The following is a 144,179-nucleotide window of genomic DNA, read 5'->3' as shown; positions in this document are numbered from 1 at the left end:
ACTGCCGGATGATGGAGGAGGAGCTAATGCAGTCAGTAGGGGTGAGTCTTACTAACTCAGTATAGTTTAGTCTTAACTGTTAGCCATATATTCTAGGTAGGTTTTGTCCACAGCAGATTACAGTGGTGAAGGCATTCGTTTCTTCAGCCGCCTCAACTCCCCACGTAACCAAAAACATTACGTACATCCGCTAACTACATTTCTTTGCATTTATTCATATCTATTGTGCACTCCGACGAACTTGGGCAAATCCAGCAGGACAATGCGTCACCCCACACGTCCATAATTTCTATTGTGTAGCTCCAGGAACACTCTTCTGAGTTAAACACTTCTGCTGCCCACTAAGGATCACTATGCCACGGCGACTGTCTGACACCGCGATGTTTAACAATATTCTCCTGTTATTTGAAAGATGTCAACAAGGCAGTCTGCATTTTCCTCACACTTAAACCGATTTATTCAGAGTTATTGACACTGAGGCGTTGTGTGAAATCTGCCACGAAATCCCGTCAGTGAATACGAGAATGAGACATACTCAGTTTTCTTTTCGTTTTTCAATTGTTTCGTGATGTTGGCAGTCTATGTCCAGAATTAAAAAGCTAGAGTCACTGACCTCTTAAAGAGGCTAATAATTGTATATTAAAACAGCTGGCATATTTGAAAAAAACCTGCACAAATAGCACTTCACCATCAGTGAAGCAGTTGAACAACAACATTCCCATCTAGAGTAGAAATTTACCTTACATTTCCATTTGCCTCAATACATCAACAACTGCCGTGACGTCACAAAACGTTGTCCTCGTCTCGCAGGATACGGCGGCCCTTCCACTCGCCGCCGCACCCCCAGCCCGCAGCGCTTCAGAGGCGCCGCACCGGAAGGGGAAGCGACGTCAGCGTCGTCGTGGCTGGCCCGCCGCCGCCCCCCGCAGTTCATCCTCCAGCAGCGGCGAGGCTCCGCGCACCAGGTGGAGGCCGCGGCGGCCCTACCGCAGGCGGAAACTACGCGCGGGTCTTCGAGGCCGGTTCGCCGCCCCCGCCGCCCCCAGCAGCTCCTCGTCCGCCTCCGGCAGCAGTTGGGAGCTGCGGCGCGGGAGGCGGAGGCCCAGCCGCCGGTGTCGCGCCTGCGTCCGCACCAGCTTGGGTGCGCGGCGGCCGGGAGTCAACAGGCAGATTCTGCGCGACGACTACAGACTCTGTGCGCGTACACAACCCTGAATAAATGGATCCCTCGGGTCCGTCTGGGCACTTTGTTGTTGTTCTTGTAGTTTCAGTCAGTGGCAGACGTCACACCGAGGACCGACATTACGAATTTGTTAATCGAATCGTTTCGTGGGAATCCACTGTCTTAGCGTCAGATCCCTCTAGAGTATTCTGCGCGGAAATGTTAGCAGCAGCAAGCAACAGGTGTTTTACAGAGTCTCCCTCTGCAGCAGGGCTCTTCGTGTTTTATAGTGCAGTTCGTACTCGTCAAACACATCCACGCGATGATTGACGGCCATTTCCCAAAGGAGAATTCCGTACCGAAATCTTATTGGGAGCAGCAAGGTTGCCATGGAGACACCCCAGTGGCAGTTTACGTCAGGCGTCGCAACGCTGTCAGGCAGCGCGCCCAACTTTTCCTCTGTTGCCTCCCGCTCTGATTATTCGAGCAACCACTCATAAGCGCAGTGTGTGACACGAGATGTTCTCCAGCAGCACATATACATATACAGACGAATTGTCTGTAAAGCGCTGGAACGGACGTGCTGGCCACTCTGAAATACTTCATCTGATTTTGAGCAAACTATTTCTCAAACATATCGATTCTTTCGCATCTCATAAACTGACATCGTTAGTCGACGATGAATTGGAATTCTATTCGCTGTTCATCAAAGTCACTGTTATGCATCAAAGTTAGCATACAATACACGAAATCTTAAGAGTTTAGAATGGTAAAAACGCATTCCATTTCAGGCATTGCTCCATATCAGATTTAGATAAAACATCGGAATAATGTTAATGTTGAAGACAAAAAGATATTTCCATTCTCGACATATTGGTTTGTATCTCTATGGGAGTGTCACATGGTACACTCATTCTACATGTGACGTGGATACGTGGTCATAACATATGCCGTATTTCATGAGCTTTTCAAGATACTTAAATTTCATTTTTTACGAATGTTGATGTGGAACAGACGCACACTGTGTGTCATGCAATTAATACCATAAACTTTTTTATCTAACGAGGTATGGAAGCAACTGCATTTTTTTCGATGCAGCCCTAAATTTTTTTGGAACTGCAGTTAATATCTTGTCAACGAAGAATACAGTGAAAGAACACAACTTTATGTAAACCACAACCTATGTAGGCTACTGAGATCTAATCAAAACCTGTCATATGTTATGTCAGTGACCCTTTCAGTTTGCACCAAGGCCTTTTCTTTAGTGCAACCTTTTAATGCTTTACATCTGTGTGTTACGAACAACCACCTCTGGCCGTAATAACGGCCTTTATACGCCTAGGCATTGAGTCAAACAGAGTTTCGATGGTGGATACAGGTACAGTTGCCCATGCACCTTCAACATGATACCACAGTTCATCAAGAGCAGGGACTGGCGTATTGTGACGAGCCAATTGCTCGGCCACCATTGACCAGACATACCAGACATTTTCAATTGGTGAGAGATCTGGAGAATGTGCTGGCCAGTGCAGCAGTCGAACTTTTTCTGTATCCAGAAAGGCCAGTACAGGATCTGCAACATGCGGTCGTGCATTATTCTGCTGAAATGTAGGGTTTCGCATGGATCGAATGAAGGGTAGAGCCACGGGTCGTAACACATCTGAAATGTAACGACCACTGTTCAAAGTGCCGTCAGTGAGAACAAAAGGTGCCCGAGATGTGTAACCAATGGCACCCCATACCATCACGCCGGGTGATACGCCAGTATGGCGATGACGAATACACGCGTCCAATGTGTGTTCACCGAGATGTCGCCAAACACGGATGCGACAATCATGATGCTGTAAACAGAACCTCGATTCATCCGAAAAAATGTAGTTTTGCCATTCGTACACCCAGGTTCGCCATTGAGTACACCATCGTAGGCACTCCTGTCTGTGAAGCAGCGTCAAGGGTAACCGCAGCCAAGGTCTCGGAGCTTATAGTGCATGCTGTTGAAAACGTCGTCGAACTGTTCGTGCAGTTGGTTGATGTCTTGCAAACGTCCCCATCTGATGGCTCAGTGATCGAGACGTGGCTGCACGATCCGTTACAGCCATGCACATAAGATGCCTGTCGTCTCAACTGCTAGTGATACGAGGCCGTTGGGATCCAGCACGGCGTTCCGTATCACCCTCCTGAACTCACCGGTTCCATATTTTTCTAACAGTGTTTGGATCTGGACCAACGCGAGCAGCAATGTCACGATACGATAAACCGCAAACGCGATATGCAACAACAGGACCTTTATCAAAGTTGGAAATGTGATGGTACGCATTTCTCCTCCTTACACATGGCATCACAACAATGTTGCACCAGGCAACGCTGGTCAACTGCTGTTTGTGTACGAGAAATCGTTTGGAAACTTTCCTCATGTCAGCACGTTGTAGGTGTCGCAACCGGCGCCAACCTTGTGTGAATGCTCTGAAAAACTATTCATTTGCACATTACAGCATCTTCTTCCTGTCGGTTAAATTTTGCGTCTGTATCACGTCATCTTCGTGATGTAGCAATTTTAATGGCCAGTAGTGTAGTTTTCTAGCATCGTTATGGAAATGGTCTTCATAGACAGGCGTCTTAAACTACGCTTCAGTTACTTTTACTAAAAGATGATAGATCCATGGTGCCATGATCCTGTGATGCAAAGTACCAGGTCAAATTCCCTGTCCTCATCTTCAAATTACTAAAGTCCTGGAAACGTACTGAACACAAGATGATCGTTCACACTGACTTATTAGTGGTTGTGTACGGCCAAAGCTGCCATAGTAATTAGCTCTGACGTTCTCACTTTAACTCTAGATTCGCCACTCAGCCGGCAAAATATCGAGTCTACTTAATATTAACCTAGATCCCCAACACTGATAATAATTAATGGTTCAAATGGCTCTGAACACTATGGGACCTAACTTCTGAGGACATTAGTCCCCTAGAACTTAGAACTACTTAAACCTAACTAACCTAAGGACATCACACACATCCATGCTCGAGGCAGGATTCGAACCTGCGACCGTAGCGGTTGGGCGGTTCCAGACTGCAGCTGCTAGAACCGCTCGGCCACCGAGGCCGTGTGATATACCTTTTGCATTTCTTACTTTTATGTTTTCATCCTCTTTAGAAGCAAAGAGAAAAGATGAGGTGGTAGTAGCCCAGCGTAGAGCCTGTGCCTACCGTCAGGTATTTTTGACTTTCAGATGTTAAAAGACAGAGCAGTTTATGTTCTTGTACGAGTAGTTGGAAGGAAGGTTTCGCTCAGTGAGTGAACGAGTGAGAACCGCCATTTTTAGCGAGTAATTGCAGACCGCCATTGTGTGTATTTTCTATGTGCATCGAACAGAAATATAGTAGTGTTTTATTAACAGAATATTTGTGGGAGTTATTATTATTTCAAGTAGTAATGCAATAAGAAGAACGGAAGCCCATCTGTGTACTTCGGAAAATTTACGAAGATCCGAATATCACTACACGGCCACGGTCAAGGAGACGGCGATCGGACATAATATTAATAATTGGTACGCATAAAATACTATGAAGACGATTTATTTATATAAATATAAACTAAAATGATTCCTTTCCCGTTACAGGCAATGCCTAGCTTATTGTGCTTGTCCTTCATGCCAAAGAATTAATCTCTTTAATTCATCCATTTTAAAAAAGCCACACATTCCAACATTTTATTATCATTCATTCCCTATCCTATTATATTATCATTTTATTATATTATAGCCGGCGCTAATAATTAAAAATAATGTTACATGAAATTAGTTGGTCCTGAAATCAAGAAGTCATTCACGTAATGTCACTTTACAGGCAACAGGAGTTATCAGTGTGGGAAGCTGATCGTCGAAATGGCGTACACATAACGACATTATTCGAACATTAGACGACTAACATGAGATGCAAAACACTGAACATCTGCCTCATCATGTTCCCTGCACCCATAAAGGTCCTAGTTGCTGCCTTCTAGATATAAACTGTGGCGCCTAGGTATATCGAGGATAATGCAGAAGTGCTTCGCGCTGGCTTTCTGGAGGCATCCGTGAGGGCTGTGTCAACACAAGACTGTATGCAGTCGTCTCCAGGCGATCGGCTTGGCCTCTAGCTGTCTATTACGAACCAGATCATGAACCATCCTGGCCATCCCGTGGACTGTGGTGAGGGAAGAACGTGGGTGAAGGAACTCCAAGAACGGAAACTGAATCAGTTTGTGTTCTCTAGCCTTGATGGCCATGGTAGTTGGGAGTGGACGTGGCCAGGTTCCAGCACATATCTGAGGCATACAGTCCCATAAGATGATTGGGGGGGGGGGGGGCGTCAGTCATGTGTTTGGCTAGTACCGTCTACATAGGTTGGATGATGCTCCTCACAAATTCGAGGGCTGTTCACTACTGCGATAGTATCCTCCAGCCTATTATCCAGATCTTCCAAGGAGATAATGCACGAGTACACCGCACCCGCCACGTGAGCATTCAGTGAATGGAATGAACTGCAGTATCTGCTCACAAGAATCCTACTGAGTATGCTAAGGGCAAGCCATAGCGTTCACTGTGTAATCCCAGAAACCCTTCTCATACAATGAATGTTGTATGAGTGCATTTACTTTGGTTATTCAGGAGACTTCTTTTTTTATTCCTACTCACCTTGTATTTAAGCACACACATGTTCATAGACACACAAGCTATACCATTTTCGAGCAGTTTATAAAGAGAAGGGTAGCAAGAAGTTTTACTTCTGTTGTGTTCACCAAAGTATACTTGACATCCAACATAAACGTTACAGGAAGAGAATCCACCGCTACAAATGTAGTCACTCTTATTCAGCTTTCTTACTAAGCACACAGCACTTGTTACAAGGCAAGTTAGTTATGATCAGAAATTTAAGGCGACCAGATTAAGATACACCTAACAATAATTTATTAATAATACTAGCCTGTTTTTGTAGCTTTGTTGGTGTATGCATTTGACACCCACAGAGAGGTCAAGAAAAATGTAACACTCTTTGATAGCCAATTTCAACGGAACAAAATGACATACTCTTACAATTCTTGCTTGTGGGGAGTTTATTGTATGTGTTCAAAGTTATTCCCTATTAACAGCCAAAGAACGTCGCTGCCGCTGAACTGTTGACTGAACTACGGCTGTCAGTGTTGATGATGTGATAGCCACACAGGACCTCTCTATGATTTCTTGTAGCTCATGTAGTGTAGCTGGCTTCTGTGGATCAACTTCATTCTTCAGTATCCACAATATATAGAAGTCAAGAAGTGTAAGATCTGGAGACTTCTGTGGCTGCTCAACAGCTCCTCTTCAGCCTATCAATTGTCCATGTTGATATTCATCGAGGTAGGCTCTGACGTGTCTGTGGTAGTGAGGTGGAGCGCCAGCTTGTTGTAGGTAAAACCTTTCATTCCAAACACCTCTCAGATGGTGGACAAAACAGGTGTTTGCAGCATATGAAGATACACCTCACCAGTTAGGATATCTTCAAAGAAGAACTAGATCAATCAAACCACATGATGACGAACCATACCACACATTAAAACCCAGTGGACTAACATGTTCGTCCACTTGAACTTGAGAATTTTCAGGAGCCTGGTACACACGGCTGTGGAAGTTTACAGTGCCATGCAGTTTGAATTGCGCCTCATCAGAAAAGAAAACCATCCCTGCAAACTGTTCATACTCACGAGCATGCCTTCAAATCACTCTCAGTACTCCATCATTCGATACAAGGTCGTCTTCGTTCACAGTGTGCAGCCATCTTGGAGTCTACACTTTCCACTTTACAGCCTTCAGAATTCGTTGTACGCTTGATTAGCTTACCCTACTTTCTCATGCTCCCTGCTTCACAGATTTTTGAGATTCCCTAGTAAAATGTTGCAACACAGCATTGCTGAAAGCTGGATTTGTTCACGTTTTCGATCGGCCAGACCTTCCCTAATACACATCATGAACAGTACCGTCGGCTTCAGATTTATCCCAAATATGATGAACTGTTGTATGTGTTGGTGACAGTTTTGTATACATTGCGCTACTGCTGTTGTACCTCCATCATGTTTCCATACTTCCAGTATTAATTCATTATGGCCTTGCATTACTCAAATGACACTCTTCGCATTCATTGCTGCACTGTCATCTGCTGGAAAACGCGCGCCGATATCTCTTGAGAAAACAATGGAATAAACTAGCATGCAAAATTGCTACGATGTGTCATTTTGTTCCAAAGATATTAACTATGAAAGAGTGTCTAATTTTTTCTGGACCCTATGGATATTGCAGACATCTCCTCTTCTTCCTTCCTCTCTATTTTCACCTCTTGCTCCTTCCTATCTCTCTCCTCACTTCATCGTTCCAGCTCTGTATTTCCATTCTGTCCTCCCAAGCTGTTGCTCCATATCCTTCACCACACTTCTTCATCCATATCCTCTCAGTCCCTATCACCAACCACTTCTTCTTCCCCTTATCTTTGGCCACATTCTCCTCTAATCCCTCTGTCCATATCTTCCTGCCTCTAATCCACCTACCGACAACCCTTCTACCCCTCCACCTACTTCCTGCATTCGCCTCCTCTCAAAGTATATTTCTCCACCCCCTCTCTTTGTCTACCCCCAGCTCTCCCAGCTATCTATCCATCTCCTCCACCCCTTTTCCCTGTCCATCACCTTCTCTCCCATTTCTCTGCCCAGTTCATGCTGCCCCCTCTCTCTGCTCAGCTGTGTCCATCAACAGATGTAGTTCCTGCAAGGCATGCCAATGCTTCATGTACAAGATGGCTCCTCCCTCCTCTCTCTATCTCCTCCTCTTAACATTTTCTGTCCAGCTCCTCCATCCCTCTGTCTATTTCCTCCACTCACTCTCTCTGACCATGTCATCTTCCTCCTCACCCTCTGACCATATGCTCCATCCCTGTCTCTGACCACATCTTCCTACCACCTTCCTATGACTACATCCTTCTACTCCCTCCCTCTGACCACATCTTCCTACTCCTCCCTCTAACCACATCTTTCTACTCCTCTTTCATCTCCACCACCCTCTCTTCCTATTCCACTTGCCCATTACTCCTCTACATACGCCTTTCACATTGCCTCATACTAAGTCCATTCTTCCCCCTCTTCCCCCTCGCTATACCCATCTCCTCTGTCCATCTCACCCTGTCCCAAGTCATGCTCATCAGCATGGGTAGCCTCTGCAATACAACTGAATAAAGCAGGCAGATACTACTTACACGATGTGCCCATGATGCAGGGCTGAAAACCATTTCACGTCCCTAACATGTCGACTGCCCTCCAAAGCAGATTGAGTTGCTGGCTGATACTGTTCCAACACAACATGCCATCATGCAGGGCAATGTATATTTCACGGCTCTGAAAAACACTTTTTTGCCAGTATCTCTGCTCCTTTTGGGACTAGGAGGTTATGAACCCTACAGTGCTAATACTTTTGAGCCCTCTTGTTTCCATGCCAAATCTGGTTGGAATCGATCTAGTATTTACAAAGATACAGTGTTGTTTTCTTAGTTTAAAATTTAGAAAAGAAACTAGTAATATAGCCCAGATTTCTATAAGTTGCACCAAGTATCTAAGGCAGGATGAATTGTTTGGCATAGAAGAAATTTAATTTCAAGGACACGGCGCACAGTTATGAGTAATGTTAAGAGACCGACTGTACGAAACTCAATATCATCACTGTCATACAACTTAAACGAGTGAAGCAGCGTGGGCTTGAAAATTTCTCAGGAGGCACAAGTGTTGTGTGTTCCATATATTACTGTTATTGTTCCAAATATTACTGGTATTTGGAATAACATCTTGTGGCAATAATGGGAACTGATCGATATCATGGTGCCTGGTGCGCCCTGAATCAATCTGTTAGTGAAATCCATACAAAATTCTCTACAGTGGTTCCTGAGGTTAGCCTTCACAATCAGAGAGAAAAAAGCGAGGGGAGACCTTAATCTATAAAAATAAAGGGGAAGAAGATATATGTAGGTGTATACAATCTGGTAACAATAGTGTCGTGGCTCAGAGCCATAGCGCAAGTCTTACAACTTTGTGTCTGTACTGGACAACACCGACATAATCGATGACGTGCAGACAACACAAAATGTGCTAACCACAGAATGGAAAACAACTATAGGTTACACAACCGGAGCGAGTGTACAAGCGTCGCCACTGCAGGCAGTGTTGAAGATCAGACCGGCACCCCCAGCTACATAGGTACAGTTTGCATTGTGATTGCTGCTATTCAGTAGAGAATGATAATGGCATCATTTTCAAATATGGACTTCTCGTTCAATTAGGTCCTCAGTTTGCCTCACGAGGGCTGAATCCAAATCACCACACTTCAGGTAATTTCCATGACATTTTTACATATTATGATCACAAACATTCTTCAAAAATCATTCTGTCTATAAGTAAAAACGTATTAAAGTTCCTACAGTAGTTCCTGAGATTAACCCAAACATACTAACACAATTGACTAAGGGCATTCAGTTTATACATGTCAAGGAGAAGATAAACATTCTAACAGCTAAAGATAAAAAGACAAAACACACATTTAAAAGACATTAAAAACTATGGCAACATTCATTAAAAAGGAATACTGCACTTTCACCACTGAGCTGAAGGACCTGTGTGGCATAAAAAGGTTTTGGGAAGATTATCTGTTGGATTTCTGCAGGGAGAAGTGTGGATGTAAACATATAAGCCCTTAGGTGGTATCTCGAAAGTTATAGTTTGCAGGGTGGATAAAAATTGGACCGCAGTTCATTTTCGGAGAGAAGAGTCAGTTGAAGAAGCAGTGGTACAGGAGATGAGTACCAGGGTTGGTGATCAGATAGGAAATATTACGGTTACTGGAATCAACTATGCAGATAGTGTAGTACACGCAGAGGTGGAAGGTTGACGAGGTGGTGGAGGAGGAACATGGAGGAGGGGAAATGGATGCAGACAGTAAGGTGGACTGCATGCCATTCAAGGATTTGGAGGGGCTGAAAAAATGAGAGTGGGTGGACATCCATGTGAAATCTGCGTAGGAGACGATGGATTGGATCAAGGTTTTTTAGGTGTGGAGGATATCGGAGGAGTGTAATTCCTAAGATCAGCCAGCTAGTAATAGTCTAAAAAATGGTTCAAATGGCTCTGAGCACTATGGGACTTAACAGCTGAGGTCATCAGTCCCCTAAACTTAGAACTACGTAAACCTAACTATCCTAAGGACATCACACACATCCATGCCCAAGGCAGGATTCGAACCTGCGACCGTAACAGCCTCGTGGTTCCAGACTGAAGCGCCTAGAACCGCTCCGCCACTGCGGCCGGTAGTAATATACTCTATTATGGACTCTCAGTGGAATGGTTAGTATATGGTGTTTCCATGTTATTTGGCAATCCAGTTTTAGTCCAAGGTATTTTAATGGTTACTTAATTGGATGGAAGGGTTGTAAATGGTAAGGTAGAAGCAGTGGAGGCAGAAGTTGTGTGTGGTGCAACCTGCGATTATTTACTGGGTTTTGGAAGCATGGATGGCTCGATGGTTTGGGTTTGAAGTACAACTGTCACGAATTTTATGATATCTTCAGCAGCAGGAGGTGGTCTGAGGGAATTGTTGGGCTGAATGGTGTTATATATGGGACTGACTGAAACAATTCGTTCACATTTGGTAGGCTATTTGTCTTTGCAATTTGCAAAGTAGGTGGGGTGTGAGACATGCAGTTGTTGCAGGTGTTGCATTTGTTGCTGGTAGTAAGGAAAGCAAGAGTATGGCACCGTTCAAGAATATGAGAGGCTTTGCTACGTGGACATGTCGGTGGATTTTTACAGTCTGCAGTAAGGTGATCACTGTAATGGAGACGCTTTTGGTAGTTGTGCTACTGATGATGGGAATTCGGAAGTTCGACCTTGTGGTGGGGAGAATCTATGGTGCAGACGGAGTCAGTAAAAGCACGCTCGAGGTAAGTGAGAAAAGGTCATTATTGATGCATTTGGCTTTTTGGACTTCTAAGTCAGGTGGTGTTCAGTTCAGATGCCACCTCTTCATTCATGATCTTGAGGTTGATCTCGGTGATCACTGTGCTCACAACGGTGATCACCAAGGTCGATCTCGAGATAATTTGTCACCGATTACTAAATATCCGTCATTTCCGCCAGCAGCACCAGCACAGCATCTAGCTACACTTGGTCCACAACATAATGTTCTTACAACACCTCCATCTGATGATGAGCCTGCAGAGCCTCAAAAGCATGTTCATGGTTGAATAAATTGTAAAAAAGCAACTGGTTGCATATTTATTACCAGAGAAATCGCCAATTTAAATCACTAAGTTCAATGGCTCTCAGGTCCAGTTTATGTTAACCCTGACAAGAACCATTAGAAATTGCCTGCAGAGGTTGGATGGCCTATGAACAATGTAAAATATTTATAATTTTTGTGAGCAATCGCTTAAAAATTACGATGCTAGCCTGAGTAATAGATTACTTTCTTTTTACTGTGATGATGACTGGAATTTAACGAACCGTCAAACGCTAGAAATTATCGTAATATTTCGAGCTCAAAAGCCTTTCACGCTGCCTCCCTTTCCTGTTCCAATCACAAATGGAGCGAGGGGAGAGAGATTATGAGCTTTTTCACATTAAGTATTTTCTGTCAAGTAACTTCAGCTATGATAAAAGGAACACGTCGGGTATCTATGCAGTGCTCATAGCTAAGCCTCGTCAGACAAGTGCTGTTCTGCCCTGCTGATTTTTACATTAAAATAACGACTTAAGGACTGCTGGAGGTATTAAATCGTTATCTCATGTGCGTTGTGGATTCTGAATTCTCGTCTTGTGTGCAAACCTTTAATTCAAAAGGAAAAATTTTAATTTAAATATGTTTCGGTGAAGAATGACCTGCTGGTTTAAAAATCATGTTTCAACTCTTTCAACCTATCAATGATGACTCTAGGAACATAGTATAACTCTTGCATATCGCTCCCATAGGTACCCTGAAGACAAGATTAGATAAATTGCAGCACACGCAGATGCATTTAAAAACTCATTCTCCTGCGCTCCATATGTGAATGGAACGGTAAAAAGCCCTAATAAGTGGTACAATGGGATTTATCTGCCATGCAACTCGCAATAGTTCGCAGAGTATAGATGTAGATGTAGACACATTCACATTGACTTGCTAGGAAGCCATTTCACAATGCCGGCAAACATAATGTGCTAAAACAGAGAGCCAAAGATATGATGAAGATCAATACAAAACCAATTACAGAGGAAAAAAACTCACGAATTAACAATTAGCAAGTACTCATTAAGAGTAAACTGATATTAAAACGTAGAAGGGCACTTATATCACACCTTTATGCATACTAAGTATTTAAAACAATGCATTGCCTGCCAGCATTTATGTCGCCACTCAGTGTCTCTGTCATAGGGGTATTTATGTAAGTGGTACTACGTGTTTCTCTCAACAACACATTAAATATCGTATCCTCAAGAAAAGTATATGCAGGTTTCTTACAACAAAAATTCATGTTGTAAGGTTAGGAGATGGATTTTTTGAATAGTACTGCAAATACTTACCAAGTTTGTACACAAAGTACATTCTACAGAAAAAATGTGAGCAATTTCTCGAAAACTAAACTGCGTGCTACCATTTGCTGGAACTAAATAACAAGTGAGACTGTTAAATTTCTAGCATGTTTTAAGGGATGAATTATTCAGAGTTCTGAGGTATCGTCGATTGAAGATTTTGAATCTTGTGCTGCTTTGGTAATTCCTTGCTTCATACACTTTTACAGTGGGACAATGTCTACAACTAAAAATATGTGAATAATCCTTGATCTCGCACAGACCGATCGTAAGTTTTTACCCAAAAACAACAGTTTGGATGGTGCAAATTGTAGACGTGCAACACTTTTATGCTTCGGGCCCAGAGTTCTCGATACACAGAGTATATAGATCACTGATACAGAAAAACAGTTAACCTCATCTACCTGTTGAAAACACGGGACTGTAGGGTACTTCTGTAGAGGTTAGTTTACCGCATCCATTTCAGTGTTGCTCTTTCAGACATTTCAACATACCTGTATCTGACCTCATCCCAGATATTCTTCATTTAATATACGCTGTTCCACACGTTTTGGACCAAAGCTATACAGAGGGTAGAGGAGACTATACCGAGTATTCTGAGATGATGGACCGACTACCGTCTATTAGAAATGAATGTTTTAGCCAGTACGAGGCTGTAATGTGCAATGGGTATGAGGTGAAGCACGTACCTGCACAGACAGCATGGTGGAGGACGGGGAACGGTGGTAGTGACGATCCCACCTGAGGTGGTCTGTCCCTTTGCTAGTCGTGATACTATCTTCCATTGGTTATGTACTCTCTTCGTAAATACCGTACAGCCTCAGTAATCGAAAGCCTCTCTGTCTTGAATTAGTTACAGAGACATGCTGGTATATACAAGATATTATAAGCATTGTACTCTTCTTTCAGAGCTGCCGAAATTTAATTACAATTTCTCGAAGATTCTTTCTGATAATTTGAATTACCGTGTTAGCGACTGGACTGCTTTATCTGCTTAGATGAGCTTTCTAATAAACTGTTTTCTATGGGTAACAATAGCCTTTCGCTGCGAGTAAAAACAGTAACATGTCAACTTGATAAAATTCGATGGGCCACAGATATACTTTAGCAGTTCAGCTGCGTAATGTTAGAAGTTCGCTTGAAGACATCGATTACTTGAATGACCATCAAGATCAAATTTGAAGTCAAGCAATTCAACGAAACTATTACACTCATTGTTCAGAGTGTGTCACCTTAAAGAAAGTTAACGTTTCCAACAGTGTAACACTTCCCAAACTCCGATTGAGGCACTTTTCACAACCTGGAAACGCTCTTGCTATTTTTTCCATCGTGCATCAATTTACAAAATTGGTTTGTTTATTAATAATTCCATAATTGGTTTCCATAATCACCACCAGATTAAAGTAGATGTATCCTTCCTACACCATAGCAGTTAGATGCTCTACAAAATTATCTTGTAAAAAGACCAACTTCAATAAGTTCATTATGGTTGGCGGTGAAATTACTACACTAATCAGTAGACATGGGTGACACCTTGTAGTTAACATTCAGTTAATTTTACAATACAAACGTCATACAAGTTGAAGAACTGATAGATGTTTATAAAGGATGTTCAGAAATGTCTGTTACAAATCCTAGGACTTGTAGAGGGGAGTGAATAGGAACCCACGTCCGAAAATGTACCATAACTGTTCTACGACGGTTTCGGTTCAAATGTTTAACTTATCAAATTCTGTTTGAGAAATTGAATTAGGAGTGGCGCAATACAATTATTAGTTAACAATTCGAAAGAAAACAAAACGAAACATCAATTTATCATTTACTCACATTGTTTATATTAACATTTAAACATTACGTGTTTACATTATTACTGTACCGGAGATGCACAGACACCGACGTTATGTGACATCAGGCGACACTCTGACGTACTACACATCATCTTGTCTACCGTATCGCATATTAAGACAATGAACTCTGAGGTTTTTCTCTTTACCTCAGCAGACGTGGACGAGTTACAAATGTGAACTGAAACTGCTGTAGGACGGAAACGGAACGTTTGCGGACATGGGTTCCTATTCAAAATATTATCTACTCACTCCGTTGTACAAGTCCTAAAAGTTGGTAACAGGAATTTCCAAACACCCAGTATATTCATTTAAAACATTAATTTTTAACAAAGTGCAGAGATGATTTTCCGTTGAGAAACTGCATCTCTTGTCTGTTAATAGCATCTTGCATGCCGAGAATGAGCGTTCCACGACAACAGATGACACCAGAGCATATTTAAATGACGATATTAGGCACAAAGGGATTGCACACTCATGTTCTGTTGATTTACGTGATAAGATGTCAGCCACTGAGCAGAGGGTGGTTAGTCCTGGATTTTTTTGTAGCACTGTTTTTAGTTTTTCACTAACTTTCATACCAATAGAAACTGTGACCAAGTTGGTTTTTTCTGCCACCTCTTCCATCAATCGCAGGTGCGTGTACACTGAACACTCTAGAGTCTAGAGCTTTAATAACAGAGACCAAAAATGCATAATGAAATTTTATATACGTAATGTCGTTGGAAATTGTTGGGTCCTTTAGAAGACCTGTAGCTGAAGTAATGTTCACTGTCTTCTCCCACAATTTAAGAAGAATGTTCTTAATGTCTTCCAAATACTCGTGGTAATATTCCATGGCCTCTAACCACATTCCCCATCAAGTAAGTATGGGTTGTGGTAGAAGTGGTACGTTGGGAAGTTCCTCTCGAAATAACTAGATTCTTGTAGGTGCTTAAAAAACCTTTTTGATGGTTGAAACTAGCTTATTTACGTGTGGAAATTTGAGACGTATCGTTTCAGCTACACGATTCATGGCATGGGCAAGACATATGACCTGGAGCAAGGCTGGGTAAAATGCCTTCAACAGTTTAATAGCAGCAAACATGTATGTGGCTGTGTCATTGTAGATTACAAGTACTTTGTTTTCGTCTACACTGTTGGGGAAAAGTAATTTGAGCTCTTTATTAACAGAGTGAACAATTTTTCCCTGGTTAGACTATTTTAGCTCTTTGTTGCAGATCAGATGAGGTACAGAGCGAGTGTCAAGATCTAACTTTCCAATAATCAAATTAGCCACATATCGCTCTAGTCTGTCAGTTGTCTCATCGACAGAGATCCACATGTATGAATCGCCTATATCCTCCCTTATCCTGCCCAATGTAATTTCATATAAAGTAACTAAATAGTTGTTTCTCAGTGTGGATTCTGATGGAATGCTACGGTGACAGCAGTTCTCTAGAAAACTTTTCAGCTGACTATTTTCAACTGCATTGAATGGTATGTTTGCTGCACAATGGCTCGACACAGATCAAGTTGAATTGTTTTTTTGTTGCATTTAGTTTAGTTGCAAACGTTTGTTTCAAGTTTGATTTATTTTTTAAACTTTCCTGGTGTTTAATCCCTGTAACAAGCTGACTTATATGCGATCTCTGTTCAGAACATACCTATAAACGAAGAGACATCAGAAATACTTTGTGGAAGATCTATTTAGCATAATTAACCTGTGTTAAGGGTTTGGAAACAATGCTGTTGCATTCTCTTGTGTCTGGTCCAAGTTAAATCGGAAAATCAGTGGTATCACTGTTGTCTGATAGGGAGTAGCAGATAAAAGGTCAACATTTTACTTATGTCTTTGTTGCACACATTGCAATGAATAAATCTTCTGTCTGTAGAGAAATCAAGGAATTCTTGTAACCACTGACGAATCAGAGATGATTTGGAGCTGGCTACTTTCGGCATGCTTGACTTTCCACAAATGCACTGTCGCTGTGAAGTATTTCACCACACCCAAGAAGCACGCTGACGGCTGAATGGAGACAGTGCACGTGGCTTGCTAGCCGCGCGGTCTAGGGCGCCTTGACACGGTCTGTGCCGGTCCCTACTTCGAAGGTTCGAGTCCTCCCTGGGGCATGGGTGTGTGTGTTGTCCATAGCGAGGCTTAGGGACCGATGACCTCAGCAGTTTACCACAAATTTCCAAAAATTTCCAGGCTGTTCCAACAGGCAGAAGGAAGGTGCCGGAGGCACATCACAAGGCTCCTGAGTTCCCTGCCGGATCCTTTCATGGTTCACGGCGAGCGACAACCCTCTGCAGGGCAGGCCTGCCAGAAATAGCCTGGCTTATGCTGTCGTCGTCTGACTCACGATTGGGTGCGTTCACGCATGGAAATAAACCAGTTGTCATTCAGTTACCTTTTTCTAAGTATCCGCGAATACGAGAAGAGTTGTTTTGGTCATACAAATTTTATTTGACTGGATTTTTGTGTGTGAAATCTTATGGGACTTAACTGCTAAGGTCATCAGTCCCCAAGCTTACACACTACTTAACCTAAATTATCCTAAGGACAAACACACACACACACATGGCCGAGGGAGGACTCGAACCTCTGCCGGGACCAGCCGCACAGTCCATGACTGCAGCGCCCGAGACCGCTCGGCTAATCCAGTGCGGCAATTGGATTTTTAAATATTAGATACACTCAAGTTTCTAACATGAAATTAGGTATTTTTAGGATTTTTAAAAATGAGGTACAATCAGGTTCTAACAAGAAATTAGGTATTTTAGGTATTATAAAATTACAATTCTTGATAAAATATTTGCGTAATATGTAGTTGGGAAGACCACGAGGGAATGTTAGTCACAAAAAATGTTATTTAATTGGATTTTTAAAATTTAGTTGGAATCAAGAACTAATCTGAAATTGGGTATTTTCAGGTGCTATAAAACTAGCGTTTTCGATTACAAATTGGCGTAATTCGTGTATGTACAATTTTTAATGCCTTTATTTAATGAGGAACAAAATAGGTTTTTACCTATAATCCGAGGTCTATCATCAGTCACTAATTCATACTTTCACAGAACATAGTCCGCACCTCGTGGTCGTGCGGTAGCGTTCTCGCTTCCCACGCCCGGGTTCCTGGGTTCGATTCCCGGCGGGGTCAGGGATTTTCTCTGCCTTGTGACAGCTGGGTGTTGTGCGATGTCCTTAGGTTAGTTAGGTTTAAATAGTTCTAAGTTCTAGGGGACTGATGACCTAAGATGTTAAGTCCCATAGTGCTCAGAGCCATTTGAACCATTTTTTCACAAAACATAAGTTAGTTCAGAATTATCAGCCACTGAAGATTCAATCAGATTAAATTATTTCACATCAGACTGTACATTCACTAAAACATCGCCCATTCGGTTTTAGATTTTTTTTACATGAACCTATTTGCTACAACTGCTCTTTTTAGATGTCACACCTTTTTTTTTTTTTTTTTTTTTCTCCCCGACGAACCGTTCTACACCCTAGCATAAAACATATTACAGGTTCCAATAGCACCAGACAAAGATCACAGACTGGCTTCGTACTTCATACCTGACTGAGTTGCTGAACCAAGGTACTGCAAACATTAGGGCCCCCTACGCACCCGCCTGTGGATTAGCAGTGGAATCCCAAAGTTTCTGGCATTTCCGGAAAGGCCGGCGACTGACTGGGACAAAAATGCAAATCCCTATTTTCGTTGGTTCACTGGCAGAATGACTGCCTCAGTATTCACAGGAGCTCTCTGGTTGCGCAAAACATAGACTCAATAATGAAGGTAATCTCGACAGTAGGACTGGCGTGAATGGAGCCTGTTAATATTCTATATTTGAACAGTTTTGTTTTCTTTTAAAAGGAAACCAGATTTTCTCAAGTAAGAGCAAGTATTTACAAGGCTCATGGCGGGCTCGAGGTGCCCTGCGACTACACTGATTACTGTAGCCTTAAACTGGCCCTGGTTATAGCTTGAGTGCTACTAAACGATCTAGCATCGGGGTGCAGTTCATTGTGTAATTCGTTTGCGGTCTTTGCTTCTTGCTGTGTGAATTTGTTACGCTTGTGTTTTAAAAAAGTACTTCAGTACTTTTGCTAGTACAACGGTCCAGCTCGTTCTGTTTTTGAACTAGGTCATCTCTGCTACTTTTTTTTTGCAGCACCATGCCTTATCTTTTGTATCTGCATTAACACATTTATAATTATATACTGTTTTACACATCGTGTACATTACAACTTTAACTGTGTTTCTTGCAATCGCAGTGGTCCGAGCGTAATATTATACTCCATTCGTCACAGGATGATGTAGATGCTGAGCATGTGTAGTTCTCATCATGTCTTCTTTTTGATTCTTTGCTTCTTTCTCTTACCTTTTTGATACTGTAGCACAAAGAGCACAAATTGCCACAACAGACTTTGTTGACATTCCAACGCTTTCCATCGCTCTTTTTACCTTTTTTTCCTGACGCACCACACTCACGATCCACACTCATCAGCATCTTTTCATCTTCTGTGCAAATAAATTATAATAGGAGGTTTGTCCCCCAAGCAGCCTCTATCAGTGATCCACTGCACAAGTTGTTTCATAACAGCACCAAGTGGAAATAGTATGCTACCATAGATTTAATAAGTCAAAATAATGTTTGTGTGGTACCAAGTGTCTCATGACATATGATTTGAACAAAACATTCCAGTTGCTGCAGATGCTTCAGACTATGACATAGGCGCCATTCAGCCATAAAGACAATATGGTTTTGAACGACGAACTGCGTTCACTTCAAAGGGTTTCACAGTGCTACAAAGAAATTACAGGCAGCGGATGATTGTAACAGCGGTTGTGGTGACCGGTGCCGGCCGCGGTGGCCGTGCGGTTCTAGGCACTGCAGTCTGTAGCCGAGCGACCGCTACGGTCGCAGGTTCGAATCCTGCCTCGGGCCTGGATGTGTGTGATGTCCTTAGGCTAGTTAGGTTTAAGTAGTTCTAAGTTCTATGGGACTGCTGACCTCAGATGTTGAGTCCCATAGTGCTCAGAGCCATTTGAACCATTTGAACTCCGGCGCAACAGCGATGAGTTTATATGAACGCGAACTGTTGATCATCTACGCAGCAGTCAAATACATCCGCGTCCAACTAGAAGCAAGAACGTTCGCTATATTGACCCACCATAAACCACTAAAATTCGCTTATCACCAAAACAACGATAACTCTTCTCCCAGACAATTGTATCAGCTGGAGTACATTGCCCAATTTACTACAGATTTACAAGACTTTTCCAGCCTCAACAGTCTAGTAGCAGACTGCTTGTTTCGCATTAGCACAGTCACTGAGACAGTTGATTTCGCTCACTTATGCGACGCACAGCAAACAGATGACGAAATGCGCAGCATGCTGCACAATACCCAGACTGGACTATAACTGAACTTGTTAATGAACCGGGCCGGCCGGAGTGGCCGTGCGGTTCTGAGTGCAACAGTCTGGAACCGAGGGGCCGCTACGGTCGCAGGTTCGAATCCTGCCTCGGGCATGGATGTGTGTGACGTTCTTAGGTTAGTTAGGTTTAATTAGTTCTAAGTTCTAGGCGACTGATGACCTCAGAAGTTAAGTCGCATAGTGCTCAGAGCCATCTGAACCATTTTGTTAATGAACCAAGCGCCAATTTTCAGCTATACTGCGACATGTCAATAGGCAAAAGCGGCCCATACCAAACAATCTTGCACGCTCTTCACGACGTCTGACATCCTGGCGTTCAGAGCGAAACTTGTCGCCTGGCACTACGTTTTGCCAAGACTTCAAAAGAATTATCGACAGTGGGCGCGTACGTGCATATCTTGCCAAAGTAATAAAGTCAGTCGAAATGTTCACGCACCTATTGGCGATTTTCCAGACACTACAGAAGCGTTCGCCCTCATCCATGTTGATGACGTGGAACTTTGCCCCCATTAGATGGACTATGCTGCTTGTTGACAACTGTGGAGCGATTCAGACGCTGGACCAGGGCCAATTCCCATAGAAGATCCTTCCACCAAGACTCTGGTTGATAGCATTCTTGTCTCAGTGGGTCGCGCGATTTGGGTGCCCACTTCACATCATAACAGACAAGGGACGCCAATTTAAGTCCGAGCTCTTTGCACAGATTAGCAAAATTCTGTAGCGCCTATCACCATCCAACCACAAGCCATCACTCTGCAGACAAAGGTACAAGACAAACATCATAGACGTAACGAACCCCGGCATTCATAACCGGTTCCAGGTGCCATGTGCTCTCCTGAGAAAAGCCATGAAGGGTAATATTACTGTAATCAATAATTGGAAGTATAAATGTTTGTACAAGATTTTTTTAGTTCAGGTGGGAAGAGTTTTTATATTTTTGTAGGTGTTACAAGTAACATGCTTTAAATACAATTTTTCTGTTGTCATTTAATGTATGGTCATGCCTGAGTATCATTTTTCACAGCTTGGCTTATTCTGTTCCGCTTCTACCCGAAAGTAATACAATTTTTAGGCATGTGGTGCAGTTTGTATGCCCAATGTGGAGGGTCTCTGAGATTCATGAGATGTTTTAGTTCTTCAGTTAGTCAATGTGCAAATTTCTTTCTTATATTATCGGTTCTTAGGGGAGCATATTTGTTATACAGCTGAGTACATTTGTTAGTAGTCAATAAACTTTTTTGTTCTTGTCCAAGATGTGGATAAGAGACGTCACCCAAACTACGTCTTGCACCTAGGGTGACCATATTTTCTTCGGACAAAAGTGGGACTTTCATACATTTTCTTGGCCAAAAAGTGGGACAATTTTTATTTCTCGTTAAATATCACATTTAACGCTAAAATTTCTTCTTCCTCTGCAAAATATAACCTTCACTGATATTTGTGTGTGTGTGTGTGTGTGTGTGTGTGTGTGTGTATGTAAGTGTGTGTGTGTGTGTGTGTGTGTTTGTGTGTGTGAGTGTGTGTGTGTGTGTGTGTGTGTGTGTGTACAAAACCAAACAAAGAATGGAAAGACCGGAAGGAAGTACATTTCAAGTTTTCAGAAATTTACTTATTAAGAAATGTAACATTTGTAACACAGAATGTAGAAAGACATACAGTAACAATCACTACAAAAAAGTTCTTAGTGAACACAAGGAGTTTATGGTTTGTGGATTCCACACTGTAATCATATTTCTTCGAAGATGAAATTTCATTCAGCAACTTAGATTTGCCTAGTAGGTATGAACAGAAGTCAGTACAACAGTGTTTACAGAAGTTTAAACAAGTCAGTAAAATACACTTAACGCTCCTCACCGTAAATCTATTCCTCTCGTCTGTCCACTGTGATGATAGTAAGCTGAAAACTCTTTCAACATTTGCATTGTGGGCAGGGAGTGAAAAGAAGTAATGTGCTATAGTAAGCGATTCTCTGAACTGTTCATTACACTGGCAAGATCTGAAAAACCTACATCGTTTTTCATCTTCCATCAACTGATTCCATTGTTCACTGTCTGTTTCCACTTGTTGTTTTACTAATGACTATATGAACCATTTCATCAAATAAGAGGCTGTCATTTACTAGAATGACCTTTTCATTTAGCCACATTAAAGTATTTTCAACTACTGACCATTCTGGTGGTTCTGTGAGCATCATCCACGAGAATACAGAAAACTCAGTTATTCCTTGTAACCATGAGGATAAATAGTCTACTGAAGCATCATAAAACGTTGATACTGCTGTGTCAAATTTCTTAACAGACTGGTCATCACAAACATTCAGCAGTTTTTTTTTTACACTTAGTGGTACAAAACGTTCATGTTTCCTTGAATTTAGACTTTTCAAAGCTTTATTTAAGACTGATACACTTCACATATGAAATTATTCTGTTTCTCAGTGCTCAGAATGGATTGCTGGAAAACACTCATTTGAAATTATTCTGTTTCTCAGTGCTCAGAATGGATTGCTGGAAAACACTCATTTGCGAATGTACAAAAAGTAAATGACATTCATTTATAGGATCACTGAAAAAAATCTTTAAGATTGCAGGGCACTTTGAGTTACACTGTGACAAAAAATAAGATTTCAAAGGTCCATACATTTTCAAGATCCTTTCTATGACTGACAACAACGAAAGCCACCTTGTTTTGGAAAAGGAAAGTAAATTTTTGTAAGTGACACCAACAAATTTACAGAATTCAGTGAGTTCTGCAACACAAATAGAAAAAGTATGAAAATGGTTGTACAACTTCATGACAATGCAATCAATGTCAACAGGTAAAACATCACAAGCACTTTGAAGTGTGTTATGAACAACATGTGCTGGACAAACTATACCATCAATGTTAGAGTTTTTTTAAATTTTTCTTTCAGATGTGTGAAAACATTATTACCCTCTTTCTTCATTAACCCCCCCCCCCCCCCCCCCAAACTACAGTTAGTATTGTCTGCACCAAATGCAACGCACTTTGAGATGATACTGAATGACTGTATAACATGAGAATTAGTTGAACACTGCTGTCATTAGAACGATAGCTTTGGTGGTGTTTAACAACATGGAATGACAGGGTTCCTTCTGCTGCAGCTACGTTTTTCTGTTTCTGTGTATCTGAAGTTACAAAATATCTCGTCATTCTTTGCGAGGGACCTGCCGATCGAAGATTCTTCCTGCGTTTCTCTGATTCCATATGATGCTTGAGATCTGCAGCACCACCATGAGACACGGATACAGCATAGTTACATAGGCTACCTTTTGTTGAACAGTCATTGTCTGTAGCAGTGAAGTAAGGAAATTTCCTCTGAAGCTCTTCCGAAACTTAGATTTTCGTTTCGGCATCACCACGACGTGCTAGCACCTCACGAGACTGATACTGAGTTAGTGGTGTGCAGGAAATCGCATATCTGTTAGAAATCACAGTGATTGAGAAGTCACAGATATCATAATAACAACTTTACAAAATCTAACTGCGATTTCAGTCACAGTTAGCAATCGCAAGTAGCATTTCACATTCAACGCCGTGAGCCATCTGTTGGTTGAATTCCGTATTGGTTTCTGCGATTTCAGTGACAAGTCGCGGCCATAAGTCGCAAGTAGCAACTAAAAAGTGCAGTTAACCGTGCCATCTGTTGGCCAAAGGTCGTACTACGCTCATCTCTGCGACACGCTATGTAGTCTAACTGCGATTTCCGTGACAAGTCGCAACTAAGAGTCGCAAGTAGCAACTAAAAAGCGCAGTTAGCAGTGCCATCTGTTGAGCAAAGCTCATACTATGCTATTCGCTACCGAGTCAAACTGCGATTTCCGTGACAAATCGCAACTAAGAATCGCAAGTAGCAACTAAAAAGCGCAGTTAACATTCTTTTCCTAGTGCCATCTGTTGAACGACGTACGTACTTTGTCATGAGAGCCTTGTGCCTCACGAGATGAGTGTGCTGTGTGTGCATAAGAATGACTTATTTCATTATTGATACAAGTCCATTTTTGTTCATTTTGAGATACGGAGCCGTAAAGTTAAATGAGCGCTGAAAAATCTGCAGTTGAGATACCAGAAATATTCAAGCATATGGCTTCTTGCTAGAAATGACCCTTTATTAATGTTTGTTTGGATCATTAATTTCAGAAGCATTATAGACAGAAAAGTGGAGGTAATGGACTTGTGCCATTATTGAAATAAGCCCTTCACATTATATGACGACATGCACACTCAGCATCAGTTATGGCTGGTCAAACAGCTGTGACTCTGAATGTATTATATTAATAAGAAGCAACATTGCCTTTTTCTCCTGAAAATATCAAGTAACGTAACAAATGTGATTCTGCTTCCAATATGACCGTTTTGGTTAATACTCCACATGCCTACAGGACTTTGCAATGTTAACACAGCAGAATTCAGACATCTGTATAAGTGTAGTGAAATGAAAACAGCATTATTGAGTCATATGAATGCCTCACTTTTATTCCAACACAGTTCAAGACTCGGGATAAAAGTTTTACACCTGGTGTTCTACATGGCAACTTCACACACACTAACTTTTTGCCGACACTACTACCACCTACATAAGTAAGCTTTTCCTGTGTTACTTTCAAGTACTGCACTTAAGCTATTACTGATTTAACTGGAAGATCTGTACTTCCCACTTTCATAACAACAGCCTCAAAATGAATGTTACAGGTCAGTGTCACACCAAGATTGTGGAGAAAGGGGGGGGGGGGGCGTGTCACTCTCCAACTAGTGTTTACCAGTAAATAAGTGGCGGAAAATTACGGGTATAGGACGGCTTAAACATATGGAAAATAAGATTTTCATTATTCACTCACTGTATTTAACATTTATTATTCCTTTAAAATTGCATAACAACTTCAATAAAACACAGTTTAATCACTCATCTGCACACTTATTTCACAATGATGTCACTTTTAAACTGCAAATCCTCTAAGAGCTGTTTTGAATCTTCACGAGTCTCTCTCAACAGACTTGATGTGGATAAATACGTACAGCAACCAGTAATCAAGAGTCAGAACTGTGTCTGCAAAATCACAAGGATTATTAAACAATTTTTGCTGTCACTAATTACAAGAAATATAATTGACAGAGTAGAATGCTAATACTTGCTGTAATGAAAGCCGCTCAATGGGGTATATTTAACATTTGCAAGAACGATCTCACTGAAGTAATTAAGTCCATCGAAACACTTAGAAACTAACCTCTCATCTGACGAAAACGGTCTAAAGACGCAGTGGCAATTTCTCCAGATCTGGTGACAATGATATTTTGAGTTATCAATTTACTGAGTGACTGAAATGTAGTTCGGGTACCTGTGAACATAACAATATGTTAGAATTCATTTTCTTAACACGAACTATTACGCTACTGTATGGCTACTTACATATTAATTACACTATTAATATTTTCACAGTTGTTTCTTTAATACATAATTAAAGCCAACGGAAGAACAAACGTAAAACTTACTTACCAATAACAGGTTTGTTGAGATGCAATTTTCTGTGTGGGCAGATGTAACTTTTTCATACGGTGGTAAGTCGCAGAAATCGCAGGAGTCAAAGAAATCGCAGAAGTAGCATAAGTCACAGAAATCGCAGAGGTAGCAGAAGTCACAGAAATTGTGGAAGTAGCAGAAATCGCAGAAAAAGCAGTGGCGGAGGGATACATGACCTAGTTCCTTAACTGCGACAAATCACAGTTAAGAATAACAGATACTGAAAATTAGCATTCACAGAAATCACTGATATCGGAAAATCGCAGTTAAGCCCATCACTATACTGAGTGCTGACAACAATGGCAAGCAAAACCAAAGAAAATAAGAGTGTGCAACAATAATAGTGCTCAAGTTCAACATATCAGGGGGTTCCAACATACGGAATGTCAGTTTAAATTGGTAGTTTATAAAATCGACACTCAGAAAATATTTTAACCACTTTTTAAATTTCTGAAAATAATCCTTGAAAATCGGAACAAATTGCTTGTTTTTAAAAAAAAGTCGTGAAAAATTTTTGAGCCTCAAAAAACGGGACAATCCCGACTAATCGGGACGTATGGTCACCATATTTGCACCTCAGTTTAAGTTCAGATAAAGTAATGTGTTTGAAGTCTTGGTATGCAGGCAGTTGTGGTTTCTTCCTGGAACAATGTAACGAGTATGTCACGAAACTATGCTTTGGAAGGCAATATGAACCTGGAAAACTCAATGAAATTGATAGACAGGATCAAGGACATTGACATACCGGACATATCTGGCTCATGTCATGTTGTGTCACATAAATGTACACTTGCATTCCGAGAAATGAAACAGTCAACGTCACTACGTAAGTACTAAAACAACAAGGCAATACACACACACACACACACACAGACAGACAGATGAAACAGCAACCACACTCAGGATCATAACAGCACAACATTATTTTATATTCAACAATGAGTTTTATTCCCAGGCTGAAGGACTACCAGTGGGATCACCGATCAGAGACCTCTTAGTCAACATATTCATGAACAACGTAGAGAAGAGCTTCAGACGCACAATAAACCAAAAAATATGAAGTAATAAAACGGTGTCATTATGTTAATGACGTAATTTGCCTGAACGACCACTCATGTACACACATAAAACAGCTACACAATGAAATAAACAATTTACACCCAAAAATTTACTTCAGAATAGAAGCAGAAAAGACATTAAATTTTGTGGATCTCACCAAACAAAGAATAAAACCACTCCTGACTTCACAACATTCAGGAAACCATGAGCACAACCACTCACACAAACATTGACACACAAAGAAGCAAGATTCATATTCAGGCATCACAGATTAAACAGAACACCTATAAGCAAACTGAGCTAAATACAATAAGACAATTTGCAATGGAAAATGAATATGATAGCCAAATGACAGAGAAATTAATCCAACAAATATACAAACAGAAAAGAAATGAACAGGCCACATGCACACAAGACTTGTACAACAACGAGAACACAATATACAGAGAATGACCACATGCAAGACACAACAGAACAGTAACCTACATACGAAACAAACTGGTACATACTCGCATGCAATAATAAAATTGTTCACACAGTAAACAACGTTTTAAAGAAACAGGGATTTTATACATGTTACAGGACAGACAACACAACACAGAAATATACACCCAAAGATAAATTTCAACAGATCAGGCATGTATGCACTTACATGTCACACTTGGCAGCCAATATGCATAAGGCAGAACATGTAGGAACATTAAAACAAGAATTCACAACACCCTAGAGCATTAAAAAAGTAATAGGTCCCATAGCACATTTTCTGACCTAATAGCCCACAACCATCACCCAACTTAAATAGAAACAGATCCAAAAATGCTAAAAACCCAGCCACAGCCTACACCAACATTAAAGGAACTAAAAAAAGACGAAACAAGCAGCTAAATCTACTCCCCCCCCCCCCCACCACCACCACACCACCACCGCCACCACCACCACGCACACACATACACACACAGAAAGAGAGAGCGCGAAAGTAAACGAAATTCAAATTTGGCACGAAACTCACTTGAGAACAAGTGAACACCAACGTGGACTGGACACACAACAGTAACATGTACACTGTATTCCATCATTTTTTGAGAGTGCATCCGGGATATTATTAACTCTTGCACCTATGTTTTGGCTGACAAGCTTTCAGTTACTCTCATGGAGACTCCCTTGCAATGTTCGTAAAGCACTTTGCACTGTGGAGTAAAGGGGCATGCGCCAGAGATATCTGAAACAATATTGCTAGCGATACGCCACAGGCATGTCTGAGAGGTTGTCAGCGAAATATCGATACAACAGTTACAACATCGAGTGAACAGATGTTCATTTCCTAGTACTGTGAGAATGAAATTGCATACGGTAGGGAGGAGAAGAAAATCAGCTATAAAGCTGGAAGAAGAACAAAAGTTAATTGCCACGGAAGATATCTTGTAAACAATAAAGATGAAATGCGTTTTGCAAGAAAAATTTGTTTCATTCAGTGTGATATACAGATCTAAAGCAGTAATTATGAACATAATATTACAGACAACTGAGCGCAAGAGGACAACAAATAGCGATGTTATAATATGTAAGTCATTACAATGGCACATAACAGTTTTCTGGATCTGTTTACATTAAATCAAACCTTTTCAGTTTCTAACATGTTCTTTTAGTGTGCTCAGCGATGAAAAGCGGAACTGCCTTTTATTTTACATTATACCCTGAAGCGCCAACGAAACTGATACAGGCATGCTAATTCAAATACTGAGACATGTAAATAGGCGGAAACGGCGCTGCGGTCGGCAACGCCTACATAAGACAACAAGTGTCTGGCACAGTTATTAGTTCGGTTACTGCTGCTACAATAGCAGGTTATCAACATTTAAGTAAGTTCGAATGTGGTGGTATAGTCGGCGCACGAGCGATGAGACCCAGCATCTCTGAGGTAGCGATGAATTGGGGATTCTCCCGTACGGCAATTTCACGAGTGTACCGTGAAAATCAGAAATCCGGCAAAACATCAAATCTCCTACATCGCTGCGGCCGGAAAAAGATCCTGCAAGAATCAACGATGACTGAAGAGAATCATTCAATATGACGTAAGTGCAACCTGTTCACAAATTTCTGTAATTTTCAATGCTAGGCAATCAACAAGTGCCAGTGTGTGAACCATTGAACAAAACATCATCAATATGGGCTTTTGGAGCTGAAGGCCCACTTGGGTACCCTTGATGACTGCATGACACAAAGGTTTATGCCTTGCCTGTGCCTGTCAACACCTACCCTGAACTGTTGATGACTGGAAACATGTTGGCTGGTCAGACAGATACTGTGTCAAATTGTATCGAGCATATGATCATGTATAACCATTAGAAGACAACCTCATAAAACCATGGACCCTGCATATCAGGAAGGAACAGCTCAAGATGGTGGAGGCTCTGTAATAGTGTGGGGCATGTACAGTTGATGTGATAAAGGCACCTGATACTCTAGATACGACGCTGACAGGTGACACATATGTAAGCATCCTGTCTGATCACCTGCATCAATTATGTCCCTTATGCATTCCGACGGACTTGGGCAGTTCCAGCAGGACAATGCGACACCCCACACGTCCTGAATTGCTACATAGTGGCTCCAGGAACGCTTTACTGAGTTTAAACTCTTCCGCTGGCTACCAGACTCCTCAGACATGAACATTATTGAGCCTATTTTGGATGCCTTGCGATGTGCTGTCCAGAAGGTATCTGCAGCTCCCCCCTCCCCTGTGCTCTTATGGATTTATGGACAGCTGTGCTGGATTCGTGTTGCGAATTCCCTCCAGCACTACTTCACTCATTAGTCAAGTTCATGCCACGTTGTGTTGCGGCACTTTTGCGTGCTAGCGGGGTCCTGTACGATATTAGGGACGTGTACCAGTTTCTTTGGCTCTTAAGTGTACTATAGGAACCAACCAAATGAGGAAGTGCAGCTGTTCAGACACTGGCCTCATACTCTGGATAATGGAGTTGGTCTGTACACCCATCCTGCTTTCGATTTTCTGTGGTTTTCACTAAGGCAAATGCCTGGATGATTCCTTGATCGAGTCCATGGTCAACCAGGTGGTTGACCTAACCTAGAAGATCAGTTGTCCTATCTTCATAAAGCATCTTATATACTCCATGTGTTGTATATTTTGAGCTATCTATTTGTACTGTTCCTATATCATTGTGAGATGAGCCTTGTTTAAGTAATCATAATGATAATAATAATATCTAACAAACAATACGAGTCTGAAGTATTTTTTTATTTATTTATTTATTTATTTTTTTTTTTTTGCAGAATCATGCTAGTTGTAAAAAGATATTTCCTACTCAGAAACTACAAAGAATATCATTCACATACAATTTATTGTTCCCCATGAATAAGTATATAAATCAAGTAAAAATATATATTCATGACCTGACAGTAAAACACCATGACATACTGTCAAACCATAAAATCTGCAACAGCATGTGGCCTAGTTGAAGTCATAAAATTTTTGTGTGAGGAATCGAGATCTACTGCTGCTTGCACATAGGTGACGAAACATCCTTTGGTAGGAAAAGAAACAATGAGGTTTTCTGCTGAAGGCACAGCTCAAAACCATATTTAGTTGACAGACTGAGGCCAAAGTACGTGATGAGACTGAAAATTCGAAAAAAAACTGATTATTTGTAGTTGTAGTAGTTGTAGTTTTATTCATCCGTAGATCTCTTTTTACAAGGATATAGGACATGTCAAAGTATTTACAAGCTTAGATCAATTTACAATAAGCTAATTCGTATACACATATATTTACAGACTTCTAGTTAGAGACGATCATTAGATTTTACTCCTGGTATACAATAATTTATTTACAAATAACTCATTAAATAATGTAATGCCACACTATTCACTCATATTTCACTATCAGTCACTGCACACACTATACACACATTGTTTCATAACACTTCACTCACTACATACACACACACACACACACACACACACACACACACACACACACACACACACACACACAGGTGATCCTTGGGCAATTTTCTGTACTGCAAGTTCCCATTTGCTATCCTGAAAAACTGAGTCAGCATCCCTTCATAATGAGTGAGATGTTGAGCTCAGAAAGAGGAAGAGGTGTTAGTATTGTGCTATGCATAGCTTGAGGGGAGAGTGTCTCTAGAAAGGAAAAAAGAAGAAAAATAATAAAGTGAAGGTGTTATGTGGAATATTGGATGTTTTATAATCATCATTATTATTATTATTTGTTTGTATAACATTTTTTTATCAAACCCCTACTCTGCTTTATCTAAGTAATCCTTCAATGTATAAAATGTATTGCATAACAGGTACTTTTTAGCTGCCTTCTTAAATAAGTGTATTTTTGAAATTTCTTTAATCTCTTTTGGTAATTTATTGTACAGTTTTATTCCTTGGTAGAAAATGCTGTTTTGAGTTTTATGTTTATTTTTTCTTGGTAAATGTAAGTTGAGTCTATCTCTTGTTGCATGGTCATGGACAGAGCTGTTTGTGCAGTAATTGCCAATGTTACTTTTGATGTGTACAACTGACTGGTAAATGTGTTCACATGGAGCAGTTAAAATTCCCAGTGTTTTGAACAGATCTTTACAATGAGCTCGACTACTATTTCTGGTTATTATTCTTATGGCTCTTTTCTGGAGTTTGAAAATTGTGTTCATATTTTGTTGATTTGTTCCCCAAAAAAGAATGCCATAGCTAAGAATTGAGTGTACATATGAATAATATGTAACTAAAAGACACTGCATGTTACACACAGATGATAGAATTCTAAGGGCATAACATGCTGATGACATTCTGTTTGCAAGTACCTTTGTGTGTTCGCACCACTTCAGCTGAGAGTCAATATTCATTCCTAGAAATTTTGCATTTGTTACACAGCCTATAGAGGTGCCATCTACATTTAATTTAACATTGTCATTTTTCCTCTTCAAACTGAAGTTCATGGCATTAGTTTTCTTTATGTTTAATGTCAATTTGTTGCTTATTGACCAATCGTAAACTTCCTTGAGAGTTTCATTTGCTTTCTCGGTAAGGAGTTCTCTTGTTCTCTCAGTGACTATAATATTGCTGTCATCAGCGAAGAGAATTTTCTCACCATGAGTAACACTACTGGGAAAGTCATTGATGTATATCAGGAATAGTATTGGTCCTAATATGCTACCTTGTGGAACCCCTATATTAATATGTTTTGGTTCTGATAAGTATTTTACTAAATGTTTAGATCTATTTGAAGTATGTGTTATCTCTACTCTTTGTACCCTATCTGTTAGGTATGATCGAAACCAGTCATTAGCTACCCCTCTTATTCCTAATGCTTCTAATTTATGTAATAGAATCTTGTGGTCGACTGTATCAAAAGCCTTAGAAAGATCCAAAAATATGCCTGTGACACACTCATCTTTATCAAGAGCATTAAGTACAACTTTTGTGAATTCTACTATGGCTGACTCCGTATTTTTGCCACTTCGAAAACCAAACTGTGATTTGCTTAAAAGATTGTATTTATTCAGATAATTCATTAATCTGTCTTTCATAATTGCTTCTATTATTTTTGAGAATACTGACAGCAGGGAAATGGGCCGGTAATTTTCTATGTCTTCTGCATTACCTTTCTTAAGCAAAGGTACAACTCTTGCCTGTTTTAGCTGCTCTGGAAATGTCTCTGATGTGAAGGATTCATTTATTATATTTGTTAATGGGCCTTGTATAATCCCTATGCATTGTTTCAGTACACACATTGGTACATCATCTAAGCCTTCTGACTTTTTATTTTTTAGCTTTTGAACAGTTTTATTGACTTCATTCTCTGTGGTTGGAAGTAACATCATTGTATCTAGTGCAACAATTTTTGCAGGTGTTATATTTGTTTTGGGGAATTTTTGCTGTAACTTCTCTGCAATACTTGAAAAATTCTCGCGTACATAGTTTGCTAAGTGCTGTGGATCATTTATTACCTTATCCCCCTCCCTTAGCAGTATGTTATTCTGCGTTTGTTTGCCTCTCCCCGTTTCCTTTTTTATAACATCCCAGACTGCTTTGCTTTTATTCTCTGCATTATATATTATTTTGTCATTAAATGACTTTTTTGCAGCAATCAGCACCTTCCTATAAATCTTTTTGTATCTATGATAGAAATTTAAGAATTCTGGATCATTGTGAATCTTTTTCATGGAACTGAGGTGTTTAAGTGTTTGGGAGGACTTCTTAATACCTGCTGTTATCCATCTGTTTTTGTGAGATGTTGATACAGTCATGCATACTTTTGGAAATGCTGTTTCAAAGTTCAATTTAAACAATGTGGAGAATTTGGAGAATTTCATATTCACATTGGTTTCCTTATACACTTCATCCCAGCTTTGTTTTTCTAGTTCTTTTGAAAAATCTTTTATTTTGATTTCTGATAGATGTCGTTTATAGGCTTGTAGTTTAGGGAATGATTCGATGCCTGATTTTACTGTTGTTATTTGACAGAGATGGTATGATAGTCCGAGATCTTTTACAGCTACATCACATTTTTCCCTGTCTATATTTGTGGCCACATGGTCAATTACTGATGCAGTCATTGTAGTAACCCTTGTTGCACTATTGACCAATAGGGACATGCCAAAACTTTGAAGGATATTTATGAAGGTGCTGCTGGATTCATTTATGATATTAGTGTTGATGTTTATGTCCCCACACAGAATTATGTTGACCTTTGTACTTGAGACTTTATCTAGAACTTCTGTTAATTTATTGGAAAAAAGTGTCCACACTACCACTGGGAGATCTATACACACACAAAATAATTAATTTCTTGGTGATATCGAGCCCTGATAATTCAATAGCTGATATTTCAATGTGTTTGTCTTCACTTACTGTACTGAGGTCATGTCTAGATTTGAACTGTGTTCCTTTTCTGATATAAATGCATGATCCTCCACCCCTTGAAGTAGTTCTGCAGTAAGAGTTTGCCCTTTCATACAATGATAATACTACATATTGGATTTCTGTGTCTCTACACCAGTGCTCAGTAATACAAACTACTGTGCAGTTCAAAGATTGGAGCTCAACTTCTAATGCTTGTATTTTATTTTTTATTGATTGCATGTTTTGATGGAGGATTGTTAAGTCTGTGAAATGCCCCATGTTACTCTTTCCGATGGTTTGTTTTTCTTTGTGACATCTGGTATGTGTGATTTTTGAAGTGTTATAATCTGTCTTGTGAGTGATTGTTTCAGTATTTTTTGAACTGCTAGAGATACTCTTTAGGCAGGGGAACCTGTTGTCTGGATTTATCCTAAAAAAGACCTACTTTTCCTACCTATGACAACAGGTATTTGACCATGTGTGGCCCGAGATCCACCCCCTATACTTTCATGAATCAGCTGTACCAATCTTCCCTTCCCTGTCCTGTTTAGGTGTAGGCCATGCCTAGTGAAACCCCATCTGTTGATAGTCCCGACGGGCACCATGTTTTAGCTGGCTTGATCGTCAAATAAGCAAACAGCAACAGTAAGAAATGCATAGGATACGAAGATATCGACAAATAGAGAAATGCAGCAGTTGATTTTTTATTTTTTTATTTATTGATTACATATTTCATTAATCTGTATTGTGATAAATCACAAGGATAAGGAACGAGCCATTATTGCTTAATAGATATAATACACGTATATAAAATGACAAAAATGCACCATAAAATGATAGGTAAGCTTCACAGTTAAAATCAAATCAAAGGCATAGCTCAAATAACATAAAACAACTACTGAAAAAGAAAATATAGTACATTGTCCAACAGTTGAGATGAGTTGTAACAAAACACATTAAAACAAAGTTTTAAGAATATAAATACCAATCATTACTTTATCTGCAGGTACTCATCAAGAGTGTAGAAGGAATTTCCCATTATGTGTTCTCTTAATTTACGTTTAAAAGTAGATAAAATATTAATGTGAACATTAATATCTGAAGGAAGAAAGTTGATAATTTTTGTGGCAGAATAATGAACACCTTTTTGCAAAACACTTAAATGTTTTAGATGCCTGTGTAAATCATTTTTTGATCCATCATCATGATCATGACATTCACTATTAGATTTACAAGGAGACTGGTTATTAGAAACAAAAATCATCAAAGAAAATATGTAATGAGAGGTAACTGTTAATATTTGTAACTTGTGGAACAGATTACTGCCAGAACATCTTGGATGAACACCACTTATGATTCTCATAGCTCTCTTCTATGCAGTAAATATTGTTTTGCCTAAAGGCTGGTTACCCAAACATATTATGCTATATGACATGATAGAATGAAAATAACCGAAGTAGGCAGCTTTCATAGCGTCCATGTCGCCAGTGGGCGTGATTACACTCAGAGCAGTGTGCCCTCTATGTAGGTCTAGAATACGCACAGGCCAGTTGCCACAGCACAGCATATATCTTGGCTGACTTACTTACGAGGAAGTAAAATGAGTATGTTACAACTTGCATTCGACTGAAACTGACAGTTTAAATATGGCGCGAACATAAATATTAGGCTACGCTACACATCAATGTGTTACTACAACTTTTATTTAGCATTCACATTCGTTGGCTTCACAACCAAATTATTGCCTTCCCCCAAAACTGCATCGCGGGCTAAGCAAAGGTCAGCTTGTCATTACAACCAAATCGAATTATTTCAGCTGCATACTTAATTTTGACTATAGACGTCATACACAATGGTATTTCGCCTCTGAAACTTTTCTTTGTTTCTTCAGTTCGTGCAATTAATACGTAGAGATAAAAAGTTCAAGAACTTCTATTAAGTTTAGATATCAAACGATAAGTATTCACGGGAACTATGCGCCATTAACACAGAAGAGAAATTTGTCTCGCCTGATGTAATATTTCTGTATCTCTCGTAAGCATCGTGGTTCTTGAAATATCTTTGGCATATGATGTATCTTGCAATGAAGACGTTTGGTTAATGAACAGGCGGGAGACCAGCAAGGTGCAGACGATATTTGAAAATTGTGGAAATGACATTTGGGGTGACGTGTGCGATGTCATAAAATTTAGTCGTTATGTAAATCATCATTTCCAATTGTTATGTGTAAATAGTGCTGCTCATGGCACTGTCGCGTGTCATAAAATTCGATATGCTGTATTTACAGCATGTCGCGAAAAATTTGCAAGAGATATTTTCTAGGCATGGATTGCGTAAAGATTTTATGACCAAGAGATGTCATTTTCAAATCTATAATCAACAGAAATGTGTGTGTTGTTGGTCTTTGTGTGTTCCGCAAATCCGAACGAGAATGTCAGATGTGGTGAAGAATATATCGAAGCCGAAGTTCAGTGACTTTTCAGAAAAAACTTTTCATGGTCCATTGATTTTTCTGTCTGGCAGTCTAAGCACGATTGTTGCGCTCTGTGCTGAGCGGCATGATAACTTGCAAGGTAAATCAATTGTGTTTTAACTTACTATACTGTCTTGACAAGTCTCTCCTGTATGCTATTTTAATACTTAAACCTTTATACAATGGGATAGTTATATTCTGGGTAACAACATTTGAAGAACGTTGTAGCTGCGAGCGAAGCAATTAAACTTCTTGTTAAGCGTCATAAGATTCCAGGATTCCGTAAGATTATGTCGCTGTACACTGGTCTTTAATACTGTTTACGTCAAATAAACAAAGCAAATTTAAAACGATCCCTCAACTACGCGAGCACAAAAGAAAATATAATAATAATTTCTATGTCAGCTATGCATCCTTCTTTGACAATGAGAAGTTTGTAGCTTATAGTCAAAAGTTTGAAGTCTTTGTATGAAGTCAGTTGTGGTTTCTTTCTGAAACATTGCAGCGAGTACGTCACGAAAAATTTGCTTTTGAAGGCAATATGAACCTGGGGAAACTCAAAGGAATTGGACAAGATCAAGAACGTGACATACCGGACATAACAAGACTTATATCGTGTTGTGTCGCTTCCATTCTGATAATTGGAAGCATCAACGTCACTATGTAAGGACTAAAACAACAAGGCAACACCACACACACACACACAGATGAAACAGCAACCACACTAGAGATCATAGCAGGATAAAATTATTTTGTATTCAAACAATGAGTTTTATTCCCAGTCATAAGGAATAAATGTTCACACACAGACATTAATCAGGATACTGATATTTTCGTATATATTAATCAAAATATCTTGTTAGTGACCTGCGTGAAATACTTACCAGAGTGACTATGTGATTTTTGGTTCTCCGTATTTCAGTAACAAGGTATGAAACTATGTTCGTTATAAATGTGCCAACAACTATACAATACATGTTAAATATTATGGTATCAATCGGTGGCAGTAGTATGCTTCAGTAAGGGATAATTTATTGGTAATGAGAAAACATCAGTTGTATAGAATGACCACGTGAACTGGATTTCGAAGGCAGTTGACAAAGAGGTTGACACAGTGCGTACTTCACTAAAAAGTGATAAAGTAATGTTACACACATTGAAGGTAATTATGTTTGTAGTAGTGTATCCATAGAAAGACATCCTCAACATTCAGAAGCAGAAGTAGGCCTACAGTAGCCAATTGTAAAACAGAGAACATACTTTGACACCTTTATTCTGTGACTTTTTTGTGCCGTATTTGCATTATAAACATTTTTATTCTATCACTTATGATTTGGCCACTCTTTCATTCATATGTAGGCCTAGCTATATACAACTACACAGACAAAATATTTTTTAACTACTTGCTTTAACCTAGATAGTAAGTATGTTTGCACAAAGAACCTCCATATAATTAATTTTACGTATTAAAATATTTTCTGGAAGCAATCTGAATGTTGAGATTTTATCAGTAGGAAGTTACATTAAACCTTTATTGTCTTTTTAGATGACAATGATTGTAGTGCAGTTTGAATCATAGTAGATTTTAACAGAATAGAATATCCTGCTGCAGGCATTATATTGCTGTCATAAATCTGACCTACAGAAGAAAACACTGGCTCCTTTGTTGTTTTCAAAATTTTTATAATGACATGCAAGTTTGTATAAACAACTGATAAAGTTGTATTTTTTCTACTACAGTAAAATAAGGATCTGAGTCATTGTTTCAGTCCACAGGTGAGCCTGCCGTCCTCCAACTCCAGATCCTTAATTTTGCCATTTTGTCCCAACTGTGCTAGTACTGTGTAAAGAGATTCCTTAGTTCCTCATGAATAATGGTAGAAGTGCTGCCTCACTGTTATCAGGTGATGCTGCTGTGTACAGGATCAGTCCACATCATATGAAACGGAGAGTTGGTCATCAGTGTCGGAGATTGATGTGGGCCTGGAAAATGCCCAGTGGGCAGGACATTTATACGAGGATTGGAACTTAAATAGTGGCAACTATTTATTCACAACCGATACAGAAGAGTTACATGTTTGAACCTGTTACTGCCCTTCAAAGTAGTCACCAGCATTGTGTAGAACCTGTTGCTGGGTTATAGTTTGCTATTCTGCTCCTTCCTTTATTTACTTTCATGTGATTGGACTGCTCTGAAGGAAAAAATGAGTAGACTAACATAAAAAAGAACAACAACAAAGAATCGATGCTAAAGGTGCTGGAATCGCTAGATTCCAATATTAGTTGATTCCTGGACAACTGGAGATTCTGGGAATCGTGCCATTGGAATCCGCACATGACACATCCCTAATTAAAATCAGCATGGATAATTTTTTTTACTATAATTCCTGTTATTCTGAGTAAATATTAGTGCTATTGCTATTATTGCAAATAGTAGGCCTGGATGGAATTTTGAACGAGTGGCTGGTGATTTCAGATAATTCATGCAATTCTGTTGGTCGGTTAGTTAACTGGAATTGGACTACACTGGTCTGACAGCCCTTCAAGTCTATCTGGTTGAATGAGGAGGCAACAGTTCATAGTTCGTGGAGATTTTAGTGTAGATTTCTAAAAAGATACAGACAGGAAAGATGAACAAGAATTATAATTTGGGTTTCCGTCAATAGCTGCAGATTCCCAAGAATAATTTATCCACCAATTTGGTTTCACCATGATTTGAGACTTGTTGTTCCTGGGAAGCATCTTTCACTGCAATTCTCTGCACTGTGACCTGAGCTGGCCCAGAGTATAATTAAGACATTGCAGACATTTCTTAGCTCCTAAAATGACTAAATCTGTTGGTGGCCTACAAACCTTGCCCATTTTTGTGTTTCAGACTAATTTCAGTAGTGAGTTTTCCAACTTGGGTGCAGCAAGATAGTGAGGCACTGATCAATAATACTTTTATAGAAAATGCTCAGACTGAAACAATTAATATGTACCCAGGTGATAATGGACTATCTGATCGTGATGCACATTTAATGGCAGCTTACATTCCTGAGGCAGGTTCATACAAAGCAGTCAGACTTAACTGACATCGAAGCAACTAAGATTTGTTACTGGTAGGTTTGAACATCATGGAGGTGCTTTGGGAAATCAAATGGGAAACCTTGGAGGGAAAGTGACATTTTTTTCGAGAAACACTACTGAGAAAATTTAGAGAAGCCGACTTCCAAATAGTTCTACTGCCACCAATATATATTGTGCGTAAGGACCATGAAGATAAGATACAAGAAATAAGGGCTCATGGGAATTTAAGGAGATGGGACTTGGATAAACTGACTAAACCAGAATTTCTACAGAGTTTCAGGGAGAGCATAAGGGAACAATTGACAGGAATGGGTGAAAGAAATACAGTAGAAGAAGAATGGGTAGCTTTGACGGATGAAATAGTGAAGGCAGCAGAGGATCAAATAGGTAAAAAGACGAGGGCTAGTAGAAACCTTTGGGTAACAGAAGAAATATTGAATTTAATTGATGAAAGGAGAAAATATAAAAAAGCAGTAAATGAAGCAGGCAAAAAGGAATACAAACGTCTCGAAAATGACATCGACAGGAAGTGCAAAATGGCTAAGCAGGGAAGGCTAGAGAGCAGATGTAAGGATATAGAGGCTTATCTCACTAGGGTAAGATAGGTACTGCTTACAGGAAAATTAAAGAGACCTTTGGAGAAAGGAGAACCACTTGCATGAATATCAAGAGCTCAGATGGAAACCCAGTTCTAAGCAAAGAAGGGAAAGCAGAAAGGTGGAAGATGTATATAGAGGATCTATACAAGGGTGATGTACTTGAGGACAATATTATGGAAATGGAAGAGGATGTAGGTGAAGATGAAATGGGAGATATGATACTGCGTGAAGAGTTTGACAGAGCACTGAAAGACCTGAGTCAAAACAAGGTCCCCGGAATAGACAATATTCCTTTGGAACTACTGTCGGCCTTAGGAGAGCCAGTCATGACAAAACTCTACCATCTGGTGAGCAAGATGTATGAGACAGGCGAAATACCCTCAGACTTCAAGAAGAATATAATAATTCCAATCCCAAAGAAAGTAGGTGTTGACAGATGTGAAAATTACTGAACTATCAGTTTAATAAGTCACAGCTGCAAAATACTAATGCAAATTCTTTACAGATGAATGGAAAAACTGGTAGAAGCCAACCTCGGGAAAGACCAGTTTGGATTCCGTAGAAATGTTGGAACACGTGAGACAATACTGACCCTACAACTTATCTTAGAAGAAAGAATAAGGAAAGGCAAACCTACATTTCTAGCATTTGTAGGCTTGGAGAAAGCGTTTGACAATGTTGACTGTAATACCCTAGAGCTTTCAAATTCTAAAGGTGGCAGGGGTCAAATACAAGGAGCAAAAGGCTATTTACAATTTGTACAGAAAGCAGATTGCAGTTATAAGAGTCGAGCGGTATGAAAGGGAAGCAGTGTTTGGGAAGGGAGTGAGACAGGGTTGTAGCCTCTCCCCGATGTTATTAAATCTGTATACTGAGCAAGCAATAAAGGAAACAAAAGAAAAGTTTGAAGCAGGTATTAAAATCCATGGAGAAGAAATAAAAGCTTTGAGGTTCGCCGATGACGTAATTCTGTCAGAGACAGTAAAGGACCTGGAAGAGCAGTTGAACGGAATGGACAGTGTCTTGAAAGGAGGGTATAAGATGAACATCAACAAAAGCAAAACAAGGATAATTGAATGTAGTCGAATTAAATCGGGTGATGCTAAGGGAATTAGATTAGGAAATGAGACACTTAAGTAGTAAAGGAGTTTTGCTATTTGGGAAGTAAAATAACTGATGACGGTCGAAGTAGAGAGGATATTAAATGTAGATTGGCAATGGCAAGGAAAGCGTATCTGAAGAAGAAAATTTTTTAACATTGAGTATAGATTTAAATGTCAGGAAGTCATTTCTGAAAGTATTTGTATGGAGTGTAGCCATGTATGGAAGTGAAACGTGGACGATAAATAGTTTGGACAAGAATAGAATAGAAGCTTTTGAAATGTGGTGCTACAGAAGAATGCTGAAGATTAGATGGGTAGATCACATAACTAATGAGGAAGTATTGAATAGAATTGGGGGGAAGAGGAGGTTGTGGAACAATTTGACTAGAAGAAGGGATCGGTTCGTAGGACATGTTCTGAGACATCGAGGGATCACCAATTTAGTATTGGAGGGTAGCGTGGAGGGTAAAAATTGTAGAGGGAGACCAAGAAATGAATACACTAAGTAGATTCAGGATGTAGGCTGCAGTTAGGTACTGGGAAATGAAGAAGCTTGTACAGTATAGAGTAACATGGAGAACTGCATTAAACCAGTCTCAGGACTGAAGGCTACAACAACAACAACAACAACAACAACAACATCAGCGTAGAGGCAACAGTCTTTTTTCCATCACTCTAATTGCGAGTGGAACAGAAAAGAAATGACGAGTAGTGGTACAGGGTGCCCTCCACCATGCACTATATGGTGGATTGCGGAGTATCTATGTAGATGTAAGCTATATTAATGAGAACAGGATACAGTGCTTTAAGAGTAAGTTCAAAGCATTGGCATGGATCTAAATGGATTAAATTTCGTGTAGGAGGAACAAGAAAATTTCTGTAAAGGATAGAATAATTGAAGATCTGATGTTACTGTAATATTTTAAGGAAAGTCATTAAATGTCCAGAAATATGCATATGCTAATAGGATTAAAATTGTATTGGATAATGTCAAATGGGAGCCAGGACAACCGGTCAGAGTACAGGGTGCTGTAACAATTAAATTAAATGACAAGATTCTGGCTGATAATTCACAAGTTGTGAGTACTTTTAACAATCATTTTCTATATGTAGCAGCAAAAATAGGATTAAATGGTTCGGTCGAAGGGGAAAAAAAAAGAAAAACACAATAGAATATATTAAATATGTCATTCCACAAAACTTTAAGCAACTACAAGTAGCACCAGCAGCCTTCACTGAAATTGACAGAATTATAAAAATTCTAAAAAACAAAAGCTCATATGCTGCTGAAGGAATTTCAGATAAAACTCTTAAAAGCATTGTAACTTAATAAATAATGTCCTTAGTAATACATGTAAACCATCTCTGGCACAGGAAATTTCTCCAGAAAAATTAAAAAATCCCATCGTTAACCACTTTACAGAAAATGTGACAAGAAAGGCTAAATAATTATCATCCAGTTCCTTATGACATCTGTTTCAAAAGTATTCAAAAAAGTAATGTACCCAAGAGTAGTCCCACAAGTAAGTGGAAACAATATACTTAGAACACCATAGTCTGGGTTTCAGAAGGCTTGCTCAACTGTGAATGCTATTTCTACATTCACCCAACAAATATTACAAGCCTTAAATAACAAAAATCACCAGCTGAAATTTTTTGAGTTTTCCGAGATGTTTGATTGTGCAGACTATGTTACACTCTTAGAAAAACTTGAGTTTTATGAGATGATAGATGGTTTGAACAATAATTCAGGCGAATGCAGTAAGTTGTGCTAAATAATTTAGACAATGTTGGAAACATAGAAAATATTAGTGGGGACAATTCACTAAAGGAGTCCCAAAGGGTGTTCAGTTTTGGTTCCACTCCTACTCCTCATGTTATATATCTAATGACCTTTCCTGTAACATTCAACAAGCAGAGCTGGTACTATTTGTTGATTATACTAGTGTTGTAATGAGAGAGAAAGCAATAGAAGAAGTAGTTAATGATGTTATTCAAAGAATTATTAAGTGGTTCCCTGAAAATGAACCATCCTTAAGTTTGAAAGAAGAAAAAAAAAAAAATCAGGCCTGTACAACAGACAAACATTCGACTAAATAACATTAAATACGGTAGAATGCTCCAAATTTTTGGGTGCACCTATTGATGAAAAATTGAGTTGGGAGGAGGACACGTCTGGTCCTCTGATCTTCTCAAACGGTTAATATGAGGTACTGTTGGTTTTCATATAATTGCTAGTGTTGGAGATAAAGGAATCAACCTCCTGATTTATTCTGCACATGTCTTATGGAATAATTTTCTGGGGTAGCTCATCACTGTGAAAGAAACTATTGATTGCACAAAAGTGAGCAATAAGAGTAATATGTGGTGTTCACCCAGAGCCATTATGTAAGTACCTCAAGGGGTAGGCATTTTCAGTGCACCATTACAATACACATATTCATTAATGTAATTCATCATAAATAATCCACCACAATTTGGGAAGAGTAGTGAAGTCCACACCTGCAACACTAGAGGGAAAAAGTTACCATTATTAACCATTATTAAAAGCTGCCAGTTGCTCAGAAAGGTGTTCAATATGCAGCCACAAAAAGCTTTGATCATTTGACTAATAACATAAAATGTCTGACAGGTAGCAAAGCAAGTTTCAGATATAAGCTAAAATCATTTGTCCTGGACAGCTTCTTGTAATCCACTGACGAGTTTCACTTTGAAAACTGATAGCCTGAGTGTAATGGAAAAATAGTGTTTTCAGTACTGTTAACACTAAATGTGCGTACATATTCTGTAAACTGACTCATTTGACATAATTGTGATAAAAGAACTTTTCAAATCATAGTACAGTCGTTAACATACAACATGAACTACTATGGACCCAACACACTTTGTTGGGGCACATCGGAACTTACTTCTACGTTTGCTGATGACCCCTCAGCCAAGGTAACAAACTGCATCCTCCCTGCCATAATCCATTAACAGATTTTACGTGATATCCCACATGGTCATGGTTTTTGTAGTAAGCATTGGTGTGTTACTGGGTCAAGCAACACTCTACTTGACTGCCTTGATCCGTGGCATTCAGGATGCCATGTGAGAGAAAAGTGCAAATTGGGTTTCATGAGATTAATATTTTTAGAATCCTTGCTAGTTAGCTTGGGGAAGATCATTACATTTGAGCTCATAATATGTTCTAAGATTTTACAACAGAGATATATCATACATATTTAATGATAGTTTTGTGATTCACTTCTGATACCCTTCTTGAGGGTGGATTTGACATGAATACTTTCCTCAGATTAATGACTACAATTTTTTTATTTGAGGGACTGACAGTAGTATATTATGGTGAGAAGAGGAGGCTGACTTGGCCACATAATCTGTATAGAAGGTAATAGGGGTTTCATACAGCCCTGGAGCTTTGTTCAGTTTTAGAAATTTCAGCTATTTCTCAACACCGATGACATATCCATTTCACTCGCCTTTGCAGTCATGCTAGAGTCCGGGTCTTTACTTCTGTACTTTCCTTTGTAAAGGAACATTTACTCTAAATTGCAGTTCCAGTGTCATCAGTGTCTGGACATTAACTTCAGTGCCACTGACAGAATTTACATATGAAGAAAATATACTTGGATATTGTGAGAGATCTTTTGATAAGACTCTGCTATGGTAGTCATTGAGGGCCTTACATGTGCCCTCATTACAGCTAAATGGGCTTCATTTAGCCTCTCCTTGTCTATAACTGTATGCTTTGTTTTACACTTTTTATGTAGTAATCACTGCTTCTTTAGAAGTTTCTTTGCAGTTATTGTGTTCTGTGAAGGATCCCTCACATAATGAACTGTTCTACTTGGTTCTATCTGTTCCATTCTCAGCTATACTTTTACATTAGAGAAACAGTTCTTCTGTATGCTTTCTCTGTGCTCCTCCTTGAGATATGGCCTGACTGCTTCTTTCTGGAGCATACTCAACATGGAAATCTTCCTAATTTTTATAACTGCCCTTAGTACTTTTAATAATTGTTGTTGCTACAGCTGCCTCTTGGGCACTGATACCAATTTCAATATGTCCATCCTCAGAGAGGTCAGAGCTATTAGTTACAACTAAATCTAATATATTACCATTATAATTGTGCTTCCAAATTATCTGTCCTTGGTAGTTTTCACAGAAGGCATTTAGTAATGTTAGTGTGTGTGTGTGTGTGTGTGTGTGTGTGTGTGTGTGTGTGTGTGTGTTTGTGTTTGGGGGGGTGGGGGGGAGGTTGTATGTAGGGGTACTTGTTGTTATTATTTTGTTTTGTTTTATTTTCTCTTATACAAACTGATTATTTGTTTCAGAGAAGTATGCATTCAGAGCTGTTAAGTATGGTAACTTGCAGGAAGTTAAAAGGTATCACATCATGAAATATTTGTAGAATACGTATTAATTCTTTATAATTTACAAATCTTTTATCACAGTTGAGTATGTGTGTGCAGGCTGATATCTGAAGGCCTGGATGTGAATCGCCGACATACACTTGGATGGACATTGTTGCATACTGCTGCCATCAATGGTTGGGTAGACGTGGCACGGCTTCTCTTGCAGTCTGGTGCAGATCCCAATGCCGGAGATGAATTTTTTAGTGCCTATCGCACTGCTCTTGAGAAAGGGCTGCACACAGTGGATGGTAATCAGTCTTTTTCCTTCTGTAAACAGCATAATTTTATTTAACTAAACAATAGAAGATACAGGATGGAATGTAACAATATTGTGAAAAGGAAATTTGCTACTCACCATATAGTGGAGATGCTGAGTCACAGATAGGCACAACAAAAGGACTGTCACAAACAAATAAAGCTTTCAGCCATTAAGGTTTGTGTGTGTGTCTATTGTTGACAAGGCCTTAATGGCCGAAAGCTTTATTTATTTCAGACAGTCTTTTTGTTGTGCCTATCTGCGACTCAGCATCTCTGTTGTATGGTGAGTAGAAACTTTCCCATTTCATAATATTTTTAATTTTATTTAAATGATTTAGCAGGCATTTAGTAACTAGTGAACCTCGTGTAACCTGTATTTGAGCATTTTTCACGTTGTTTTGTAGTATATATTTGTAATTATAACTAATTGCTATTATTACATTGTGGGAGTATGTGTGTTGTGATATCCAGTATGGAATGTAATATGTATATGAAGGTAGATCACTGCAGGCCAAATAGGCAGATAGCACAAAAACTGTTGTTATGAGGCATGTTAGTGTGTAGCACTGAGATAGGTGCCACAGCAGTTAAAATGCCAGACTTGCATTTGAGGAGTGGGCTGCAGATTCTCTTCTGCTCTCCAGATTTAGATTTTCTCTAGTTTCCAAAACTAGGAGCCCTGGGGTGTGCATATTACTTGTCATATACAGAAAGAACTTGAGGACAACTAGGTCGGCGCAGTAGCTCTCGTACTAGTGTCTGAAGAAAACATACTTCATGAAGAGATTAAAGTTATGGTATACAGATGCTTCATCTGACCATACATTTCACCACCTGTGGAATGCATTTGTTGTTACCAATGTGCTAGGACTGGTGTACATACGAAACTGTCTACAGACACAGTATTGGATAGTGATGTGCCAATTAACAGTGCCAACAATCGCTCCAGTGCTTAAATTGCCCAGATCTACATTCTCTGCATCCAACTTTTTGTAAAGAAAAGAAAATCCAGGAATTCAAAACACTTGATCACTTACCATACTCTGAAGCCCATTCAAAATAAAAATTACTTCATCTATTACCAATGTCATAGATTTTCACAACCACTACAATAGGTATGCCCCATGCCTTGACCCAAGAACTGATTCTCAAACCCATGTTTGTCCAAGGAAAAGGCAGTTGCCTTCCTCAGACACTAATTACAGGATACCACTGGACATTCTTCTGCTGGTGTAGCTGTAGGCTCATTAGAGGCCTAGTCATTTTCTGTCTTAGAAACATGACCCGAAAACCCCTAACGAGACTTCAAACTTTACAAATAGAAGAGGAGCAAATAGAGATAAAAAGATGTCTATATTAAAAAGTAATTATATGGTACCAATCGATGTGGTTCCCCCTCCCCTCCTCCTCTTTCCTCGCAGTGGCAGACACATCCATTAATATGCCGTGCCATGTTATAGTGACATAACTTCAAGTATATGAGAAATCCGCAGAAGCAACACACATTGAACTATTGTCACTGGAATATAATCAGTTGACTTTGATAATGACAACACACCAATAATAATGAAGATTCTAGAGGTCAGCAGATGTGCCAAAGGTTGCCTCGACTTAGAGAGGAGTGTTACAGCAATTCAGTGTAGTTCTTTGGCTTTTCTTACATGACTTCACAACCAATCCTTTCTGAAGCAGAATCTCAGGTTAATTTTTAACTAAACACCTCTGAACATTTCTTTCCATCAGTGAATAGTTCAACTTCTCCCCCCCCCCCCCCCCCCCCATCCCCCAACTATTGTTATTAAGAATTCCCTGAATGTTTCAGTAATTCCCTGACCCCTGCAGGCCCGGGGGATAGAAAGGGCCCGAGGTATTCCTGCCTGTCAAAAGAGGCAACTAAAAGGAGTCTCACATGTTTCAGCCTTAATGTGATGGTCCCCTGTAGGGTTTATACCTCCATTTTTCAAAATTTTCCTGAAGACCGAGCCAATTGAGGAAGTGTGCCATACATGGTGCATCATGTCCATCGTGCATTGAGATCTTTAGCCCACTTTCTCATCGTGGCATTGCAGTCCCACTCATCCTCCATCTCTTAAGCGAAGACAACTTTCCGGGTGCATTTTCCTCCTCCCACTATGCAGTGTCGCTTTCTGCGCCGATGTTGACTGTGGAATTCTTTGCAGCTGATATCCAGCACGGTAGCCAGTCCATTGTGGTGGGGCTGCCATGTACTCTGTTGGTTGTAGCCCCCTGACTACACAGGGATTGATCTGCTGATGACTGCACTGTTAACTCCCCATGTATGCCAAGGGGTAGATGGCCGTCACCCTGAGCCATCAGGACTCCCGGCAATGGCCATCCTGCCAGGTCTCCTTTGCTGTGGCTGGGTTGCGCCTGTGGGGAGGCCCCCTGGTCGGAATGGGTCTCTTGCTGGTGGTCTGCCACCAGCAGTCTCTAAGTGGGCAAAGTCTAACTTTAATGCTAAGAAATATGACCCCAAGTCATTCCCCTCCCTGACCACACCATGGGAGGAATGCCAGGCTAAGAATGGCAGCAAACCTTATTCACCCCTGTACCTCGTATGTACGAGAACAGATGGGGACTACTTAGTTTCGATGAAGCTATAGTTTTTTGCATATCATTTAGAGGACCAGTTCGGGTAAGTGGAGGGCTTGTCCAAAATGCGGTCAGAGTTAGTCTTGATAAAAACCGCATCATCTGCCCAATCACAAGCATTACTCGCTTTTGACAAGCTGGGGGATGTTTCCATTAACACCGCGCCTCGTAAGAGCTTAAATATGGTCCAGGGTATTACATTCCACAGGGATCTTCTTTTGCAGTGTGACGATGAGCTGCGCGCCAACTTAGAGCAATGAGGAGTTCATTTCATGCTACATGTAAATCAGGGTCTGAGGGATAACTAGGTTGCCATTGGTGCTTTCATCTAGGCCGTCGAGGATGACACATTACCCAAGAACGTCAATGTGATGGTCTACCTCTGTGATTTCAAGCCGTGTATCCCTCCCCCATTGCAGTGCTTTAAGTGCTGGAAGTTCAGCCATATGTCTTTCTGCTGTACTTCCAGCATCACATGTCGAGATTGTGGATGTCCATCCCATCCCAATACTTCATGTGACCCACTAGGGACTGTGTCAACTGCAGAGACCATCATTCCCCTTGCTCACCAGACTGCAACAAGGTTTTATAGTGAGAAAGAAAAATCATGGAATACAAGACCCTGGACCGACTGACCTACACTGAAGCCAAGAGGAAATTTGAGTGCCGACATCCTGTGAGAAGCCGGAAGACTAAACCTGCTAGATAAGATGACACCCGCCAGTGGCTGAAGCACCCAAAAGCAGCTGGTCATAGGGCTCCACGATCATCCTCAGTCCTGGAGACTGAATCAGCGAAGCCCTCCCAGCCACAGAAACCCGAGGTTCAGTGAGAGAAATCCAGATAGAAGACCCCCAACACCAAAGGAATTGTGGTGGCACCCACACTACTGCTGCTTACAAGCTCTGCGTCTGATGATGTGAAAATTCTGATGCCCGCTGACGACCTAGATCTTGCCAGACTCTCAGACAGAATGGATACAGCCTGTTCAGGGAATAAGTCAGTGGCAGCAGGTGACCCTGAGGTGTAGACTGCCTCATTGAGGGTTTCATGTCTTCCCAGTCTCACGATCATGTCATCCTCCAGTGGAATTGCGGCGGTTCTTTCCACCGCCTGGATGAGCTATGGCGACTGTTAAGCTTTACACTTGCTGTCTGCATTGCCCTCCAGGAAACCTGGTTCATGGCAATGCAAACCTTTGCCCTTTGTGGCTACAGAGGATATTAAAAGAACTGTAACGAATATAATAGTGTGTCAGGTGGAGTTTGCATTTATGTCCTGAACTCTGTATGTAGTGAACCTGTGCCCCTTCAAACTCCTCATGAAGCTGAGGCTGTCAGGATACAGACGACACAGGAAATAACTGTCTCCCTCCAGACAGTGTGGTACCCCTGAATGCATTGACTGCTTGATTGATCAACTCCCTAAACCTTTCCTAATTTTGGGAGATGTTAACGCCCATAACCCCTTGTGGGATATCACCACGGTTACTGGCCATGCCAGAGATGTCGAAAATTTACTGTCCCAACTGTCTCTTAAATACTGGGGCCACCACACATTTCAGTGTGGCTCATGGTAGCTACTTGGCCACTGATTTATCAATTTGCAGCCCAGGACTCCTCCCATCTATCCACTGGAGAGCACATGACAACCTGTATGGTAGCGACAACTTCCGCATCTTCCTGTCACTTCCCCGACGTCATGCCCACGGACACCTACCCAGGTGTGCTTTAAACAAGGCAGACTGGGTAGCCTTCACCTCTTCTGTCACCATTGAATCTAACCCTCGTGGTGCCATCGATGTAGTGATTGAGCAGGCCACTACAACAATAATTTCTGTGGCAGAAAACACGATCCCTTGTTCTCTATGGTGCTCCTGGTGGAAGACAGTCCCTTACTGGTCACCAGAAGTCGCTGAGGCAATTAAAGAGTGTCAGCGAGCTTTACAGTAACATAAGTGGCGCCCTTCCCTGGAGCACCTAATACCCTTTAAACGGCTCCGTGCCGGTGCTCACCTGCTCATAAAATGATGGAAACAGGAGTGTTGGGAGAGGTACGTGTCAACCATTGGGTGCCATACATCACTTTCCCAAGTCTGAATGAAGATTAGAGGTCTTTTTGGTTACCAGACCCCAACAGGTGTTCCTGGTGTTAAAATAAATGACATGCTTTCTACTGACACAAACACAATTGCCAAGCACTTTGCTGAACACTATGCTTGAGCCTCTGCATCGGAGAACTACCCCCCAGCCTTTCACACCCTCAAATGGTGGATTGAAAGTAAAGTCCTCTTGTTCACTACATGCCACAGTGAACCCTATAATGCACCATTTACAGAGTGGGAGCTCCTCAACACCCTTGCACATTGCGCGACACAGCTCCTGCACTGGATCAGATTCTCAGTCGGATGATTAAACATCTCTCGTCTGACTACAAATGATATATCCTCGTCATCTTCAACTGGATCTGGTGTGATGGCGTCTTTCCATCACAATGGCGGGAGAACACCATCATTCCGGTGCTAAAACATGGTAAAAATCCACTTGTGGATAGCTATCGGCCCATCAGCCTTACCATTGTTCTCTGTAAGCTGCTGGAACATATGGTGTATCGATGGTTGGGTTGGGTCCTGGATTCAAGGGGCCTACTGGCTCCATGTCAGGGCAGCTTCCATCAGGGTCACTGTACCACTGATAATTTTGTGTCCCTCGAGTCTGCCATCCGAACAGCCTTTTCCAGACGCCAACACCTGGTTGCAGTCTTTATTGACTTACCTAAAGCATATGACAAAACCTGGCGACATCATATCATTGCCACATTGTAGGAGTGGGGTCTCTGGGGCCCCCTCGCGATTTTTATTCAAAACTTCCTGTCACTTCGTACTTTCCGTGTCCAAGTCGGTGCCTCCCATAGTTCCCCCTGTATTCAGGAGAATGGCATTCCACAGGGCTCCGTATTGAGTGTATCTCTATTTTTAGTGGCCATTAATGGTCTAGCAGCAGCCGTAGGGTTGTTGGTCTCCCCTTCTCTGAATGCAGATGATTTCTGCATTTCGTATTGCTCCTCCAGTACAGGTGTTGCTAAGTGGCGCCTACAGGGAGCCATTCATAAGGTGCAGTCATGGGCTCTAGTCCACAGCTTCCAGTTTTCAGTTACAAAGTCGTGTGTCATGCAGTTCTGTCAGTGTCATACCATTCATCCAGAACCTGAATTTTATCTTAATGATGATCCACTCACTGTAGTGGAGACGTATCGATTCTTAGGACTGATTTTCGATGCCCGATTGACTTGGCTACCTCACCTTTCACAACTTAACCTGGAGTGCTGGCAGCACCTCAATGCTTTTGGGCTTTTGTACATTGTAATATTTGTTGGCCTCTTGTCGTTCTTCTGGTTCTTCCGTTTTTCCTTTTTTCCTGTGATTGTGTCATACATCATCTTTGTTTTCCTCTTTCCCTTGGGTACTTGTTCTACTGGGAACAAGGGTATGATGACCTCACAGATTGGTCCCCCCACCCCTTCCCATTTTTTTAAACCAACCTACCAATCAGTAATTCCTTGACTTTTCTAGCGATTTCAACTTCCATGAGAATTCCCCATTTCACCATTTTTTAGAAATGTCACCACTGCTGATGAACATTGCCTCACAACTCAGTAATATTGCATGTTTAGGCCTAATAGAAACCACACAAATATAGAAAGAGCATCAGGCAGTATGTGCACAATAGCCCACACTCCACGTTGTGGTGTCTGGAGTTTTTGAAGCCATTACAATAGATATTATATGAAATCGCACTTGAGTGCAGTATGTGCACAGTAAATCAAATAAATCACAATATCTCAAATTGCACTTGAGTGGGGCATCTGCATATTATGTGAAAGGATTAGGAACATCAGCTGCAAGAAGGTAGGGTGAGTAGTCTCAGATATTTATTTTTAGAAACAACAGTGCCTTTGGACCATGATATTCAAATACAATGTACAAATTAGTTTTACTCATGAAAAAGGAAATTATAATTAGCCCTTTATCAATTACAAGATTCTCCAGTTCATTACCAAGGTGTTTAAATCTTGGTTGCTATAAGACAAATGGAACTGGCAGACTTACTTAGATCATAAGTGTAGTTCATTTTTCCTTTCAGTTATCAAGCTGCTATTGTGCAGAAGACTTTCTGCAGATGTCTGCCAGCATCTAGGTAGTATCATAGCGTCAGTGTGTGAGATGTGTCTGGCGGTGGCCAGAGCTAGATGTGTCTAGCATTGGCAGCACAACAGAACGTGGTCAGGAGCCCAGTTTCATCTCTCAACCCTTGCCACCTGGATAACAAGTGTCTTCTTTCTTGTCTCGAACACAAGTGTCCCTTCAATGTGATATCTTTGTGTTCTCCAGAGGTATGTCCCTGGGTGTGGCTCGCTTAAATTGTTCTTCTGGCCAATGAAACTATTTTTCACCATCTATGTGAAATATTATTGTAATGCCCACAGTTTCCGTGGCTATACAACCACACACAACAACATTTTCAACTGTATAAGGTCCTTGTAAAAGTGAAAAATTTTTAATTCCTTCACTGCATACACAGCATGTCACCAGTTAAGAATAGATATCCTGTTTGCTGTCTATTTGTCACAGTGTCCTCCTCCTCCTCCTCCTCCTCCTCCTCCTCCTCCTCCTCCTCCTCCTCTCCCTCCCACTCCAAGGTCCCCCTGCACTTCAGCATCATTCCCACATTTCTCTTGGCAGGAGAGCACATGCATGCACTAAAAAGGCTTTTATAACAGTATCCCTTGTCTTGTACAGTGCTAGCATCTTTATCTCCAGTTACACACAGTGTCTGAACCCCTACCCCTTCTATTCTTTGCAACAGCACAGGAAAACATTCTGTCATACGCTTCGCCACAAGGACTTGGGCTTTACACTATTTGTAAAATCCTTTGCTCCCCTTTTTTATGCAGCAGTCTTTGACTTACGGACCTCATTCATCTGCCACTCTCATACGGTAAACACATAACAGTTGTATCATTAACTTATATGATACCATTAACTACAAATGCTGTGTGTTCATACACGAAATTAACCTCCCTTTCATAAATATGCCCCCATGCCACAAAATACTCCCTCATGTTTCGTACATTGAAGATGCCATCATTTCTCCTACCCTCTCCTAACATGTGGGTGTTTGGCACAACAACATTTTCTACTGTATAAGGCCCAATCTGCAAGTGATGATTGTGAAAGTGTTTTTCTGCTAACTGCTTGTTCCACTCTTCTGTCAGCCTTCTGTAGTGTTCCGAACGTTGTGGGTGGACTGGGGGCGAGGTTTCTGCCTCTTTCGTCTACACCTGCCTCTACCTCCCACATGGACAGTTGTTGCCAGGTCCATATTTTCAGGTCCATTGTGGAATGCATTACAACCCATAGTGAACAAATGTCACTGAATACTGATCGTGAAGCAGTAGCTGTTGGAGTCCACTGAACTATCATGTTAAGTGTGTCGCATGCATCTTCCACTTAGTAGAAATACACAGTTCCAAAATATTAAACAGTTGATGCAACAATTACTCATGCATTTCATTATCTCAGGCTATTTTAAAGCCTACATCTTTTGTGGGCCAGTGCAAATACACACATCAGAGACAGATTATTGAAAATTCCCAAATGAACTATACATTCTGCTATTGAAAAATGGGGTGCTAACACACTTTAGTGTTGCAGACGGTACTTTCTGTGCCTTTTATCATGCATTATGTAGCTCAAACCTAGCACAAATGATGTAATAGCATGCTTATTATGATGTGTGTGATAGCACCCATCATCATCTTGTCCCAACTTTCTAACTTGACAGGTAGCTGCCACATAGTGCTTTGAAATGAGCCAAATGCCAAACATATGCTTCTGCTGCTAAAATCGTGCTGAACCAAACCGAGCTGTGCAAGATGCTATGAATACCAGTCTAAAAGCAGTTAAAAACTGCTACACCTTAAAATGTAGTGAAGTCGAGCATGTCCACTTGCTCTGATACCACTTGTAATATTTTTGCTAGCAAGTTTTTAGTACTTTTATATAGATGAACTTTTCATTACTAAGCGATTTTTTCAGTCAGTTTAGGACCATCTTAAGGCCACATTTTTCTTTTTTTTCTGGGTCCAATAGTGGTTGGAAATGCCAAAATTCTGTTACAAAATCGAATTTCTCTGATCTTTATTGTTTAAAGTAAAATTTAAATTTGTTTGACAACTACAGGATAAATATTCTGTGTAGGAACATTTTACTTAAAGAAGTATTCGACACTTAAGACTTGTAAGAATACGTACGCTCAAAATTCTGACCCTGCCAATAAGTATCTTATTAAGACTTTACATTTCTCATTTTAATGACATAGTTTTTTTCCATATGATAATGTAGCCTTCATAAATGTGTCTGTAAGTTGCATGTGAGTGCAAAATTTTTGTAATGTAAGCCATGCAAAAATTAAAGTATTATCATTTTGTCGTGATATATTTTTTCTGTCTTTAAAAGGGTATATGATTACTGAGAAAGTGTGTTAGTTAATACAATATTTCAGAAATAAAATTTATTTTCTAAGAATTTTGAATGGCTGTGTTACAAAATGTGGGAAAATTTATGCATCTAATAATCTCCCAATAAACAAAGAACCCAGTATTAAAGCCATTTGAAAAAACTTATACATTTAATAAACAAAAAACTTGGTTTCTAAGTGTGTATAAGTTTTTGTATAGTTTCTGTCTTTTGTATCATTATTAGAAATTCTGTTAGTCAATATTTTAAAATTTTGCAAATAGTATGTAGAAAATTTGTCAAATAAGTCTAGGCACCATGAAAAATACAAATCATTCATTATCAGCTGGTCTGTCAGTCTTCGCTACTCAGTCACTATCAAGCAATTTGTGTTCAGACAGCCAAAGTCAGACTCTCCCCAGTTGTAGTTGTGTGCTCTAAGTTGTCACCATGTCACCAGCAGTCATGTATTCATAATCAGAGTGTCACTGGCAGTTCCCATTCATAACATGGTTAAACATTATTGATATGTATTTTTGAAGATTAATTAACCATGTGAACTGCAATCTGAGTAGATTGTGATAGAAATTTATATTGACTGTAATTTAAATGTTGGAAATATTGGAACAGTAACTTACAACCTCCCTCTTCTAGAACCTGTAAGTCCCAGTTTATTCCCAGGTGGTCAAAAAAACTAGCTTAGGTAATTAAATAGAGAAGATGGCCCCTTGAACACTTAGGAGACTCCCACTCACTATCAGCTTATGATTCAAATTAAAAATAGTGAAAGCATAGTATCTTAAAAAATAGAAAAAGTTACATGTCTTCAATGACTGCATGTACCACAAACCACTCAAGTGTACACATATTAAGGCACATAAATAGATAAATACTCCTCGCCAGCTAAGATCAATTAAGTGACAATGATAGTCAATGAAGTCCTCTTGAGTGATCCCCATTAAGTCACTGAACTCCTAAAGATGCATTATGCAGAAATTTGCCAGATTTCATATGTCACGGAACTGTAGTAGGATGTAATAACTCTTCCTTCTGCACCTTGAACTTAGAAACATACAACACGCTTTTATATTAATTCAGGATTTAACAACACAATAGCAAAACGCAGAGGGATGTCACTAGGGGCAGAATGATACAATACAAGATGCTCCCACACATCTGTAACAATAGGAAATCATGAATACTATCAGTATTGAACAAGATATCGCCAGAACGAATTTTTCCTACCTAATGGAAGGAAAGTAAAATTATACCAATTTTAAATCCTAGCAGAAACACTCACAGTATCAACAGTTACAATTATTAACTGATCAAGTTAATGGCAGCACTGTGCAAATTATTGGACTGGGTGGTTAATAAAACCATTCCAACAACTCTAATATAGACATTTACCATCACTTCTTTGTGGCTAGTTCCAATGAGCCTGATCCATTGTTGATCACCTTCTGTAATGGGGATTTGCAGTCAAAGAGCTTTTTGTGCATCATTTACACAATACTGCATTATCTATGGGCTTACAAAAGGCTTGTGACTCTACATGGAGGCAGCACATCCTGACCACTGCCCAAATTGGTCTTCCATTGGCATTGGATCAGTCCTTAACAATCTATGTGAACAAGAAAATAGAATAGCCCAGTAGTCTGTTTCAAGTATTGCCCTTTTCACCATTGCAATTAACAAAATTGTGAATGGTACTGATCCTAATGTTTTATTGGTGCTGCATGTCAATGATCTTTGCATCTATTACAGCTCCACATCACTCTGTTCCTTTCAATGTCATAACCAAATGGCTTAATGTAGAACACTGCAACGGGTCAAAAATCTGAGGCACTGTATGTCATTGGTGAAGTCCCTGTTTTTGGATTTTTGTTAATCCAGATATTTTCACCAAGAGTCAGAATATGCTCTAACATCTGAATTTGTTTCCTGGTGTTACTGCTAGATAGAAAGCTAACTGCAGTGCCACAAACCAAGCAGCTAAAGACTACTTGTACACAGAAACTTAACTCATTATGCTCCCTATAAATACCTCCTAGGGAGCACATAGAACTGTTCTCATGAAATTCCATAAACCACTCACCTTAACCAAACTACATAATGGGAGCGTCACACAATTTATTTGCACAGTTTATCTATTTTTGATTAGATTCTGCATATCATGTAAGAGCTTTGTGTGAGCCCGATGGACAACCCTCCTATTGCATGGATTGCATGGATTGCATGGATTGATATCAGGTGAATAAGCAGGCCATACAACTGGACCCCCTTATCCAATCCATCGACCAGGGAAGACATGATTGAGATGTGTCTAGGTGTTAATGGTGAAGTGGGCTGGAGCACCATCATGTAGCAGCCACATAACCCTTGGAATCATGAATGGCACTTCTTCCAGCACGGGAAGCAAAGTCATCTGCTAAAAACACCAATAGTTTCGGCGTTTTAGGTGACATGGAAGGAAGACTGGTCCTAAAATATGGTTGCCAATTATCCCGGCTCACACATTCTGGCTGCACCGTGCTGATGATTCACTGTCCCCAGCCATGGTGGCTCTGCATGATACACCACAGGTGATCGTTATAAAAGTTGAAGATATCACTCCACATAAAGATGACCTCATCTGTGAACAGGATGGATGACAAATTCTGGAGCACTCAAAAAAAAAATTCCCAGGATCATGATTGGCTGATGGAGAAATGAGTGACAGCAGTGCTCCGATGTGGAAAATGTCACTAGTAAGCCCTGCGCACACTGTAAATGATAAGGGTGGTAACAGTTTTCATGGAGAATGTTACACATGGTCGTCTGGCCTACCCTGTACTGGTGGGTCAACTGCCTGGTACTGATAGGGTGGTCACCGTCAACAGTTTTAATCACATTTTCCTCCAAGTGTGGTGTCTGAACATTTTGGGTACATCTTTCATTATTTGCTGCTTCCCAAAATGATCCTGTCTCAGAAAAACAGTGAAACAGTGGTACAAACATTGAATGAATGCTGTAGTAGTTGTTGGTGGGGATAGTTCTCCTTATATAACCTTGCTGCCTGCCACATGCTGCCGTTTGCTTTTCTATAAGTAAACACCATGCCAGCGATCTCTGAATTCCAATATGGAACCATTGTCACATCCACTACAAGGTGAGTCAGTAAGAGAAGTGAATCAGACATATTACCAATTGCTATGGCAGGAGAGGGCACTAGGATGACATATGAGGAACAGTACCACTCTCTAGGAGGAAACCATGGATATGTAACTGTGGCTGCATGGTATAGTGGATACTGCACTGCAGTCTCTGTAACAATGTCTGATTGAACAAATGGTCTGTAAGCATGGAAACCATGCATTTCTGGACATAAGTTCATTAGACCTTCTTTGTTCCATATCATCTCATCGGTCAATCCCTAGAGTTTGTACACAGTGGAAAAAAAAATCACTCTGTATTTGCATACGTTCATTTGAATCTGCACTTTATTCTGAAATCCTCCACCAAATGTTGTGTGTTATTTTGAGCAGAATTTATCTTGAATTGTAAATAGTGCATCAAATTGAAGTCTGAGTTGATTGATACTATCATTCCAATATGTGTAAGGGAGATGTTGAGTTGCATATAGGCACAACAAAAAGACTGCTATATTTGTAATGTTTTGGCCAGAAGGTCTTCTTCCAAAATAGACAACATATACACATGCATTCACATAAATGCAACTCTCACACTCATGACCACTGTCACTAACTGCCAGGGTCAGTCTGGCCTTGGCCACATCATGTTTCATAGCCATGTGTGCTACACAGTTGCTTGTAGTTACATTGAACAGTCCGCCATGAAACACCAACAAATCCAGCAATGCCACGCACTGTAAGCCCATAGGCATGGCCAAACACGGTTGCCCCTTGTTACCACTCTGTCACATCCTTGCTTTTACACGTGTTTCACACAGTGTTCACTTTATACACAGATGTCTTGCTGATCACCACTGATTTATGATCATGTAGTGCAGTGAGTGCACAGTTGAACACGTGAGTAGATTTTTGTATCATCTGTAAAGGCTCAATGACGATTCATCTGTGTGTGGACAAAGGGTGACTAATACTTTGTATGGTGAGCTCAGCTCTGTTAGAACCTCCATATAAATCAAAATTAGGTCCGTTCAAGAAGCTCTTGTATGCAATAATTCTCTCAACAGCCACCAGATAATAACAGTATTCTTTCCAAATCAACCCCTGAATTATGGCACCCAGGTGCTATTATACAAACTTTACAGGCCAGGATCATAATTCCTTTAGATGCAGGCATTGACGTTCTAGGAAATGACTGCGCAGATGAGCTAGCCAGGGCATTTTTTAATATGAAATGGTTGACACTCCCATCCCCAAATCTAATTTAAGGATATATCTGTGATTCTGCCTTCTGCCTAGGTGGAGGGGAAATATAAAATATATCTCTCCTTTGTGGCTCCCAAGAATAGATACTTCACTTTTTGTTTCCTGATGATCGCAATTTGAGTGTGTCTCACATCGCTTCAGACATCTCCACCTGTAAGAAAGTGTTAAGCTCTCTGTAAGATTAGGATTGAAACATCTCGGTTAACAAATTCTAATAAATGATGTATCCAAAACTAAAATGTGCTTAATAACTTATTTATTTGTTCTACAAAGATGACATAACATTGGCTCTTCCAAATCTGAGACAATACTAGCTATGTCGGGCTACTGCCCTAGCCCTTATGTATAGTTTAACAATCATAATATAAAAGCATTAATGGTTTCAAATAGTAATTTTACAGTTTACAATTAAAAGTTGAAATGTGTTTCAGAAGTTACAGAATTTGAACGTATAATTTGTTCTGATGTTTTCAGTATAATTAGCATACCAACATATCACAGTTATTGTTATCAAAATACATGAAATATATTTTAATAATAATGTTTGATTTTGAAATGTTTATAACTTCTTAAATGTGGGTTTAATTTTGATACTAACATAAATCCTGGATCTTTACACATAGTTGAACAATAATTAAAAGCAGATTTCTGGGTACGACTTTTGTAAATACAAGTTTTAACATTTGTAACATATATTTTCAGATCGAAACAATATTTCATCATAATTTTTACTGTATTTGATTATTATTTAGTTGCAGGTGTCCCAGGTTTCATTAATTCCATTGACTAATATTGTTACAAAGTGTGCTCATTCAGTTGTGAAAGTTTGTGTTTACATCAGGACTTAGTATCGGTTACTACATATGTCCTGTATCACACTCTTCATTTTGTGTAATTCCATTTTATTACACTACAAGTGGCAAATTAACTGCCCCCTCCACTCAATAACAGACCGAGCGACGTGGCGCAGTGGTTAGCACACTGGACTCGCATTCGGGAAGACGACGGTTCAATCCCGTTTCCGGCCATCCTGATTTAGGTTTTCCATGATTTCCCTAAATCACTTCAGGCAAATGCCGGGATGGATCCTTTGAAAGGGCACGGCCGATTTCCTTCCCAATCCTTCCCTAACCCGAGCCCTTCGCACCGTCTCTAATGACCTCGTTGTCGACGGGACGTTAAACACTAAATCTCCCCCTCCTACACTCAATAAAAAATTCAAGAAAATAACATAAATTCCAACACAGGTTGCTGTAGTTTTCCAGAGGTGAAGTGGCTTGCACAGGGTAGACTAGCATGAACAGCTGCATCAAACCTCTTCAGACAGAGGACCACACAAAAACAACCATAAGTACAACATCAACATTAAAATGTGCAGAAATAAAACAACTTGACAAGAAATGGGTGAGGAAGATACTGGCAATTATCACCATATATTTCTTCCTGACTTGTCAAAACTATGTGAGAAGATATATGCTACCCAGATATCAAATTTTGGTGTAGAAAATTATTTTGGAATACCAGTTCCATTTCCAGTAAGGAAAAAACATGAGTAATAAAATCATTGAGAAAAACAGTGCATCACTATACAAGGATAATACAGTAGCAGAAATCCAGAAATCTTCTCCATCCTCACACAAGATTTTTCCCCGGTAAACCACACTCTGCTGATCCGTAAAACTGATAAGTATGGGTTAGGGACAGTGCGGTATAGTATACCAGTATACTAGACAGGTGAGTAAATTATCCTTCAGAATTAAGGACAGTAACACAAGGTGTTCCTCAGTGCTCTATTCTTGGTCGTATCCTCTTTGTTTTATTTTAACACGTCAACTCTTAAAGTGTTCTGTTAGCAAATGATACATCTGCAGTAACTGAAAATTTTCAAGCAGAAAAAAAAAAACTGACTGCATCATTAATACACTTAGAAACGGGATTTCAGCGAAACAGGCTGATGTGAAACACTTCAGACATCCAGATGAAAAAGTTCAAGACATGAAAGTGAAACTGTAAGAAGATTAACTTAAACTGTAAAGATAATGATATAGCAGAAGTGGGATTTGTCAGATTTATAGGACTATCTAGATAAGAAGTCAACTGATACTGATTACCTATCTCATGAATATGTAGGTTTGCTTTCGCAGTGCAAGTATTATCCAATGCCGCTGGAATGAACTCTAGGGGAAATTGCACATGATTGTTATTTTTCATCATTGGCATTGTTTTTTGAGGATGCTGTAGTAGTATCTTACCTATACTCTAGAAAACAATCAGAAAAGTTGTGTGTGCTATATATCCAAAAGAATCCCGATTATCATTATTAAAAAAACCTGGAACTTTCAATAATACCCTACCTTACATCTATGAAATAATCCTTTTATACAGTATATCAAAACTATTCACAAAAATCATGTTGATTGTTCACTTAAGGTAATTGCATGCTCCCTCTTGATAATCGTCTACTGAAAAAGAAACTGCATAAGACTCCACCACAGAAATGATACACTTTTCAGAGCAGTGTTCCAATTTGTTTAGCAGGTGAATAAAATGATGCTTGAATTTGTGTAATAAGAGGCAGCAGGCACTTATTATGGGATGTTCATGAAGGTCAAACTCTTCATTTAAGAAGAATGTCATTGATCATTACTCATAGTATATAAATATAAATGTTCATTCTCATCAATAAAACTATTAATTTTAGACTACTACCCAATTCTTTAGCCTAAAGTTTTATATGAGTGAATGATGTTACTAATTTTTGTTGTATCTCTTTTACCATAATCAGATGATTAGTAAGTGTATGTTATGAGACAAATAATTGCTATTTTTTTGTCTCTGCGCTTAAAATATAAAGCTGTACCTTGCAATTGATAAAATTCCTTGAGTTCTTCGTTTTATGAATATTGTTGAACATCAGTTGCTTACTATTAATTGAATTCCATTTCTGTGCATAGTGCTTGCAAAGCGAGAGGATGAATTCAATGACATGCTGAGTAACCGAGCCTCATTCCGTGGCTTCACTGCATTGCATTATGCTGTCTTGGCTGATAGTGAGGAGCTTGTGGAGCTACTGCTGCAGCACGGTGCCGACCCCACGCAGGAGAATGACCGAGGACACCCACCAGCTGCCTATGCTCGTACACAGCAGATGCGCAATGTCCTCGAGACACATGCTGCCAAGGTTAGTGAATACAAGTTAATAGCTTTCATGCTGTGCATCTGGTGACCCAGCCTGATGCATTTGAAGGCCCAGTGGATGACATTGAAATTGCTGACGACAGTCGCTAGGTGGCATGACTGCATCTGCAAGTGTTGATTCACTGCTATAAGCGCCAACTTCTAGACGTGGCCCATCTATCTGCATCCATGGCTTCCCTTGAAAGCCAGCAATGCAGCAGCCCCACTATCAATGTGATTCCCCAGCACTTGTATTGGTCTCGCTATGCATCGTTGTGTTGGTTCGGAATTGACATCATAGTTTTTGATCTTGGTTAGTGCACTGGACTTTTCGTCATGCCGTCTCCATTGTCTCCCTTTGTCTCACATTGTCCACCTGTTACCCTTTGGCGGCTTGTGGTGTCCAGTCTCCACTGATTCTTGAATTGTTTGTGGTTTTGTTTGATTCCGGCCACTGTAGGGTGTCACAGAGACTCACCCTGAATGTTCTACAGTCAAGACAAGTACTTGGGTGCCTTTCAGATGAATTTAAGCTTGTGATGAAGGAGAAACAGTGTTGATTTAGAACAACTTGGCAGAAGAGAACAAAGTAAAAGAAATCGATGGTGTGTGTTTTACCATCAATATGATTACTCATGAAATAATGGCATAGCATTAAAATGGCATGAATAAAATGTATAGTATCCTATAAAAGACAATACTTGAATTCTCTCTCTCTCTCTCTCTCTCTCTCTCTCTCTCTCTCTCTCTCTCTCTCTCTCTCTTTTCACTTCCTGTTCAACGGATCCGAGGTTCTAAGGATTCCAGGTCATAAAATACACTCCAGAATTGCTCAAATAAAACTTATAATCTACCTCAGTCATTTATGAACTACACTTAGGATTCTTCCGATATATCTGAGTGGGGTATCTGCTGGCATCACAGCTGGATTTATCTGAATTTTCCTGCTTGAATAACAATGGCTAGATAGTCTTCTATAGTTGCTGACTGTGATTGGTTTCCGATCACGTTGTGAGACATTACCAGGTCTTTCTACATATTTACACGCATTTTATTACTTACGTTCAGACTAATTTGCATATTTGCACCATGTGCTGGTCACCTTAAAGTCTCCCTGCAGATCATAACAATTTTTTGATTATATTACATCCCTGTAAGTAATTAAATCTGTGGTTTGCCTCAGAGAGCTATTGATTTTACCTGGTGGTTGATTTATATATATTGTGTACAGTAGCAGTCCTATCACACTAACCTTAGGTATTAGATACTACTTTCATTTGAAACTGTCTCTCAGTTAAGAACAATTTACGTGTTTCAGTAAGAAGTCTTCAATCCAAATCTTTCTGTAAGCCAAGAAATATAACATCAATCTTAGTTGAATTACCTTCTGTGTTCTGAATGTCGTGAACAAGCAGAACATGTTTAGTGCTTGCAAAAATTTATTAATTTCTACAGACGAGTTGTTCAGTCTGCAGTAATATCACGCACACAAAATAACTTCTGTAATTTCACAACTTAATGATATCAGTGAAATAGATCTGTAGTTCTGTGTTGCTTTTCTGCCACACTTCTGGATTGGAAAGATGTGTACATTTTTCCAGTTACATGGCACACTTTGCCACTGTAGTGACACACAGTTGAAGTGAAGAAATTTCTTGTACATGCAGTATTCGATACACAATCTTTCATGCACCCCACAAGATCCAGCACCCTGAATGCATCTTGCATAGTTGCCATTATGCTGGTTTTGATTTTGATCTGCTTTTGTCTGTCATTATGGATGGTGTGCCATTTAAATCTACCTTTCGTAGCTGATACATGGCCTCCATGCCTGGTTGCCTTGGGATCAGAAGGACTGAGACAACACGATACCGAACATCATTCGTGACCCAACTAATTTTTAATTCTGTTTATTAGTCTTTCATCTTGGCAGGTTAATGCAGAACAGTGATTTTTCCTTTGAAAAAATTATAAAAGACAATAACTCTGTTTGGGATCAAATGTTAGTGTGTCACCCAAAAGCCTGCTTTACAGTAAATTATAAAAATATTTTATATGAAGATAGTAACTTTTCTCAAAAGAACAGATACCATTGATGACTGAACAGCTTCTCTAGAATAAATGATAATTAATTGAAACCCTCAACTGCTGAAAGGTGTTGTTGATATACCTCGATGGGGACAGCTGAAAATGTGCGCTCCGACTGGGACTTGAACCCGTGCTCTCCTGCTTACATGGCAGATGCTCTATCCACCTGAGCCACCAAAGACACAGATGAATAGTGTGACTGTAGGGACATATTCCTTGCACACTTCCCGTGAGACCCACATTCCCAACTGTCAACAATATACATATGTAATGCTCCTAATAGAGAATCTGCATGGTCATCAATGGTATTTGTTCTTTCGAGAATAGTTACTATCTTCATATATAGTTAAATGACTACCTGGCCATTCTCCTTCGTCTGTGCGAATACACACAGGTTACCTGAACTCTTATGGGAATCGTCACCTTAGTGTGCGTGACTAATGAGTGGATCGGCAAATATCTATTAGGAACATTACACATGTAGATTGTGGGCAGCTGGGAATGTGTGTGTCACAGGAAGCGCGCAAGGGATATGTCCCTGCAGTCGCGCTATTCATCTGTGTCCTTAGTGGCTCAGATGGATAGAGCGTATGCCATGTAAGCAGGAGATCCCGGGTTTGAGTCCTGGTCAGGGCACACATTTTCAGCTCTCCCCATCGAGGTATCTCAACAACACCTGTTGGCAGCTGAAGGTTTCAATTAATTATCATTTATAAAAATATTAATCCTTGTTTGGAACTAAATATTAAGTGTCTCCCAACTGTGTACTTGACAATAAACAACGATAATATTAACCCTTGTTGTCTGAACAAATAAACAAATTTCAGTGCTAGCTTTAAGAAAAGTTACTAGAAATCATAAACTCTGGTTTAAGAACAGATTATTCAGAGACATCAGTACTTATCTAAACGAATTAGGAAACATAAATGTTTGGGTTAGAGAAAATTACTAATAAAGGGGCATCTTAACAGGCAGGGAAGCATTCACACATACAACAAACACTGCTTCTAAACTAACCACCCAGTGGCTGACAATGTGCCCCTACGTCACCAGAAAATTCAAGGCTCCTCACAGATGGTCAAAAAAAAAAAAAAAAATTGTTCAAATGGCTCTGAGCACTATGGGACTTAACTTCTGAGGTCATCAGTCCCCTAGAACTTAGAACTACTTAAACCTAACCAATCTAAGGACATCACACACATCCATGCCCGAGGCAGGATTCGAACAAATGGTCACTCAAAGTACAAAGACTGAACTTAGAACTACTTAAACCTAACCAACCTAAGGACATCACACACATCCATGCCCGAGACAGGATTCGATCAAATGGTCACCCCAAGTACAAAGGCTGTGACCCTCCAGAACATAGACACAAACAGATCTTCACACACATTAACGTTTACTGAAATTGGAGGTCCTGTCACAAGGTCCAGTTTCCTTTAAGTGATGAAAGACCACACAATGTCAAAACACTGGCAACTTTGTTCAGATTTCAGGTCAGGTGTGCATCTAAATGTATCACAGAGCCATGCAGTAAGCCTTCTGTTGGAAAGGCGCCTGATATTGCAGGGAAAGCAGCAATTTTCACTGACAAATTAACCGCTTACAAGAGAGGTACTGTGATAAATCGCTATGGAAACTCACAGTTACAGAGTTAATATCATGATGTCTCACACAACAAGACAACAAAGTGTTAATTATCTTAAAACAGCAGAAGGGTACATTAACCTTTCCTAAACCAAGCAAGACAAAACATACTAAGTAAAGGCAGGCAGTAAACAAAAGTGAATGCCCCTCACATAAAAATTTTGTAGCCATGTAACAATACCATTAAAATTATTATAATTTGTAGAAAGGACTAGCCCAGTACTCTTGGCAAACTTAAGCATACCTGGAAACAATCTAGAGAAAAGAGGTGATAATTAATTCATGATGAAACTTACAAACATGAATGTTGGCAAAACAGCTGGTTAATTGACAAGGCAATAAAGTGTAATGGTTCACTCAAATACCTTAAAAGAACTCAATAAATACTATGTACAGAACTGTCTAAAGGCAGTAAACATGACAAACAGGTGGTGACAATAATTTGCAGCTCCAGTATGATTTACATCAGGCTGCTCAATGAGCTGACTGAGGCAGAAATCCAAACATACCTCTCTTATTGGGGTGTCATTGCATATGTTCCACATCATTACGAAGTGTTGTATTCATGATCTATGGAACAAGTATTAATCTAATCTAATCTAATCTAATACAGCTCGAGCAGCAACATGATACACACACTCACTATCCAAGTGTGTTTATGAAGCTCATTACCAAAGGAATAAATTTACACAAAATTCCTTAAATATCTAAAGCATTAAGGAAAAACTCATTGAAATTAGCAGTCAGAAGATACACAGTCTTCTCAGCAACATTCTAAAACACACTTCAGAAACATACATATTTTGACACTTCAAGCTAGGAAGGCTGAGCAGTGGTAACAATCTGATTGTTAATACTTCTACTATCAAATCCTAAGTGAGATAGGAAGGAACCAGATGGTGCAGGCTGTGAAGTAGTCATTGCACACTGGGTTAGGCACCATGTTCAGTGACTGGGTAGTGCAGCTGTCTCTTCGCCACAGTTTATTGGTGTCCATACTTGCATTCTGACAGCTTCTTAGTTGTCGCACCCACGTAGAAAGCAGCACAGTGGGTTGCAGTTTACTTTGTGACATTGTCATTATTCCATCTTGGATTTTCCATCCTTTAATATAAAGAAGTTTTAAAAGCAGTGTTGCATGCTTTCGAGCATATCCATAGTGTTCTCTCTTTAGTCATTCTAATATTGTATTTAATCTTAGCAGACATGTCATTCATCATGGAAATATTGGTTAAGGAACAAGAGTTCCTCATCAAGATTAACAGGATTTTCATTTCAGTTTGATATTTGTTGGTTTTATGAGAGTACTCTTGTCATGGCATGAAAAGCATTCCTGGAGCTTTGTGGGACTTCTATCGTATTTAGTTGCTACCCAATCATAATGGTAACTGCTGTTGTAGCCCTCAGCCATTCATGTCCTTGAATAATATTGATACAAACAAGAGAGACATATAGAAAGGCGAATAGGTCAATAAAATTATTTTTTAGCCTGATTCATTTGTTCTTTGTCTTTAGCTTAAGAAATAGATATTGTCCTGCAGTGGAGTTCTCACTTTAAATTACATTTGATTATTTTTAGCTATGACTGCACCTTGATTCCTTGCTTTGCAAGACTAACACAGTACATGTATTGAAACTGATTTTTCTTTTTAGTGGGAGGAGATACAGAGGAAGAAAGAGGCCGAGGAACGCCGTAAGTTCCCTTTAGAGCAGCGTCTAAAGGAACATATAGTTGGCCAAGAAGGTGCTATTACCACAACTGCATCAGGTATGGTATTTTCCCCCCAGGGTCTCACCACTTTTTGCTGGGTTCATGCTTGGCTACCGTGGGGTCTTTGCAGCATCTTTTCTCTTCCGTGCTGCATGTCTATCCTCTTGCTATTCTTTTTCCCCTCCCTTGGGGAACATGTCTGGAATGTTGTTGGAAATGTGTTCTGCATATTCAGTCACCAATATCAGAACAGTCTCTCCACTGTCTTTCATTCCTTCTTTCTTTTCTTCATTACCTTTCTCCTATCCTTCCTCCACTTCGGTGTTTGAGGTTCCTCTTTTTCTTCTTCCTCCCTGTGCGCTCCTGAAGGCAAGCCCACATATCTGGCACGTAACAGGTGACTGAGTAATGCGTAATTCCCAGCCCTAGGTTGACAGTTAGGCTTTACACTTACCCACTGGTAAAGACCAGACCCAGGGAGGGGTGATTGCCTCAGCTGCTACCTTCCTACATTGCCGCTTGGTCCCTCTGTCAGGTGTTCGAGAGGTTCGACCTGAGGTGTGAATAAGTTGGAAGGAGCGTGCCATCGGAGATGCTGGCAATCAAGGGGGATTTTCTCGCAATGAGCCAATCGTGTTCAGTCAATGTATACCAAACATAAACAGAATGAGCCTAACAATTTAAAGACCCTCCCCGCTGCACCACGGTTCCTTGTGGTTTCACATACTGGAGATGGTCAGTCCTGTGCTACGGTAAATCTGTTTATTACTCAGAAAGGTGTTGATGTAATTGCTGGTCCTGTGAAATTCTCCTCTCTGTTATGAAATAGTGCTTTGCTTTTGGAGACAACTTCTGATTCTCAAGCACAACAATTGCTTGCAGCTTCACTCCTCCACAGTTGTCCTGCTTGTGTCAAGGCCCATCGAACCCTGAATTCTTGCCATGGTGTTATTTACATTAGGCTGCTCAATGAGCTGACTGAGGCAGAAATCCAAACGTACCTCTCCAATTGGGGTGTCATTGCATGCATTGGGTGATGAAAAAAGTTGATGCATCCTTAGTGCCCACATGCACTCTTATTTTGATAGATTGGTGCTTCTGTCAAAGCATGCCATGATGTTATCACAGGACAACCGTACATTTTGAACTCGATGATGTGCTAGCAATGTAGTCATTACAACCACACTCGAGTCCTGTCGACACCTGGCCAAAACTGTAATCTGTGGCAGGGATGCTCCCCAGGGCAATTCTGTGCCGCCTCCTCCCCGCTGTATCAAATGCAATGGTGACCATGCCAGCTCCTCCCAAGATTGTCCCATGTATTTCAATGACAGGGCTGTCTATGAGATCTGGGTGAAGAAAAAAATGCCTTACCTGATCATTTTTAATTGTCATCTAGTAGGAAAACCTGCATGCTACCATTTGGCACCTACAGTATTGTTATAGCTACATTTTGCTCCATGAAGGACATGGCCATGCAGACGTGACCTCAAATTTAGCACCACGGTTGTGAAATCGTCCAGCAGTGCAACAAGCCACCACTTTCACCTCTCGGGGTGAAGTCACCTGCTACTGAACAGGCTGGTAGAATAGACAGAAGGAGTACTCCCCTAAAGACTTCCTGCATCCCTCCAGCCAACAAACATCTGAGTCTTCCTCAGCAAACCAGAAAGGCTCCACGAAGCTAAACAAAGGTAAACGGTCTTCTCCTTCGCCAAGCCGGAGATCCTCCTCGACGGTATCGACACAATAAACCTCGCCCAGCTGACGTCCGTGTCACTGGTGTGCACCACCAACCGTTTTTCTGCTCTGGACTCCGCAAACTGACAGAAGAAGACTGTGACACTTCTGTAGACTTCATGCAGCAGGATTTTCCTGCCTCTGTGCCCTGTAGCAGCGAGTCTACGAAGGCTGGCACTTGACAGCTGCCAGGGTGATACCCCTTCATTTTTTCTTTGTCCTCACTCTCCTCCAATGGAATGTTCACCGTCTTCAAGCCAACAAAGAGGACTTAAGTCTGCTCTTAGAATCACAGTATCCACTTGTACTCTGCCTCTAGGAAACAAAATTGCGTCCTCACGACTGCTTTGAGCTCACACATTTCTTCCTTGTCTGCTTTGACCTTCCTCCAGAGGAACGCATTCCATATCATGAGGGTGTCATGCTGCTCATCCGGGATGACGTCCATTGTCAACCCATCTCCGTGACTACCCAGCTCGAACCTGCTGCTGCTGTCCGCATTTTTCCTCCTCACTTGACCTTTTGCCTTTGTACCGTTTACATCCCTCCGTCATTTGGTGTCACCAGGGCAGACTTACTCCATCTTATTGGGCAGCTCCCTCACCCCTCTACTGCTTGGTGACTTTAATGCGCACTATACCCTTTGGCAGTCTCCCAGAACTGGTCAGTGAGGTGCCCTCTTGGCTGACCTTCTCAATCAACTTAATGTCATCTGCCTTGACACGGAGCACACATGTTCCTTTCAGACTTCACTCACAGCTATTCCCATGTGGACCTATTCTTCTGCAATGCCCAGCTTGCCCATCATCTCAAATGGTCCATTCTCTCTGACGCATATGGCACTTGAGTGACCATTTCCCTTGTGCCATCCGATTGCTGACCCCTACCCCACCTACATGCTCACCTAAATGGCAGCTTTCTAAGGCCAACTAGAGGCTTTGTTTAGCATATAAGCTAACTGGATTTCACTCACTAGTTCTTTTAACAGTTCCACTTCCTCCTCCATCATGTGGACCAACATGCGATGGCTCTCTGGGATCAATGTCCATTTCCCAATTTCCATCCTGACAGTAGCAGATGATGTCATAGTGGAACCTATTGCTATCTCCAATGCCATGGGCTGCCATTTCATGGAGATTTCGAGCTCCTCTCATTATCACTCTGCCGTCCTCCAACAGAAATGAGCAGAGGTGGCTCAGTTGATACCCTTCTCTTCCCAGAATAGTGAGTGCTACAATGCCACCTTTACTATGAGGGAGCTAGATCGTGCTCTCGCCTCATCCCGATGTTCCGCACCAGGGTGAGATGATTTTCACATTCAGATGCTGCAGCACCTTTCTCTTGTGGGCAAGCACATTCCCCCTCCCCATATGTACAATGGCATCTGGGCAGAGGGCATGTTTCCCAGACACTGGCATGAGGCCACAGGCATACCCATAACTAAGCCCAGTAAGGACAAATGCCTTCCTTCTAGCTCCCATCCCATCTCTCTCACCAGCTGTGTTTGCAAGGTGGTGGAACGTATGATTCATGCCTGGCTGGTATAGTGGGTCACGTCTCGCAATTTACTAACTGTTGCACATTGTGGATTTAGAGTGCGCTTTTCTGCAGAAAACTGAACTGTTTATCGATTTGGAGAAAGCTTACAACACCTGCTAGAGGTCTGGTATTCTCTGAGCTGTCTACACCTGGGGCTTCCCTGGCTGCATGCCCCATTTCCTTCACCAATTTTTAAAAGGCTTTTTTTTCATGGTATATGTAGATTCTGCCTTGTCAGACACCATTATCTAGAAGAACAGTGTGCCTCAGGGCTCCATCGTGAGCAGCATCCTCTTTGCTATTACCATTAATCCTTCAGCGATGTCTCAATCCTCTTTACTCATGGAGCATCAACAGTGCCTTTTGTTTTTCTACTAACAAAACCATTTGTATGAATTTCTGGTGGCACAATTGGTTTCGCCCACCAGCTTTACATCTTTGATCTGTTGTGCTTCCATTTGTTGAAACTACAAAATTCCTGGGGCTCATGCTCAATAGGAAACTTTCTGGATGCTCCCATGTGTCTTACCTAGCAGCCTACCTTATATGCAAATCTTCAATGTCCTACGTGTCCTCTGTCCTCAGTTGTACTTCCTAGGGAGCAGATCAAACCAACCACCTCCATTTGTACCTGTCCCTTATGCGTTCAGAACTTGACTGTAGATATTTCATTTATGCATCAGCACATCCGTCCATGTTACACCGTCTCAGTACTATCCACCATTTAACCACTGCTGCCTTGAGAGTCTGTATGCAGAAGCTGGTGAACTACTGCTGTCCTACTGCCGTGACTTTCTCCTCATCAGATATGCATGCCATTTGTCTGCCATGCATGGCCACCCATTCTATGCCTCCCTCTTCGATGACCTCTTCGATTGGGCACATCTCTCTTCTCTGTTACCTTCTGTACTTCGCTTTTGGCTCTTGCTCCGGCAGCTTAACTTTTTGCCACCCGCCACTTTCCAGATTGGTGTGAACCCTTCACCACCTTAGCTTCATGTGGCGAGCCATGTTCACCTTGGCCTTCATTCACTTTTTGAGAACACTATTCCAGTCTCCCTCTATCACCTTCAGTTCCACAGACTTCACACAGAATTTCACGATAATACCTTCTTGTACACTGATGGCTCTCGGATTGACTGTGGTGCTGGGAGTGCCTTCATCATTGGTACTGATGCTTTTCGGTATTGGCTGCTGGAACATTGCTCAGTATTTACAGCTGAGCTCTTTGCCCTGTATCAGGCCATGCAGTACATAAGGCAACAAAGGCTTTTCCATTATGTCAACTGCTCCGACTCTCTCTGTGCCTATCAAAGCTTCTGTGTTCTGTACACTGTACATCCCTTACTGCGACATGCCCAGGAAAGCTGTCACTTGCTCACTCTTGGGGAGCCACTGTGATGTTTATGTGGGTTCCTGGTTATGTAGGTCTGACAGGAAACAAGGCCGCTGATGCTGCTGCCAGAGCTGCAGCCCTTGTACCTCAGCCCGCTAGCTCTTACATTCCCTCTGATCATCTCTGTGTTGCTGTCTGTCAGCAGACGGTGTCACTTTGGTATCACCAGTGGTCCTCCTTTCATGGGAACAAGTTCCAGATTATTAAGCCTCTCCCAGCGGCTTGGAAACCACCTCTCATTCCTCTTGCCACGCAGAGATCATTTTAGCTAGGGTGCTTATCAGGCAGTGTCTTTTTAGTCATCACCATCTGTTAAGTGGTCCTCCCCCATCACTTCGTGCTCATTGCCCTCAGCCTTTGACAGTCCACATTTCCTGACAGAATGCCCTTTTTCTTTTAACTGCTTATGTTCCCATTTGTATTTGCTGTCTAAGCTATCAGCTGCTTTAGCAAACAATGTGACAGCTGTTTCACTTTTTATCCATCGTAGCAATATGGCGAAGGACATTTAATCTCTAGTTCTTGACCTCCATTTCTCTATGGCATGTTTTATAGACCTTTCTCCACATTCATATTAGCTGTCTTCTCTTCTGTCGATGTAGATTAACGTGTAGTCATTTTTAACTCCTTTCTTTTTCTTCTACAGTTCTTACACAGGCTCATATGACCCTAGTTGTTTTTGCACCCTAAAACAAAACAAACAAGGTAAGTTTTTTGTTACTTACATCATGTATTTTCATATGATTGTTCAAATGGCTGTTTTTTATTGGCGCATCACCCTGGAATAGCTTTCAGATATCATAATAGCTACAGTAAATGAAATTTCAGTGTTTCATTGCAGGAAATGGGAGTATTAACTTCCAGAAAACGATAAAATGTATATTTTGAGCTTACGGTACATAAGTAAGGTAAAGCTGCAATCAGGCCAAAGTGATATACTAGGCATGGTTCTATTGAAGTCATTGGAGATGGAGCTCAAGCCCAGATTGTGTCAAGGATCAGAAAGGAAATCGACGATGCCATTGTAAGGGAACCATCCCAGCACTTACCTGGAGCAATGTTGGGAAATCACAGGAAACCTAAATGTGGATGTTTGGACACAGGTTTTAACTGTCATCATCTTGAACATGAGTCCATTGTGTAGGAGATTCTACAGTTTAATAGCATATACCCCCAAACCAAAACACAATTTAGTTTGGTACCTGTGTTGGAATGACACTTAGCCACCAATCCACACATTAGAACTAGGAAGAAGAAAATAAACAGTTAATGCAATGACTTAAATCATCAAAGCAGATTCATAGTGAAACCTGGAGAATTTATAGGGCTGTAAACATTTATTGTATCTTTATTGATGTGCGTTACCAAGTTCTCAATATAATGGACAAAAATGGATAAGATGTCTACAGGCTGTCACAATGAGAAATATATTATGATCTGATGGACTAACATGTTAATTGATGACATACATGTAAAACACTCAAGAATATTTTTGTTGGTTTCAGCTCACTGTCTTCATTGTGACTTTCTGTAGAATAATTTATCCATGAATCCTTTGTGTGCAGTTTTTCTGTGTAGTAGGAAAACAATAGTCATACCATTGTCAAGTACAACTGGGTATACACCATGTGCAGTGGTGCAGACTTAAATATCTCCAGATCAGATTCATTCACATATGACAAAAGTGTGTACATGTGTGTGGGGGTTCCAGGTGCAGACTTCTTAAATTTTGTACTATTGTCATTGCAGCTATTCGCCGGAAAGAGAATGGTTGGGCTGATGAAGAACATCCACTAGTGTTTCTCTTTCTTGGCTCCTCTGGAATTGGCAAAACTGAATTAGCCAAGCAGCTTGCAACATACTTGCATCGTGGGAAACCAGGAGGGTTTATTCGTCTAGATATGTCAGAGTATCAAGAAAAACATGAGGTTTGTACTTGCCCGAACACTTTGAAATCAAGCTGGTGCTTTTAGAAACTCATTTTCTCATACTGTTGACTTTTACTTTTGGTTCTATAAAGTGTATGTATGCAGAGCTAAAATAGTTTTTAACTAATTGTTATCCATAGGGAAGAAGTCTCAGAGAAAGATTAACCTCTAAAATAAATAGCACATTACCCCTGTTTTTTAACTGTATTATAAACTATAAATCTGATTTGAACAATGGGAAATCCAGTATGGAGTGGGACAATATTGTGAAAAGGAAAGTGGCTACTCACGATATAGGAGAAGTGCTGAGTCCCACATAGGCACAACAAAAAGACTGTCATAAATAATAGCTTTCGGCCAGTAAGGCCTTCGTCAGAATTAGACGCCAGACACACACCTACACACTCCTGCAAACGCAACTCACAAGCTCATGACTGCAGTCTCAGGCAACTGAGGCTACACTGTAGCAGCAGCACTGGTGCATGATGGGATTGGCTACTTGGCGGGGGTGAGGAGGAGGCTGGGGTTGGGAGGGGGAGGCGTAGTAGGGTAGGCATGGCGGACAGACAGACATGCTGTTTGGGAGCGCGGAGGGACAAGTTGGAAAAAAGAGCGTAGGCCAGCTATGTGCAGTCAGGAGGTTAGACGAAGGGAGCGGTGAGGTGGGGAGGGGAAGGGGAGGATACAGAAAAGGTGAGAAGTAAAAAGACTGTGTGCGATGGAGGAATGAGGGCTGCATAGTGCTGGAATGGGAACAGAGAAGAGGCTGGATGGGAGAGGACAATGACTAACGAAGGTTGAGGCCAGGAGGGTTACGGGAGTGTAGGATATATTGCAGGGAAAGTTCCCACCTGCATAGTTCAGAAAAGCTCATGTTGGTGGGAAGGATCCATATGGCACTGGCTGCGAAGCAGTCGTTGAAATGAAGGATGTCATGTTTGGCAGTGTGTTCAGCAACAGGGTGGTCCTCTTGTTTTGTGGCCACTGTTTGTTGGTGGTTGTTCATGCAGACAGACAGGTTGTTGGTTGTCATGCCCACATAGAATGCAGCACAGTGGTTGCACCTTAGCTTGTAGATCACATGACTGGTTTCACAGGTAGCCCTGCCTTTGATGGGGTAGGTGATGTTTGTGACCAGGCCAGAGTAGGTGGTGGTGCGACTGGTGGAGGGACAACAGGTTTTGGATCTAGATCTATTACAGGGGTATGAACTATGAGGTAAGGGGTTGGGAGCAGGGGTTGTGTAGGGATGGATGAGTATATTGTGTAGGTTTGGTGGACAGTGGATTACCACTGTGGGAGGGGTACGGCAAGTCTCCCCTAATCTGCCATTCTGGGTGACTTTCCCAAAATCTACCCATTTTCCTAGACCTCTCCAGTCCTTTTCCGTCTCCCTTCTTCCTTCCCATTGAACTCTTATGCGTGAAGAAGAAGCCACTTGCTCCAAAAGCGTGCCAGTCACAACAGTCTTTTATGTGTGTTCGCCTGCCGCTGGTTGGTAGATTTTGTATCTACCCAATTAAATAATTTCGTCAGTAATTGATTGTTTTAGTTCTTTTCTGAGCATCTTGATCCTCACTTGATGTCAATCGCCTCAGTGTCCACACAGATGGGCTCTCAGCAAAGCTGATTAGGATGCCTTTATGTCTGCCATTGCCCTTAGCACCCACCACATGAAGGTATAAGTGGGGCTGTTCAGAGAGCAACGACAGCCATTCTATCAGCAGCTGACTTAGCAATCTGCTATTTGTCAGGACTTTCCCATCAGGAGATAGTATCTTGGTGGTCCCCTGAAATCACTATGGCCATTACAGATTGCAGACAGGTGCTAAAATGCCATAAGTGACATCTGTCGATGGAGCAACTCATCGTCTTTTAAATGGCTGTGTGCCTGGGTCTGCCACCTCATAAAATGTCAAGAACTAAAATGCTGAGAACAGTATGCTGCTACTGCTGGGTGGTGTAGCCTTCTGTCCCAGGTTTGAGCAAAGGTTCAGTGCCTCTGTGGACACCAGTCCCTCACAGGTGTACCTGGTATCTGTCTGAATGGTGTTGTCTACACTGACCCAGGCCTGGTCACTGAACATTTTGCTTTGCATTATGTTTTTAGCCACTGAGCCTCTGTGTTTTGTTGGTGAGAAACTGTAATTGTCCTGGTACTGAAACTGGGGAACCCCACCACCTCCCTCCTTGAGATGGACAGTTATCACCCAATTAGTCTCACTGGTGTTCTCTGCAAGCTGCTCGAAATTGTGGTGAGCTGGCAGCCTTTTCGATACACTGATTCCATGAACATGTTGCTGATTTACCAGCACATCCTGTAATTGTTTGATAAACTAATCCCAGGAACTGATCACTCTGCCCCATTAGAACTCATGACTATGCTCCCTTCACCCTCACTTTGGGCTAATGTCTCTTTTTCACTTCCGCTCTAGAACAGTTCATCACTAACTGAGTTAGCATTGAAATGTACTGGCTTGATAGAGTTACCCTGAAGCTACCTTCAGTAAACAATGACAGTCTTAAAAATACTGTGTGTTCACTAACAAATTAATAAAACTGGAAATATGCTAACCCTCCTGTATTGCATACCTATTTCACTCCTTACCATCTTTTCAAAAAAATTTGTAAACGTGACCTGTGATGGAATAGAGACTCAAAAATCTGAGTAGGACTTGACTGCCTCTCAGTTTGGCTTTCATGAAGAATTATCCACAGAGAAAGCAATGAAAGACCTCACAAACAAGTCCTGGCGGAACTAAGCAAGAAAAATTATGCTATTGATTTATGCTATGACCTTGCCAAGTCTTTGACCATTTGGATCACAAAATTGTACTTGAGAGACTAAAGTGTTACAACATTAATGGCATCCATTTTACAAGGATGGAATCTTACCTCTATAGCAGAAACCAAAGGTCACACTCACAAACTGTGTTACACACATGGACTCGCCTCAAAATACAGGAATGTAACATGTAGAGACCCACAAGGTTTAGTAATGAGCCCACTATTGGTCTTATCTGATGTAGAGTTCACTTACATCAGATAAGAACTTCCAATGACTTTTTAGAATGGTTCAGAAACTGTGTTGTTTGCTGATGACACAAGCATACTATTAAAGGATCCAAACTCAACCTCACCAGGCGTGGCTGAGATAATAGACAGGCCTCAAAGTGAATGACAACAAACAGTAAAAAATTTATGGAACATAATTTCTGTCCATGCTTACCTTCAAGAGGCAAAATAGTTAATGCTGCCAATAGACACGCATAAAAGTATACGCAGTATCCTAGCCCCTGGAACTATTAGTAACATGAATGTGATTTTTGAAAAGCAATAATGAGACTTTAGCACCAGAAAAAAATAGACATTAATGATTGTACACTTAATGAAATGCCCTATGTAAAATCCTGGGCTTCCAGATGCATAACTAGGTAAACTGGAATCACCACATACATAAACTAATAAAGAAACTCAACCTAACATGTTTTGAAGTCTCTGTCATTTTGTTGACATAAGGACATGTTTGTTGGCTTAATTTGTACTTTCTTCTTCATTGTTGACTTGCTGAATAATATTTTGGGGCAGTGCACATAGAGTTAAAAAAGTATTTATTCAGCATAAACAAGCAGCAGACTGTTGTGCCCCCCCCCCCCCCCCCACTCCATGTAGGTCCGAGGGTTAGAATAGATCCGAGGTATTCCTGCCTGGCGTACGGGACGACTACAAGGAATTTCACATGTTTCAGTCTATATGTGATGGGCCCCTGTAGGGTTTGACCTCTATTCTTCAAAATTTCCCTGAAGACCGAGCCAATACCTTATAAGGTGCATCATGTCGATCGTGCATTGAGATCTTTAGCCCACATTCTCGTTGTCACATTGCAGTCCTGCTCATTCTCCATCTCTTAAGCTAGAACTCCTTCCTGCATGCACTATGCGTATGTCGACGATGGCCATGGAGTTCTTTGCACCTGATCTCCAGCACGGTAGCTAGCCCGTTGTGGTGGGGCCGCCATGTACCCTGTTCGTTGTGGCCCCCTGGGATCGCTCTGCAGATGCCTGCACTGTTAATTCCCCATGTATGCCAAGGGGTAGATGCCCATCCCCCTGGAGCATCGGGACTCCTGGCAATGGCCATCCTGCCAGTGGCCTTTGCTGCGGCTGGGTGGCACCTGTGGGGAGGGCCCATGGTCGGAGTGGGTGACATCAGGGCAGAAGCGTAGTCCATCTCTTGCTGGTGGTGAAACACCAGCAGTCTAAGTGATCACGAGCTCAGTCCAACGCACAGAAGTACGACCCCAAATTGTTCCCCTCCCTGGCCACACCATGGGAGGAACGTCAGGCCAAGGAGGGCAGCGGATCTTATTCACGCCGGTACCTTGTATGTTCGAGAGGTGATGGGGAATCTTTCATGATGATGAAGCCTCAGTTTTTTGTTGAGCATTTAGAGGACAAGTTCGGGGAAGTGGTGGGCTTGTTCAAAATGAGATCTGGGTCAGTCTTGATCAAAACAGCATCCTCTGCCCAGTCACTGGAGTTACTCACTTGTGACCATCTGGGGGATGTGTCTGTCATCATCATGCCCAATAAGAGCTTTAAAATGGTCCAGGGTATCATATTTCACAGAGATCTTCTTTTGCAGTCCGACGATGAGCTGCGTGCCAATTTAGAGCTGCAAGGTGTACATTTCACCTGTCTTGTCCACTGGGGTCTGAAGGATAGTGAGATTGCCACCTTGGCCTTTGAGGGTGACACATTGCCCAAGAAGGTCAAGGTGATGGTCTACCGCTGTGATGTAAAGCCCTACATCCTCCCTTCCCCCTTTAAGTGCTAGAAGTTCAGCCATATGTCTTCCCACTGTACTTTCAGAATCAAATGCCGAGATAGTTGACGCTCATCACATCCTAATACTCCATGTGCCCCACCTCCCATCTAAGTCAACTGCGGAGAGCATCATTTGCCTTGGTGGCTGCAGGATTCTCCAGAAAGAAAGGAAAATCATGGAGTACAAGACCCTGGACAGACTGACTTACACGGAGGCTAAGAGAAAATTTGAACGCCTGCATCCTGTGCCCAAGACATCTTATATCACTGCTACAACAGTTCTGGCACCATCAGCTCTGCCAACCCATGTCACCTCTCAGAGCCGGAAGACTACACCTGCCCCCTTGATGGTGGCGGCCATTTACCTCCCTATTGCTGCTGCACCACCTATTTCAGGAGCAACCGACCCCCTCCCCCACCAACCATCAGGGACATCTGTCCCCACTTCTAAGCTGGAGAAGCATAAGGCTTCTTCAGCTTCTTTTACTAGGAGGGGGTCCCTTGGGTTGGTCCCTTCCCAGATTTCTTGTAGTGGTAAAGACGACACCTGCCAGTGGCTGAAGAGCCCAAAAGCAGCTGGTCGTAGGGCTTCAGCCCATCCTCAGTCCCGGACACTGAGCCAGTGAAGTCCTCCCAGCGTGGGAAACCCAAGGAGCAGCAAGGGAAATCCAAAAAGAAAACCCCTAAGACAAAGGAAATTGAGGTGGCACCCACACCACCGCTACCTACAAGCTCTACGGCTGAGGATGGGGTGGCGATTTTGACATCTGCTGTGGACCTAGATCTCGCCAGACCCTCAGACACAATGGATGTAGACAGCTCAGGCAATAAATCAGTGGCAGCAAGTGACTCTGAGGCATAAACTGCCTCATTAACTGTTCCATACTTTCACAGTCTCATGATGTCATCCTCCAGTGGAATTGCGGCAGTTTTTTTTTTTTTTTTCCAGCTCCTGGCTGAGCTACGGCAACTGTTAAGCTTTACACCTGGTATCTGCATTGCCCTCCAGGAAACCTGGTTCCCAGCAATGCATACCCCTGCCCTCCGCAGCTATAAGGGATATTACAGGAACCGTAGTGACTATAATAGAGTGTCAGGTGAAGTTTGCTTTTATGTCCTAAACTCGGTCTGTAGTGAAAATGTGCCACTTCAAACCCCTCTTGAAGGTGTGGCTGTCAGAATAAGGACAACCCAGCAAATAACTGTCTGAAATGTATATCTTCCTCCAGATGGTGCAGTATCACTGAATGTATTAATGGCACTGATTGGTCAACTCCCTAAACGTTTCATACTTCTGGGAGATATTAATGCCCATAACCCCCTTGTGGGGTGGTACCATGCTTACTGGCTGAAGCAGAGATGTCGAAACTTTACTGTCGCAATTTGACCTCTGCCTCTTAAATACTGGGGCTGCCACACATTTCAGTGTGGCACATGGTAGTTACTCATCCAGTGATTTATCAATTTGCAGCCCAGGACTTTTCCCATTTATCCACTGGAGAGCACATGGCAACCTGTGTTTTAGGGACCATTTCCCCATCTCCCTGTCACTGCCCCGTCATCTGGCCTATGGATGCTTGCCCAGATGGGCTTTAAGCAATGCGGACTGGGAAACTTTCACCTCCGCTGTGAGTGCTGAATCCTCCCTCACAGTGTAACATCGATGTGATGGTTGAGTGAGCACAATTGCTTCTGTGGCAGAAAATGCGATCCCTCACTCTTCAGTGTGCCCGAGGCGTAAGGCGGTCCCTTGGTGGTAGCCAGAAGTTGCTGAAGCAATTAAGGAGCATCGGTGAGCTCTACAGCGGCATAAGCAGCACCCTTCCCTGGAGCACCTCATAGCCTTTAAATGGCTCTGTCCCCGTGTTCCCTCCCTTATCAAACAATGGAAGAAGGAGTGTTGCGAGAGATGATTCTCCACCATTGGGTGCCACACAGCACCTTTTCAAGTCTGGGCTAAGATCAGACGTCTTTTCAGCTACCAGGCCCCAACAGCTGTCCCCAGTGTTACCATAAATGGCAAGTTATGTACGGTCTTTTCTGAAAGTATTTGTATGGAAGTGAAACATGGATGATAAATAGTTTGGACAAGAAGAGAATAGAAGCTTTCGAAATGTGGTGCTACAGAAGAATGCTGAAGATTAGATGGGTAGATCACGTAACTAATGAGGAGGTATTGAATAGGATTGGGGAGAAGAGAAATTTGTGGCACAACTTGACCAGAAGAAGGGATCGGTTGGTAGGACATGTTCTGAGGCATCAAGGGATCACCAATTTAGTATTGGAGGGCAGTGTGGAGGGTAAAAATCATAGAGGGAGACCAAGAGATGAATACACTAAGCAGATTCAGAAGGATGTAGGTTTCAGTAGGTACTGGGAGATGAAGCAGCTTGCACAGGATAGAGTAGCATGGAGAGCTGCTTCAAACCAGTCTCAGGACTGAAGACCAAATGTACGGATGCAAACACGATTGCCGAGCACTTTGCTCAAACCTCTGTGTCGGAGAATTACCTCTCAGCCTTTTGCACACTCAAATGGAGGCTGGAAAGGAACGTCCTCTCATTCACTACATGCTGCAGAGAATCCTTTAATGCCCCATTTACAGAGTGGGAGCTCCTCAGTGCCCTTGCACATTGCCCCGATACAGCTCCTGTGCCTGATCGCATCCACAGCAGATGATTAAACATCTCTCATCTGATTACAAGCTACATCTTCTCGTCGTCTTCAACTGCCTCTGGCGTGATGGCGTCTTTCCATTGCAATGGCAGGAGAACACCATTGTTCCAGTGCTCAAACCCGGAAAAATCCCGCTTGATGTGGATAGCTATCGGCCCATCAGCCTCACCAATGCTCTTTTTTAAGTTGCTGGAACGTATGGTATGTCGGAAATTGGGTTGGGTCCTGGAGTCACGTGGTTTGCTGGCTTCATGTCAGGGCGGCTTCCGCCACGGTCGCTCTACCACTGATAATCTTGTGTCCATAGAGTTTGCCTTCCAAAGAGCCTTTTCCAGGCGGCAACACCTGATTTTAGTCTTTTTTTTTACTTACGTAAAGCATACGACATGACTTGGCGGCATCATATCCTTGCCACATTGTATGAGTGGGGTCTCTGGGGATCACTCCCGATTTTTATCCAAAACTTCCTGTCACTGCGTACTTTCTGTGTCCAAGTTGCTGACTCCCAAAGTTCCATCTATATCCAGGAGAATGGAGTCCTGCAGGGCTATGTATTGAGTGTCTGTATTTTTAGTGGCCATTAAATGTCTAGCAGCAGCCGACAGGCTCTCTTACCTTCCCTGTATGCATACGACTTCTGCATTTCGTACTGTTGCTCCAGTACTGTTGTTGCTGAGCGACACCTCGAGGGAGCCATCCAAAAGGTGCAGTCATGGGCTCTAGCCCACGGCTTCCAGTTTTCAGCTGCAAAGTCGTCTGCCATGCACTTCTGTCAGCGCCGTACCATTCATCCAGAACCCGCACTTTATCTTAATGATGGTCCACTCACTGTAGTGGAGACATATCAATTCCTAGGACTGGTTTTCGACGCTCAATTGACTTGGCTCCCTCACCTTCGTCAGCTTAAGCAGAAGTGCTGGCAGCACCTCAATGCCCTCCGTTGCGTAAGCAACACCAAGTGGGGTGCAGGTCACTGTACACTGCAGCAGCTCTACAGAGGCCTTGTCCAATCCTGAATTGACTATGGGAGTGTTGTTTATGGCTCGGCAGCACCTTCAGCATTGCATTTACTCGACCCTGTTCACCACTGTGGGGTCTGATTAGTGACAGGAGCTTTTAGGACAAGTCCAGTGATCAGGATACTGGTGGAGGCTGGTGTCCCTCCACTGCAGATCAGACATGCGCAGCTGCTCACCAGTTATGGAGCACACATTCAAAGTTCCCCTGAGCATCCGAATTACCATCTCCTTTTCCCAACGATTGCGGTTCACATGTGATCCCTTTTCTCCAAGTTGGAGTCCTTCCCTTTACCATCTTTACTTGTGGTCCGTTCACGTACGTCTCCATGGTCTACACCTCGGCTGTAGCTTTGTCTGGGCCTTTTGCATGGCCCTAAGGACTCTGTGAACCCTGCCGCTGTCCGCTGTCACTTCCTCTCGATTCTTGGCGTGTTCCGGGGCTCTGACGTGGTTTAAGTCAATGGCTCAATGGCTGATGGTCATGTAGGCTTCGCATATGTTCATGGTGGACATGTTGAGCAGCAGTCCTTCCACTGCAGAGCTGGCGGCCATATCTTGTGCTCTTGAGCACTTCTGCTCATGCCCTGGCGAGTTGTTTCTCCTGTGTACTGACACATTGTGCAGCCTACAAGCTATCGACCAGTGCTACCCTCGCCACCCTGTGGTAGCGTCCATTCAGGAGTCCATCTATGCCCTGGAACAGTCCCACTGTTCCATGGTGTTTGTGTGGACCCCAGGATATGTCAGAATCCCTGGCAACAAACTTGCCGACAGGCTGGCCGAACAGGCAATGTGGAAACCGCTTCTGGAGATAGGCCTCTCTGAAGCTGACCTACATTCTATCTTACACTGCAGGGTTTTCCAACTTTGGGAGACGGAATGGCACAACAGCATGCACAACAAACTGTGTGTCATTAAGGAAACTTTGAATGTGTGGAAGTCTTCCATGCATGCCTCTCGCAGGGAATCAGTTGTCCTCTGCCAGCTCCACAGTGTCCATACGTGGCTAATGCATGGTTACCTACTCCGTCTTGAGGACCCACCTCAGTGTTGCCGTGGCTCCCAAATGACAGTCGCCCACCTCTTGCCGGACTGCCCACTTTCAAGCGCTCTGCGGCAGACTTTTAACTTTCCCAGTACCCTGCCTTCGGTGTTGGGCCACGATGCCTCCACAGCAGCTTTAGTTTTACATTTTATCCATGAGAGTGGGTTTTATACTTCTATGTTGGTTTTAGCGCATGTCCTTTGTCCCTTCGTGTCCTCCACCCTAGTGCTTTTGAGGTGGAGGTTTTAATGTGTTGCAGAGTGGCTGGCTTCCCCTTTTTATTCTCATGGTTGGCCAGCCACTGTAATCTGCTTTCATGCTTTACTCTCTTCTGTTTCTAGTGTCTCTGTTGTTTTCTTGTCCTCTTTTATTCCTTTTAGTGTTTATTGCCTTCCCTTCGTTCTTGTGGCTTTTCCTTTCTTTCCGTTTTGTGTTATATGTTTCGTCTGTTTTATTCTCACACTTGTGCATTGTTTTATTAGGAACAAGGGACTGATGACCTCGTAGTTTGGTCCCTTCTCATGTCTTTAAACCAACCAACCAAACTGTTGCGTAATTCGATAGAATTTTATAGTTTTCTAAAGTGTATTTGCCTTTAGTTGGTTATTGTGTAAAGTAGTAGGTTGGTGTGTAAGTTCATAGAGTTTTTCTTTGGCACTTTGGTATTCCAGTTACTGTGGATTTATTTATCTATTGTCATTTACACAATCCCAGTACAAGACACAAAAATAACTTCCACATAGACTTTGCCTCCTTCTTCAACATACCCATTGGATTTATCTGCTCTACATAGAGCAAGAGACAGGAAATCCAAATAATTCAAAAGTTACCTCATTAGCCATTCTTTTTACAAATTGAATATGCAGATTCAAGAATTGAATATGCAGATTCAAGAATTGAAAAGTTCTGTTGCTGCGTGGCAAACAGCAGTATTAAGTGTAAAGCTGTGTGCCAAGTACCAATGTATTGTTAACAGAGTTCTGTACTTACAAATGAAGATAACTATTTTCTTTGAGAAATACCAATATAACCAAGGAAATATTAAGCTGAAACAACTACTACTTAATATAACTCAGTAATCTGCAGCTTGTTTTGAAATAATATCTTTCTGATTTTCTTGGTTAAATTTGGCAGACACAGGCATGAATAACATTGAGCAGTACAGTGACACTTTATTGCTATTCTAGTGTGCAGATCAAGTTCTTTTATCTGCATGTCTTCTGCTGGTGTCTACTTTGACTCGGTCCACATAACTGGAGTTTCTTCTTTATAGAATCTGCAGAATGTGAATCAATGATCACTACTAAGCTTATGTACATTTTATGTACATGCGGTTTTTGAAGCTTATTACTGGTACACTGATGTACACATCCCCAGGGTTTAGATTAATTTAGGCCATTCTTTCTGTGATTGGCAAATTTCATAAACATGAATATACTGTTCAGCTATAAAAGAGTGACTCTCGTGTCTCTTTTACCAACCAGCTTTATTTCATGGACAATCATCATTTATATCTCCTTATTGCAGCAAAACATTCAGAGTATACATGGATACTGTTTATGAGAGTTGCCAGACGCCGATAAATTTTTCACTGGACAAATTACCCAGGTATTGTGTACTTTGAAATCACAAGATGCAACATGAATGAGAATGGGTACTGATTTTCTGTTAGTTTGGAGGGGGGGGGGGGGGGCAGCATGAGTAGGGTATAGAACATGAAGACATTCTTATGCTACTCCCAACATAGTAATTTCTCATCAGTATGAACTGACAGTTATGAATTACTCATTCTATGGAGTGCACCCTGTTTGTTAATTGCATGTTCCATAGATCATTTGAACAATTCTCTTACTAAAATGATGTGGAGTGAGTCAGTTTACAGGATACGTATACATTACAAGTGTTAACATTAATGAACATAAAATGTTTTTGGTTTTAGTCATACAACTGTACGGAAAATCTAGGGTGGTGGTTTTGTTTTGTTTTTCCAGATTACCAATTTTCACCCATGGGTTAGGTGAAGATGCTCAGAAGAAATTAATTTAGGTTAGATTTAAAATTTGCTTTGTTATATGTCCAGCCTTTTATACTATTGGGTAAATGATGAAAACCTTTGTTCTTGCATATTGAACTTGTTTTTGAGACACTGGTGGCTAAAAATATGGGAAATTCAAAAACACAGCACATTGAAATACCAAAATAGTGTGTAGGAAAAGCTTTGGCATTCAAAACAGCTTCCAGTCATTTCAAAATGGATAAATACAGATCCTGTGTGGTTTTCAAGGGAATCTTATACCATTCTTCCTGTGAAATATTGCCAAGTTCAGGTAACAACAATGTAGGTGGATAGTGGTCATGACTGTTCTCTTCAGATTACACAGCAGATGCTCAATGATCTTGAGACCTGGTAACTGTGGTGTCCAGGGGAGATGTGACAGTTTGTCCTCATGCTCACAACCCAGTCCTGGATGATGTGAGCTGTGTGAAGTGGGGTCCTGTCATCTTGAAAAATAGCATCAAATAGCATCACCATTGGAGAACAAACATTCCACAGTGGTACAGACCTGATCAGAAAAAATGATCACAAAATATTTGCTAGTTATCCAATCTTGCAGAGTAACCACGGTCCCATGAAATACCATGATACGGCTGCCCAATCATCAACCAGACCCCCAGCTTGTTTCACTGCTCGCAGCAAGCAGTTTGCTTCATAAGCTTGGAACAGTGTACATCAGATGTAAACTCGGCCACAGTTGGAAACAGTGTGAAACAAGACTCATCCAGGTTTTAAGGTCTTGGCACGAATTGCCCTATCACGGGCATTTGCATCACTGATCTATGGTTTCGGAATTCCAGATCGCCCTGCAATCCTCAGCTTATAGAGCTCCCTTTGTGTTGTTGTGGTACTGACCATTTTCACAAGTACAACATTCATTTCTGCGGTGACTTTTATAGCTGTCATCATGTTATTTTTGATCACAATGTTGTTAAATGACTGCCTGTCATGAGTAGTCAAAACACACTTTCATCCACTTTGTGACTTAGTGGAGCATGTTTTTCCACTTTCCTGGTATAAATCTCCAATATGTTGCATCTAGAAACACGTACATCTCGCCTACCGTAGTTATGGAAGCACCCACCATACAAGCACCAACAATTTGCCCAAGTTCGGCTTCAGTTAGCTGCGAGATTATGCACTCAGAACTACACCAAACAATGTTGAGAGTACGGCTGTCACTTGCTGTGTATTGAGGTCATTATGCAGGTTCCATTTGTAGTCATATACAATAATACAAAATGGTGGCATTGTCTATCATGTATATTTTTGTTCCAGAATGCATTTTGTGTAATGTTTCCATATTTTTGTTCAACCCCTGTATATGTATTGTGATGGTGCAGTTAAAATGTGTAACTCCCTGTAAACTGACCTGTCCGTTTTTTGCCATTTGCTTTCCTCCTCTGTTACATACAATGCACTTAGCTTTTCACTCTTATTAACTTGTGTAGAATATTTTAGCAGTAATCTGTGTCTTGCATATTACCCTCTCTTCCACCTTTAAGCTGTCAGGTTTTCAAATCTCATCCAGTGCAGTCTCCAACAATCACTCTTTCCTTCACATCCCGTCCGATAAGTCTCACCTGACCCAGGGTTCTTGGTCTCTTCCATCTCTACCCCTTTTCCTAAAGTTCTACAATTCCTTTCCCTCCAGTCCTCATTCCCCTTCAACCATTCCAGGAGGAGGAGTCACTGATTCCAGAAGCTTGCACAACTAAAACCTTTCTTAAAGAAGAAAAAAGAAAAAAAAGTGTGTTCTCTGCTTGGGGAGAGTATTTTTTTATCCATCCAATTACGTTGTATTGTGAAAAACTGATTATTTTTGTTTTTATAACTCGTTGAAAGAATACCTACACGATGAACGTAGGTCAACACCACATACTATTCTTGCTATTCAGTTGTGCACAGTTAGTACCTTCTTGTAAATGATAAGTTACTCCAGAAAATCATTCCATTCGACATCAGACAGTGGAAATATGCTGATTATCTCAGGAGGTTCATTCTTTTGTATCTAAGACTAAGAATTATGTGAAGAACAAAAGTACACTAGACTCTTGCTAATTCAGACATTCTTGGCACATGTGGGTGCCTGATTAGCGGAAGTAGTGGATTATTGAGTGTCTGAAATTTATTTTATTCATTTATTTTGAAAACATAGGGGATATATTCTACTGTACTTTGTTAAACTGAAGGACACAATTTTAAAATGTAGAGGATATACTTTATCAAATCCAAAAATACATTAATTTTCAAAGAAAACTTAGTCCTTGAGTGTATGCAGCCGTATCACTCACAATGAAACATGTCCGTAATTTTTAACTCAGGGTGTATACGACCTGGGACAACTGGGAGATACGGGAAAAACCCAGGAATTTTTTCATCTGGTAGAAAACCGGGAAAAACCCTGGAATTTTTTAGAATTCCAGGAACTTTTCATTGTTTTAGTTTTCTGTTAAATTTTTGTAATTTTGACTGGTAAGAACTGATACTCTAACAAAGGATATTACTGTATCCTGCTACTGCAGTATAACACTTCAACACTAAAACATAAACAAGAGAAAAAACCAAAAATAACTAAATTGCAAAGGAAATGCACCATATACACGACACGCAGTGCTCATGCTAGCATGTGCCAACAGCAAAATGTGTCTAAGGCTTTAGGAAGACTATGAAGTGCTTTATAACAACAAATTGCCTCCAGTGAGTGTGAAGACATAACTATTTACATTAGATTCATTTTAGCAGTTACGAGTGAGCGCATGCGCAGTTGAGTCACATTTGAGTAGTAGATTCTCCCACTTCTGACTACAGAAATGTGGCTGTTGGCTGTGCAAGCAGCTAGATGCTACCGGGAAAAGGGGATGCCAAGTTCATATTCTTGAGGGGAAGAAACCTTGTTTCACAAAGCGCTTAGCTGTCTGTCCACATGAACGGCCACCAACAAACTGTGGTCAAAAAACAAGTGGACCACCCTGTTGCTGAACACGCTGCCAAACTTGAAATCCCTCATCTCAATGACTGCTTCACAGCCTGTGCCATGTGGATCCTTCCCAGCAACATGAGCTTTTCTGACTTGCGCTGGTGGGAACTTTCCCTTAAATACATCCTACGTTCCCGAGACCCTCCTGGCCTCAACCTTCGTTAGTCACTGTCCTGACCCATCCAGCCCCCCTCCCTGTTCCCATTCGAGCACTACACAGCCATCATTTCACCGCTACACCCAGTCTTTTTATTTCTCACCTTACCCCCCACCCCCCTCAACATCTTCTGTCCTGCCCTCCGTCTAAACTGCAACACTTCACTGTCCGTCACTCTCACCGTACTATCCCTCCCCCTCCCCGCCCCAGCCTCCTCCTTACCCCCACCCATTCGCCACTCCCATCATGCACTGGTGCTGCTGCTCGCATTGTGGTTTCAGCTCTCTCAGACTGCAGACGTGTGTGTGTGTGTGTGTGTGTGTGTGTGTGTGTGTGTGTGTGTGTGTGTGTGTGTGTGTGTGTGTGTGTGTGTGTTTTATCCTATACTTGATTTAATGTCACACGAAACAGAAGTTATTGGCTATTAGGCAATAAGAGGTGTGAATTTTCTGAAGAGTTCTTGTTCTCCCAATTACAAATAATCCTATTCGCTAGTAATTGTGATACACTTTTTTTTAAAAAAAAAGATGGGCATTCTGTCAAACCAGCTGACTGGGAGCAGGAGAGGCACCAAAGGACATTTCAATTACCACTGTCCTGAATATATTTTGAATGCATCCATTACAAAATATATATGTTTCAATGTCACAGACCGAAATACAGTGACATGTGATAGAAGAATGCTGTATGACGAGGTGTGGCAATGCACTTTGGCACACTTAAGACCAAACAACATGTCTTACATTTCCTCGGACACCTATGTTTTACGTTTCAGACTTTTTAGAAATAACTGCGCCAGAAAATGAACATATTTTTGGAAATTCGATTTTTTTTAGTATTGACCCAGTTAGCAAATACCATAGACCCGGGGCTTATGCACACAGCAGTCTGAGTTATAGTGCGTAGTCTCTACATGACCCGTGTTTACATTCAGTGATTTTGCTGTTTCTCATTCGTTTACTCTCACGTCAAATGAAAATGTGGCCGGGATCTATCAAGTGAATTAAAACACATTCACATAATTACGGAAGGCTAAAATATGTTATTAGTTTCAGATTTTATTTTATTTCTACCTTTCTGACAGTTAAGCATTAATCACCTTGCAGAACCATGAAGTTATTTTTGTCTGCTTGCAGGCAGTCAGCATATTTGAAACGAAATGTTTTATTTCACAGTACTGGCTAGTTTCAACCGTTTGCTGTTTTCATCTTCTAGCACATATGGCATTATGCCATAATAAAGAACCAAACATGATATAATACAGTACTGGTGCACCAAGAAAATTTACATCCTGAAAACCACACTGAAAAGCTTAATACCAGGTCAAGGTTTACTTCATTGGGAATCTGGACATAGGAATGTGCACTTGAAGTGTGCATTTTAAATGTGCACATTTTAGTATGGTTCACAAAATTCCGATGCTCTTGGAATATACTCTGATGTCTTGTTTCTTTTATGACATAATGTGTGCTCTTTGAATGTTTCACACATACGTACATACGGGCTTCCTACATCATGGTAGCTGTGTAAGTGCACTGTCGCCTGTTATCTGCGCTCTCTGGCAACTGCTGAAACTAACCTATTTCTAACAGGTCGTGGGAAGATATTGCGAATGATGGTTTGAAAAGCATTACTTACAATGTAAGTGTCCTTTTACGTAAGTCGAACTATGTGTGAGAATGTTACCATGACTTTCTTAAATCACAGAGCATTTGACTCTCATTTAAAAATCAACTCTTTGATGATGAACCATTTAGAAGATTTTCGAACCCTGAAGATCAGACATTTATGTCATTATGAAAAATTTTACAGGTACATTTGTGTGATATATCTTAAAGTGTAACATGCGCAAAAAAAGATTGACATTATATGTGAAAGCTTAGCTTCTCTTACAGCTTACGAACCTTAGAGACCAATATTATATGTGATATCTTTGCTTTTCTTGTAGCAACATTATGTATATTAATTTAAACTATTAACTTTCCCTGTTTGTGTGTTCGTACTACTCAACAGTGGTGTTGCTGTTGGCTGACTACATCACTTGTCCTGTGCTCAGAATATCCACTGTCATCGGCTGGCGAGATCACGTGACATGAGCTATGACTGGCTTACAAAAGTGCGTCACAATCTCGATTTCAATGATTTAAAAAGTAACATGCGGTGTTTGGTGGAATTACAACACACTTTCGTAATACGCAGCATACATGTTGCTGCACATCCAAGATATTTCCAAAACGTGTCTTTTACCCTGAGTTTCGTTTTGTAAAGTGCCGGGAAATCCAACACCCATGTATAAAACCATAACCATTCAAAGGATTGATAAGTTTTGCAGTTCCAATGAAAAATATTCTGTCACTTAACATGGAAAAAGTGTGTTTTCACCTGGGAGAAAGTGTATTTTTAACTGGGAAAAATCTGGGATTTTTTTTCCTTGTCCATGTATACACCCTGCAACTCTCGCAATGATGGTACGTGATGGTGACATGCTTTATCACACAACCGCTTTACAAGTATTACATCAGTACTGCATGTATCTGGTTGTTGCATAATGTACTCCAGGAAGACCTCGGGAGCTTCGGCACCAGCAGTGTGCAAAATCTTCATGCTCTCTCCTCCTGTGTCCTGGTCTTCATCACTTTCATTGTTACTTTCTTGTACGCTTTTGATTATTTCTTCATCTGTTGTAGTTTGGTCCATGACACAGTTTTCCTCATTTAGCCACTTAGTATCATCATCATCATCGTCATCATCGTCATCATCATCATCATCATCATCGTCATCATCATCATAATCATCGTCATCATCATCATCATCATCGTCATCATCATCATCATCAATTTATTTTCCTCCTGGAAGGTTGTGTAATGTGTCAGTGTACAAAGTTATTGATAATTTTGAATTGACTGGCTCATCGCTGTCACTTAGTGCTGGATCCAACTCGGCATCAATGGATGACCACAATTTTCTCCAGCTCTTCATTGGATAGCTTTCAGTGGAAGTAGTTTCTTCTTTAGCTCTTTTCTCACTGCAGGTACAAATGTTTCATGGAACCACTGAGAGAATATTTGTCTGTCCACCCACACTTTCTTCTGAGCGCATTACTGCACTGGTTGAGTACTTATGTCATTGTGTTGAAAACAACGTGGATGTTGGGATTTTCCAATCACCATAAGCAGTAGTTTATGACTCCCATTTTCATTACAACATGTCATTAATGTTATGCACTGTTTCTGTTGCTTGTAGCCACTAGCTTACTTCTCGTTCTTGGCAGCTAATGTTTTTGAAGGAAGCATCTTGTAAAAGAGTCCTTTTTCATCAGCATTATACAAGGCATCAGCAGTTAAATCTTATTCCTGTATTATCTTCCATATCTTGCTTACAAACTCATCAGCATCCTTATCGTTAGCTTAGTGACTTACCCTGGTGACCTGTCAGCTGTCGAATGCCATGTTTTTTTGTTTTTTTTTTTTCTTTTCTTTTTAGTTTGATAGCCAGCCTTCGCTCGCTGTAAACAAATTACTACTGCCAAGTTGTTTGTTAAATGCAGCTGCTTTTTTCCTTTATAATCATGCCATGGACTGGAATTCCTTTACTGCGTTGTTGAATGAACCATCTGTAAAACAGTTGAATGAACCATATGTAAAACAGCTACATCCAGTTCTTCATTCTCACTCTTTCACATAACCTTTAATTTTCCCAACTCGCTATCCATTTGTCTGGAGTACTGTCGAATAACATCTTTCTTTTTGATGTCATAAATAGTTGCTTGTCCAACATTGAACTCAGCAGCAATGGCTACCTGTGAAGAACCTCAATTTAACTTATCTAAAATTTCGAGTTTCTGCTTGAGGTCTAGTGTAACGTGTTTCCTTTTAGAAGACATGATTCCAAACTGTAAAGAAAGCTAAAATACAGTATATAAAGCATTGCTTAACTGAGTATTGTTCCACACGATAATTCATTGAATATGTGTTTTTGGATGTGCGCCGGGTTACTGAGAGGCCAGACTACTGAGGGCCGGATTAGTGAGAGTCTAGTGTAACTGAATTTAGTCTTTTGAAGGGCTCAGTAATAGTCTTCTTCCAGTTCATTTTCATCACCGTGTACACCCAGAAATGTGGAGCATTCTGCCCTGCTTACTGACTTCTGTTCATATGGTATATAAGTTGTCAGTATGACTCTGTTTGTTGTACAAAACTGAGTATAGTGTTTTGTCGAAATTTAGGATTTTCAGAGAACACATAATAATTCTTTGAAAAACACCATGTATGTACAAATCTGATGATTACTGAATATTTATTTTCCTCTTTGTAGAAGTGCATTTATAGAAACATTTTAAAAATGTGTTGAATGTTAATCCATTCTGAATTATAGAATGAAACAGACTTACCAGTGCTTCTCAAACTTCTTTGTTGGTGGCTACATTTGTACTGGAGTATTTCTTTGTGCCCCATCCCCCACTAAGTGTTACATATTTAATAAGTGCCAACAGCACATGAAAACCACCAGTGTACTACTTGCCACTCGTATTTTTGTGCATAACCACTGTGCTGGAACCCCAGTTGAGTGAATTCTGATGTGCATAAAATATTTGAGAAAAAGTACTTGATCTAGGTAAATATATAATTAATTTTAATTTTGGGGCCACAAACATATGTTGGCAAATGGCAGAGGTAGGTCCTGTTTAAATATGACAGTACCGTAAATTCTGTCTAAACAGCAAGCCAAAAACTTCAAAAGTTTTTCTCTTAGTAACTCAATTTAGTTATCTGATTCACAAGACAATTTTATATATTCTTCCTGAGATTTTAGAAAGAAATGTTTCACATGTTTCAAATCGAAATCAAACTTACTATCAACGGTGTCTGCATGTGAAAAAATTTCAGGCGAGATAGTTTTCACCTGTCCTTCTAAATGTTTAATTTCTTTATGAAAGCCTGTATTTTATGTTTCACTGTAAAGATATTCATGTTCTTCCCTGGAGAGACATATTTAGCTTGTATTTTTCAAATATATCAGACAGCATAAGTGGAGTGTCCAATTTGCTTTGCAGAAGAAAGAGTTGTTTCACAGTTTGTACACATATCAGCCATGACACTTCTCTATGCAGGAAAAGTGTGCTGAAACTCAATTCCATTTTACTGCATAAATTTGTAAAGAGATAATTCAGTTGTGTGACTTTTAATCAGACTGGTGGCTTATATTTTATAATACAAATTCAGATCTGCAGAAATTGCCTTAGCCACTATACTTTCATTGTACCAGGTTGAAATTCATTGGGAGAGTCCTTAGAATATGTAGTCCATCAACAAAGGAGGTGGCTTACAAAACACTCGTTCGAACTATACTTGAGTATTGCTCATCAGTGTGGGATCCGTACCAGATCGGGTTGATGGAGGAGATAGAGATGATCCAAAGAAGAGCGGTGCATTTCGTCACGGGCTTATTTGGTAACCGTGATAGCGTTACAGAGATGTTTAACAAACTCAAGTGGTAGACTCTGCATCACAGTGTAGCTTGCTCGCCAGGTTTCAAGAGGGTGCGTTTCTGGATGAGGTATCGATTATATTGCTTCCCCCTAGTTATGCCTCCCGAAGAGACCACAAATGTAAAATTAGAGAGATTAGAGTGCGCACGGAGGCTTTCAGACAGTCGTTCTTCCCGCGAACCATACGCGACTGGAACAGGAAAGGGAGGTAATGATAGTGGCACGTAAAGTGCCCTCCGCCACACACCGTTGGGTGGCTTGTGGAGCATAAATGTAGATGTCGATAGATGATGAGTCATACAATAGTTAAGATTAGTGGGACCATTGTTTGCAGATTTAACCTCAACACGAAATCCAGCTATTCTTCGTATTGTTGATGCTGCTCAATTGGTACATACCCCAATGATTTTACTCCATTCCAAGCACATTTCACCTGAGAACTCATTCACTTTTCGAAAAACCTAATCAGCTTTAACATATCCTATTAATACGGGAAAAAAGAAAATCGAAGTTGCTCACACTGGCCATTGTTAGTTTCCAAAATATTTCTGTCATTTGACAGACACTTTCTTGTTTGCATGCAAATTTTTGGCCCAGAATAGTTCATTAATTCATTTTTTTGTAGCTAACGGTGACAGAAGATCTTTGTCTACAGTATATGATTGCTTAGCCTTTTGTGGTTCTTATAGCCCAAAGTATTTGATTCAGTAGACTTTTTAAATTTTCCATTATTTCAATAGTCATTCAAAAAACTTAAGATTTATTGGAAGAGCAACCATGTTGTGAAAGTTAATGTCATTTCTGTTGTGCAGATTTCAAGATTCCACTCACTAGGCATTCATCACAAATACAGATTTGTCTTCAGTATCTGCAGAAATGAAAGTAAATCCATGTTACACCAATATTTCACAAAATTTTCACATTTTTGTGTGCAAAAGAACAATGTTTATGGTTTTAAACATTCCATTTCCATTGACAGTCAAAAATTACACTCGTGTTCAGAAGAAAACAGAACACCTTGAATGCGTAGCGATAGAACAGTCATATTCATAGGACATGTACATTAGTATGTTCTGCAGAAATGATTAGCATTTGTCACCTTGGTTCAGCATGTGTCCTATTGCCTAGTAGGTGCAATATCCGCTATGGGCTCCGACACCTTGTTCCTTTTGTGATGGCATTGATGTGAGGAGGTATGAATGGCATCCTGTGGTATCCATCCATGCTGCATTCACGTGGTTCCAAAGTTCATCTGTGGTGGTTGGCTTTGGATCACAGCGCTGCATCTGTCATTTCACCATACCCCACACATTTTCAATTGGTGACAAGTCTGATGATCAGGCAGGCCAGGGCAAAAGACCGGCATCATGTGACACCAAGAAGGCACATGTTTGTGCAGCAGCATGTGATTGTACATTGCCCTGCTGAAAAGTGGCATCTGGAGTGTTGTGCAAAAAGGGTATGGCTACGGGACGCAGGATGTCATTCATGTAGGTTGCACTGGTTGCAGTGCACCAGACGCATACCAACTGTGATTTGTGGTTGTACCCAATAACATCCCACACCATAAGGCCTTGAGTTGGTACTGCATGACTTGTGCCAATACTGTCAGTGCGATGACGCTCACCCTGTCTGTGACAAACCAAACTGTGACCATCATTTTCAAACAAGCAGAACCTGGATTCAGCCGAAAACACTATCTAATGCTATTCCTGGTCCCAGTGACACTGTTTCATCCACTATTGTTGTCTAGCACATTTCTGCAGATTTGTCAAAGGTAGGCAGAGAAGTGGACAACTTGCACATAACCCATGCCATAATTAATGGCGGTGGTCGGTCCCTCCTAATAGCGTATGATGTGTTAAACTGTTCCACTGTTGCACCAGAGCTGAGGAGAAGGCAGACCTGTCCTGCAGTGCCATTCAGATGAGGTGTCGATGTACTCGGGGTGGTCTGGGTGTTGTACCCCAACCCATGTTATCGTGTTCTTTGGCCTTCCAAGAACGATATTGCACATAGCCATTGCACTGCCAAAACAGTTCAACCCACATGAGCAGAAATTTCCCAGATGGATGCACCACATTCTTTCATGCCAACAATGCGCCCTCTTTCAAACTCACTGATTTAATGGTATGGTTCACTCATATAGCTGCGAGGTATCCTGCACATCTGCTCAAGTCACACTGTTCAGTTGATAGTGACAACAAGAGCCACAGGCACATATTACCATTAGGTGCTGTTGCACCAAGACATCAATGAACTTGAACCCGCAGGCCAACGTGTTCCAGATGTTAATAATTTCTGCAGAATATATTAATGTACATGGCCTTTTAATATGGACATCGTGTCTCTAGTTGGTCAAGGTGTTCTAATTTTCCTGAGTATGAATATATTAATATTCTAATGTCAAACTAAACTTAAACTGCAGTTGCATTATATGTGATTAAAACTGATGCACTGTTGATAAGAAACGGGTGTTAAACACTTGAAGTCCTAAGTCAAAAGAAATACTTATCCTTTTTTACATTATCAACAGGTCCAAAGTCTCGGTTCAAGTTATCAAGGCATTAATTTTATCTATCCCTGAAGACCTAGAAGGCTAGAAGCCATTAGATACAGTTCAATAGTGCAGCCTAATGAACAAAATAAGAGCATATCTACATCCATACTCCGCAAGCCACCTGACAGTGTGTGGCGGAAGGTACCTTGAGTACATCTGTCAGCTCTCCCTTCTATTCCAGTCTCGTATTGTTCATGGAAAGGAGGATTGTCGGTATGCTTCTGTGTGGGCTGTAAGCTCTCTGATTTTATTCTCATGGTCTCTTCGCGAGATATACGTAGGAGGGAGCAATATATTGCTTGACTCTTCGGTGAAGATATGTTCTCGAAACTTTAACAAAAGCCCGTACTGAGCTACTGAGCATCTCTCCTGCAGAGTCTTCCACTGGAGTTTATCTATCATCACTGTAGTGCTTTTGCGATTACTAAATGATGCTGTAACGAAGCGCGCTGCTCTCCGTTGGATCTTCTCTATCTCTTCTATCAACCCTATCTGGTACGGACCCCACACTGCTGAGCAGTATTCAAGCAGTGGGCTAACAAGCGTAAAAATGAGACAGCTGTGTGACTGGGTTGAAGAGTTACTAACAAACAGAACACAGCATCTCATTCTCAATGAAGAGATGTCTTCAGACATAAACATAACTTTGGGCTACCCCAAAGAAATATTTTAAGATCATAAATTACAAATAAATCTTATATTATTGTATACTCAAAGATTAAAAATGTTGTACAAGTGAAAGCTGAATGTGATGAACAGCCTGTGAAATGGAGAGGACAGAGGGGCAGACGGAAAATGGAGTCTTATTATCTAATGAGGATAAAAATATTAACTGGCTGTTGCTTCTTTAGTAAGAGTGGATAGTGAAAATGTGTTGGGTCATAAATGATGAGGTCATAATTCTTTGAAGAGTATTTATTAACAGCCAGATTTTGAGTAGTGTTAGTTTTTTGTCTTTAGTTTCAGCTAAGGTGAAGTCTTTATCGTTCAGTCTCGAACTCCTTTCATGCTTAGTCAGTGTAATAGTTATACCCCTTTCTAATTGATGTACATGTAATGTGTTACACAGATTGCAGGAAATCCTATAAATTCCACTCTGTTCTAAAGGTGGAATCCTGTATTTACTGCTGAACAGAATGTAGGCAGCAGTATTCTTACTATAAAAAGCTGGAGTATATTTCCAGAAGATATACTTTGTGCCATTACTTACTTTTAGAACACTTTTACCTTATACATTCCTATACTTTTTTCTTTGAGTATAAAGTAATATAACATTTATTTGTTCAGAGTGTCTTTGGGAATCATGTTATGCTTGTGTTTTCCATCAATATATAGTTGTAAAATGTCACAAATCTTTGAAAAACAAACTGTGTACAGCTGTGAACACTTACTGATGTGTGGATTTTCTAACAGTGATTATCTTACAGTGGGATAATAAGCCAAAGCCTGTTCATAATGAACTGCAGATAAATACGGCATAGTAAAGTTTTTTAATACTTCTCATATCCCTCCAAGTACTGACAAAATATTCGATAAATGTTAGCAATCTTGAATGTTTATAAAGTCTGTGCTACTATATCTGCCGAACAAAGAGCTGACATAATGTTTAGTGATACTATACTTTTGTTTCTAGGTTGCAAAGCTAATTGGTGCTCCACCAGGTTATATTGGTCATGATGATGGAGGTCAGCTTACAAAAAGACTTAAACAGTGTCCAAATGCTGTTGTCCTTTTTGATGAAGTAGATAAAGCTCATCCTGATGTCCTCACTGTTCTTCTGCAGTTGTTTGATGAGGTATGTAAAGAATATGTGATAATCTTGTTAGTGTGTTATGTTTTGGAAATAACCAAACAAATTTTAAAAAAGGAAAAAAAAAACAGTACCATCACAAGTGCAAATAAGGTAAGTAAAGGGAGTGTGCAAATAAGTAGTTGTATGTCATGAATTAAGCAAACAATTAATCAATTAATTACTCTTACATATATATGACAATACTGTGAAACTCACCACATGGAGGAGACAGTGAGCAGCAGGTAGTCACATTGAAAAAAGGCTGCTGAATATTATGGTGGAATCTTGATTTTACATTCTCACTGTAAAGGTGACTCGTTGAGTTGCAGATAGATACAAGAAAAAGACTGCTTGGAGCTGCCAGTGGTGGCGACACTGTGTGCGTGGGGTGTGCTTGCTTGTGTGAATGTGCGTATGTTAACTTTGCTGAGAAAGGCTTTGGCCAATAGCTGTATGTGTAACAGTCTTTTCATTGTTCCTGTCTGCAAGTCACTGAATCATCTTTATGGTGAGGAGCAATCTATCCTTTTTCTTGTTATATAAAGTTTGCTTATAATTTAGTTTACATAAAATGCTAACTTTTAATGCAGTGGAACTGTTTCTGCAGGGTAGATTGACAGATGGGAAAGGAAAAACAATTGAATGTAAAAATGCAGTATTTGTGATGACCTCAAATCTTGCCAGTGATGAAATAGCACAACATGCACTGCAGCTGCGCAGGGAAGCAGAGGATGTTATGCATCAGAGACTGGAGGGAAAACTTGGTAAGTTCCTAACAGCTCTGTAAGGTAAAGAAAACTGTAGGTGTATGACATGACAAACTTAGTATCTCATTCGTAAGGTTTTACATTATAGAATCTCACTGATTGGATCGATTTCTTCTGTGCATTGCTGAAAATTGGAAAACGATTGCTTTCTTCTGTTATAGATGAGAAGGAAGTTCAGGAAACAATAACGATTTCCCGTGGTTTTAAGGAAAATGTTGTGCAACCAATTTTAAAAAGACATTTTCGGAGAGATGAATTTCTTGGTCGTATCAATGAAATAGTCTATTTTCTACCATTTTCTCGGACAGAACTGCTGAAATTAGTTTCTAAGGAGCTTTCCATATGGGCAAAACGGGTAAGCACAAACTACACAATATGTAGCATTTATAACATTGCTGTGGAAGAATGTCACATATGTGGAGCAGATAACAATGATCTTCTCAGTTTTTCACAGAAACCCTGATAAAATGTAAATTATGTTTTAATGACATAACTATGCCTAATTTTTGAACAGATCTTTGTTAGTGTTAATTGACTATCCATTTTTAAGAAAGTAAAGGGTCAAATGATCAGCATGTCAAGGTACTTGACCGGTCTTTTGTGGTTTGTTCAGCGAAACAGATTCTGATTTGGAGGGTTTGTCATTACCACCAGTTTCCACAATAACACATTGAGAAGTTGATAATCATGTGTTGCATGGAATGGGAATATTGGCTTAACTGCTTGGATTCCAAGGATAATAAAAAGATCTATACCTTTCATTATAAGTATCAAAAATATTTCTAGTTGAGACCGTTCCATCTTGAAAGATCTCAGATTTGTCCATCCACATTTTCTGTGGTCTTCCTCTACTATGTTTTCCTGTTGTTTTGTAACTACACATTACCTGTGGATATATGTTTCCACCCATTCTTCCTAGTAGGATTAAATATGTGCTTCAGTTTCTTCCAGTATACTCTTTGACAACTAGTCTGAGTCTTATATCTTCATTTCAACCTTGTAGTTCATCAAATAAATACCTTATCTATGCTGACTAGATTCTTTTCTTTTGTTTCCACTCCATAAAGGTTTGTTGGGGCAATCATTGTTCCATAAAATTTTATCACTTATCCAGTAGTGGTTTTGCCCTATAAGCTACTGTGGTTTGTGTCATATAATTTATAAAATTATACAATTTAGGAGTCAATATCACTCAAAATGTCTGAACTTAAAAACTTGCAGTGGTCTGCATTATTATTCACAATTATCAACACACACACACACATTTTGATTTCGTTTGATTAAATGTATTTGTTTTCACGCAATACAAGATAAAAAAATTTGTGCGTCATCTCATTAATATTTGTTAATGCCCTATATTTGAATAATAATGAATACCAACAGTGAGTTAATGTGAAAACATTAAGAAAACTGTAAGTGTTTTTCATTGGAAAAAGATGAAAATGAATATTCCAAGTGGTCATGTTGCAGCAGCTTACCAGTCACTCACTGTCACCTGTCAGTGTTTTTATAAAAGCCTAGTGGTTGTCTCATGAATAATTTGTAAATTATAAACTGCTAACAATACTTTTTCAACAAAATGAACAAAAACTAAATTATTGGTTATTGCTGCTGTACATTACAAACATATCAAGCAGCCAGTAATACTTCATTATTCAGTTTTTAGGATGTGAAGGCATTACGGAGCATAAAATAATTGGCATATACAAGAGTTATACATTAAAAACAGGCAGGTATTTGAAAAACTTTAATACAAAAAAGGCTAATGTGTTTTAACTTTTCAGTATTGATTTTCACCTTCCTTGACAAAAAGATGCAGCTGTTGTTACTTTGATCTTCCAGTTACAGAATATTATCTTTCATTAAGTGGTGAATGTTTATTACTCTGGGACTGTGATGAGTGTATACCATGCAACAGCAACAACAAAGTTATCAAATAACTGCTTGCCAATTTCTCAATGCTGCCATGGCTCATTGGCAGTGAGAGTTGTCACCATCATGCGCCCTTCATCTGAATACTCTTTTTCGTAGTTGTAAGTGTTCACTCCCCCCCCCCCCCCCCCCTTTTGCCTTAATGGGAGTCAGCAGTACTGTATGCAACAACCACATGCTTCCTCTTTTGAAAACTGGTGTTCCCTAAAGGTATCTCGAATCAGGCAGAAGTCTAAAAATAAACCATGGGTTACACAAGGATTGAAGATATCATGTGGGACAAAAAGGAGACTGTATCTACCACCTAGCTCTGATCTTAGCATAGTAATGCAAGACAAAGTATACTGCAAATATTGAAGCAAGTAATTCAGAAATCTAAGCAGCTTTATTATGAAAAAAAGATAATTACATCAGGCAACAAAATAAAAACTACATGAGATACAGTGAAGATAGAGACAGGTGGGGCAAAAAAGGAAGAGGAACAGATAGCTCTAAAAATAAATGAGACATTGGCAACAAGTGCATGAAGTGTTGCAAACCTGCTAAACAAATACTTTGTTTCTGTTACTTACGGTTTGGGGTTATCAGGTTTAGTAAACAGTGCAATGAAGTATCTGAGACCAGTCTTTACAAATAATTTCAGCAAAATGAAAATAACACTTACATCTCTCAAAGAAGTAGCACCCATCATAAAATCCTTAAAATCAAAGTATTCTATGGGTTATGATAACATATCAACAAAATTAATCAAACAGTGTTCATGTGAGTTGAGTTCTATCTTAAGTTTTGTGTAATCAGTCTTGTACCACTGGAACATTCCCAGTCTGACTAAAATATGTTGAAGTTACACTTCTTTACAAGAAGGGGGGTAAAGAGATAGCTTCAAACTATCAAACAATTTCACTTTTGATGGCTTTTTCAAAAATAGTCGAAAACGTTATGTTCAAGCAGTCTCCTTACGCATCTGACTGCAAATAATATATTGTCGAAGTCACAATTTGGGTTTCTTAAGGGTTCTGATATAGAGAAAGCACATTTACATGTATAGTGAGAATGTACTTAATTCATTAGATAACAAATTAAGGACTACTGGCATTCTCTGTAACCTGTCAAAAGCCTTTGACTATGTGAATCACAGCATTCTCTATTAGAATATTCTGGTGTCACCAGCAGTGCTGCGAAATTATTTGAGTCTTCTCTAACCAACAGGAAACAAAGGGTATTGTTGCAAAATAACTATGCAGGAAGCAGTCAGTCTTCATCTGGCTGGGAATTAATTACACGTGGTGTTCCTCAAGGTTCCACATGGGGCCATTGCTTTTTCTTGTGTATGTTTATGATCTCTCATCTGTTACATTGCCAGATGGTAAGTTTGTTTTGTTTGCAGATGATATGAACATTGCAATAATTAACAAGATGAGTGCAAATTTAGAAATGGCTGCTAAGCAAATTTTCACTGACATTGATAAATGTTTTAAAACTAATTCACTGTCATTAAACTTTGAAAAGATCCACTGTATACAGTTCAAAACCTGTAAGAGATTTCCTTCCAGCATGTCTATAACATATGAAGACATGCGGATCGAAGAGGTTGATAGTGTTAAATTTCAGGGATTACAACACCACAATAAATTCAGTTGGGAATGGCATACTACAGAACTGCTAGAGTGCCCAAACAAGCCTGTATTTGCAGTGAGTATGATGTCAGATGTAGGAGATATTAAAAGCAAAAAAAAAACTTTCATACTTTGCTTACTTTCTTTCTATTATATCATATGGTATTATGTACTGGAGTAACTCGTCAAACTGAGCAAAAGTTTGTAGCATGCAAAAGTATGTAATAAGACTCGTTTGTGGTGTAAATTCCAGATCATCATGTAGAAACCTGTTCAAGGAACTTTGTATTCTAACCACTGGCTTCTAAGTATATTTATTCCTTAATGAAATTTGTTCCAAGGAATATATCTCTGTGTCTGACCAATAGCTCAATACATGGTATTGATACCAGAAATAACAATCTACATAAATACTTAAAATCAATTACCTTGTTCCAACAAGGAATCCAATATTCAGGAACACACATTTTCAATAAATTGCCAGCAATCATTAAAAACTTGGTTTCAGATAAAGCGCAGTGTAAAAAGAGTTTCAAAGGCTTTATGATATACAGCTCCTTCTACTCTGTAGATGAAGATCTTAACAGGGACTGTTAGACCAGCTTCAATAAAAATGTGTGTTACATTTCAGTTTTGACAGCACTTTGCCACAGTTGTCAAGATTTGGTATTTTGTGAATGATAAATTTATTAAAAGTGTGTAACCATGTTTCATTCTGAAAGCTTTTTAATTATGTAAATACTATTAGTGGTTTCAGTTTGCTGTAATGTATTCGTGTATTTTGAAAATCTCCTGAGAAACGATCAGGGTAGTGAGTATTATATTCAAATGTTTTACATATTTTGTGTTATACTTCATGACTGGTTCCGCATCCATGAGAATTGTCTCATTTTTGGGTCTGTGGAATGTAAACTAAATCTAATGTAATCTAACATACTCACAACATGTTCAAATGGTACTTTAATATAAACACTTTCCTCTGAAGGAATCATGCAGATTTCTGTGTTCTTTTTGTTGTTGTTCTGGTGCATGATTACACGACTGCGATCTTGGTAAGTATGATGGTGTGGGCTCTTTCCCCTCCTTGTACAAGTAATTCAAAGCTCTCTTTTTCCACCTTAAAAGTCTTTTTGCCAACGATAGCATTCAATCAAATTGTAGACTCAAGATAAACTCTACAAATATCTTAATTTGTTTCTGAAGCAGTTTTCCTCAAGTGGATAATTTACTAGATTTTTTAATGTTTTTCTCACGCATCTGGACTGTAAACTTTATAATTTATTTATTTTAATCTGACGCTTTCTTAATCAAAGATGATACATTTTCAGAGGACTGCAATTTGTTTGGGGCAAAGTGTGGAGAGAGAATTTTATAAATGCAATTTTGTCAAATAAACACAAGATTGGAGACTGTGGCTATTATATGAAATAAATTGTTGATGGTGTACAGCAACTAGCCACAAATTGATTTTAGGGTACTTTATTTAGAAAGTATCATTATTGGTTTGGAACTGTTCACAGTTCATCATCAGACAGTTTTTCGTGCTTTCAACAAAACAAATGATAGAATGGTTTCCTGTGAGTTGCCCTGGAATAAACAATTATATCATTTGTTTTCATGAAAGCATGAAAATAGTCTGATGATGAATTGTGAAAAATTCGAAACTGGTAATGGTACTTTTTGAATAAAGTAATCTAAATCCCATTTGTGGCTGGTTGCTGTATAGCATCAACAAGTTGATTTCATAAAAAGTTTTCCAGTGACAGAGATGCAGAATGTAGTTAAGTACATGTTGTTGTTGTTGCGGTCTTCAGTCCTGAGACTGGTTTGATGCAGCTCTCCATGCCACTCTATCCTGTGCAAGCCTCTTCATCTCCCAGTACCTACTGCAACCTACATCCTTTTGACTCTGCTTAGTGTATTCATCTCTTGGTCTCCCTCTACGATTTTTACCCTCCACACTGCCCTCCAATACTAAATTGGTGATCCCTTCATGCCTCAGAACATGTCCTACCAACCTATCCCTTCTTCTGGTCAAGTTGTGCCACAAACTTCTCTTCTCCCCAATCCTATTCAATACTTCCTCATTAGTTATATGATCTACCCATCTAATCTTCAGCATTCTTCTGTAGCACCACATTGTGAAAGCTTCTATTCTCTTCTTGTCCAAACTATTTATCGTCCATGTTTCACTTCCATACATGGCTACACTCCATACAAATACTTTCAGAAATGACTTCCTGACACTTAAATCTATACTCGATGTTAACAAATTTCTCTTCTTCAGAAACGCTTTCCCTGCCATTGCCAGTCTACATTTTATATCCTCTCTACTTCAACCATCATCAGTTATTTTGCTCCCCAAATAGCAAAACTCCTTTACTACTTTAAGTGTCTCATTTCCTAATCTTAATTCCCTCAGCATTACCCGACTTAATTTGACTACATTCCATTATCGTCGTTTTACCTTTGTTGATTTTCATCTTATATCCTCCTTTCAAGACACTATCCATTCCATTCAACTGCTCTTCCAAGTCCTTTCCTGTCTGCGACAGAATTACAATATCATCGGCGAACCTCAAAGTTTTTATTTCTTCTCCATGGATTTTAATACCTACTCCAAATTTTTCTTTCGTTTCCTTTACTGCTTGCTCAATATACAGATTGAATAACATCGGGGAGAGGCTACAACCCTGTCTTACTCCCTTCCCAACCACTGCTTCCTTTTCATGTCCCTCGACTCTTATAACAGCCATCTGGTTTCTGTACAAATTGTAAATAGCCTTTTGCTCCCTGTATTTTACCCCTGCCACCTTTAGAATTTGAAAGAGAGTATTCCAGTCAACATTGTCAAAAGCTTTCTCCAAGTCTACAAATGCTAGAAACGTAGGTTTGCCTTTCCTTAATCTATCTTCTAAGATAAGTCGTAAGGTCAGTATTGCCTCACGTGTTCCAGTATTTCTACTGAATCCAAACAGTTAAGTACATATGTGTGGAAATTAGACAACTGAAAAAGTTGCAAGAAATGCAGCAGTAGCAGATGTTAACTAAAAAATTCCATTACCATCTTTTTAATACGTTGTTTAAACATAAATAATAATTGTCACCCATTTGCATTTAGTGGGAATTCTACTGATAAGCCAAGGTATTAGCACCATCCCTCCTGTGTGAAGTGAGCTTTTGTGATGGTTGTCCTATTCATTTGTCACCACCATTAATATGTGCTGAATGTGAGTTTATTACAGTGAAATCAGTGATAGATAATGTGGCATAAGGATGCTAATACTTCACATAACCTGATTGTTAGAAGCTGGCTTGCTATGTAAATTGGTAGTAGGTGGTAAATATATGCTGAAGAAACATCAAATATTTAAGAATGTACTGTTCCTCATTTTTTTTTCCAATCAGGCCAATTTGAATCCAGTAACTTTGGTACCATAATGATTGGTTGCTGAAACAAATGCAAACTTGTTCTTCAGTTAGATGAATTGTTCTTCCTGCTAAATTCACCAGCTGTGGTATCTAGGTACACCTCCATCCAGAAAAATGCAATCTTGTCATGTGTATTATGAAACATATGCAGGCCAGTTCTTATATATTGTTTTGTATAAATTTGAAATTTATTAAATGAATTTTATGTTAAATGTGAAGGCCATTCAATGTTGTTGTTGTGACCATGGCTTTTGAAATTACAAGATATGAGAGCAATTTACGTTCTCCACAACCTTGTCACTGTCCGGCAACTAATTCTGAAAATCTGAGCGCATAAGCAGGGCCTGTTAAATAATGATGAGGAAGCTTCATTTAATTTTCTTTACAGCATTGTTGATTGCCAACATGCATTCACGTATGCTACTTTTATGTGCTAAATATGTTAGAATCCTCAATAATAATCAATCATATTATGCTTCCACAAAATGTTGGCTGAACTTATTACAAGGAGTGTCAGCCTGGTACAAATAACCAGACCTAATCTCTGATATGCCCATGCATTCACAGGGAGGAAGACAGGCCATTGCTCATTAATATTTTAAAAAAATGCACATCACTGCCTTGTTAATGATTGCAGAGTGCAGCATATTAAAATATATTGTAATAACATTACTTTTCCTGCATTGGAATTTATAAAATAAACATGAGATTTTACATGGTGGTGGCAGTTTTTGTTAAGGAAGCCTTGCCTCAGCTCTCTGGGATCTTGTGATTGTTTTGGAAATAATGATGAAGGCTAACTACTAAATCTGTCTTGTTGCTTAGGAACTAGACTGTTGTGTCCTCTTTTGCCAGTTATTTGAAGATAATTCCTTGGATCACCATTAGAGACAACACCAGGGTGTCCAAGCAATGTTTATTACTTTAGAGAAAGGCTTAAACAAAGTATCAGAAATACTATTGACCACTTCATAGCTTATAATGCTCCTCATTGAACATGACATTCTTATTCATAACACTTTCCCTGTCACTGATGTAGATTTTAGCTACACTGGTTTAAGAAGTTTCCTAGACACAGTCGAAAAATGGGTACTATCAAATGTACCTGATATGAAGTGGTGTGTTAGCCCACAGTTTGCAAACCACATTGTAATGTAAACTAACTATGTAATGTGAATTTGTAGAGTGTACATTTTAGTAAATTACAGCTGTTTCAATGAAAAAGTGAACAAGCATGATGCTAATGAGTGGTGGTAATATTACGGCTGGCGAATGTTTGTTGTTAGACAGTAAATATACTTATTGTTTTTAACAGCAAATAAGCACAGTAGTCTTACAATTGTTTCAGGCTAAAGATAAGCATGCAATAAAGTTGACATGGGATCGAGAAGTGGAATCTCTGCTTGCTGATGGATATGATGTGCACTACGGTGCACGGTCTATAAAGTATGAAGTTGAACGTCGTGTGGTCAACCAGCTGGCAGCAGCCCATGAAAAAGGTTACATTGGACGTGGTTTTGAAGTGCATCTAGTTGCACTGTGGCCTGATACCGCTGAGAGTGGGGTTATACGGTTACGTGTAAAGGCACCTGGAGCTCGTACCTATGCAGACGTAGTAAACAACCCTGGTTCTGGTCTAGGAGAGTTTTGGAAATGAAGATTTGGTTTTGTGATTCTACTTTTGAAATAATTACTCCAGCATGTATTAATTTTTATGTAAAACACTGATTTAGTTATAAAACCTCTTGAACTATGTCTGGTGCTTTAAATGAAAGTAATTGTTGTAAACAGTATTAGTTTGTTAAATTAAAAGATTTATGCTTGTGACAAAAGTAATTGCTGGCTATTTCATCTGTATATGTAAGCTGTCCTGCAATATAACGCCACCATATACTTCCTATCTTAACAGCAGGTTTTACTTGTAGTAATCCCAAGACCACTGCAGAAGTGTGCATTGTGGATATGAAGATAACTTAATAATTGGAAAATTTTGAGAAAGTATGTCAACAAATATGGGAAATATGAGAGGCAAAGTGATAACCTATAAAAATACATTGCTGAAAACATTGCACAATCTAGCTGTAGGGATAACCCTGTTGTTCTTATGAAATAAACACTGTAATAGGTCTGTAATCCTATCAAGTTAAGAAAATATGTGGACATTCCCTGTCAGCAATCAGAAATTCACAATGATTTTGTAATGCACACACCATAGAGTAGCTTGTGGAAAATAGATTTAGGCATTTTCATCATCATCAGAGTTGTAATCTTAACTGGAATTTGTGAAATTATAATCATCCACACATTAACATCCAATGACATAATTGTATGAGGCAAGATGAAATGCTGAAGTAATTAATTATTCTAACATGTGGATTAAGAATAATAATATGCAGCATTCACGTCTTTTAGGTGCCTCTTCAAGGAGTTAGGCATTCTTTTTACACTTGCACAATACAGTGTGACACTTAAGAGGCTTTGTATACTGTTTTACATATTAGCTGGATATTTTTCAAAGAGCTCTTGGCAGAGTGGGGGAGTGACTGTGTACATGAAAAACAGTATTCCATTTGAATATTAACATATCAAAATGCTTCACTGAACAGTTCACTGAATGTTGGGCAGGAGCAGTTGAATTTAGAGAAATTAAAATTTTAATTGTCTGTTGGCCCAGTGTGGCCTGAGCGCCCAGTTGTTGCACATCAACGGCGCAGAAAGATACGTATATAGCTTCTTTTCTGTGTTTACTTCATAGATTCTTACTTAAATTGAGTGTGCGTTTCATACAGGAGGTGTAATTTCAAGTTTTAGTTACTGATTGGGAGGACGTTCCAAGGCGTGGCAGGCAGCAAAAGACATGCCCCGAGGCTGATCAGAAAGCCTCCCCGGTATGTCTGACAGACAGGTTCCAGATACTGTCTCTGGCTGAGCCAGATGCAGCTGCCTGCCCTGTTTCAGAGGATGATTCTCAGCCTTCAAGGTCCGGGCAACTGCAGAGGGTGGGCTTATTGGTAGTTGGGAGCTCCAATGTTAGGCGCGTAATGGGGCCCTTAGGGATATTGGGGCTAAGGAGCGGAAGAAATCCAGTGTGCACTTTGTGTGCATTCCGGGTGGAGTCATTCCTGATATGGAAAGGGTCCTTCCGGATGCCATGAAAAGCACATTGGGTGCAGCCAGCTGCAGGTGGTGGCATATGTCAGCACTAATGACATATGCTGCTTTGGATCTGAGGAAATTCTCTCTGGATTCCAGTGGCTATCTGATTTGGTGAAGGCTGCCGGTCTTGCTCACAAGATGAAGGCAGAGCTCACCATCTGCAGCATTGTTGACAGAACCGACTGCGCACCTTTGGTGCAGAGCCAGGTGGAGGGTCTGAATCAGAGGCTCAGACAGTTTTGCAACCGTGTTGGCTGCAGATTCCTTGACTTGTGCCATAGGGTGGTGGGGTTTCGGGTTCCGCTGAATAGGTAAGAAGTTCACTACACTCAGCTGGCGGCTACACGGGTAGCGGAGGCTGTGTGGCATGGACTGGGTGGTTTTTTAGGTTAGAAGGCCTCGGGAAAGTACAGGGTGGGCTACAATCTCAAAAGGGTGCATGGCAAATACAGGACGTGCTTGGATCAAGGAACAGTCGGAATTGTAGTTGTAAATTGTTGTAGTTGTGCTGGGAAAGTCCCTGAGCTTCAAGCGCTAATAGAAAGCACAGAAGCTGAAATCGTTATAGTTACAGAAAGCTGGCTAAAGCCTGAAATAAGTTCTGCAGAAACTTTTACAAGTCTCGGACGGTGTTCAGGAAAGACAGATTAGGCAGAATTGGTGGTGGAGTGTTTGTGTCTGTCAGTAGTGGTTTGAAGTCAAAGTAGATACACCGTGCGAATTGGTATGGGTGGAGGTTATACGTAACAGCTGAACTAAGTTAATAATTGGCTCCTTCTACCGACCCGCAGACTCCGATGATATAGTTGCTGAACAAATCAGAGAAAATTTGAGTCTCGTAACAAATAAATACCCCACTCATACGGTTATAATTGGTGGGGACTTCAACCTTCCCTCGATATGTTGGCAAAAATACTTGTTCACAACCGGTGGTAGGCAGAAAACATCTTCCGAGATTGCCTAAATGCTTTCTCCGAAAATTATTTCGAGCAGTTAGTCCACGAACCCACGCGAATTGTAAATGGTTGTGAAAACATGCTTGACCTCTTAGTCTCAGACAATCCAGAGCTAACAGAGAGCATCGTGATTGATACAGGAATTAGTGATCACAAGGTCGTTGTAGCTAGGCTCAATACCGTTTCTTCCAAATTCACCAGAAACAAATGCAAAATAATTTTATTTAAAAAAGCGGAAAAAGTGTCGCTAGAAGCCTTCCTAACAGACAGTAGTAATAGACGGCAAATCATCGAGTAAAACTGAAGTGATATCAGGTGTCCCCCAGGGAAGCGTCCTGGGACCTCATCTGTTCCTGACCTATATAAATGACCTGGGTGACAATCTGAGCAGTTCTCTTAGGTTATTCGCAGATGATGCTGTAATTTACCGTCTAGTAAGGTCATCCAAAGACCAGTAACAGTTGCAAAGCGATTTAGAAAAGATTGCTGTATTTGTGGCAGGTGGCAGTTGACGTTAAATAACGATAAGTGTGAGGTGATTCACATGAGTTCCAAAAGAAATCTGTTGGAATTCGATTACTCGATAAATAGTACAATTCACAAGGCTGTAAATTCCTGGGTGTTAAAATTACAAACAACTTCAGTTGGAAAGACCACACAGATCATATTGTGGGGAAGGTGAGCCAAAGGTTGCATTTCATTGGCAGGCCATTTAGAAGATGCAACAAGTCCACAAAAGAAACAGCTTACACTACACTTGTTTTTTGTCGCGGCGAGATCTATTTATGAAACTTCAGTCACCAACATTCTCTTCTGAATGTGAAAATATTTTGTTGAGCCCAACTTACATAGGTAGCGGCTTGATTTCAAATTCCTGTTAGTGTTAAAATTTGTGCACCATGATCTGAAAGGCTATTTACCCTTTTGGTAATGGAATACATCTCCAGTAATGAACGAACAAAAATGTTGTCTGTAGTTGAGTTACTGTTGCTCCGTACTCTGGTCAGAAGGAATACAGTCTGCATCTGATGATATGAGTTTAGATTAGTGTACAGTCTGAATATCAGGGGTAGGCTACGACCTTGTCTCACTCCCTTCTCAGGTACACTTTCCTTTTATACCCCTCGACTCATAACTTCCGTCTGTTGCCTGTACAAGTTGTAAATAGGCTTTCATTTCCCGCATTTCATCTCTGTGACCTCCAAAATTTTGAAAAGAGTATTCCAGTCAACATTCTCTAAGAGAAGTTGTAGGATTAATATTGCTTCTCATATTCCTACATTTCTTTCAGGACCCAGCTGACCTTCACTGATGACAGCTTCTACCAGTTTTTCATTCTTCTGTAAGGAGCTCGTGTTAGTGTTTTACAACCAACACTTATTAAACTGATAGTTTGGCAATATTCACATCTGTCAGCACCTACTCTGAGCTGCTACCTTTACAAATAGCCATTGGTCTCTCTGTCAGGTGTTTAGGTGTGTGGGAGGTGTGAACCATCACCTAAGGTGGGTGCGCCCCCTTCTGAAGGGGGCCCCCAGTTTGAAGGAGCATGCCATCAGAGACATGCTGGCATTCATGGGGGATTTTCCTGCAATGAGCCAATCATCTTCACAATTAACATCTATGAAATGTAAATGGAATGAGGCTGACAATTCAAAGACCCTTCCAGTGGCACAATGGTTCCTCATGGTTTAACATACTGAAGATGGTCAGACCTTCACAACAGCACATCCGTTTATTATTCAGAAAGGTGTTGACGCAATTGCCAGCCCTGTGAAATCCTCTCATTTACAGAATGCCATTTTGCTTTTGGAGACTACTTCCGATTCTCAGACAACTACTGCTGGCTGCTTTGCTTCTCCATTGGATATCCTGTTCGTATCAAGGTGAACTAAAAAATAATAGGTAGTTACATCTACATGATTACTCTGCAATTCACATTTAAGTGCTTGGCAGAGCGTTCATCAAACCACAATCATACTATCTCTCTACCATTCCACTCCCAAACAGCGCGCGGGAAAAATGAACACCTAAACCTTTCTGTTCGAGCTCTGATTTCTCTTATTTTATTTTGATGATAATTCCTACCCATGTAAGTTGGGCTCAACAAAATATTTTCACATCCGGAAGAGAATGTTGGTGACTGAAGTTTCGTAAATAGATCTCGCCGCGACAAAAAACAAGTGTAGTGTAAGCTGTTTCTTTTGTGGACTTGTTGCATCTTCTAAGTGGCCTGCCAATGAAATGCAACCTTTGGCTCACCTTCCCCACAATATGATCTGTGTGGTCTTTCCAACTGAAGTTGTTTGCAATTTTAACATCCAGGTACTTAGTTGAATTTACAGCCTTGTGAATTGTACTATTTATCGAGTAATCGAATTCCAACAGATTTCTTTTGGAACTCATGTGGATCACCTCACACTTATCGTTATTTAGCGTCAACTGCCACCTGCCACACCATACAGCAATCTTTTCTAAATCGCTTTGCAACTGATACTGGTCTTTGGATGACCTTACTAGACGGTAAATTACAGCATCATCTGCGAATAACCTAAGAGAACTGCTCAGATTGTCACCCAGGTCATTTATATAGGTCAGGAACAGCAGAGGTCCCAGGACGCTTCCCTGGGGAACACCTGATATCACTTCAGTTTTACTCGATGATTTGCCGTCTGTTGCTACTGTCTCTTAGGAAGGCTTCTAGTGACACTTTTTCCACTTTTTTAAATAAAATTATTTTTCATTTGTTTCTGGTGGATTTGGAAGAAACGGTATTGAGCCTAGGTACTTCTCTACTGTGGTGTTATTTACACCAGGCTGCTCGACACTCTGACTGAGGGCAAAATCAAAACATACATCTCTGACTAGGGTGTCATTATCATCCGTTGAGTGATGAAAAATATAGATGCCTCCTTAGTGCCCACACGCACTCTTTTTCTCATCTTTTATAGAATGGGGCTGCCGTCGAAGATCGAAGCAGGTTACAAAGTAATCACAGTCTGACCAAACATTCTGAACCGGATGCGCTGCTACCAGTGTCATCGTTTCAACCACACTCGAATGTCTTGTCGACACCTGGCCAAATGTGTAACCTGTGGTAGGGTTGCACACGAGGATGACTGTCTGCCTCCCTCCTCCCTGGTCTATCTACTGCATTGGTGATCATCCTGCCTCCTCTCGCCGAGATTGTCTCACGTATCTCAATGAGTGGGCTGTCCAAAAGATCCGGTTAAAGGAAAAGTTTCTTACCTGGTCACTCGTGCTGGCCGGAGTGGCCGTGCGGTTCTAGGCACTACAATCTGGAACTGCTACAGTCGCAGGTTCGAATCTTGCCTCGGACATGGATGTGTGTCATGTCCTTAGGTTAGTTAGGTTTAATTAGTTCTAAGATCTAGGCGACTGGTGACCTCAGAAGTTAAGTTGCATAGTACTCAGAGCCATTTGGTCACTCGCAAGATATTGGCTAGTTGCAAACCCTGTGTTCTACCATCTGGCACTTATAGTACTCCTCTTGCTTCATCTCACTCCACAAAGAACACGGCCACTGTAGTGCCTCGAGAATTTCGGGAGAAATTCTAGAGACACTCGTATTTCACCATCTCGAACACACGATGTTTTAAGGATGAGTATGTGAGTGGAAATGTGTCAACTGTGCCTCAGTTTATGTGTGTGCTGGATGGGCACGTGTTTCAAGAAGACTAAAGTTGTGATGGTCTATTGGCGCTGACAAGTGGTGGCCAGTACAAGGAGTAATCAAGGGCTACTCTTTGGCAGTGAAATAAATAGTAATGACTGTTGGGAACAAATGAAATATGCATTATCTCATGACTCTTATACTCTGTTGTTTGACTTGCTAGGAGCAAGAACTGTTTTGACCAGGGTTATTAAAACCAAAAGAGACTGTAATGATATACGTCAAGTACTAAGGTTTTCCAGACAGGGTTGATTTGCGAGACTTGAAAGCACATGTGAAACTTGTGTAGTTGTTTTATTGTGAAGAAGAAAATGTAGCGAAGTTGATATGAAAGTATTCTGAGAGTAAGAAATCATTTCGAAAGTAGAGAAGTAGTTCAGTATAATTTCCCTAACCAGCACGAAATCTTCGGAGAAGAAGCACTGTGAAGATCGATGCAGCCGTCTGTCCTGAGAAGAAGATCGGCTGCACACAATATGTAAATCACCCGCGAGAGACGTGTAAGTCTTGCACCCCAGTACCACACAATCTCCAGTCATTAGAAAAACATTATAATGTGGTGACCGTGAAAGGACCCGAAGAACGAGGGAATTTTATGACAGAAATCAAGATAAGAAGACATTGAGTTGCCATAGAGACCAAGAGTGACAAGGCAAATAAACTGTTATGCAGAGTTGGATTATGCCCGAAAGGAGAAAAGGGTGAAATAGTTAATAAGCACCAAACAAAGAAAGACGCAGAGAATAGTTCGACTCAGAAGAATTGGTGTGGGGAAGTAAGCAGTCCTCAAACATTTGTCAATCCAGCCGACGCAGTATCCTGCCAATGGCGATGCAGTAATCAGCCGCCGTCGCCGACTGCAACTGCCGTTCACTGTTGCTTCTATTGTGTGGGCTAACCTCCGATGGCTCTTTGAGACCGAGATCCATTCCCCAATTTCTGACCTGACAGTAGCAGACAATGTCATGGTGGATGCTGTTGCTATCTCCAATTCCTTGTGCCGCTATTTTGCAGAAATTTTGAGCTCTTCCCACGATCACCTTGTCTTCCTCCGTCAGAAATGAGTGGAGGAGGCTAGGGAAATACGTTTCTCTTCTCAGAATCGTGAGTGCTACAATGCCACCTTTACTACAAGCGAGCTAGATCATGCTCTCACTTCATCTTGATCCTCCACCCCAGGGCCAGATGCTGTTCACATTCAGATGTTGCAGCATCTTTCTCTTGCAGACAAACACTTTCTGCTTAATATGTACAACTGCATCTGGGTAGAGTGCACGTTTCCCAGACAATGGCGTGAAACCACTGTGATACCCATACCTAAACCTGGTAAGAACAACCACCTTCCTTCTGGCTACCAACCCATCTCTCTCACCAGCTACGTTTGCAAGGTGCTGGAATGTATGATTCATGCCCAGCTGGTGTGGTAGCTCGAGTCTCATAATTTACAAAGCACTGCACACCGTGGATTTCAAGCGCACCTTTGTGCAGTTGACCATCTCGTCACTTTCTCCACCCATGTCATGAATAGTTTCCTGTGGAAATCCCAGACTGTGGCCATGTTTTTTGATTTGGAGAAAGCCTAGGACACCTGTTGGAGTACTGGTATCCTTTGTACACTCTGCACATGGGGCTTCCGTGGCTTCTGGGACATGTTTACTTGAGGAATTTTTAAAAGACTGAGTTTTCAAGTTCTGTGTAGATTCTGCCTTGTCAGACACCTTTATCCATGAGAACAGTGTGCCTCAGGGTTCTGTACTGAAATCAGCCTCTTTGCTATTGCCATTAACCCTACAATGGCCTGTCTCCCGCCGGGAATTTCTGGCTCCCTTTTTGTTGACGAGTTTTTCAACTATAGCAGTTCTCCATGGGCCTGTCTCATTGAGCAGTGTCTTCAGTGATGTCTTGATTGTCTTTACTCATGGAACATTGACAATAGCTTTTGTCTCTCCACTGACAAAACCATCTGTATGAATTTGTGCTGGTGCAATTGGTTTCTCTCACCATCTTTACATCTTGGGCCTGTTGCACTTCTGTTCACTGGAAGTATGAAATTCCTGGGGATCATGCTCGATAGGACACTCTTGGTTCTTGTACATGCCTTACCTGGCAGCCCGCTGTATGCGGTCCCTCAATTTCCTCCATGCTACAGATCGAACCACCCTCATCTGTTTGTACTGGTCCCTTGTCCATCTGAAACTAGACTATGGGTGTTTCGTTTATGATCTACACATATGTCCCTCTTATGCCGTCTCAATACTACCCACCATCGTGGCATCCGTTCAGCCACTGGTGCCTTTTACACTAGCCCAGTTGAGAGTCTGTTTGCAGAAGCTGCTGAACTACTACTTGACTTTCTCCTTAGCAGTTATGCATGCCATTTCTCTGCCATGTTTGGCCACCCATCTGATGCCCCCTTCTTTGATTGCCGGTATGGAGAGTGTCCCTCTTCTCTATTACCTCCTGGAGTTCTTTCAGCTTTTGTTCCTGTAGCTTAACTTCACACTACCTGCAACTTTGCCGGTTGGTGTGAACCCTTCACCACCTTGGCCTTGTGTGGCAGCCCATGTTCACCTTGGCCTTGTGTGGCAGCCTGTGTCCACCTTGGCCTTCATTTGATACCTAAGAACACTACTCCAGCTTCATTGTATCGCCTTCAGTTTCACGACCTTTGCATGGAACACCTTGTGTACACTTATTGCTCTCGGACTGACCATGGTGTAGGGTGTGCCTTTATCATTGGCGCCGATGTTTTTTGGTATTGGCTTTCAGCTCATTGCTCAGTATATACAGCAGAGCCTTTCTCCCTGTATCAGGCCACAGAGTACATCTGACAACACAGGTTTTTCAATTGTTTCCTCTGCTCAGATTCTCTCAGCACTCTTCAAAGCCTCTGTGTGCTGTGCACTGCCCTTCTCTTAGTGCGATGGGTCGAGGAAAACTGTCACTTGCTCGCTCTTGATGGGACCTCTGTGATGTTTACCTGGGTTTGTCCTCATGTTGACCTGCCAGGAAATGAGTCTGCTGACACTGCTGCCAAGACTTTGGCCTCGCCACTGGTCCTCCCTTCGTGGAAATAAGCTCCAGGTTATTAAGCCTCTCCCAGTGGCTTGGATGACCCCCTATCAGCCCTCCCACTGTGAGGTGGTCATTTTAACTAGGTTACGTATTGGGCACTGCCTTTTTAGCCATCACTATTTGTTAAGTGGCACTCCCCCAACACTCTGTGCACATTGCACCCACGTTTTAACTAGCCACTATTTCCTGATGGAATGTCCATTTTTTAATGGTTTATGTTCCCGCTTGGGTTTGCCGTCAGTTATCGGCCATTTTAGTGAATGACGCATGGTCTGTCACCACCTTTTACTTTTTATCTGTCTTAGTAATATGGTGAAGGCCATTTAATTTTTAGTTATGGACCTCTGTTTCTCTATGGTGTATTTTGTAGACCTTTCTCCACCTCCCTGTTTTTAGCTGTTCTCTCTTACGTCTATTGAGATTGATGTGGAGCACTTTTGTTTTATAGTTTTGACATGGTCGCATATGACCCTAGCTGGTCCCCCTGCTGCCTACACCTGTGCATATTTATGTGTTCTGAGGAAGGACTTTAACCAAAATTTTGGCATACTCATCTACATCTACATGTAGATGAGTATCTACATCTACATGACTACTCTGCAATTCACATTTAAGTGCTTGGCAGCTTGATGAGTTAACCTAGTCTCATACACATACTAAAGTCATATTAAATTGTGATATAAATTTGTGGTCGCTACATATCTTCATGAGGTGAAATGTTTAGTATTGCGAAAAGAAACTTTAAAAGTGACATACTGTTTTTCCAATTTAACAGTTCCTTCCTGATTCTGAGAGACCTACCCTTCCTTTTTTCTTTAACGTCACCCCAACATGTCTCTCTCTCCTCCCTGAGGGAGGAACTATTAGTTCCAAAAGCTGTCAGCTGTGCCTTCATGTGTAGTATCTATTGACAGTACTACGCATATTCCTCCTGAAGGTAAACTAGTGGCCAACAATTCTGTCCTACAATTTATCAGTTTTCTCAGTTGAATTTGACTCTGACACAATGAAAGTAGTTTTATTATTTGATGGGAAACACTTAATGTCACCATCATTGTTTTGTGAGAACGTGCAACATTTAGCACTTCTTAAACTGATGAACTCTTCATATGAATGAGTGAATGAATGAATTTAAGTATCAGAAATTAGCTGTTGCATTTTCAAGTTTTCAGTTGTCTGATATGTTATACCGTTACGTATCACAGTTTTATCTCTAGAATTAACTAACTTCTGTTTTATCCTTTGCAAACAACTCAACCACCTCAATGCTAAGCTTATATTTTATGAAGGAGCAGTTTGTACTGAAGGTCAATGCTTTAAACTGAGAAAAAATAAGATTAAAATACTAAATTTAATAAATTGTTGTGATTCTTTAAAATTGTACCAAATGTTCAAAATGAATACTACTCATGTTAGAAAAAAAGCTGAACTATGTGCAATACACAATATTAAATTCTTAAATATTATGACAACAGTGCCACTGGAAGTATTGTTGTGATGAAATAATCACTTAATCATTAGTGTAGGGTATATTAGCAGATTACAGTATGTGATAAACAGATTCTAGTCTAAAACTATGAACAACAAGCAGAAATTACCTTTATTTCTTGAATAGAGACTTCAATAAACAGTTTTTTTCAAGCATATGTGTTGCCACCTACTGGGAACATGCAGAAATGAAAACAAGTGAGGCGCTGATAGCATATTGGTTTAAGTACATGCTACAATCAGGTACCACAAATAAGTAGAAAAAATATAATTTGGGTGTAGCATTTATGTTACATAAAGACCGACTAGGTTAAATGGTGCTTGATAACTAGCTTTTACTCCTTATGTTTCAGAAAAAATTATGAAGTACACTTAACTCCAAATAGAATTCCACTTATTTAAAAATTTCTTCAGAATTGTAGTCTATGAAATTCAGTTCTCAGTAAAAAAAGTCATTAATTGGTTAGTGAACTGAGAGAGTGCTTTCATTGTTTATTGAAAAACTGTACAAATGTTACATTCTTGTGTTTTATCTGAAACTTAAGGAACCCCCTTGTAATTTATTACTTTGGCAGAAATTTTTACAAGCTGCAAAGCGAAATATTACTCTGAACTTATGTAGCTTACAATGATACAAATTTGTCAGTTTAATACAAATTACCAATGTTATTTTATTGAGTCACATTTGTCTGCTGAAAATTCAAATACATCATTCATACACCATACTCACATAAGTTGACGTCATGCACTGAATTATACTGTTTAATAAATTTTCATTTTGTACCACACACACACACACACACACACACACACACACACACACACACACACACACACACACATTTTCTCTGCTACTTTGTTTCTGAATGACCATTACAGTTTATGTTCTGCTCATCAAGGTATGTATTTGCCCATATATTTCACTGATGGTGTGGTCATCCCTGGGAAGACAACTTTTCCATCTACCTTGTAATCATTATATACCATTTCAGTCAACAACTCATAGCCGGCACGCTGTGCTTGTTTTTGAGAGGCCATGGCAGTGAAAGCTGTTGCTGTTGCCTTCAGTCCAACACCTTTCACAAGTTGAAATCGAGCACGTAAAATCTCAAGTCCCACATTTTGTCCTCAATATTTTGGTAATACAGTTAGCCCCACAGCACTCATGTAGTGGTCCACCCCATAATGCTCAAATACATCAAGTTGTTTTGGTAGATCCTCCATCAACATACGCCAAATTTTTCTCATTGCCTCACCTTTCACCTATAAAAATAAATGTATGTTAATTTTCATTCCCTTGGTATTAGCCAATGTTGCATATACGTAGTTTGATGTCAAATTCCTTGTGATTTATTAGTCTAAAACCATTAGTTATTGCCTGTATTTGTCACATAAATGTGGGATAGTACAGAAGTGTTAGTTTCATTCGTGAGAACTCAGATAGGGAGACAAAAAAGGAGGATTTTCTGCTATTAGTTTCAACATCTGCATGCATAAAATTGATGAAATATTTAATTAAAGTGTTTGCACATGTATTTTACAACTGATTTGGTGGTTCCAGAAAAAAATAACGTATGGCAATAACACAGTGCTCTGTATTTTTCCTACTGTAATTTTAATTTCCTTTTGGAGCCCCTTTCCTTTGTAGGAGACCACCCCTCGGTGCACACATTCAGTCTTACAATTGTGGTGGTATCTTATCTGGGGTAATTGTTTTAAAATTTGGAGGTAGAAGAAAATTTCTTTGAGATATTTGGCCAGCAAGGAGGGGAAGGGGTTGGTGTAAAGTTCCCGATTAGCAGGTCTTGCAGCAATGTCATGGATTCAGTTTCAAAATTTTCCATAATGTGTTGTGTGCAATTTCTAGACGACGTGTCCAGTAAAAAGGGGCATGGAGAGATTAGGTTGCATGCCAACACTGGGTTTTACCTTTTCTCTTCCATTCTTGATGAAACCCAAAACACAGTATTACACTGCACAAGCCCGAATCAGCTGTCACTTAATACATACACACAACTGTATTCCACAACATATTAGGAGAAGGCAAGCACAAATCCCCTCCAGAATATGGCATTTATGGGTATGCCTTGATGCAAAACTTTGTTTATTATCCCCAGACTTTTTCAGTGATAATTTTGTCATGATCGGTGGGTCCCCCCCCCCCCCCCCCCCCCCCCTCCACGCCCTTCTTATGAACCAAGGACCTTGCCGTTGGTGGGGAGGCTTGCATGCCTCAGCAATACAGATAGCCGTACCGTAGGTGCAACCACAACGGAGGGGTATCTGCTGAGAGGCCAGACTAACGTGTGGTTCCTGAAGAGGGGCAGCAGCCTTTTCAGTAGTTGCAGGGGCAATAGTTTGGATGATTGACTGATCTTGCCTTGGAACAGTAACCAAAACGGCCTTGCTGTGATGGTACTGCGAATGGTGGGAAGCAAGGGGAAACTACAGCCGTAACTTTTCCTGAGGGCATGCAGCTTTACTGTATGGTTAAATGATGATGGCGTCCTCTTGGGTAAAATATTCCAGAGGTAAAAGAGTCCCACATTGGGATCTCCGGGTGGGGACTACTCAAGAGGATGTCATTATCAGGAGAAAGAAAACTGATGTTCTACGGATCGGAGCGTGGAATGTCAGATCCCTTAATTGGGCAGGTAGGTTAGAAAATTTAAAAAGAGAAATGGATAGGTTAAAGTTAGGTATAGTGGGAATTAGTGAAGTTCAGTTGCAGGAGGAACAAGACTTTTGGTCAGGTGAATACAGGGTTATAAATACAAAATTAAATAGGGGTAATGCAGGAGTTGGTTTAATAATGAATAAAAAAATAGGAGTGCGGGTAAGCTACTATGAACAGCATAGTGAAAGCATTATTGTGGCCAAGATAGACACAAAGCCCACGCCTACTACAGTAGTACAAGTTTATATGCCAACTAGCTCTGCCGATGACTAAGAAATTTAAGAAATTTATGATGAAATAAAAGAAATTATTCAGATAGTGAAGGGAGATGAAAATTTAATAGTCATGGGTGACTGGAATTCGGTAGTAGGAAACGGGAGAGAAGGAAATGTAATAAGTGACTATGGATTGGGGGTAAGAAATGGAAGAGGAAGCTACGTGGTAGAATTTTGCACAGAGAACAACTTAATCCTAGCTAACACTTGGTTCAAGAATCATAAAAGAACGTTGTATACATGAAAGAAGCCTGGAAATACTGACAGGTTTCAGATAGATTATATAATGGTAAGACAGAGATTTAGCAACCAGGTTTTAAGTTGTAAGACATTTCCCGGGGCAGATGTGGGCTCCATTGTACCAATGTTCAGTTACAACTAACATGTCGGATTTGTCAATCCGTGACTACCAAGATTCTGGTGTATGACTTTAAGGCAGTGCAGAAGAGAAAGCAGAAAACTGCACCAAAGAAGGAGCTCTAGCAAAATAAAAATTTCTAATACATTATCATGACAAGTAAGAAAAATCAGGACACTAAAAGTAAATACAAACATACTGTTAATCACATTTCTAATAATACAGTTAAAAGTCGAAGGCCATATAGGCTGCAATATTTTGGTTAGATGTGTCATTAATTTGGACATTTTTCTGAACAGATTAAAAGATGGTTCACTGTATCCGTGCCACGTTCTCCTTGCACAGTTTTCCAAACTTTTTCAGGAAGTTACGTACTAAAGAGTTGCCACCCATCTGTCCAGTAATGGGGACATACTCAAGTGGAAAGTGTTTTTGTCAAATACTTGAAGAATGTCACTTTATATGTTACAGTTTCTGCAATCAAATTTAATTTCTAGATCAGGAGTTTCCATAATTATAACACTACAAGAAGAAAATGACAGCCCACCTGTTGCACACTTTAACTCTGTCAAGAGTGCCTCAGATGGGCACTTTGAGTTTAGACAGCACACTTTTTCCTACTTTACAACAAGAAGACTTCTCAGCACACTTAGCCACCTGCTGAATTGGCATTCCCATAGCGATGTCATTTGGACATTCTGTCTCTGTCATATGGAACAAATCACTGACAATTTGCTTTGTTGTGGTTACTCAGAAATAATGCTGTAAGTTGATGATTGGTACCGACAAATTATGGCTCTTAGGTAACCTGAGGAAAATGCAACAGTACTGAACACAGCTTCTTTGGAGGCAACTGGGAGAGCTGTATAGACCAAAACAGTACACAACCATCACCACATGATCAATTTTGCCTCTTTAGCATCTGTTACAATTACACTGCCCAACAAAAAAGTGAATTTTTTTCAACAGTTGCAAAATAGAGTCAAATTTACAAATAACCTAGCAGTGCAGACATTGAGTCTTGCAATTGTGGTGGTATCTGATCTGGGTAATTGTTTTAAAATTTGGAGGTAGAAGAAATTTTCTTTGAGATATTTGGCCAGCAAGGAGGGGAAGGGGTTGGTGTTAAGTTCCTGATTAGCAGGTCTTGCAGCAATGTCATGGATTCAGTTTCAAAATTTTCCATAATGTGTTGTGTGCAATTTCTAGGTGACGTGTCCAGCAAAAAGGGGTATTGAGAGATTAGGTTGCATGCCAACACTGGGTTTTACCTTTTCTCTTCCATTCTTGATGAAAACCAAAACACAATATTACACTGCACAAGTCCGAATCAGCTGTCACTTAATACATACACACAACTGACATTCCTCAACATATTAGGAGAAGGCAAGCACAAATCCCCTCCAGAATATGGCATTTATGGGTCTGCCCTGATGGAAAACTTGGTTTGTTATCCCCAGACTTTTATGGATGCATACACTGATTTAATAGGGAAGTGTGTCACTAAACCATTATATTCTCCCTTGAGGCAACCTGGCCCTCAATTGTTGTAACTAGTCCTTGATATCTTTGATCCTAGATAATGACTCAGAGATACAGTTTCAAACTCTGTCAGACGGTGACAACTCTGCCTCGCATGAGTATACAGCATTTCATTGTCCTTCACAGTAATCACTCAACATTTGATATTGTTCACCCCCCTCCCCTTATATACCCTACCAGGCCCAGTAACAACAACAAACATGAAAAAGCTAATGCTCTCTGGTGGCCTTTCTGTCTCCAATTATTTACATGCCTTTTGTTGGTATGCATGAGTACAAAGTGACATTAATGTATGACTATGTCTTCTGGGTGCTTCGCTATTTTTGTCAGGTATTGCGACAGTACAAACCCCACCTACACAGCACTGCCACATGTGAAGAAATTGAAATCTGAAAATGATTTTGTTGATGATGATAAGGTTCTGTGGCTGCACAACAGCACCTGGAAAGAAACACTGCTCAGTGGCACAATGAGATCAGGATCTGTTCATCAATAAGTTCAGGATATGATTGATGCCTGATGATCATCATTTAAGATCTCAATGCATATTTCAGGCTAATAGTCCAATGTTTTCAGCAGAAATGTCGGCCATATTTTGGACTGTTATACTGTAATTTATCACTGTCAAGTGTTAATCTTAGCTCTTTGCTGTATCTGCACAGGCTTCTCTACTCTACTATCCAGTCCTACAGTCAACTTTTCAGTTGTGGGTTTCACCTCTCAAGACAATCATGCCAGGGCACACCACAACCACCTTGTAAACATCTTCCTCTTCCTCCAGAAGGCAGGAATCAACTGAATGGAACAGCATGTGTTATCTGCTCTACTGACCTGAATCCAAATTGAGTATGCTTGGAACTAGATGAAAAATGCAATGCATCATAGCAGAAACCATTCTCACACACTGTATTACCTCAGAAGGACTGCTATCATAGTGTGTGACAGGCTTGAACAATATTTTGTGGACAGTATGCCACGACGGATCCATTCAGGTAACAGTGCACAGAGTGGAGCAGCATGGTATGGATATGTTACCCAGCAGTTGAATTTCACTTCACAAATATGTATTTGCAAACTGCCTGCCTATATTTTGATTAATGTTTTATCTTTATTTCACAGGGAAGATTTTCCTTAGCTCAGTAACCCTCATTCTGTCATTCCCTGCTTTTACAAAAATTAGAATGTTGTGAGTTCATTGCTACAGATGTGATTGTTTTCTTGCCAAGTAATGTAAGATTGTTAATAGATTGCAAAACACTTTAGAAAAAATAGAAAATCCACCTCTGACTGTAGCTTGCTTTGAATTATATAGCATGTTTCCATGGTGTTATATTTACCATATAAAGGGCTGAATGCTGACAATTTACATAAGTTAAGTAACAACAAAATTAATTAAATCACATAAAGTTTCAAAATAAAAATAAAAATAAATGTGCAGAATAAATTAACGGCTTAGAAGTAACCTTTTCTGATTGCTTTTGAAACTAGCAGTGTAAATTTTTTGTAACAGCTGAATCCAGTTAACAACAAATATGGCTCTCAGTTATACATTCACAGGAACTGCTCTATACTAACAGATGTGGATGCCAAACTAACAGTTACACAATCATACCATTACAGGGGACTGATTACCTGCATTACTTATGCTCAAAGATAAAGCTTCCAGAGGAGTAACCTGGAACATCAAGGTTATCATGTGATAGATTGTATGAGGAACAACCTGTTAACACAGTGACATGGTGGGTGGGTGCGGGGGGTTGGGGGGGGGGGGGGGGGGGGGGGGGTAAGGGGGGGCATCAGAAAAAGTAAAAAAGTAAAAACATGTGTAAACCCACTGTTGTTGTTGTTGTTGTTGTTGTTGTTGTGGTCTTCAGTCCTGAGATACGTTTGATGCAGCTCTCCATGCTACTCTATCCTGTGCAAGCTTCTTCATCTCCCAGTAGCTAGTGCAACCTACATACTTCTGAATCTGCTTGGTGTATTCACCTCTTGGTCTCCCTCTCCCATTAGTCAACCATTGTGTATGAAATTCTGCACAGCCTTCAGTAGAAAAGCAAGACTGGGGGAGGTGTAGCAATTTTCACTGTAAATGAAAGTAATTTTAATGTTATTGATGTGAGTGCCTTCTGCTTGGAAGGAGTCTCAGAATTTGCTGCAATAAACCTAAAGTGGGGTAGAGATAACATAACAGTTATCGGTGTTTACAGGCCACCTGCAGCAAATACAGATACCTTTTTTGTAAATCTTTCTGACTTGCTTGTATATATAGATACAACATTTTCTGGTCCAAATGGTCATGTAAATATTATAGTTACAGGGGATATAAATATAGATTTATTAACAAATGATGTCAGCACCAAAAAGTTACATCGTCTGTGTGATGAATTTAACCTGACCCCACTCATTCGGGAACCGTCTAGAGAAATTGGCAGTAGTAAAACATGTCTTGACAACATAATAACAAACATGACCCACCTATCCCACAGTCCATCGGTTTTAAAGCTAGCCATCTCAGATCACCATGCAGTACAACTTAAATTGGAGCTCCATGAGGCCCTCTCTGTCACTACAAAGCAACAGTTTGTAACTAAAAGAATAATGTATAATGACAACATAAACAGACTAAACTGCATGCTAGCACAAATAAAATGGTTTGAAAATAGTAGCTTTTCATATGATATCTTTGCTGCTGACTTCTATTACTGCCTTGATACCACATGCCCAGCTGTAATCACAAAAATGAAACAAACAAAAAATATAAACAAAAATAGTTGGGTAAATAGTAATGTCACTGAAGCGAGGGAAAAATTAAAACTACTCCACAGTGCAATGCTGAATAATAGAGAGATTCCTGAGGTAAAGGAAGCCTTCAAAACATATCAAGCACACTATAAGGACTTACTCTCACAGACCAGGAGCAACTATGTTGCAAATAAGCTTCAAAACTCACACAACGTAACTGCTGGCATCTGAGCAGTCATAAACGGTTTTAGAACCTGCAATGACAAATCCTGTATGGACTTTACTATTAACCACAATGGTATGCTCATAAAAGACCAACTGGAAATTGCAAATATTTTTCTTCCATAGGGGAAGCCATAAATAGCAAACATAAAAACATGCACTACAGTTTTAAAGGTAATATATGTGACCATAGTGTATATCTAGCCCCCACAAACTGTGCAGAAATAATGGGCATCATTAGCTCTCTAAAACCCTCTAATTCAGCTGGGCATGATGGCCTAAATACTAATGTTTTAAAAGCCTGTAGCCAAAATGTCTCTGTACCTCTGTCTGCAGCAGTCAACAATATAATAGAATCAGGCACCTTTCCAGACAGATTCAAAATAGCACAGGTAACACCCATTTTTAAGAAAGGTGACAACAACAAAATAGAAAACTACAGACCAGTCTCAATCCTTCCTGTCTTTTCCAAAATAGTTGAGAAAGTTATATACAACAGGATTATAAACTTTCTTAACAAACACAACCAGATGTTCGAAAATCAAAATGGATTCCTAAAAGGTACATAAACTAGCACTGCAGCTGCTCAACTAATTGAAGAAGTGATAGGGGGTATCGAAAGCAAGGAACATGTGGCAGGTGTATACCTAGACCTGGAAAAAGCCTTTGATTCTGTGAAAGTTGACATCCTATTAGACAAGCTATGGAAAATGGGCATTAGAGGCGCTGCTTATGACCTAATAAAAAAAAAAAGTGTTATATGAGCAATAGAAAACAATTTGTTCTACTTAAAACAGAAAGTGGTGTCTACAAATCTGAGATCACTTGCATAAAATATGGTGTGCCCCAGGGCTAGGTGTTGGGGCCCCCTTCTGTTCTTGATCTATGTAAATGATATTAAATACTGTACTATAAATTCCAAAATTGTTCTGTATGCCGATGACACGTCCATTGTATGTAAAAAGGAATCATGTAATGAACTAGAGGCTGAGTGCAATAATGTGACAAAAGAAATTGTTCAGTTTTTTAATGAGAGCCATTTAAATGTAAGCACCGGTAAAACATGTTTGATGGAGTTTAACAAAAGTAGTTTGAATACTGAAATTAAAGTATACATGGGCAACGAATTGGTAAAGAAAGAGTCTAGTGTAAAATTCCTTGGCATAACAATCCAAAGCAACCTGAAATGGGACACACATATTGACTCCCTAGCAACTAAGTTGTCAAAAAATATATTTGCAATCAGTACTATTAACAAGTTCTGTAGAGACACCATAGTCCTAAAGACTGCATACCATGTTCTTTTCTCTTCTCACTTGAACTACGGTATTGAAATTTGGGGGGCAACAACCAAAGCTAATCTAGATAAGCTACTCATTCTTCAAAAAAGGGGTGTGAGAATAATCTGTGGAGCAAAATATAGGGAATCTTGTCGCAACTTGTTTCCAAAAACAGAGGTGTTAACTGTTATAAACACATACATTCTAAAAGCCATATTGCTTGTGAAAAGACTGCACCCAAACACTTATTCAGATTTCCACCAGTACAATACTAGAAATAAAGAAAGATTTTACATTGGCAGCCACAGAACAGCGCTTTACGAAAGGGGGCCTTAGTACGCAGGTATAAAATTAGATAATGCACTGCCTAGGGCAGTCATGGCTCTTCCTACAATTAAACTGAAACATCAACTTAAGAAATTTTTAGTAAAACACCCTTCCTACTCACCAGTAAACATCTAATTGTAATTTTGTTGTAACTTAATGACGTATTCAGAAGAATGTGTCTTGCATATTGTACCAATAACTTTAATCATTACTGTTTCTTTGTACGTGTGCAGTGTACCATTCGATGTTGAATAAAGCTATTATTATTATTATTACAATTATTATATTATTATTATTATTACTTGCAACGGCTTTCTCAGCTGCTTTTAAAAATTAGTACTTAAAATATATTCCATATATAAATTGCCCTTTCTCCCATCCTGTTCAACAGAAATAGGATCATTTTCTGTAGCTTCTTTCCTCATCTCTCATTTAATGGTATTTCATGTTTGGTTTGATTTTGTCTGAGCTGTAAATATCACACAAGATGTACATATTCCTGTATTTTATTTTCTGACTTCATTTAATATTCTGCTGTACATAATATCGAAGTTTTTCGAAGTTAATAATGATACTGATTATTTTGTAAGTACAAATTTTTTTATTTGAAGATGCTGTGGTACCTGTAATGGTCAAGTTTCTTCTATAGCATCCTGGTACTGAATTATGTTTCTGGGATAATTGATTTGAAGAATGGATGCAAACTTATGTAGAAACATTACAGCTGACATTGGGCAGAATCTAAGCTTCACCCCAGTCAATACCTTTTAGGTGTTCTCTAAAACCATCCATAGTGTTTTAATTTAATGGTCACATTGTTTTCTTTAAATGTTTGTGAATTGTACATGCAGGTAAGTTACAGAATGTGAATAACTGTATAGTTATCTGACTGTCCATTTAGCACAGGGTAGGCATGTCTTTGTTGGACTACCATTGCTGCCTCAAGCTAATTGAGTAGGGAAATTAGGAATGGCTAACAGAATATTGAAATTGTTTTGTTGTCAGATTTCTAAGTCTCACCTTACATCTCGCGAGTGCTGTCATTGAACAGCATAGAGTTTCTGAATGGTTTTTGCGAAAACCACACATCATTTAACAAGAGCTCTCCAAACTATTTTTGCTCTTCTATGTAAGCCATGTTCAGTTATTGTCTTCAGTAGTTCTAAATACTCATAAATCAGTACAGTGGCTTCATTGTTTTAATTTATATGATTCTCTTTTCAATGTGTTTTACCCTATTTTGATCATAATATAATTTCTTTTCCTCACCTACCATTTTAATTATTTTAATAACACTGTTTACAGATGCTGAAAGCTGCTCTCTATCCGTATTGGACTACCATGAACAGCCAGCTAATTTGTGATCACTTACATTATGTTTCTCTATCCCTGTCTTCTCCTGTCATCATAAAGATAAATTTCATCAGTTCCTTTCCAGCTTTAATGTTGTTCAAAATGAACAGACAATTAATTTAATTTAATTCTACAATCTATTCCTTCCCCACTCCCCCTCCTTCCACCCCCCACCAACTCCACCCACACACCTAATTATTCTCATGAAGTAAGTAGATTTCACCTTCTTTGATGATTTGGAAGCTTGGAAGTTTCTGTCAATTTATTTTCTTTTAACACTGTCAGCACAAATCATTATTTGTGTTGTTTAAGTTTGTTAAATACATGGGAGACAGTTACTTAATTTCTTTAGAATTAGTATAAGATTCAGTGTAGCTGGGATAACTAACATAGATTTAAATTGATGACCAAATACCAATTAAAAAATGTTATCATATCATGCTATTCATGGATATACAATGACGAAGCTATGCAGCTTCCTGCACATGCATATAAAATATTACCAAAAGCAAATGTAGTAGTAGGGTCTTGACACTACATGTTCTAGCAATTTTCCTTCAATTCCACTTTGCTTAGCTACATTCTGATGTACATACTAGATGCAGCAAAGGATCTGGAACAGCAGGTGAACAGAATGGACAGTGTCTTGAAAGGAGGATGTAAGATGAACATCAACAAGAGTAAAACTAGGATAATGAAATGTAGTCGAATTAAATCAGGTGATGCTGAGGGAATTAGATAGGAAAAGAGACACTTAAAAGTAGTAGATGAGTTTTGTTATTTGGGGAGCAAAGTAACTGATGATGGTTGAAGTAGAGAGGATATAAAATGTAGACTGAAAATGACAAGGAAAGTGTTTCTGAAGAAGAGAAATTTGTTAACATCGAGTATAGATTTAAGTGTCAGGAAGTCATTTCTGAAATTATTTGTATGGAGTGTAGCCATGTACAGAAGTGAAACATGGACACAAGTAGTTTAGACAAGAAGTGAATTGGAGATAAGAGGATTTTGTGGCACAACCTAACTAAAAGAACGTTCTGAGGCATCAAAGAATCTTAAATTTAATATTGGAGGGAGGCTTGAAGGGTAAAAATCAGAGATGGAGACCAAGAGCTCAATACACTAAGCAGATTCAGAAGGATGTAGGCTGTAGTAGTTACTTGGAGATGAAGAAGCTTACACAGGTTAGAGTAGCATGGAGAGCTGCATCAAACCAGTCTCTGGACTGAACACCACAACAACAACAACTAGATACTTTTGATTTTACTATAACCAATATCTATTACTTGGAAAATTTTCAAGAGCAACATCGTGTATGTACAGAATTTAATTATGTTCAAGTTCAAGCACCACTCTTAATTTCAGAAGTTTTCTCATGACAAACATAAATTTGTGGGATTTATAAGTATGTATATTTTGTATCGTATGGGACTAGGGACCTAGAAATGATGTAGAGGCTTCATCCCCACCATAGCCCTCAGTGGTTCACTACCCCACAACAGACCACAGCAGTCCACTCACCCACCACTGCCCCACACTAAACCCAGCATTATTGTGTGGTTCGGCCCCCAGTGGCCCCCCCCCCCCCCCCCCCCCCCCCAGGTATGTCTCAGACAAGATGAGTGTAACCCCCATGTTTGCGTGGTAGAGCAGTTATGGTGTAAAAGTACGTGGAGAAACTGTTTGCACTGCAATCGCTGACATAGTGTAACTGAGACGGAATAAGGGGAACCAGCTTGCATTCGCTGAGACTGATGGAAAACTTCCTTAAAAACCATCCACAGACTGGCCAGCACACTGGACCTCGACACTAATCCACCAGGCAGATTCGTGCCGGGGACCAGCACACCTTCCCGCCCAGAAAGCAGTGCATTAAACTGCACGGCTTACCGGGCCACAGCTTTACTTCTGCCAGTATGACAGTGCTTCGGTAGCTCAGATGGTAGAGCTCTTGCCCGCGAAAGGCAAAGGTCCCGAGTTCGAGTCTCTGTCGGGCACACAGTTTTAATCTGCCAGGAAGTTTCATATCAGTGCACACACTGCTGCAGAGTGAAAATCTCATTCTGGGATTAAGTATGTTTAATTTACCTTTAACTGCTACCAATTTTTATATTTGCAACTCTTATTTACATTATTAGTGCAGCAATATGTAGCAATGTGTTCATTGGTCAGTTTCCTTCCTGGAATACTCATAGTGTTAAAGTGGGCATTTTTTTACATTTCTCATCCCTGTGTAAACTTACATGTTTTACATGAATTACTTAACTGATAATTTTATGTAGGGACATGACACAATCATCAATGAGCAGCTAGCTATAATACCAGCAATAGAGAAGTCCATGATGTATAAGTTTAGTAACATTAATGTTTTGCTAGTTATGGATAATAGCTGCCTGAATGAAAAGGGGGAAGGCAGACCTACTGTAAGTGGAATGTGTTCAATGTAATGATTTGACATTTTTTGCTTAGACAAACCACTGTGACTAATCTAAGTCATTTCAACAGCCAGAGAAGTTCCTAATGTTAACTAGAGACTGGATTTAGCGCCTATGAATTACTGACAATTCACTTTCATTTAAACACTAAGCCTAATTGTTACATAGTTATGTTCATTGAAATATTTTGCAACAACCCAAGAATGATCTTTGTCACAATAAGATTACAATCAATGTAGATGAAAAATGGAAATTATTCAGCAACTGTAAATTCCAATATGTTTACAAAATGCTCTTACCTCATCAGGATTTGATTTCTCCCCTTTGCTGACAACACATGTTATATTGGTCCCAATGATTTCTTCTTGACCATCTGGATATTCTCTTATAGCTACAAGACCAACATTCTGCTGTAGTGATTCCTTCCACATTATTCTAGTTTCTTCCATAGATGTTTTATCTGCCATTAAATTAATTGTCTTGCAAATATCCTCATCTCGGACAAAGTATACCATCATGAGTCTGTCAAGAATCTCTTCATGCATTTCAGGAGTGGCATCCTGTATTCTGTATACAAGCTTAGAACCATCCGCTAAAGTTGTTTTGCCTTCACACCTAGCCCAAACTTGAGGAAATGCAACATCAGCTGGCCTCTTCCAGTTTGATGGCATTTTGTTTATTTTGATTCAGTGAACATAAAATGCTGAAACCAAGGGATTTCTGTGGCCTTTTCATATGGTGTCGTTGACTGAACTGTGCCAAATGAGAGGTCATTATCATGGTTATGAAATGAAGTAAGATCTTATCTAGAATTTCTGGCACTTTGGCTTGAATAACATGATAAAAGGCAGGGATTGTTTAGAAGGTCATAAGTCATCTTATCTCTAGAAAAGTACTTGTTTTGTTATCAGACACTCCCACTTCTTAAGATTTTTTTTTTTCTTTCCTGCCTTATGCAATTGTGTATTTCTTATAAGTCATCTCCAAAGACAGAGAGCCAGGGAATGTCAAGAGACAGTACATTTGTGTCAGTGAAAGGAAAGAAACAAACAGCATAAATGATTGATGTACAGCTTTATCTTGCGTTAACTTACTACTTACTTATTTTCTTGCTTACTAAATTACTTAAGTCAGATAAATCTGCCTCAATTTTTGTAAAAGAAAGGAGAAACACAAAATGTTAAATACTAAAATGTAATGTATGAAATAAATGATTCTTTATGTTAAAGACAAATTGAAACAAAAATAGAAGTTTAATCTAGACTTCTTATTATTACATATAGGAATATTGCAAAAATAGCAAAACTGATGGAGAGAAAGACATAAAATAAGATTACTGACATGAATTTAAAAAATATTCTTCATTTTTCACTTTCCATCAAGAAGAAAGAGTATATATATGGACTGAATCAGAAAAAAAAACAATTTTTTAAAATATTTTCTGTGGTGTACTGTATACAAAAGTATCACTTTGTGACACATTAGTTGCTATACATCTGTTGAAGCCTAGAGAAAACTGTGACTATTGTATTTCATGCTGCTGTCATTTAAGTTTCTTCTTTATCTGGGTAGGAGTGAAAGGCAGACTCATTGTACAATGCCAGTTACATAAAAGCTTCAATTCTTATATGCATAAAGTAATTAGTATACAAACTGCTGATGATCCAGTTACTTTCTAGATGCATCTATACAAACTTAATCCTTTGATAGTGCTGCTACTTTAAGTCTTAAATTATACACAGACTTAAATGAATATCTTATATTTGTATTAACATAAATTAGGTTAGGAAAGGAGTAAGTTTTGTTGTTTGGGCAGAAAAATAACTGATGGTGACTAAAGTAGAGAGAATATAAAATGCAGCTGGCAGCAGCTACAACAGCATATCTGTAAAAAGAAATCTTTTCACATTTAACACAAATTTAAGAGCTAGTAAATCTTTACTGAAGGTATTTATCTGGAGTGTTGCCCTGCACAGAACAGAAATATGTGAATAATCAGTACAGTCAAGAAGAGATTAGAAGCTTTTGAAATATGCTGGTACAGAAGATTGCTGAAGATTTGATGGGTGGATTAGGCAACTAACGAAGAGGCTCGGAATGAAACTGCAGAGGACAGACATTTATGGTATAATGTCATTAAAAGAAGGAGTCACATGATGGGACACACCTCAAGCTTCAAGGAATCATTAGTCTGCTAATGGAGAGAAGTGTAGGTATTAGAGTTAACACATTTGAATAAGTAATAGTGAGTAAAAGACATTTAGTACCAGTAACTATATTTGCACTTCCAGGTAAAATACATTGAACACAAAAACCAAGGAAAGTTATATTACACTCATAAAACTCAGAGCATACAATAGCATCAGAAAGGTCTATTATATTTCCCATGGTGCATTTTGCCACCTTCTCACACAAAATATGTTGTTCACACCATTCCAATACTCCCCTTGGAACATATATTTTGTGGTTTTCTTTCACAAGATAAACCAAATAGCCCCACAGTCTTTTCAGATTTCTCCTTGTCCAAGGGCTTTGGTAGAAAGTCAACCAACATGTCTTCTGTGTGCAGGTAGTCCACAGCGATGTCCTGTCACTCTATGTGGTCCGGAATAAAATGGTGTCTTACATCAATATGTTTTGTCCTAGCACTAGTGACATCAGTTTTAGCTAGCTTAATGGCTCCTTTATTGTCACAGAAGATCTTTATAGGTTCCATGATTAAATTGGGTTGTATTTGACATATTAATATTCTTAGCCACAATACTTCCTGTTTGGTGTGAGATAGCGCCATATAGTGAGCCTCTACAGTACTCAATGCTACAATTTTTTGCTTTTGACAAGACCATGAAATGAGGCTCCCCATTAATTTAAAGCAGCAGCCAGTAGTGGACTGCCTATCGCCCAATTCACTCCCCATCAATTATTTCCAGTCTTGAGAGTTCAGGTTGCTCATTGCTTCTTCTACTGTGCTGGCTCATCATTAAAAGACGGGGCTGCATATATCTCAAAATCCGAATATTCTTTTGGTTTTGGTATGCGGGATGAATGCCTTACGTTGTTCTCTTCAGTTTTTCATCCTCAAACTCATTTTCATCATAAATAGTCTCCATTTGCCTTTGACTGTCCTCTTCCTGTCCTTCACCTTCTCTTTCTTCACATAAGGTGTCCTTCTCGGAACTAGGTCAGTGAACTTAGAAGTCATGCCCTCTTCAGAGCCCATTCCATTTTCAAAGAATACAACATTTCTGCTTGTAACTATCCTTTTATTTAATGGATCCATTAATCAGTAGCCCTTTGAATTCCCACAATAGCGTACAAAAATATACTTTTTAGCTTTTGGGTGCTTTTTCCTCTCAGCTGTTTTGGAATGTGCACCATTGCATCACACCCAAAAACCCTTATATTGCTTAGGTCAGGTTTCCTTCCTATCAATATCTCATAGGGGGTTCTATTCCCTAATGCTTTTATAGGTGATCTATTGTCCAAGTTAACAGCCGTTGATACCACCTCTGCCCAAAATTCTTTTGATAATCCAGCATCAGTTATCATGCTCCAAACTTTTTCAACAATGGTCCTATTAGTCCTCTCAGCAACCCCATTTTGAAATGGGCTGCACCTTATGGTAGTTTGATGCCTGATTCTGATTTTTGCCAGAAGTGTCTTCAATTTCTGGTTAATATATTCTCTCCTGTTATCAGACCTGATGATCTTAATTTTCTTTTCCATCAACCTTTTGTCCATACTATGACATTCCTCAAAAGTGTCACTCTCTTGGTATTTGGAACTAAGAAAATAAATATGAGTTTATCGTGAATGGTCATCAATAAATGTAAGAAAATAACAACTCCAACCTATGGATTCACACTCCATCGGGCCACATGGATTAACTGCAAGACCTCCATCCTCAAATGCACTTTGTAATTTGTCCCAGACGTCTTTCGTTGTTGCAGCTTTTTCAATGTGAACATAATTCACTGAGTCAACCAATAATATCAACTTTGATTTTGCTTTCCTCTTCTTACTTGAATAATTCTGATGTGTGGATTTCAGTGTCCCAGCCACCAGGTCCCATAGGTCACACAAATGTAAATACACTTCTACTGCAAATTTCCATGTTGCATAGTTTTTGTGACCCATAATTCTTTTAATCTGGGGAATTTGTGCTATGCTCATTTTAACAGTAACTTTGATCTCTCTTGACGTAAAGAATAATACAGAAGAATAATGCAAAAGAGTTTGCATTCATCTTCCTACAAGTTCATTTTTCCAATACTTTCTCACTGTTATATTATGGATGTACTTATTCCAAATGCATCGCTAAGTCCATAATATATTAGTCAATACAGATGAATAAGTAATAGTGAGTAAAATACATTTAGTACCAGTAACTATATTTGCACTTCCAGGTGAAATACATTGAACACAACAAGCAAGGAACTCTATATTACACACATAAACTCAGAGCGCACAATAGCACCAGAGAGGTCTATTACATTTCACATGATGCACTTTGCTGCTGTCTCACATGAAATATATTGAAGACCATAGCCACAACCGCAATCAGCCTGCGTATGTTTATGTTTACAAAACTCAAACAGTAGTTGATCAATTGACTTAATTTCTTTACACAACATTTCAGTTGAGTACACACATTTTATGTACCTATTTTTAAGTACGTATAATATATTAATAAATACCTAATATATATGAAAACATTTTATTTCAGATTTTCACATGGTACACTAATGAAGATTCAGATATACATAGACTATATGTTTTAATATAGATGAAGTACAAATGTATACAAAGGGAAAACATTGTTAACAAATATTTCAAAAAGTACTTGACTGATTTACTTAAAATATTTATACATTTCTCTAATAAATTTTTATACTCTTAATTTGCAAATAATAATAAACAAGGCTCAAGGTCAGAGAGGAGGGGGGAGAGGAGATGGAGAGAGAGAGAGAGAGGTGGGAGGAAATTAACATACAGAGTGTGGAAAGAAGATGGACAGATGGGGCAGGAAGAGATAGAAAGAGATGGAGAGAAGGTAATTGATATGGACAAAGAGAGGTGGAGGGAAGGAGGGGATGGACAGAGACACTGAGGAGAAGGAGATTATGACATGCTTTCTCTTTTCTATAATAGTTTTGCAGCATGGCTCCCAATAAACTATTATTTATACACTAGATACACTTTTCAAAAGTTTAAATTTAAGTTATTTGCTGTGACCTATTTGTACATTGTCATTTCACTTTTAATCCCATACATTATGGAGCACAGTCCCTCAATAAATATTTTTGTACCAGTGGCAGATATCACCATTTTTCCCTATTTATTTACTAACACACAGAAGTCAGTAATGAAAATAAAAAAACAATGGTAAAAATTTGAAGCTTAGTATACTCTGTACTTAATATTACACCCATTTTGAATACAATGTCATGGCAACACCTTTCAGTATGGAGTGTTATCTCAGTGTATTCCTATTTTTCAGGATCCATTGAATTTCTGTAATGAGTATTTATGGTCTTATTTTCAAAACAGTCATCATATGACTCAGTATCTGTGCCGTATATGTACATCTTTGATTATTATGATAACATGAGCAGTTACATTGTCACATTGCTCTCTAATTCTCATTAATTTAAACACACTTCAAACTTGGTAATTTTAAATGAATATGGTTATTTTGCATTTCCTGTAAGTTTCAATTTTTTTAAAAACTATGTACATGTATTAAAGTCGTCTTTGAAACTTCTGTATAACATACAAAGTCTCTTGCAGTCACAGGATACTCAAAGATTTATTATTGAGCAGTTGTTTCACATGGAAGGGTTTCATTGTGAGAGAGGTAGGGTAGTGCATCAGTGGCAACTATGGAGGAGGTGGGCGTAAGGCATGTTTGTCCTCACTGTCAAATCCTACACTCAATGTAGCCAGGCAGTGTTATCTCATCAGGATGATCAAGCAGTTGTGCCTGGAAAGGACATGACACTCTAGAACAATCAACAGAAGCAATTACTCACAACAACTCAAACACATAGAAAACAGTAAACCTGCAGAAGCAAATGTGGATAATTTGAACCATTCCTGTAGCATACCTTCTGACAATACACACAATAAATCACTGACAACAATTATAAGTATGCAGCAGAAGAAATGGATGTCTGCCACTGTTTGTCACTTAACAGCCAAGAAAAGAATAGCAACACATTGGTCCTTTTTGGATATATTTGGTAATAGTCACCATAGTTCACATTTCCGCTTGTCAGGAATGTCACACTAATCCCCTTTTTTGTGTGAATTGAATTGTGTTTTATTCATCTCATTATGTACATTTGCAATCCATTTGGTTTGGGTACAGGAGATATGTCAAAAATTTATAATACAATTACACTGATTTTTATGTTAATAAATAATAGTGCTGCAATAAATAATAATACTATAAGGATATTTCTTGGATTATGTAACACATTGTATCCAGCTCAAATTTCCAGTGCGTCCTGCATGAATTCATCCACTGAGTAAAAACATTTCAGTGTCAGTACCTCATATAGCTTTCTTTTACGTGGACCTAAATTCACCTGCATCAACTGGTTCCCTTTTAATTTGTTACAAATTTTCAGTTCCATGAATTGAGGTCCCTGGGCATGCAGTCTGAGGTGGTGGGAGAGGAGCATAAAATTTTCTTAGTTTCTAGTATCATATGAATAGACCAAAGGGTTTCCCTCAAATAATTCATGTCTGGTGTACAAAAATATAGTAATTTCATAACTTTATAAGGGTGGCAGAGCCAATATTTTAAGTTTTCTTCATAATGGTCTACATGGTCCTTTGTGATTTGTAGTGCACATATTTCGAATGGTTTTATTCTGTATTTTTAGTATCCGCACTATGTTTGCCGAGTTACCCCCAAGAAAACCGAACCGTAATAATGGATTCAAAGTAGCTTGTATATGCTAGTTTTTGTGTGTCCATGTCAGTTGCAGTTGATAATATTTGCATTGCAAACGCAAAGCAGCTGTTTGTTTGCTAGGTATTCAATGTGTGCCTGCCAACTCAAATTTTTGTCTACATTTAAACCTCAGAATTTTACTGATGTTGAGTCAACTTCAACTATATCTTGGTGGTTGTGCACAATCTTAATCTGCTCACATTTTGACTGTTTTGAGCTGCATCATGTGAGTCGTAGATATGTTTAGATTCAACCCATTTAGCTGACACCAAGTTTCTAAGGTACTGGTAATGCCATACTTTTCAAGCAAGCATGGTTTACAGAATCAAATGTCGTCACAAGGTTGCAGATAATTCCTCCCACCCTATTTCTCTAGTCTAAAAAAAAAAAAAAAAAAAAAGAAAAAAGAAAAAAAAAATGATGTACTTATTTTCTCAATGAAACTATTCACTGGATCTGTGGTGCTCTTCCCTGCTGAAAACCAAATTGATGGTTTAGAATAACAGATTACTTTGCAATGAAGTTTTGTATTTGTGTGACAGCAAGTTTTTCAAATGTTTTAGGTATGACTGGGAGGACTGACATAGGACAATAATTTCCCATGATCTCTCTTGATCCCTTCTTCAAGAGTGGTTTGACTTTGGCATATTTCTGTACCTCTGGGAAACAGCCCTCTTCAAAACACTGATTTATTATTTGAGATAGTGGGTTTGCAATTTTATTGTATACCACTTTAATAACTTTATATTAAAAACAAAGATTCCAAGACTTACCAAGCGGGAAAGCGCCGGCAGACAGGCACATGAACAAAACACACAGACACACACACAGAATTACGAGCTTTCGCAACTGGCAGTTGCTTCGTCAGGAAGGAAGGAAGGAGAGGGAAAAATGAAAGGATGTGGGTTTTAAGGGAGAGGGTAAGAAGTCATTCCAATCCCGGGAGCGGAAAGACTTCCCTTAGGGGAAAAAAAGGACAGATGTACACTCGCACACACACACACACACACACACACATATCCATCCGCACATACACAGAGACACAAAGAGACTCTTTGCCTTTAAATATGTCTGCTTGTGTCTGTGTATGTGCGGATGGATATGTGTGTGTGTGTGTGTGTGCGAGTGTACATCTGTCCTTTTTTTCCCCTAAGGGAAGTCTTTCCGCTCCCGGGATTGGAATGACTCCTTACCCTCTCCCTTAAAACCCACATCCTTTCATTTTTCCCTCTCCTTCCTTCCTTCCTGACGAAGCAACTGCCAGTTGCGGAAGCTCGTAATTCTGTGTGTGTGTCTGTGTGTTTTGTTCATGTGCCTGTCTGCCGGCGCTTTCCCGCTTGGTAAGTCTTGGAATCTTTGTTTTTAATATATTTTTCCCATGTGGAAGTTTCTTTCTGTTTTATTTACTTTAATAACTTTGGTGGATATGCACATTTTTTGTTCCTTAATGTTAGAATAGTATTTTCTACACACTCCTCAGTAACTTTAAACAATTTTGTAATGTTTTCAGAGTTTTCACCTCTGCCAAAGGGATTTACTTTGTTGTTATAATCTGTTACATCTACCTCACACTTTGCTACATTTATAAAGAATTCATTAAAGTACTCCTGTATTTGAGTTGGACTTACAATATTACTTCGCACAGTGTCAATTTTTGAAATTTCTTGGTTACAGGCTTTAACACCTTACTCAGATTTAATGACTGACCACACAGCCTTTGTCTTATTTTTCTGATTTAAAATTAGCCTGTTATTTGCCAGTTGTTTTGATGCCTTGACAACTCTTTTAAATATGGTTTTATAGAGTATAACATATTTAATGAAATAAATATCTTAATTATATTTTAGTTCTCTGTGCAGTTGCCTTTTCCTTTATGCTCTGAGTAATCCACTCTAATTTATATGTTATTCTGTTGCTGCAGAGTCTTTGTGGAAATGGTTCATTAAAGACACCAAGAAAACTATTTAGGAATTCCTCAAAGTTTTCATCATGTGAGCCACAATGATCAAAAGGCCATGTTTTCTCTTTTAGCTTCTCACTAAATGTTAGCAAGTTTTCTTTGCTAAAGTTGCTGCTCACATGGGTTCTCATTTGTGAAACATCACTGTCTGTCTTCAGCAGCTCAATGAACAATGCACAATGATCTGAAATACCTAGATCTAGACCAAATTTATACATATCTTCATATATGTAATTAGTTAGAACATTGTCAACACAGGTTGCTGATTGTCCATTGTCTCTGGTAGATTCAAAGAAATTCAATTTGAAACAACATTTCTTTATAAAGTTCTGTGAATCTTGAAGTGTGGCTACTGTCACATGTGATATCAGTATTAAAATCAGCAGCTATTACAATTTTTTCTTTTTTTCTCTACAAAAGGACTTCTAGCAAAATTTGAAACTTAGATAAGAATAGTTCTGTTGTTGATGTACCTGGAATTCTGTATATTGAGATTATTATAATGTTTACTAGTTAGTCCACTATTTCTACACAACAGCTCTAAAACATGCATTCATCATTTAAACAATTAAAACAGTTTCTGGTCTTACAATTTATATTACTATGTAGAAGTATACATGAGCCTCCACATGACTTGTTTCTTCTGTGTACATGCCAGTGCTTATGAACTGGCATCAGACTAATGCTATGTTGCATGTATGCTACAGCAATGCCTTCAAACAGAATGTTCTTGATCACCCCTAGTACAAGAAGTTCCACCTGTGCCTAGTGCACTCACTTCATTAGCAATCTACATAGCACTTGCATTAGGTTTTCAACAATTTACCATGTGTCCGATGTCTTGGTTACTAGACCCACGCAATTTAACTCCTATCAGTGACAACATGCACATAGTACAGTGAGTGCTATGGCAAGTAAACCCTTCTTTCATTTAGAGTGTACAGTACAGAATAATATTGCTAGGATGTCATGGTGAATTCAATTGTCTATAGTGCCTCACTTCATGGCAATGGTCATTAAGAATATACTTCAGTGAGATCCATGCTGAATAAAAGCAAACAAGGAAAGCCTTCTAAGATTTGTCAAGGAACACATTGTATCCAAATGCTCTGTTGTGGCAAAACGGTTGTAGTGGAATAAATTATTAAAATGGGATAGAATACAAATATGTCCAGCTAAACAAATAGTCCGCCCCTGTGAAAGCTATTGGGATCACTGGCCAAGCACAGAAATATTATTTTTGTGTATAGATCCCTGAACACCAAAATAACAACTGAGAGATATTGCCAACAACATTAGCCACCTAAAAGTAAAAAGTCAGGAGGACGATGGTTCAAAACAGCATCTGGTGATCCTGATTTAAGTCTTCTGTGATTCCCCAAAATCACTCTCGACAAATGCTGAGTTGGTTCCTTTGGAATAGCACGGCTAATTTCCTTTACCATCCTTGCAACTTTCTGAGTTGTGCTCCGTCTCTATTGACCTGGATGCTGATACGACATTAAATCCTAATTCTCCTTCCTTCCAAAAGTAATAATTGACTATCTAAATACCCATCATTGAAACTTAGACCCATTCAGTAAAGAAAATGCTGACAAGCTACTAACAAAACCAATACAAAAGGATGACCTGGTAGTATAAGATAATGGTACACTGAGACTTAACAGCAACCACAAACATAGCAGTGCAGCCTCACATCAACAAATTTTGTTTTCTGGGCTTGTTGGGAAGTATTACATGATCCCTCTGGGTCGGGCCGCCTACCAGTATTCATAAAGAGCGAAAATACAAATGGTACTAAGAACAAAAAAATTTCCATTCTGTAAATGGAACTCCAAAAGAGCAAAATGGACTGAATATAGTAGGAGCATGTAGAGGAACTCTGGCTCAAGTTTAAAAGAATAGTTGACCATCACTGGTTAGATATGTACCCAGTAGAACAGTTAATAATGGGAGGGAACCTCCATGATGTGCAGTCAGCATGAAGAAACTTCTAAAGAATCTGAGATTACTGCCTAATAGGTGTAAAACAAAGCATAGCATTATAGATAGAGAGATACTGAATGAAATGCGTTTGGCTGTCAAGAGACCAATGCATGATGTCTTCAATGGCTACCATAGTAGAATCTTGTAAGGTGATTTTTGCAGAACACAAAGAAATTCTAGTTATATGTAAAGGCTGTGAGTGGCACCAAAGTTAGTGCCCAGTCCCTAGTGAATGAGACAGGAACTGAAACTGAAGGTAGCAAAGCAAAAGTAAAATGCTCCACTCCATTTTCAAATGCGCCTTTACAAAAGAAATTTCAGGAGAATTGCCCTAGTTTAATCCTCATGCCACTGAAAAGATAAATGAAGTAAGTATTAGTGTCAACAGGGTTGAGAAACAGCTGAAATCATTGAAATTGAAGAAAGCTTCATGCCCAGCTGAAATAGTTAAAATTGAAGAAAGCTTCAGGCCCCAACAGAATCCTTCTTAGACTCTATACTGAATCTGCAGCTGTGTTAGATTCTCTTCTAGCTATAATCTATTGTAGATCTCTCAAACAAAAAACCATGCCCAGTTCATGGAAACAGGCACTGGTCACATCCATTTACAAGAAGGGTGTATAAGTGATCCACAAAACTGCCGTCCAATAACCCCCACATCAATTTGTTGTAGAATCTTAGTACATATTCTGAGCTTGAACATAATGATGTATCTTGAACACAATGGCCTCCTCAGTGCCAACCATTATGGATTCCAAAAACATCAGTCATGTGAAACCTAACCTGCACTTTTCTCACATGACATACTGAAAGCTTTTGACCAAGGCACTGAGGTAGATGTAGTGTTCATTGATTTCCAAAAAGCTTTTGACTCAGTACTGTACATATGCTTATGTTCAAAAGTACAATCAAGTGAAATTTATGACTGGACTGAGGACCTTTTGGTAGGGAGGACACAGCATGTTATCTTGGATGGAGAGTCCTTGTCAGATGTAAAAGTAACTTTGGGTGTACTGCAGGGAAGTTTGTTGGGGCACTTGCTGCTCATGCTGCATATTAATGGCCTCAAAGCAATATTAATAGTAAAATCAGGTTTTTTGCAGATGATGCAGTTATCTATAATGAAGAACTATCTGAGAGAATCTGTATAAATA

General features: G+C 39.9%; 2 protein-coding genes across 2 annotated transcripts; one reads left to right on the top strand and one right to left on the bottom strand.

The window, feature by feature from the left end:
* Window positions 1–35,596: 35,596 nt before the first annotated feature.
* On the top strand, window positions 35,597–108,374 carry LOC126278512 (caseinolytic peptidase B protein homolog). Its single transcript, XM_049978677.1, has 10 exons — window positions 35,597–36,095; window positions 45,101–45,152; window positions 45,239–45,429; window positions 61,921–62,147; window positions 67,532–67,646; window positions 74,014–74,192; window positions 98,633–98,794; window positions 99,399–99,555; window positions 99,720–99,913; window positions 107,887–108,374. The coding sequence occupies exons 1-10, from the start codon at window positions 35,765–35,767 to the stop codon at window positions 108,193–108,195; spliced, it is 1,917 nt and encodes a 638-aa protein (XP_049834634.1). The 5' UTR covers window positions 35,597–35,764; the 3' UTR covers window positions 108,196–108,374.
* A 10,992-nt stretch (window positions 108,375–119,366) lies between these two features.
* On the bottom strand, window positions 119,367–132,969 carry LOC126278513 (uncharacterized). Its single transcript, XM_049978678.1, has 2 exons — window positions 132,418–132,969; window positions 119,367–120,170 (listed from the first exon to the last, which is right to left on the bottom strand). The coding sequence occupies exons 1-2, from the start codon at window positions 132,787–132,789 to the stop codon at window positions 120,036–120,038; spliced, it is 507 nt and encodes a 168-aa protein (XP_049834635.1). The 5' UTR covers window positions 132,790–132,969; the 3' UTR covers window positions 119,367–120,035.
* Window positions 132,970–144,179: the final 11,210 nt, after the last annotated feature.

Source organism: Schistocerca gregaria, chromosome 6, assembly GCF_023897955.1.
Source record: "Schistocerca gregaria isolate iqSchGreg1 chromosome 6, iqSchGreg1.2, whole genome shotgun sequence".
Lineage (NCBI taxonomy): Eukaryota > Metazoa > Arthropoda > Insecta > Orthoptera > Acrididae > Schistocerca > Schistocerca gregaria.
The sequence above is the reverse complement of the archived record's forward strand: the minus strand, read 5'-3'. Positions and strand labels throughout refer to the sequence as shown.

Excerpts from the sequence above, each read along its gene's own strand:
- LOC126278512 (XM_049978677.1), top strand. The coding sequence starts at position 35,765 with ATGGCACTGTCGCGTGTCATAAAATTCGATATGCTGTATTTACAGCAT. Across the intron at positions 62,148-67,531 it reads TCGAGACACATGCTGCCAAG|TGGGAGGAGATACAGAGGAA; the intron begins GTTAGTGAATAC and ends TTTTCTTTTTAG. Across the intron at positions 67,647-74,013 it reads TATTACCACAACTGCATCAG|CTATTCGCCGGAAAGAGAAT; the intron begins GTATGGTATTTT and ends TTGTCATTGCAG.
- LOC126278513 (XM_049978678.1), bottom strand. The coding sequence starts at position 132,789 with ATGCCATCAAACTGGAAGAGGCCAGCTGATGTTGCATTTCCTCAAGTT. Across the intron at positions 120,171-132,417 it reads AGAAATCAAATCCTGATGAG|GTGAAAGGTGAGGCAATGAG; the intron begins GTAAGAGCATTT and ends TTATTTTTATAG.